Source organism: Neopelma chrysocephalum, unplaced genomic scaffold (assembly GCF_003984885.1).
Source record: "Neopelma chrysocephalum unplaced genomic scaffold, ASM398488v2 Primary Assembly neopelma1_42b, whole genome shotgun sequence".
Lineage (NCBI taxonomy): Eukaryota > Metazoa > Chordata > Aves > Passeriformes > Pipridae > Neopelma > Neopelma chrysocephalum.
In genome coordinates, this window is record NW_020897701.1 from 6,784,761 (window position 1) to 6,927,948 (window position 143,188).

The 143,188-nt window shown below is 40.5% G+C and overlaps 5 protein-coding genes and 1 long non-coding RNA gene across 17 annotated transcripts in view; 3 read left to right on the forward strand and 3 right to left on the reverse strand.

Moving 5' to 3' along the window:
• The window catches only part of GSTCD (glutathione S-transferase C-terminal domain containing), a 60,783-nt gene extending 59,260 nt beyond the window's left edge, over positions 1 to 1,523 (reverse strand). The window contains exon 1 of the mRNA XM_027677096.1: positions 1,483 to 1,523. The gene's annotated coding sequence lies outside the window, so the exon portion shown is untranslated. The remainder of the gene's footprint in view (positions 1 to 1,482) is intronic.
• A 29-nt stretch (positions 1,524 to 1,552) lies between these two features.
• On the forward strand, positions 1,553 to 18,827 carry INTS12 (integrator complex subunit 12). Of its 6 annotated transcripts, XM_027677100.1 has the most exons (8): positions 2,510 to 2,662; positions 5,851 to 5,979; positions 7,540 to 7,703; positions 9,626 to 9,772; positions 10,322 to 10,509; positions 13,891 to 14,050; positions 15,377 to 15,529; positions 17,870 to 18,827. In XM_027677100.1, exons 3-8 carry the CDS (start codon positions 7,548 to 7,550, stop codon positions 18,449 to 18,451), a joined length of 1,386 nt encoding a protein of 461 aa, XP_027532901.1. In that variant the 5' UTR covers positions 2,510 to 2,662; positions 5,851 to 5,979; positions 7,540 to 7,547; the 3' UTR covers positions 18,452 to 18,827. The 6 variants fall into 6 exon arrangements, with proteins under 6 accessions (XP_027532900.1, XP_027532903.1, XP_027532904.1 ...); XM_027677099.1 differs by lacking the exons at positions 2,510 to 2,662; positions 5,851 to 5,979 and adding an exon at positions 1,553 to 1,633; XM_027677102.1 differs by lacking the exons at positions 2,510 to 2,662; positions 5,851 to 5,979 and adding an exon at positions 2,217 to 2,240.
• A 6,981-nt stretch (positions 18,828 to 25,808) lies between these two features.
• On the reverse strand, positions 25,809 to 62,536 carry ARHGEF38 (Rho guanine nucleotide exchange factor 38). Its single transcript, XM_027677172.1, has 14 exons — positions 62,350 to 62,536; positions 52,215 to 52,390; positions 49,575 to 49,698; positions 45,110 to 45,257; positions 42,174 to 42,191; positions 38,031 to 38,230; positions 37,402 to 37,535; positions 35,653 to 35,757; positions 34,357 to 34,479; positions 31,700 to 32,020; positions 29,535 to 29,675; positions 28,159 to 28,357; positions 27,718 to 27,977; positions 25,809 to 27,010 (listed from the first exon to the last, which is right to left on the reverse strand). Exons 1-14 carry the CDS (start codon positions 62,534 to 62,536, stop codon positions 26,825 to 26,827), a joined length of 2,322 nt encoding a protein of 773 aa, XP_027532973.1. The 3' UTR covers positions 25,809 to 26,824.
• Positions 62,537 to 72,670: 10,134 nt separating this feature from the next.
• PPA2 (pyrophosphatase (inorganic) 2) lies at positions 72,671 to 108,243 on the forward strand. Of its 4 annotated transcripts, XM_027677112.1 has the most exons (12): positions 72,671 to 72,827; positions 74,579 to 74,643; positions 76,285 to 76,329; positions 84,804 to 84,857; positions 87,299 to 87,418; positions 89,149 to 89,235; positions 90,543 to 90,669; positions 98,230 to 98,357; positions 100,098 to 100,183; positions 102,381 to 102,450; positions 106,984 to 107,023; positions 108,061 to 108,243. In XM_027677112.1, the coding sequence occupies exons 1-12, from the start codon at positions 72,698 to 72,700 to the stop codon at positions 108,087 to 108,089; spliced, it is 981 nt and encodes a 326-aa protein (XP_027532913.1). In that variant the 5' UTR covers positions 72,671 to 72,697; the 3' UTR covers positions 108,090 to 108,243. The 4 variants fall into 4 exon arrangements, with proteins under 4 accessions (XP_027532913.1, XP_027532912.1, XP_027532910.1 ...); XM_027677111.1 differs by lacking the exon at positions 84,804 to 84,857 and having other exon boundaries at positions 72,714 to 72,827; XM_027677109.1 differs by lacking the exon at positions 76,285 to 76,329 and having other exon boundaries at positions 72,714 to 72,827.
• A 4,491-nt stretch (positions 108,244 to 112,734) lies between these two features.
• On the forward strand, positions 112,735 to 116,226 carry LOC113964622. The gene is made up of 3 exons (XR_003533237.1): positions 112,735 to 112,859; positions 113,635 to 113,751; positions 115,363 to 116,226. It is a non-coding gene; the product is annotated as an uncharacterized LOC113964622 (long non-coding RNA).
• A 23,427-nt stretch (positions 116,227 to 139,653) lies between these two features.
• TET2 (tet methylcytosine dioxygenase 2) overlaps positions 139,654 to 143,188 on the reverse strand; it is a 71,592-nt gene continuing 68,057 nt past the window's right edge. For 3 of the 4 annotated variants that reach the window (XM_027677106.1, XM_027677105.1, XM_027677104.1), the window contains one exon: positions 139,654 to 143,188. This exon is cut by the window's right edge. In XM_027677106.1, coding sequence (XP_027532907.1) covers positions 142,981 to 143,188 — 208 coding nt within the window. In that variant the 3' untranslated portion in view covers positions 139,654 to 142,980. The other variant, XM_027677108.1, reaches the window with a different exon arrangement.

A 143,188-nucleotide genomic window follows, 5' to 3' on the forward strand; every position in this document is an offset into this window, starting at 1 on the left:
ACCATTCTCACTCTCAGGTATACAACTATCAAAAATCATGAAAACCATATAAACCAATACTAGGATCTTGCTGAAGCAGGATAAGCAGATGTAGTCCAGAACCACCCACTCCATTCTCTTTACAGGGTCAGAAAATGGGAATATGAATGCAGGCCACTTCATTTAGTCCACAGTATTGTAACTTCGAGTTACCTCTCTCAATCCTTTTTAGGTAAGGCTCTGGATTTTGTACTGAAGAAAAGGTACATTCAGCAAAGGTCTGTTCTTCCAAATGCCTTGAAGGGAGAACCTCTGGGAGAGGTACTAGACAGCCTGAGGGTGGTTACTAATGTCCTCAAAACTCAGACTAACTTTTGTAAATATACACAGTCATTTACCACTATTCAGCTCCAACATGAGCTGAGTATGACATGACAGAGAGATTGAATTATTTTTCTGAACCTAAATGAACTTCTACAAAGACAAAAAGAACACAGAAACAGTGATATTTATGATCTACTTACTCAATAAAGTACTCATAAAAATTTTAGAAATGGATTTAATTCAAGGTGAAGGGAGAGAAGAAGGGTTAAGCTAAGATCACTGTTTCAGTTAATTAAACTCTTCTCACACAGGAAGAGTAAGGGAAAATCCAAAGATTGGTATTATGGTCAATATTATCAGAATTTCCTTTTTAAGGAATCACATAAACAATGACAGTATCAATACAGCAACAATTAATTATTAAATTTAGTAATTCTGAACCAAATAAAAACAAACTGTAAATTGCTAAGTTCTAAAAAAAAGTGCAAGCAACTAGTATCTTACACTTAACAGTGGAAAAGATTCCAGAGGAGGTGACAACTCCAGCTCTAATCACAAAAATACAAATGTCTCATTTCTCTGGTTTTCAGGGAGAATTAAGAACATGGCACATTTCACAATATTGGGCTTAAATGTGAGAATAGGTACTTACATACACAAACAATTTCCAGACCTGGACAAATTAATCTCTCATCATTTATATGACAGCAATTCATTTTGGTTTGGTACAGGCAATCAGATCTCTCTCAGCTAAAGGTCCTGATCCTACAAGTTCTTATGGTACCAGACCTGAAGGCGTCTTTGCAGTATATTGTTCCGCTATTTTAAAATAGTCCTAAATTCTTCTCATACACTATACTACTAGATTTTTTTCTTCCTAAAGCCCCAAAGAACAGGAAATATCAACTACCGGGATGTTTAAAGTTACATACTTTTCAGACCAGGAGAACAAACTTGAAAAGGTAAGGAGAGCAAGCATTGGAAAACCCCACTCTGCTTTTTGCATTGAGCTTTTCAACATCAACAGAGCTAATACTTTAATTAATACTTTAATTTCCACAAGAACTTTAAAAAGTAATTTTAACAAAATGGGCTTCTGTCATGACCTCCTTACATATTTCATTAGAATAGCAAAGCATTCAGTCTGTATTTATTTGTATTGCTGGTTATTTTCCTTACCCGGCCCTGCTGCCTCCGCCTCGGCTCCGCCCCTTCCTGCCCTGGCCCCGCGCACCGCCCGGAACTGCCGCCCGCCGGCCTCGGGGCGCGGGGGGACCGGCGTGGCGGCGGACCCGCCTGTGCGCCTCCGTCCTCCTCCTCCTCGCCTCCGGTGAGACCCCAGCGGGCGGCTCTGCGGGGAGCGGGAAGAGGGGGTCTGGGAGAAGAAAGAGGGGAAGAGGGGGTTTGGGAGGAGGAAAGAGTGGCTTGGGAGAAAGAAAGAGGGGTTTGGGAGGAGGGAGGAGGCCGGGTTTGGGGAGGAGGAAGAGGGAGGAGAAAGAAGGGGTTTGGGGGGCGGAAGAAGGTGTTTGGGAGGAGGAAAAGGTTTGGGAGGGGAAGAAGGGGTTTGGGAGGAGAAGAAGGGTTTTGGAAGGAGGAAGAGGGGTTTGGGAGGAGGAAGAAAGGGCTTGGGAGGAGGGAGGAAGAAGGGTTTGGGAAGGAGGAAAACGGTGGAGAAGGTGTTTGGGAAGAGGAAGGGGGGGTTTGGGAGGAGGAAGGAGGAAGAGGCGTTTTGGATGGAGGAAGAAGGGAGGTTGGAATGGGGGAAGAGAGGGGTTTGGGAGGAGGAAGAGGGGGCTGGGAGGAGCGGGGAAGAGGGGGTTTGGGGGGAAGGAGGAGGAAAGAGGGGGTTTGGGGGGAGGGAGGAAGAAAGAAGGGTTTGGGGAGGAGGAAGAGTGGAGCCCACACCACATTTGGCGGCTCTTACCCTCGGACCCGGGGTGAGCTCTGGGTCTCCTGTGGGGCTGGGAGGGGCGGCCGCCGCGCTGTCCCGGTGAGTTCCAGGACGGTCCCTCCCGGGCACAGGGCACCCCCGGAGCCGCTGCCCTGAGCAACTTGGTGGAGGGCGGTAGCGGGAGCAGGAGGGTGGGTGGCTTTTTATTATCTTAAACATTTTAAAGTGTTGCTTTCAGGGGAGAGGCCTTTTGGGCATTCCTAAAGGGAAATCTCAGGGAGAGATTTGCAGCAAGTAGGTTGCAGAGGGTCATGTTGTGGCTTTGGTGTAACTATTTCAGAAATTCCGTTTTAACTAAGGTTTGATTTTGTCACCAAGAAGTTTCCAGGAGGATGATACCGAGGAATTTGTGAACTTGATAAGTTTGAGTATACACTGGATTAAGGAAAGGTGAAAACAGTAGTGGAGGTAAACTCAATTTGCCAGTGACTTAAACCAATGAGCAGTGGCACATGTTGAAACACCATCTTCAGGTCCATCTTCACAGAGCTGCTTTTTGTCATCTTTTAAAGGCCATGAGATTGGTGAGATCCCAAAGACTGGAGAAAGGCAAATTTTATGCTCATCTTCAAAAAGGGCAAGACAACTACAGGCCTTGCTGCTTCCATCTGGAAAAAATCATGGAGGAGGCCATTTGTAGGCATAAGAGGAGCAGGTGGAGACTAGGGATTGCCATCTCGAGATCTACCAAGGATAAGTCATGCCTGTCTACCTGGCTTGTCCCCTGTGGCAAAATAGCTAGATCTGAAGGTGAAGGAAGTGTTGGATGCCATCTACCAGGGGCTTAAGGGGACCTAATGGAAGCCTTTATAAACCTAAGGAGATTTTTGAAAAGATCGAGCCAGTCTTTGTAGTCAGATGCTTTGAGAGGGAATGAAAGACAGCACAAGTTAGAACTTCCAATTCCAAGCAAGGAAATGGGGTAATGAGGCATTGGGACAGGTTGCCCATAAAGTGTTTCACATTCCTATATTTGGAAGTTTTCAGGATCCAACTGGAAAAGTTCTGGGCAAATTGGTCTGAATTCAGTGTTGACTTTACTCTGAACAGGAGATTGCGCAGGGCGACCATGTGACATCCCTTCCACACTAAATGATTCTGTGATTCTTAAATAATTCACTATTTCTGAGGAGAAAACAGCAAATAGTGTAATCTTAGATATTTTGGATAAATGGATTACAGTAATATTGATTGAAATATTAATTTTAAAGTACATTATAAAATATGGTGTAGAATAGAATGTAGAATTAAGGATACCAGTACTAGTAACTACATAGCAGGAAATTTTACTCTAGTCTTAGAAAATTCTTTGCAGAAGATAACAGATAAATGAGAACTGATTAATACAGTTTTCCAGACTACTGAAGTGTGTGAGTTTTGAAATGTCCCTTGTGGAAGGTAACTGAGAAATTATGCTGTCATGAATCAAGTCCTGATTAAGATACAAAAGCAAAAACTGAAAACAGAAGTTTGTTTTTTCCTGCTTTTAAGATTTTCCTTGATCTACTTTCTTAAGATTTACATTACATCTGGAAGTGATCTGGAAAAGGTATTATTGGTAAATAAGCAAAGTCTGCCACTGTCACTGATTAGTCAGGAAGAGAGTAAGTTCTGAGGAACAGAAGAATCTATAGGGGAGGGAGAAAGTGAATTGATATTATCATGATAAATTAATTATTGATAAACACAGTGCAGTGAGTGTGTTGGCAGGAATTATGTGCTGTTGTTTCATGTGACTGGGTTTTAAGTTTACTGCTACATATGTTGAAGGTAGCTGAAAAGGATATGTGAGTGAAAGTCCTTTTAATCATCAGCGTCAGTGAAAAATAAAAATATTTCTGAGTTTATAAAAGAATGGGTTTGATAATAGCATTGCAATATAAATTGAAGGTGTGTGCTTTCTTGGAAAAATATCTTCAGCAGTACACCTGTCGCAGAAAATAATAGAAACAGGAGTTCAGAAACAGATGGATAAAAATACGACCATATCTGAAAATGTAATGGAAGTAGATCCCTTTAAATGCAAGTTATAATGAATAAGATAATAGATGTGTAGGCATGCAACTTAGTAGATAGCAAATAAATAAAAAAAAGAGGGCTCTTTTTTTCTTCAGATCCTAGAAATCTAATAAGTCTATTAAATTGGAGGACCGTGTATTCTGTATAGTGCTCCATTAAACTTGTATGTATTTGGCAGAAGAACAAAGTATGCTCAAGAAATGAGAGAATCCAAAAATTCTTGGATGTTTTAAAAATAACAACCTACTAATTAGCATTATTTTTCCCCACAGGGATTTAAACCACTTCGAGTAGTACACATTGGGAGGCTATTCCATGATTGTTCATTGTAGGTTTTTTAATATTATTTCCGCTACTTCAGGGAGTTTTGTTGCCTTATATTTGGTCTTGTGTATCCATCATCAAACAGTTCTTATATAATAGTAAAGAAGTACCAAACAGAGACCTAAGTCGAGAAAGGTGCTTTTAGGGCTAGGCTGATGGCTGAATGCTGAGTTGCAAGAAAGGTGCACTTGCTTTGAGCAAAACCAGTTCTGCTCTGGGGTTTTTTTTAGCACAGTCATCTGATTTCACAGCTGAGTTATCAAACTGCTAAGGAAAACACAGTGTCATACTTTTTTTTTCTAAACAGCATTTGAATTATTTCCTGTACAAAGATTCTTCTTCAAGAACAAAGTCAAGGTCTGTCTTGCAGAACAGCCTATGGCATCATTGTTAGAACACTCTGCTGTCCTTATCTCAAGGCTATCGCATTGCTGTATGGTGCTTCCACTGCCAGAGGAGCAGTTTATGAATGAAAACATGAATGAATGTAATTGGATCTTAGGTTTATAAGTGTCAAACCAGTGTTTTATACTTAAAAACTGTTTGATCTGTAAACATCTGGAAAGGGCTACTACCAGAAGCAATAATTTGCCTTTTGGACCAGGTCAGTTACTGTTGTTAGCCTATTCGGCAGTTGTGTTGTTATGGTCCAGTAAGGAGAGCATAATTATCAATTTACTTTTTTCAGGTGATGCTGTTTTTAAGACAGCTATTGATGTGTTCATCTTCCCATTGAATAGACTTCCTCTAAATCACAAATAGATTTTTTTTAATTTGAAAATACATGCCTAAGCTGAGCATACTTGAACTGTTTAATAAGCCCAGTTCCTTCCCTTCTCTTGAGAAATTTCTTGTGATATTAGTTGTAAGTGAAGTAGCCTATGACATTATAATTTACTCTGGAGAATAAAGAAAGAATTGCTGCAATTTCATAGCAAATAAAAGAATAAATACAGAGAACCCTTTTGAAATTTGGGGTTTAACAGTTCCTTTCAATATATGTCTTCAAAAAGCTAGAGCTAGAAAGAAATCTTCAGCTAGATGAAAGTTGAATTAGTGTGTTTACACTTGTTCTCTAAATATTACAGGCATCCTGAATTGGCTGCTAATGACTGTTTGGCTACCTGCTCTTCCTGTAGACAAGTGTGTATTCCTAGTAGAAGCCTCAGAGAAGAACTGAAAGTATTGTTTTTTAGCAGGGAATTATACAAAATTTTTGAAATTAGTGGTTTGATTCTACTTTCATTCAACAGAGGGTTTAGCAGAATCCTGGTTTGAGAGTATGTGGTACTGACTCTTGTAAAAGACATATTCACAGAACAAAGAAATGAAGGAGATAACCTACCCACAGATCTTGAGAGCAGCCTGAGCAGGTATTAGAGGTAGATGCATTAAAAAAAGGGTATCTGCTTTCCATGCACTGTGAATTCACTTTTTGTAATCATCAGAGAGAGACTGAATTGTCTGGATGGGGCTTGCACTGCAGTCTCTGCTTGATCAGTGAAAAAGCAGAGTAACTGGTGTGTAGTATTACCAGCAGAAGTTCTGTGGCCACCAGAAAATGATTTGTCAAGTAGCAAAGATTAAGGAAGAGAGAAGAGGCTCTTGAAGAGGATTCTTAACTCTCTGCTGGGTCCATTGATAAAATCCCTATGAAGTCTACTGAATGTTGAACTCCTTGATGATCTCAGTCAAGTGATTCTCTGGTGTCTCGTGAAAGCTCAGCATGAGATAAAGGTTCCTAGGGACTTCTAGGCAAGAGTTAAGGGAGCAGGCTGCCACTGCTGGTGTTTTGGCCAGAGAGGTAAAAGTTTGCTGCCATGAATATCAAAAGGAATTAATCAGACAAAACCTTGGAAGCTCCAGCTGAAAAAGCTGTCCAGTGCTTTTGAGCAGAACTGATGAAAGGCTTTTCAAGAACATCCTCTAAATTATTGTGTAAAAAAACCAAAAACCAAAACCAAACAAAACCATAAAGCATCCTGATGTGTTCCCATCACTTCCCATGTTATTTCTTTAATTATTAATTGTCAATTACTGCTTAAGTTAGATCTTTTTAAGTACAATTTCCAATGTAAATGCAATTCCTTAGAGATTTTGTTAAAGAAATGAATAGAGAAGGTTCCAGAGTGCCAGAATGTATTGCTCTGAAGCAAACATAATTTTTTTTAATTAGTTCTAACCTTTTTCTCACTTCGTTCCATTTACATTGTCACTGTGGCATATTGAAGCTGTGGATAGTCATTACTTGACATTAAAACTCAGACGGTCACATGGGGGCGTGGTTAAGTCACAGTCTAAGTTATAAATTTTCTCACTGTTCCAGCTAAATTTAAAAATGGATAGTGTGTTTTTTCAGGTATTTTATTTGTATAAAATAATACACTAGCTGTTTGTATCTCTTATATTGTATGCTACAATGAGCTGGGTTTTTGTCAGAAGTTTCAGAAGTTAATTTTTCTGCAAGTAAGACTTTTTAGTTACTCTTAAATGAGCCATGAGTTAGAAATAACTGTATGTGCAAATAATATTGAGGAGAAGGGTAGTAATTGCTTTTCTTGAAGTTAACACTTATTTTTCCATACTTTTCAATATTCTTTATGTATGAAATATCAAGAATATGAAATATTTGTTTCATTTACCTGAGTGTGATGAGTTTAGTTTCTGAATATCAGATATGCCAAAGAATTAATTTGACATAATTTCACATGTAAAGTCAAATTAAAGTTTTGCAACTCTGGAATTCACAATCAGTCAACTTCTAGTGATAATTAATTCACATATCATCCTTCCTGTGATTTAATGTCATTCCATTTTGCAAAAAAAATAGATCTTCTATTAGCCACATGCTGTTTGAGTTATGCTCTAAGTGAATAAAGTTGTCATTGATTTTCTTTGTTTGTTTGTTTTTTGTTTTTTTTTCCTTTAAACTCCCTCTGAAGACACCACTATGGCTGCTACAGTGAACTTGGAGCTTGATCCCATTTTTCTGAAAGCCCTGGGCTTCTTGCATTCAAAGAGTAAGGACTCTGCAGAAAAGCTGAAAGCGCTTCTTGATGAGTCTTTGGCCAGAGGAACTGAGTCAAGCTATCGTCCATCTCAGAAGGTATTGGTGTTAGAGAGCATGGGTCATTTTTGTATGCCTTTACAGAGCTCCTTCTATTCCTAGTTCCTCTTTTATAGCTGGAAAATTAAAAGAGAATCAGAAGTTGAGGAAAAAGAAAAAGTAATTATGGAATGTTCATATTCATCATTTCCCTTTTATGCAACATAATCTATTCAATTAACAGAAGTTAATGGGGAAAAAAATCTCTACTTTGTTGATATACCAAGACCTTTAAAAGAGATATTCAACATTATATCAGACATGCTATGTAAGGTGAACCCAAACTTACATATTTCTGCAGTTACATTTCAGAGCTAAAAGGTCTTTAAAATGCCGATTACTTTTGCCACAGATAAATATGAAACAGAACAAGCTATTTACTGATAAAGCTGGGTCTCTTTCCCTGAAATTCTGTTGATGAAGTCATATGAGAACGAAAAACACGAAATGGTTCAAAGCAGAAATGATTTACAGTTTGGAACCATTGCCGTCCAATGGACAAACATTATTTTTCATCTACCGAAAATCACTGAACACCTGCTAGAGGGACTGTTTGAATCCAAATTAGTGAATGGAAATAACCAAGCGGGGACATCCTTGTACTGCTACATATTGCCATATGGATAATGAGGTAGTGTTCTCCCCTAGGATGCCTGGAAGTCAGCCTGGTATGTTATAATGATGGTGTGTATGCTGATATATCAGTAATATTTCATTTCTACATCTACGTGGTTCCAAATAACTAAAAGGCACTATTACTGCTCAGCGTATATCATGCTTGTACTGTGTGGTCTAACTCCTCTCTGTTCAGCTCCCTGAAACCTAAACTGCAGTTCCCCCTAACACAGGTCTCAAAACTCTCGGGTGCCCTCAGAGCTCAAAGAAGTGATTTGTGGTTTAAAGAGGAAGCAGATAAATCAATAATAGCGCAAAGAGGCTTGGGAAGCCAATTCTAATAACAGCTTGGCTGGCAGTCACCTGCCCTCAGGTGCAACTGAAGTTCAGACCAGAGGAAGAAATCTTTTATTCTCTTCTTTTTAGTATGTCTCCAGTATCAGCTAGATTGCAAAGCTCAGAAATGAAAAAAAATGTAGCGGTTCCTTTCCGTGCATTCTTATTAGGCTGCAGGATTAATTTATGGTTGACCATGAAATCCAAGAACAGAGTAGGGAGCACAGAGTTACCACAGTCAGGCAGATGAGGAAATCTGTTTCTGACCCTGGATGCAACAGGAAGTCAACAAACTTCGGAGGGCTGAAGCTCAGGGCTTAGGACCTGTCCCAGTACAGAGCAGGGAATTACTGCCTTCTTACCAGCTGAGAGGGGGTACCTTGCTCCTGTGCATTAGTCTGATTAATCACTCATTTACAAACTCTCTTGGTTATTGTCCATTGCCGACCCTAAGGTGTCATTAATGAGAGCTGTTGATTTCTGTTGAGATCTAAATTTATTCATCTGGTAGATGAATATGGACTGAGATTCAGCAGAGGTCAGTATTTTTCTCCGTGAAGGAATGAAGTATTGATGTCTGGTTAGATCAGATGTCAGGTTTTGTTTTCAGCTTATATTGAATTTTGTCCTCAGAATTATCTGAAAATTTGTGTTCATTATCTCTTTGAATTTTAAAAGCAGAAATGTCTTCCTTTTTAATTAATGTTCCAAAGAGGATCTGTCTTTGGAAAAGGAGCACCTTTCCCTCTGGAAGGTGAGTGGTAAGGGGAGGTTTTACTAATTGTCTGCAACTTATGCACACTAATTTATTGATGTGATATGAAGATATTTAAGAAATGTTTTTTTTTAAGAAGTGTGTGTGTAGATGATTGGTGTTGTATATTGTTTGCCTATCCTGGTATCTAACTAATGGCAAACCAGGAAGTATCTCAAGTGTAGGATTTGCCTTCAATTTTTGTTTCTGTTTTTAGGAAGCAGAGCAACCAAAAGTATCTGTTACCAAACCTATTAAGCAAGAGCCTAAAGCTTCTTCTAGTTTGCCCTCCGGCAACAACAATGGCAAGCCCACTGCATCAGAAAAGGTGAAAAAAGAAACAGAAAAGAGATCTACTGATAAGGTGATTTTTGTTTCCTAATGAGATAACTTGGTATATAACCTCGAAGGTGTTTTAGACAGAAGGTTCCCTTTTCAATCTCTGTAGCTCAACTCGTCTAGTGGTGCGTAACCTGTGATCTGCATTAGCCAATCATGTCTTTAGGCACTCCAACAAAAGTCTTATTATAATTATTCTGTGATTGTTTTCCCTTCTCAGTGCAGGGGGAGTTGGATTTCATGACCTTTAAAGGTCTCTTCCAAGCCAAACCATTCTGTGATTCTCTGTTTTAAATCATCCTGATAATAACAAGGTACTAAAATGTAGCAAATTGAAATGTGGGTTTCCCAAAGCTTTTTCGAGGATTTTGAGGTGAAGTACAAAAAGTGGGCTTGAGTTTCTAGTTCGCAAATATTTTGAAGAAAATATGTAATTAAAGAAAATACATTGTGTGTGTCCTCTGTAAAGCATACCTTCTTATACTTCTAATCTAATTGTGCCAATTATTTTCTCATTTTAATAATATCTACTAGCATCTTGAGTTTTCACATTCTGTATGTGTGTGTTTAATAGACAAAAGGGGATACTGCTGAAGGACCTGATGCACCAAAGAAGCCCAAAGTAGAGAAGCAAGAGGCTCGTTCCTCTCCTATTACAGTTCAGACGAGCAAGGATTTATCCATGCCTGATTTATCTAGCTTTGAGGAAACCAGTGCTGATGACTTTGCTATGGAAATGGGATTGGCCTGTGTTGTTTGCAGGTAAGTCAACATTGCTTCATTGCTAGGTAGTTACCTTTTCTTTTAATGTGTACCATTGAGTTAATGCTTCTTTTAGTTTTTATTCTGGAAATCACTTAAGCACATATCCAAAATTGATAATAGATTTAGTGTTAACAGAAGTATAAAATTCACTTTTGAATATCTACCCTAGGATCAAATCACTCAAACCAGGATTTGGTTTCACAGATGATTTATGTCCTTGTTAAGCCCCCACTGCTGCCAAAAGGAGCAGTTTGGCTCTCCCAATTGTACCTCCTTCCCTGTACTGTTTAGGGGATGTATTGCACACAGAGTTTTGTGATGAGCTGAATCAGCTTCTGGATCAGCTTTCCACTTGGGTTTTTCTGTAGGTTTAAGTTTCAGTCAGCTTAGTGAGAGTAAATGCTTGTGTTGGCACATGTGTGGATACAAGAATGTAGAGCCAGGACAGAGAAGGGGTTGGAACTGGCCTTTCGGTAGCAAGTATGTATTTCAGCTCAGCTTAAGTCATTTGTGAAACTGGGCATTATAACTTTGTTGTTCCATCATTTTCATAGTCATTCCCGTTGTGTAGGTAAGGAGACAACTGCAGTCCAGGGGTGATAAATTTTTGTTGTTGCAGCTAATTATACTGGTAACCAATTGTGGACTGATGAGATTTCATGTCACGTTATTTCCATATGTTAGCTCAAATGTTTAGTTTCTTAATAGAGACACTGAAAAAGGAAGAAGTATGAAATAAATATCTCAATTTTAACTTTTTTCCTTCAAATTCCACTTTTTCTGTCCCCTAAAAGGGGCAAATCCCCATTTGGTGGTATGTTAAAATGCTACTAAGAATAGTATGGTATTAAGTTATTTGGCAGGAATGGATAACAAAAAAGTTTTTTTAGACAGTCTTGAACTGTTGTGGATTATTAATTCTCTGTCTTCCCTGGCAAAGAAAAACACAGGCATAATGAGAAATGCCTGCAAAGTAAAGAAACTAAAGAAAATGCAACTCCTGTGCCCAGCATGGCCAAGACTTTGCTTTGAAAAGCACAGGCTGGGTTTGTGGTTCCTTTAGCTGTTTCAACGTTTAACCTGGCTGCTGAAGGTGTTGCTTCTACATGCTCGTGGTCACCAACTCAATTGTTCTTGCAAAAGACTTTTCTGCCCTGGCTAACTAAAACAGCCAGAGGGAGAGAGAAGTACTGCAGGGAAAGAAACAACCTATTAGAGAGGGGGTGGCAACAGTCACCCTGACACTCAGGATCACTTTCATTTTACACAGAACTTGCTGAGACTGATGTCACATGGTTCTTCACCTGCAGCGAGTGCTGAACTGGATGTTTTTCAGAGGATTTGTGCTTCGGAGTTCTGACTCCAACACATTGGTCAAACAGTATTCCTCTATTTACTGCTCCCTTTCAATATGTGCACTGTTTTTGGGGTGGCCATCTTGGGCCAAAGTGATAATATTCCCATACATATGAAGAATAAAAGCACTGGATACTCTGTAAAATAACTCAAGAATGAATAGTATTTTTAAAATGGCATCTTCTAATAACTCAATTATTCAACCAGTTGTGAATGAAAACATCATGTCCAATTGCAGAGTAGGTGGAGTTCATAGCAAAAGAGTTTATATTTACATTGCTTAAGAAGACAAGTTGACAAGAACCCAGCTGTGGGTTCACAAATGCAAAAAGTGCATTCGAATATTAACTATTCCTTTTTATAGATGTAAAAAGTAAAGCAGAGACATGAAATGTTTCTTCAAGGTTTGCCAAGTGTCAAATGTATTTTAATAGTGATTACGAGTATTGCACGTTGATGCCTATTGTGTTTTCCTTCTTGTTCTGTTATGCCAACTTAGGCATAAGGAGGGAGAGAATATTAAAATAACTTCAACTTCTCCAGTACCTGTAGGTCTTGCAAAAACAGGACCCACCAGTTACCTGGCTCCTCAGTTATATGAAGAGGAAATACTGTATGCAGTTTGTAGATGATTGTGAAGTTTTCATCCCAAAAAAATCTTTAAAAAACACTGGGTTTGAAATAACAAAATTTCAAATTTTTTGTTAATACCTTTTTGTTTGTTTTTTGATGATAAAAAATTGTTAGGCTTGTTTCTTAGTTATCTTATAATTTAAAAGTAAGTGGTTTAACTTGTTTCTGATCATGAAGAGTTCCTGACTTTTTAATCAGTCTGGGATTGTTCTTTGTAATTTTAAAATAGGATGAGTCTCCCACCTTGAGACATGAGGTTGAAAAATCACTGCTTTGTTCTGATCCAGTTTACTTAGGAATGAGAAACAAACAAAATGTCTTTCAAATATCCTGCATGTAGAATAATGGACCCTGGAATTTCAGAAAGGTTTCTCCCTCTGTTTTTAAATTGCCTGTGTAAAAGAGAAATATTTCTTAGAAAATGTTGTAGTATCAGACTTCATTTTTCTGTTATATAAAGAAATAAGGGATTACCTTTCCCCACCCATCTACAAATAGAGTTTCCATGGTTACCTGGGTACCTGCTCCTCAGGGATATGAGCAAAAGCAGCTTAGCAATTAAATAGCTTGATTTGTCCTCTGAAAGAAGAAATCGTTAAGAAAATGGTATTTGGCTAATTCACAGGCAGACTCCCAGTCATGTATATATCACTAATTTGTCATTTGTACAGCATGATTACTTTCAACAGAGGCCCATGCAAAATGAAGTCCTCATCACCAGCTTGCATGTTTGCTTCAAGGCAGGACTGCACAATTAATCCTTTCTATTCCATCTTTCCATGATTCTGGTATTATCTCAAATTCCACGTGTCTGTTTATGTAGTAGGGACCAAAAGGATGGCTAATAAAACATCTTCAAAGTAGTGTAGAGCTTGGATGATGATGCTTTCAAATCCTGTAGCAGAAAGCACTCTTACCGGCTTGTCATTGAGAAATTATTTGTTCTTGAACTGTATTGCTCTAAAGCTTACAGCAAAATTGTACAAATGGAGACTAGGCCTTCATATACTAATATAATGAGGAAGTCATGTTTGTTATAGAGTGATGTATCCGTAAAATGCCAAGGTGAAGCAAGACAGGCAAGACTTATATTTCTAATATAAAAATCAAACAGAGAAATCAAAACTGTCATATACACGTTTAATATTGTGGAAGTTTTAGATATTCTTGAAAAAAAATACCTTTTAAAAATATCAAGTTTCTAAAATATTAGTTAGGAAGAGCTGATGCAGGAAGAAAAGGAATACATTTCATTTGCCAAAGGTAGGAAGTATATGTGAAAGCAAAAATATTTTTAGTTTTTATCTTAAGCCTTGCAAAATTTTCAACAATTGGATAATCCTCTAAGTGCTTTCTTCCATAATCTGTTCTTAACTATTTGCTCTGCAGGCAAATGACAGTTACTTTTGTGAATCAGCTAGTGGAGTGTCAGGAGTGCCATAATCTCTACCACCAGGATTGCCATAAACCTCAGGTGACAGACAAGGAAGTGAATGATCCTCGACTTGTATGGTATTGTGCCCGCTGTACCAGGCAGATGAAGAGAATGGTAGGAGTCAGTTTTTTGTCTCGTGTGAGCACTATTTGAATACAGCAGGCTATTTCTACTATGTGAGAGTATTTTATGGGTTAGAGAAATCATTGGAAGCATGTTGGAATACTGTTTTTCTCAGCAGTGCTTCCCTCGCTGCAGGTGTGTTTTTTAATGTAGCATCTCAAAGAGCATTCTGTAATGTGCTTCTTAAAAAACGTTTTTTAAAAATGAAAAGTTGAGTGAAGAAGAGTGAAATAGGATTATTTCCTACTTGGCAGGCAGCAGTTGAAACCTTTTATTTTTTTTATTTCGGGTGATAATCAGTTTTTAGCATATGTCTACCAAATAGCCCTACAGTTTTAGTTTTCTTCTCAGCTTTGGATAGTAATGGTTGCTTTCCTGTAGGACAAGACTGCAAATTTCAGTCCAGATCTCAAACATTGAGTTTTCTCAGGCTCAAAAGCTGAGGATAGCACATTCCAGTAAAAAAAAAAAATTAAAATCTTTATTTTGATTGATTTGCGTGTTAATTTCTTGACTAAACAGGATCCCACTGGAATTGCACTCATCTCATTATGAGAAACGAATATGAGAGTAAGACAGCACCTTTGGGTGCATGAAACATTAGTGACTTTAGTTCCGACGTTTTAAAATCACACCCTTTTATACAGCAGAAAGTGTGTTTTGAAACTGCTCTGTGATAACTTAGCAAGTTGTTATCTGTTGAAATGGCTCTACTAAGAAACAAGAAAAAAAGGCAATGTAAGATCCTGGCCTAGGAATTATCATCACTGACTGAAATACATGATTATTCTGATGATCATCAGGCCTTTGAACTCAGAGGAGTGTTTGCTGAAGGTCAGTTCCTGCACAGGATAGCCATTGCAGCCATTCAATAGTTGCCTTCAATATGACCTTTCCTTTTTTCTTTTTTGGCATGAATTCTGCCATTTTACCTGCCACTTCTTAGCAGGCTCTTGCAGCCCACATCCCAGTACTGCTGGATTATGTCCCTTTCTTCTGCAAGTTCACCTTCCTTTGCCTTATTCCTGTAAAGGCCCAGTGCTTTCCTGTTCTATAAGTGCAACCACTGCAACTCTTTCCACGCTGCAATAGCAAGTTCTATTCAGGATGCTTTGTGGCTGGACCCTGTCTCCAATACCATAACCAACACTGTCTCCACATCCCCTGTTACCTCATTTCCCGTGGACTATTAAACTTGAAGTTGTAAAGACTAGATTGCAATCTTAAAATGCTCATGCTTTTTGTTAACAGTCAAAACAGTCAATGTTACAGGGTCTGTAACTAATTTGGCATGTTTTTTTCCTACCACTTATACAGGCTCAGAAGACACAAAAGCCACCTCAAAAACCAGCTCCTGCAGTGGTGTCAGTTGCACCAGCTTTGAAGGATCCATTGGTCAAGAAGCCAGAAATTAAGTTAAAACCTGAGACCCCACCAGCTTTTCTAGCATTCAAGAGAACAGAAGTCAAGGTAATGTAGTTTAAATTTGCCAGAGGAAAAGTTTACGTTTTACTGCATAGATTATAATCTTTTCTCACAAGAATCATGAATGAAAACAATCTGCTATACTATGCAGACTGAGCAGCACCATAGCATTAACACTGAAAGAATGGTGAAAAAACCCTCACTTCAGCAGTAAGTCCCTAAAACATCCAACTCTTGACTGTATTTTTATGTTACAAGGGAAAGAACAGAACTGACGCTATGGATTTTTTAATGATATTTTGTACAAGTAGAAATCTTTATAAATGTGCCCTGGCAGCCTAGAAGGCCAACCATATCCTAGGCTGCATCGTAAGAAGCTGGCCCAGCAGCAGGTTGATGGCCATGATTCTGCACCTCTACTCCACTTTTGTGAGCCCCTGCCTGAACTACTGTGTCCAGCTATCTCAGCGCAGGAAAGACATGGACCTGTTAGAGCAGGTCCAGAGGAGACTGCAAAGGAGCTGGGAAGGGCTGGAGCCTGTCCTGTGAAAACAGACTGAGAGATCTGGGGTTGTTCAGCATGGAGAAGAGAAGGCTCCAGGAAGCCTTCCAGTACCTAAAAGGGACCTACAGGAAGGCTGGAGAGGGACTTTTCACGAGGATATGTAGTGATGGGACAAGGGGGAATGGTTGTAAGCTGCAAGAGGATAAATTTAGGTTATATGTTAGGAAGAAATTCTGTATTGTGAGGGTGGTGAGACACCGGAACAGGTTGCCCAGAGAACGTGTGGATGCTCCATCCCTGCATTTTTTCAAGGTCAGGTTGGATGGGGCTTTGAGCAACCTGGTCTAGTAGAAGGTGTCCCTGCCCACAGCAGGGAGGTTGGAACTAGGTGATCTTTAAAGTCCCTTCCAACCCAAACCATTCTATGATTCTATGAATCATAGAAAATATATTATTTGGTCTCTGTGGTCAAGTAACGTGTGTATTTTAACAGTTAGGCTTTTCCTCGTGATAACAGTGGACTTGAACGTGCTGGGTTTACACTTTGAGTTGATGATCTTGAAGGTCTTTTCTGGCCTAGACAGTTCTATGAGTCTATAATAGGGAAACTCTAGCTGACTCTGAGATCTAATTTAGGAGACTACTTCTTACATATAATTTGATCTAGTAGGTAGCATGGGCAGGGGTGTTGGAACTAGATGACCTTCAAGGTCCCTTCCAACCCAAACCATTCTGTGATTCTATTCCATGATTCTATGTTGTTTCTATTTCTGTTTTTCCCAAGTTAAAATATTGACACAAGTTGCTCAAAGGTGGTAAACCAGAGGCAGTATAGTAAACAACACAGTAGTCTAATAAAGCCTGACCCTTACCTAGGAAAGCACAGCTTTAACTCAAAATCAAAGCAACTAAACATAACTTAGAGTTATGTTTGCCATTGCTCTGCCTGGATGCAAACCATCATGAATAATATGATGGGTATTGCTCAAGCTCTTATACTTGTGAATACTTTTTTCACCTCAGCAGACTTATTTATTTGCCTAAATGGGTTGTAAGACCTGAGGCCTGATTGCATCCATCATCTTTACTGTTTAGAAACTGTCTGGAAATACTGTTAAAAGGATATTACTTAAATAGAGGGGTTTAGTTTTCATTTTAACTCTACCATTTGCTATAACTCTGGTTTAATAACGCAACATATCATCCCCATCTGAAACCTGAGGGTTATAGGGTTTAAGGTGTGGGAACTCGGGTAATGTGTATAGCACTTTGCAAGCAAGGGAGCCCATGTATGCAGAAGGTTTGTGTTTTGCAGTACCTGAATGGGAAGACACCTACAGGAAAAAAGTGCAGTGACTTCTTTTTTTTTTTTTTTATTCTCTCTGTGGTACAGGCTTCTAAGAACCAAGGGAGGGAAAGGAAACAGTTTAGATACTGCTACTTTGACCAAAAGGCTGTAATAAATGCAATAATAAATTGCTCAATGTCTGATTTTTATCCAAGCATCTGTCATCTTGTTAACAAGTGACACCAGGTAACAACAGTAAAAAGAAAAAAAAGGAAGGCAAGCCACCACCTTTTATATAGTTCACAAATTTGGACTTCTATTGTTCATAGAGGGATCACAATGCTGTATGGTACTGTATAGAAGGAAGGGGAAAAAAGGTATTATTTGTTCCATGTGGCTGGGAGATTAAAAGTTGGCTGCACCTGGCATCCTTTCTTGTTCGTATTAGTACTTTCAACTGCAGTAAGCAGTGATGAAATATTGTCCATTGGTTGATCCTGGGAAAAGAACTGAAACAGAGGCTCAATGTATTCCTACTGTGATGTGTTGCACAAATAGATGCTACTATAATAAGAATGCTTTTTTATTTTAGACCTCAGCAGCAGTTTCGGGGAACTCTGCCAGTACAAGTGTTTCCTCTTCAGCAACAAGTGGCCTTACAGGATGGGCTGCTTTTGCAGCCAAAACCTCCTCTGCCAATCCATCAACTGCCAAACTGGGATCAACAACACAGAGTGCCAGTGGGAAACCAGCAGCTTCTTCAAATAACCAGAAACCTGTGGGTTTGTCAGGGTTGGCAACTTCAAAAACAGGACTAGGGTCAAAAATAGCTTCTGCCAACAACAGCACAAACCCTGTTCAGCTGAAACCTCCTCCACCTCTGACACTGGGGAAAACCACCCTGAGCCGCTCAGTGAGCAGCGACAACGTCAGCAAAGTGGGTCTCCCGAGTCCCAGCAGCGCCACACCAAGCACCAGCAGCCAGGGGAGCAGCGGGAACGGCAACAGCGGGAATTCAGGGAACAGCGGGGGCAGCACGAGTAAAACCACTGCGGATACTGGTAATCAGTCAGCCTCCCTAAAGGGCCCAACTTCTCAGGAATCTCAGCTCAATGCTATGAAAAGGTTACAGATGGTCAAGAAAAAGGCTGCTCAAAAGAAACTCAAGAAGTAGTGCGTCTGCTTGCTAATTTTGTTGGTTATGTTCTATGAAACAGCAGCATTGGTGTTTTTGTTAAAGAAAATCCCCTAGTTACTGGACTGAAATGGAGGTTAAATCAGGGAAGCCCAAAACTCATGTTTTACAGGAGGTCAAACTTCAATAATTCTGATATTCCTTCTGCCTTGTAAATCTGTGAATTGAGTATGTTGGAGGAATTCATTATTATATGCTCCTGTTTCTGTAGCTCAAAGCACTGAAACTTGAAATTGTAAAAGTTGGGTATTTTTGAATATTAAAAAACCCACATTTATGGGGACACTTAATAAAATGAACTTTCTGAAACCATGATTCTTATATGTTAATAATAAAAGGATTATTAATCTGGGAAGTCATTGCCACTTTTCTTTCACCCCATATTCCAACACTTAAAATGCTTGGGGTGTTCAGAGTTCTCTATATTGTGCAGAGTTAATTATCTCAAATTATCAGGTTCATCATGGAAAAAAATGCATTTTCTTTTAAACATTTTCAAAAATTAACTGTAAAACAATGGTATATTTAAATGGCAAATTTTGGTTTGGTAGTTTGGTTAATTGGCCTATTTTGGTTTTATGCAGTGAGAAACTTCATGCAAAAAGAGCGGGAGAGAGTCAAGGCAGTGTTTTCAAGCTTTCTTAAACTGTAGAGGGCCTTAATATTGTCCTGTTTAACAGGAATGGAAAATAAGTGGAAGCTAGTGTATATTTTAATTGAACAACATTGTTGTATGATGTAAGAGAGGGGAAAAAATAGAAGAAAATGAAGAGAATTGTCTTGAGTGTTAGTAAGTTTGCTTCCTTTCTGGCACACCTGAAACACAGAAGACTTTTTGATTACTTAAGTATTCCTTGCTGCAAAGTATTGCTGTAAAATTCACGAGCCTGGCATGTGCCAAAGAAGAATTGCCTTCCAGCTGGTCTGGAAAATGAAGCCTCTGGTCTCTCCACTGTTCTGCCACAGCCTATATGATTGTTATCTACACTTACTGCTTTATCATACACAGAAGGAACAGAGGGATGAGCTTTGTCTCTCTTCATTTTGCAGTGTGAGTCCCCTCTACTTCCCTGCCCAAGCATGGTCTTGCACTTAGCCAAGCTGCTGTTATGAAGGAGATTTGAGAGCTCTTGGGAGCTCAAGTGTGGTTCTTGGGAGCTTCCTATGGAGGCATTCCTGACTTTTTCTTAACTAGACCTAGTTTTTACACCCACAAGCGTCCTTCAGTTGTTTCCACATATCCTGCCAGACTCTGTTACACTTATTCAAACCTGTCCCAGCCATGTGTGGATTAATGCTTTACCACCCAAATAAGACAGATAGTTGGGAAGTATCAGGTCTTCCAACTCTCCACTCCTACCCCTGAGCTATTCTTCACAGTTTGTGGTCCCTCTCTTTGTCCCAGCTGGTCCAGGTTGTGTTCAGCTCTCCAGAACTGGTTAGAGTTGGGCACTGGAAAATGATCTTGAGTCTTGCTCTCTGTGACCAGCATTTGGCAATTTCTCTCTATTCCTTCTGTGATGAGGGGAGCATCTCTAAATGTGAAAACATCTCTGACCGTACTGGATTTGCATGACCAGGTTTTGGTAGTGAGGGGGCTATAGAGGTTGGTTCTGTGAGAAGCTGCCAGAAGCTTTCCCTGTATCTGACAGAGCCAATGCCAGCTGGCTGCAGGATGGACCTGCCGCTGGCCAAGGCCGAGCTCATCAGCCTTGGGGGTAATATATTAAGGGGAAAAAAACTGTGCAACAGTGAGTGTAGCCAGAGAGAATAGTGAGAATATGTGAGAGCAACAACTCTACAGGCACCCAGGTCAGTGGGGAAGGAGGGGGAGGAGGTGCTCCAGGAGCTGAGGTTCCCCTGCAGTCTGTGGTGCAGACCATGGTGAAGCAGGCTGACCCCTGCATCCCATCAAGGTCCATGGGGGATAGAGATCCACCTGTAGCCCATGGAGGACCCCATGGTGGAGCAGGTGGATGCCCAGAAGAAAGCTGTGACCCCATGGTAATCCTGTGCTGGAGCAGACTCCTGGCAGGACTTGTGGCCCCATGGAGAGAGAAGCCCACACTGGAGCAGGTTTGCTGGCAAGACTGGTGACACTGTGGATATCCATGCTGGAGCAGTCTGTTCCTGAAGGACTGCACCCTGTGGAAGGGACCCATGCTGGAGCAGTTCATGAAGAACTGCAGTCTGTGAAAAGGACTTGTACTAGAGAGGTTGGTGGAGGACTATCTCTTGTGGGAGGGACCTCACAGTGGAGCCTGGGAAGAGTGTGAGGAGTCTTCCCCCTGAGGAGGAAGGGACAGCAGAAATGATGTGTGGTGAACTGACCACAACCCCCATTCCCCGCCTCCCCACACTGCTGGGAGAGGAGATGGTGAATTCATGAGTAAAGCCTGGAAATAAGGGAGGAGTGTTTTATTTTCTCCTTATCATACTCTGATGGGTAATAAGTCACATTGATCTTCCCAAAGCTGAGTCTGTTTTGCCAGTAATAGTACTTGGTGTGATCTCCCCCTGCCTTTAACTTGACCCACTAAGCTTCCATCTTATTTTCCAGCCCCCCTGCCCAGCTGTGGAGGGGAGTGGCAGAGTGGCTTTGGTGCGCACCTACCATCCATCCATGGTCAACCCACCATGCAGACTTTCATAGGCATCCATTTTTATCCATCCTGTATTTTAGCTATGTGTAAAGCTGATACATGCAGCTATTTCCCATGCCTCATTTCCCTTCTCCACAATTAAGATTTACGCTAACGTTCCTTAAACATTGAAAGGAATAGTTTCATTTCCTTGGAATTGCCTCAGCTACCTGGGAAATTTGCACATTTTTTCAACTATTTTTTCCTTTGGAGGAAAAAAAGAAAGACTTTGTAGTGCCTGTGGCTTCCAGGGCTATGTAAAAATAACAATATGAGCAGGAGGAATCCGGAACTTTTACTGCTTTTTGATCAGCCCATCCTTCTTCCTTTCCAGCAGAGGGTTTTTAATGGTAGTATACTAGGAAAAGACCCCGAAGCAGTTTCCATTAGCAAGCAGAAGGCATATTTTCTTCCTAAGTGTTAATCAGAAGACTGTTGCCTAGATCTAAGTAGTAGTGTGAAGATAGATTCTTTAAATGGCTGGAGTACTGCTATGTAAAGTGTTCATTCCAGTAGTAAAACCTGCTCCCAGAGGAATGTTCAAGGTGCTAGCTGCCTCTGTCTTGCCTCTGAACATACATGTAGCTTTGCTCATAAGAGTTCAGGAGCTTACAGCTGAACTGTGCAGATTACTTTATGTGCCACCTATGGGGTAAATACAGGCAGAACAAAATTGATCCTTGTTTTTAAGTTGTGGTAGCTAATGCCATTTAAAATACTTCTGAGACCTGATTCAAATATATCCTGATGTTTTTATGTCTATAACTCTGGCATGGATTGACTGTAGGGTATCTCCATTCAGAATAAAATAACTTAGCCTATACCTTTAGTGCATGCTGGTCTTTTCCCTCTAATAAGGCAATTCTAGCTGGACTTGTCACTAGCCCTGTATTAGCAAAATCTGCAGTACAGCTACAATTTGTATCAGCAAAAGACTTTCTTCCACTGTAACTTTCCCAGCTTCTTAAATGAAATATAAAGTCTCCTTCTGTTGGTATAAAAATGTCAGTTAGGATTGTGATTCTTTGAAGTATTATATCAGGAAGGATTTATAGCAGAGACCAGGTCTTCTAAATCAAGTGTTTAGCTTGAATATGTAAGATAGGCACTGCTGAAAAACAGAGTAGATTGAAGGGAACAGTTGCTTTCTGCTTTGATGTTATAGTTAGGATGGAATTAACAACTGTATTTTCAGGAAAGGAGTCTGTTCTACAGGATTGTTTGACTGAAGTCGTACGTCAGGTTGAGGAACGTAGTGTAGGGCAGAAAGAAGGAAGGCCTGTCTGAATTTTGAGAAGCATACCTCTTATTTAGAAAAAATAACTGGAAAATAGTCCTGTGATTTTTCTGTCCCCAATACAAATTGCCCTGTGATTTACTATAAAAACGGCTACATAACTTTCCTTAAACATTTTATAAATTTGTGGTAGTATTTTACTTCTACTTAAATATGATGTTTTTTTCATAGATGCCCAAAATTTGATACCCTCTGTAATGTGAAATGATAGGTTACTCTGGTTCCATAAATGTTCCTTCTGGCTGGACTAGGGGATGCTGGTGATATCTGGGTCTAAAAAGAAAAGTCTGACACAAAGCTCTGTAATTTACAAGCTTTTATCTACTACAACTCATGACAGACCTCTGGCTGGACACAGCAGTAAGTAATGGTCACAACCTCAGGAACAGCTAGAAAAGAACTATACTGATATTTGGAACCTTGAAGTGTATTTTTAAACTGGCTTAGTGTTTTGAGTGTTTGACAAGTTCTAATATTTTTGTCTTAGAACTTTTTATAGATAAGCTAGGACGCATAGTAGAAATGCAGCATTTTATCTGAGGCAACTCTGTTTCCTCTGCTAATTTTGCAGGCAGATGTTGGATAGCATATAAAGCATTTTGCTTCTGGAAAACATCTTGTTTAAAAAAATAAATAAGAAGAAACATCTTTACAAAAATAGAATTTTATTATTGCAATAATTTAAAGAACTTTTTCACTATTTCTGAACAAACAATATTGTAAGAGGAATTATCAGTAATAGATCTGCAGGAACAAGGATTGTAATGGCTGTGCTTCCTAATGCAGGTGTTAGGTCCACTTCACTTTTCTTCGTGTTTAAAAGCTATCTTAAAATGACAGCAAAAGTATACTTCAGTGTTTGAAGGAGGTAATTACTCAGTGAAGCTCCCAAAGATGAAAATTCAGAAGGAATAATTCTTCAATCTGTGTTTGCATTGAAAAGGTGAACCCCTACTTAAAGTTCACAAGCACCATCCAAACAAAGGGAAGATGGTAAAGCACACAGGTGCCAGAGGTCAGAGCCTAGGACTCTGCTGTTCACTGGATTGGGCATTTTCTGGGTTCCAGGTTATCAATGGCAACACTTAAAAATACTCCCTAAGTGGAGAAACCCTTCAGTTTGAGTGGACCCAGTCTTGGAAGTACTTGTACATGTTTACTGTCACAACAGTTCAAGTAAGTAAAATGCACATTTGAACAAACACAAAACCAGTCCATTAAACTGCAGCCTGTCCCTGCTTCAATCAAAATAAATTAGTTTTGTCATTAATGTAGAATACTGTACCCTTTCCTACATTTAAAAAAACAGCGGCAAAAGCATTACATATTCTTAGGAATTTCTGGAGCCCCAACATAGCTCAGTTTCTAGTATTTAAAGCACTATCTTAACAAAAATGTGACTGAACAAGTCTAATATTAAGTATTGTAAATCTCCTTAATGTCAAACAGCTTTAGATTCAAGGAGCATCTCTTAATTTTTTACAATTGTTGTTTGCATTCATCTGTTTTAAACAAAAATAAAAGTTCGCAATATATTCATAATATCAAATGATAACAGCTAAAACTTGGAATTTCTGAAATGGCATAAGCCAATCCACTTGTGTACCTAATGAATTACTTATTCTGGATCCCAAGTTGTGAGGCTAAAATAAAGTCATATTATCCCACAATATAAAAATTATTATGGGTCCTAACCAAACACTGGGGTTTCATTTGACCTGTGAGGAGTTCCCAAGTCCCCTAGAAATTCAATGAAATTTAGGTGGTCAGCTCCAGTATATTTCATCCTTCATTCCTTGTTACTTCAGGGTCAGGATACCTAGTCAGTATTTTGGAGAGCAGCATTTGAGTACGCTTTGAGACACCTTCACAGAGCCTGATTTTTCATGGGGAATGTACATTAACACTCAAAATCAGAGCTCTCCCTATGACTCAAGCTGAGTTCTCAGAGCTAAGACTTAAGAAATCTTTTTATACTGACTCTTTCCCTTAATTGATTTCACTGTCTGACATACAAAACTTCATCATTGTGCTTACATGACTGCATTAAGCCTATTAAGTACAATTGTGTAATTTCTAAAACTGTTTCAACTAGTGCAAAGTATAGATCATCTTCAAATAAAAGACTCTAAATTGTAAAACATAACTGCAAAGCTTCTTGTGTCTATCTTCCGCATAATCTCAAAATATGAAAGCCAAAGGAGTGCAAGCTTAGTAGGTGTCAGTCTTTCAGTCCAATCTTTCCAAGCTGATACTCCCTCTCCACTTTATTTACTTCATTTAACTAAAAGCAGCTACATCCATTCATAAAATGAATGAGAACCCTTTTTGCTTGCTATGGAAACAGCAAGATTACAGTGCCCAAGGCATAAGTACAATAAGGCAAAATAATGCTTTATCTATTGTTACTGCTCACTGGATAGCAGTAATTCACAGAGATTCCCATACCAGATTCTGGATGTCCATCTTGGAGAACTCTAAAAGTCTCTCTATTATATGATTTAATCCAGCACAAATTTCAGGTTCTAATCTCTGTGATCCACTGCATTCATCCTCTGAGCAAGACTGACAACTTTTTCTACCCTTTTATGAAAATAATCTGAAATTGAGGACATCAAAGAAAATGAAGGTAGGTTCATTAGCATAGCAAAAACTATTGTTTGCATCAACTGCTTTAATTTTTCTTATCCTTTCTTTGTTGACAGGTTATTTCCTATTAGATCTTGCTAAGCATTTTGAATCAGTTCATCTTAAAACCTCACATTTCAACTATAGGAAGTAGAAATTTACACAAAACTTTAGAACAGTTTCTGTGTACCCTCAACCAGCAATAATCCCACCCTCACCTTGATTTTAATAGTGTTGTCATTTTAATGGTCAGTGTAAGAAATTATGCAATACAGAAAATACCTGACGGGAGTTTACCTTTAATTACATTATTTGCTGCAGACGTAATCACTTTTTTGTTTCCTCGTTGCAATGCTTAGCACAAGAAGGTGTTCAGTTATCACTAGAGGACCTTAGCATTGCTGTAGTGAAATACATTGTGATGAGCACTTAGTTACCACTGGTAATCCCAAAGAGATATTTTTTATCACTACTCAGTCTGGTTTAAGTGCAGGACACCAGCCTGACTTAAGGATCGCTGTAGTCAGTGGACCTAAAGAAGTACTACTTGACATTCAGCTCCTTCCTTGGGATGTCTTGTTTTCTATGCTCATTGAGGATGCAATGTGGACTATATTAACTTGTAAAAATGGCCTCATCTGTTTTGAGGATAGTTTAGCAAAATATGTCTTTTGACTCTGAAATCTGCAAACAGTGAATGAGCTCATTGATACATTCTTCACTGTTCAATCTAACATCAGACCCTTGGAGAATGATTTTTTTTTTCTGGAAGAGAAATTTTGATGAATCTTAACTCCTAGCTATTCACTAGACAATATGATCCCTGTATCTGACTTAAGGAATCAGATAGGCACTAAATATTCCTTCAAAGGCATCACTTGACTCTTCTCCTTCTTCTTCTTTTTTTTTTTTAATTAATAAATTTCCTAAGACTAATAATACAGGTTTCATTTCACTACACAGATTTTGCACTAACTGCTTAGTGTGTAGATATATGTGGAATTTCAAATCTGGGGTAATTCCATATTGCTACAAACTGTTTATACCATACAAAGCAGTTGTGTAATTCTTTTGAAAATTGTAGCTTCTTTAATTCACAGTAGCTGTTTCTTGTGTCCCCTCTTTTCTCCCCTGCATTTCCATATTTAACTAAACATACCTTCCTCCCTGGGACCAGTCACTCGTACCACCATGCTTGATATATTGTAAGTTGAAATGTTTCCTAAAAAATGAAACCTCTTTTCTTTTCCCAATCCAATAATCTCCACTGAGAAAAAAGTTCATTACAAAAGTGGCTGAGGAGAAAAACAGACAGTCAAAAAGTTCAAGTTTTAAGATCCATCTATGTTCATTGAAATAGCAGTTAAGGAACAATTCAGCCTACAGTATCCCTGATGACTGAATTTGTCCTTTTTCAAGGCTAATTCTCTTCATCTTGAATATTATTTGCTAAATATTATGGAAGAAAAACATAATTTCAGCTGTGATTTGTACTTGTAGGTTGACTCTTGACATAGGATGCTTTGACAAAAGAGAAAATTATGGGGTAAGAGAAATGCAAGCTCTTCAGGATGTTAATCAGGATCAGTCTTTCTGTTAAATCTTTCTTCACTCAGATCTTGACAAGGTGATAGCTTTTGGAGGATGGAGGTTCTCAATATCATTTGTGTGCTGGATACCATGGCTTCTGTCAATCACTTGTGAGTTTGCCTTGCTTGCTGCAAAATGTAACAGATGATTATTCTGTTTGCTTCAGAGAGACTGGCTCAATGGGCCCTTCTCTTCCTAAGCGTATGTCATCTTCCCGAGATAATTAGATGGTACATATCCTTTCTGACCTTTTGCTTCGGCCAGCCACCATTCTTTATTGCCACTCAGGTCAGAAAAACGAAGTATCCTAACCTTCTGGTACTCCTGAAGACTGAGTTCTTGGTCATTTCTTGCTTGAAATGCGTAAACAGCATAGAAGGTCTGAAAAACAAAAGCCACATAAACCAAAATAGGAATTGAAAAATGTAGTTACATCTTACCCTGTCATTGTGTATTGGTATGATTTCTGTGTACAGAAAACATGTAATAACGTATACAAACCAGTGCACAACCAGTGCCTGGGATTGCTGGACAGGGCCAAAATAAAAGTAAAATTGAAGATTCTGGGGAATTCTGCATGAGGAGGAATGAACCAAACTCCAAGATCTCCTCACCTACCTACGCTGGTTTTCAGCTCACACCAAGTGGATGTGGATTGCATGAAGAATTTTCCAGCAAGGTTTTCTCAGAGAAAATCACCTTTCCCAAAGCTCTTGTATTCAAATGAGGTACATGGTCACTTCTGTGCTGTGCTGATCAGCATTGCCACAGCTTTCTTGTCAATGGTAAGCCTAAAAATGCCCCAAACTGAGCTATTTTGTAGGTTCTTGCTCCATAGAAGAACCATGAGGCATTGTACATGGGATAATGCAACAGTCTATTTTAAACTGCAATTCACAGTTTAACTGATTATCTTTTCTTCCCTCATAGCTACTTAAGAATAGAGGATAACAAATTCCCATGTCACACTGATAGATTAGTGCCAGTCTTTTAGGGTGTGAAATGAAACCATTTAAGTTATAAACAGTATAATTCTAGATTTGAAATAGGAGCAACAAGAAGACAGGCACAGTGTGTATCATACTTACATGCTGATCATCCATATCCTGAAGAGCATCAGTCCCTGTGCCATTAATTGTGGGATTTTCACAGATTTGAAGAGAAGAGCTGCTGTCACTCTTCTTGTGCCCTGGACTTCTTGTGCTGCTGTCAGTAGAGGGCCGTGAAGAGACAAAGAGGCTGATATTATCAAAATCATCATCACTAAAGCCGTTTTCTGTGACATCCTTCTGTGCTTTGGCTGGATTGTAAGGCCTCAGGAAGGAGGAATACACATACCCTTTAAGGACTAGAAACCAGAATAAAGAGACAGAAAATAAACAAACAGCAAAACACTGCTAAAATCATTTCAAAACCAGCCATTTTATGCAGCTGTCAGTATGACAGAGGCAAACAGATGGGGCCAGAATGAAAAGAAATCAATATCTCAAAGGGAAGCTGTTATTGGGATCTTTGTGCAGAGAACTTACTTCCTGTGTCAACAAGCCATCTGCTTGTACTTCCAAAGGGGTCCTTTTGCTCCACGACAGCCACCAGTTCTCCTTCATGTAAATCAATATCAAATTCCTGCGTGGCATTGCACTTGCGCTTAGCTCGGTACAGTGATTCGGGGCTGTACGTAGACAACAGCTTGAACCTGTGGCCTTCTGTTTGACGTGGGGACTCCAGCTGAAAAGCAAAAAAAAAATATTCAGACTCAATAGTGCTGAGGTAATTTCTAGAGCAACTTAGATGCAGAAAAATCTGTGTGTGCTGCCAATGGACCCCGCGTTTTTACACATGGACCAAGGAGTTACTTAGACAGCTATATGTGATCAAATGGCCTTTGTATATGCAGAAAGGACCTGTCCAACTGCTATTTTAATAGGTGAGCAGTAAAGGGCAGATTTTAAATAAATGTAGAAATTTCACTAATTAAAGACCTCTTAAGTCTGTCCTCTGCTCTCAAAGGGATTGTGTTCTGTATGTGAACTGTCTCTTGCTTAATTGTTTTACTGAAGCAATGACCTTTGTATTACTATGTAATATCACCAAAAAAAGCACAATCCAAAAATGGGCTGAGGTGTGCTAAGACCACATAACAACTTGCATGATAAGGCACTAGTCAAAAAAAAATCAGTGGCACCCAAACTGTTTGCTTTTTGGGTGAAATTACCTCCCTAAATGAGACAAGGAGCTATTAACTGCTGGAAGCATATTTGTGTCAGAGTTTGGTCAGAGGGCAGAGAGGGAGGTGCTGCACATCAATATGATCTTAACATACCACAGAAACAAGAACACATTTGCCTTACTGATGCTAAAAGGAATCCTACAGCTTCCTCAGCTTCTCCTGTAAATCTGCACTTGAGTCTTTACTTTACTGTAAACTAGACTCCTAAAAGCTCTGGAGATGTCTTATAAGATTGGGAACCAGGGGGACACAGATTGCCTGGTGGATTTTTAAAATCTTCTGCTGTCGGGGTGTGCATGTGTGCATATATGTGTAAACACCAGTACATATAACCACAGCTGAGCATGGGGGGAAAAATCATCTGAATTACAAGATTAAGATGAACTGTAAGAGTATTTAACAAAAGAAGTAACCGAAGTTATTTCTACAACCTTAGACTTAACATGTGCTTAAAGGCCTAAGGGTGATCAGAGGTAATTTCAAGTAGATTTTCAAGATAATACATGAAAAAAGCGAAAAATCTTCAGAAGTTTCTAGTCAATGAAACAGCTTCACTCCAACAACCTGATTCAGGAAGAGACCAAGCCCAAACCTTTAGGCTGCATAAAAATGGATTTGTTTCAAAAGCGATCAAAAGAGGATGCTTCATACATGATCCAGATGTATGGTACTCACGGGAGAAGGGACAGGTTTCTTTCTTTCCAAGCTCAATTTTCTCTCAATAAATGTTGCACTGCTGTTTTCTTTTACAAAATTCAGTTTGTGAACCTCCTCTATCAATTGATTCTGCACTTCACAGATGCTTGAGGAGGACAGCTGCAAACACAAATGTGGGTTAGATCTCATGTACAAAATGGTAAGGAGATTTGAGAGAGAGCATATTTGGCTTAATGGGCTGAATGCTAGGAGTTAGGAAATCTGACAAGTTATGCCAATTTTCTGCAGAGCCCATAGTGCAGTGTACTCTCTACATACAGGACGTAGAGAGAAAAAAGGGTCTTGCTTAAAGAAAGTTTCTAGTAATTGCTATTAGATTTAAAAGACATGGCCATTGAAGTTAAATCATTAAAAATATTCTGAACGGTGCTGAAAATGAACAGCCTTGTACTTATGCTACTGAGCCACCTGCTTTCAGATGCAAATGTGCATCTCAGCAGCTATCAGCGTGGCCAATGTGCTGCATGGCTTGGAGTAGCCAACCCCACAGCTGTGTGTTTGCACAACTGGGTGCCAATAGGTTAAAAATCGTTGGGTAAGCTGAGTCTCTGTCTGTGGCACTGAGTAAGTGCTTTTGGTCTATGCCTTACCCCAAAAATGTATTTGCTGATGTAAACAGAAAAGAAAGAAAAAGGATTTGATTTTGTAGCCAGACCTTCACAGAAAACAATGCTCAATACAACAGCTTTCAAAACATGAAAATGTCAAATTACAGGGATGCAATTTCTTCATGTGGGAAAAGTCTTCATTTTGCCATTAAACACATAGCTCTGTTTTGATCCTGACCTTGCTTTCTTAATTTTTTTCAGCTACCCTGACTATAATGTGCTCTGTTCAAACCTTAATGGGAAGGAATACTCTAGAACTGCCTTACTACACTGTGTTTCCTATACAGAGTCTTGCTCTGGTTCAGGTGAGTGGATTTGGATGTGTGGAAGGCACCGTTGCAGCTATGCTTCTCAGGGGGTTCAAGTCCTCCAGACAAAAGTATGACATAACTGAAACATAGTATGATTTTCACACAAGTTGAGAATAGTTTTTCAATTTCAATCTTCAGGTAATGACCATAGTGCCCAGAAAGGGTAGAGTGGGCTGGAGGAAGTAATGCCCTCCTGTGTAGTCCACACAGGCTCCTTCGGTACTTTTGGCTACATAAGTGAAATGATTTGGACTTTCTATGCCAGCATAGACAAAGCTGTTCCTTACTGCCGAGAGATGTCTGCAGGAGCTTCTGCAGCATATTTGGGTTTAAAAGCAACTTGCTTTCCATAAAAATTATTTCATCAGATCTCCTAATTTGTTTCTCTTTAGCAGTCGACTATCTGTGACTCTGCAGGTCTAGCAGTCACAGAAATGTTCATGTACTTTCTTAGAATTTCTCTTTCCTGCGTTTTCTGGGCCATTTAGGGTAGATGCTAAGAAACAAGATTAAAATGCTAGCAGCTGCCTCCTTTTTGCCTTACTGTAATGTTCTTGCCATTACTATCACTGGAACAGTTGGAACAGTTCCATTAGGATCATTCTCTATGAAAAGTCCATGTCTGAAAAATCTTAAGCTCAGAACATAAGTTTCTCAGAACTCAGGTCTGTGGGGTGACCTTATCATGGCCTTCTAGTACCTAAAGGAGGCCTAAAGGAAAGCTGGAGAGGGACTATTCATCAGGGCATGTAGTGATAGGACAAGGGGGAATGGCTTCAAACTGAGAGAAGGTAAGTTTAGATTATATATTAGGAAGAAATGCTTTACTGTCAGGGTGGTGTCAGGAGGTACTGGAACAGGTTGCCCAGAGAACTTGTGGATTCCCTATCCCTGGAAGTGTTCAAGGTCAGGTTGGATGGGGCTCTGAGCACCTTGGTCTAGTGAAAGGTGCCCCTGCCCACGGCAGCGGGGTTGGAACTAGATGAATTTTAAGGTCCCTTCCAACCCAAACAATTCTGCGATTCTATGAATTTAACCTTTGCTGAGCTTGCAAAGGAAAAAAAAAAACACCTGATTGTGCTCAGCAGAACAAACAAAATCAGTGTAGCTTGTAGATGTGTGTCCTATATAACTTTAACCAAAGCATACAGAAAGAAAAAAAGATAAATTAAGTCAGAGCTATACCTGTTTCTAATGTACTTACTGGAACAGGCACTACCACAGCAGAATTTGATTGAAGTGCTGCAGACATAATATTCCTGAGGAAGGTGATGAAGCAATGTAGGCAGTTCAACACAATCTTTTTGGCTGCTCTGTTGAATATCTGAAGTTCTTCCACTAGCTGCGCATTTAGAGCCTCATAGTCTTTCTTTGCCAGGTTCAGCTCTTCTCCGGTTGACCTCTGAAGGCAGCTGTTGTAGTCCAACAACTTGTCATAGCGTTTCTGGATGAGTTTCTGAGGGCCTGAAAACAAGGCTTGTAGTGCTGAGAGAGGAGTCAAAATAAGCTTGTCCAGTTGAGCCATCTGGAAAGGTATAAAACAGACCTACTCATTACTTTATTCATACAGTCCTTCAGACCCTGTAACAGGTTGAGCCTGATGGCAGCCTGTCAAGCAATCTTCTAATTACTCTTCACAAAGCATTGCTGTCAGTGGCAGCCTCAAGCAGGGTCCAGCATGACTTAGACTCTCCATAACACTGCAAAGGAGGGATATCAGTTTTGCAGTGTCTGGTAATGGCAGTGGTCCCTTGGAGGATGCAGCCTGTGGTACTGACCATAGGGTGTTACCACTGGGGAAAACAGCAAGGATTGGTATAGTGGTCCAATAAAACCAGGATTTCCTTAACTGAAAGGCCCATGCCAATATACAGCCTAAAGGCAATGAGGTCTTGTGAAGTGGCAGTCTTTTTTGCCTTTTTTTTTTCCTGGAAACAGTTGTAACTCAATTCCTGTTTAAGCAAACACAAACAATCACTTGATTTGATTAAATTAGGTTATGCTTGTTGGTTTTATCTCTAGTAAACAACAAAATTAGACACCTGGTAAAAAAAAGTCTCAGGCTTTTCCATTAGTCTCTAATTGTCTCAAGGGATTAATATTGCATGAAATAAAATTTATTTTTGTAAGTCACTTGTTCAGATACAGCACAGGTTCGTAGTGAGTGAAACTCATCATCATATTAAAGCTCTTGGACATTCTATGTGAATTAAGTTGTTGGGTTGAATGTGAGAACACAATCAGCTGTATCTGTACCCTCCAAAACACATCACAGTTGAGGACACATCCATTTTATCCCCAGAACTGCTCTCCCAAGGCCAAGATGACATACACTGGCTAGATAGTTCCTATTTTATTTCCATTTGAAAATTTTCCCAAAAATCTAATGAGATAGGAAGGTATTAATTATTGACAAATGCACAAAGGGGAAAAAAAAATTAACCCAAGCCCAGTACTGAGATCTCCCTTGATAAAAACGTTTCAGGAAGAACCCTATGGGTTGTTCAGTGAGAACATCTACCCATTGTGCAATGTCAAGACAAAAGTCTGTTTTTAAAAAAACCTTATACATAGGATAGAGAATCCTTGTAATCTTGTAAATCCAAGACACAGAAATAAACAGATAATTTAACATGGTTAATAACAATGTCCACAGTTAAAACAAATAAGATTAAGTTGTTTGGGGTTTTCTTAATTACATAGACCTTCAGAATAACTGGATCATGAGCTGATAGGTGTTACAATTTTTTTTCTAAAAAGAAGTATTTTGTTTCAGCTCTTGTGGAATTACCTTTACTTCTTTTTTATGTTTCTGAGTATGAAGGCAGCTTCCATAATGAACACACTCACCACTGCAATGATAGAGGGGTACTCTTTTGCACTTTATGCACTCTTTCATTGTAAAGACATTGAAAATAGCTTTCTTTGAGATATTTTTGAGATTAATTTTTGAGATAATTTTCAAACATGTGAATTTCAGAGGAAAGGATATACACCATCTTACTTCCCTGTCATTATCCTGAAGGCTGGGGTCTGCCAAAGAGCATACTTTTTCTTGCAGGCTGAGTGTTTTGGAAAGGATTGAATGGCTCTATTTTAGTCAGCACAGAGCTAGGAAAGTGTAAGAAAACCTTCACCTCTAAATTTTTCCAGTTTGAGCAGCGCTTTGAAGAAGCAGCCTGTCCCATTTTGAAGAGGTATTTTAGCTATCTTATTAGATCCAGACATTAGAGTTTATTTGAATTCTGAAAGCAGAAGACTAGTTGAAAAACTCTTACCTTTTTTTTTTTAATTGCTTTATTAATTATAATGGGGTATATTCGGATTTTTCATGGTTTCCCTGTGTGGAGCACTTGACAGTGCTGTGTTAATATCTGGACTGATCTTAGAGACCTTTCCTAACCCAAACCATTCTATGATTCTATGACTCTAAAGGTAATAACTTACTTGAAAAGTCAATAAATCTGAGATTTTCACAGATCTGCGATTCTAGAGCTAACACTACATGAGCACAATAGAGATCACAAAATTCACCCTTAAACTGCAAGTGCTGGTAATGAAAGTACAAAGGCAAGGTCTGGTGCTCTTGTCTGAAGACATACAAATTTAGCACAAAGATTTTAGTTTAAACCCAGGAATTGAGCTTGAGAAGTTTTCTTTAGTTCTAGGGAAAATGCAATGCATTTACACAGAATTTTATCTTATTTTTTACAGAAACTCAACCAAAAACCCCACTCATCTCTCCCAATGGATTCCTAAGGTGGGGGGGGTTAGTTCCCTTCTATCCTAGTCTTCCTCACATACACCTGTTTTCTCACACATGCAGAGAGCTGTGTAACACTGGATATTGCATAAACTTACAAGGTCTTCACAGAGATTTGCAGTGTTGTTCCCTTTCTTCAAAGAGTCATTGACTTTGTCACCTTTATCTTGCAAGATTTCCTGAAGCCCAACTATATTCTGGGCAGCCAGATGTATAGAATCCTAAAAGAGAAGATGGTAGGAAGATGAAACAGTATTACAACCTATTTTAATATACTGTGTTTGCTTGGACAGATACTGCAATAATACTGATGGAATTTTCCATCTCTGACACTCATGCAGCTGCTGTGCAGTTTCCAGCCATTGTGGGGTTGTTTACTGTGATAATATTTTCCTGTGGTGTGTCTATTTTCAATGTAAACTACTTAAGAATCAAGTTGTTAATGTTCATCTGAAAAAACTATGCCCTAAACTAATGAATGTCCCACTGGAAATCAGCTACTCCTCAGCAAGAAGCCAGCTCAAGACCCATGCATCCTCAAAAGCCTCTTTTAGGGGACTAAGTAAAACTAAAATGGTGTATTTCACTTACTCAGAATTTTAATCTTAATGAAGTGTGGATCTATTTGGATAAGGAACAGTCAGCACCATTCCAGGCATCAACCCATGTGGGCTGAGCTCACTGTCCTCACCCTGTTTGCTGAACCAAACAGGGTGTGTTTGTAATAAGCTCCGGCCATCTGGCTTTTGATCTTACCCACCTCTTAAACAACTTTTGAGTTTGGTTAGGGCACACTTACACTTTGGCCTCATGCCAAAGTTAGCAAGTAGTCCATGAGAGGGAGAGGTTGATAAGTCACAAGCCAACCCTCAACTTTGGAGAGGAGGGTTGAAGCAAAGACACTTACAGAACTTGAGCACTCTATACATCTAATGCTAGGCCTCAACACAACATAGCAAGAGAAAAAAGGAAGGAGTCCTCACATCCAAAATACATATTATAGGACATTTTAACTCATATGGCTGCAACTCAGTTCTTCCATTTTTAATGAGAAGCAGTTCGTGCTCGACTGCAGCAGATGGCTGCAACAGCTTCACACAGCGATTGAAAGTCCTAACTGTGCCACCAGACAGCACCTTCTTCTCTGCACTGCACCTGTGGATCTCCACAAAGCCTGCTTCTGTCAGGGCAAAAATGCAAAAGAGGTGGCTTCAAAACTTCTTTGCCATGGGCTCAGCAATGCAGCAGCACCACAGCTCATTTATTTAATACTCTGACATAGACAGGCCTGCTTATAAATAATTTGGCGTTGCCTAACCAGTGGCAGAAATCTGTGTCAAACTGGTTATGGTCAAGATTTTGTGGCCACAGATTTCAAAAAGGCTTGTACCCACCTGTAGATGTTGTGAAGAGAGCGAAATGTTCTTCACACACAATTTCACAGTCTTCTCTAAACTTCGAAACAATTTTTCTTCCTTATTAAAGGTTTGATCTTTCACCTAAAATAGACATTTCCACTGTTATTTTGGTGGCCCAAAGGAGCCTGGCTAACGAAAGAAACATCCAGAGTGCTGCTAAAAAAATCCCAAACCTTCCCTGAACTCCTCCCTTTGAAAACAGATCAACCCTTAATTCTCCCAAAACCAGTTCTAATTCAAGAGAAGTCAAAACCACAAGGCAACGTGAGAGAGAATTTAATTTTTAAATCCTCGTGGAGTTGCTTTTTTACGAGCATACCAGCGCGTGCCGACAAAGCTCTTATTGTTGCTCCGTTTGAGGAGAGGAGGGGGAAGATGGTGAGATGTTTTGGTGTCGTGGCATCCCTTGCCCGGGGGCCGGCCCGTGGGTGATGGGGCGCTTTCCCTTCGGCGGGCTGTAGATGGCGCTGTTACCCCAGAGCCGTGCCAGCCCTTCCCTGGAAACGCCGGCAGCTGGGAATGGGCTTGTGCTGCTTCTGTGCGCCAGCTGGAAACACCCTGAAAACACGTTTATTTCTGCCTACCTCTCACTTTAGAAGCTTGAGAAATCTCAGGGCTCGTCTTAGGGGTCTCGCTGTAAGGGTCACAGCGTGTTTCAACATGTGAATTGGAAACTTTCTTAGTTTAATTAAGCAGCAGAGACAGCTGAATCTTTAACAGATGTATTCTGATTCTAAAATGATTCTCAAATGTTTCGAGCTTAATGAGAAACAAAACCAAAAAACATAAACCAGAAGCTTCTAAAGGGGAAAAAAAAATCACATATCGTCTTAATCAAATTTAATTCCGTTTTTTTTCTCATTTTATAGCTTTCCTGGTGCCTGTCACATTCTGAATACAAAAATTTCCACTGTACAAATAAATGAACAGAAAAAAAATGTGGGTAGTTTGCATGAGAGAAAGGGGGAAACCACTGATAAAAAACAAAACAGGAAAAAATGGCATGTACCTCATAAAGTCACATCTAGAAAGGCAAGTGACCTGGTATGATCAGCCATCTCATGCAGTGAGGTGTACTGGATATCATTTTCAAGGTCAGTTGCAATTGATTTTCTTTGAGATTTAGATTTAAGCTTTCCTGAAAATGTTTATCCTGCTAGGTTTTGAATTACAACTTTGAAATTATGAAGGAGCATTTTATTTTTGGCTGCCTGACACCCATCAGACTCATCACAGAGTTCTTTTTCTCTGGTAGTTTTGATGGTTTCAGGCCTTTACACATGTAGAGGCAAACCCCACGGCCTTTCCTAATTAGAGGTATTGCTCATCTTTCTTGATGGGTTCCGAACCTGAATGCTACAACATGGAGCAAGACGGACTGAACATGTTCTCAGCACCAACAATAACTATTGCCAGTTTATCTGCCAAATGCTGACCTCAGGCTTAGTTTTACAAAACTACCACTCACTTCCTCTCTACTGAAGATCAGAAGTTTGAGAAACTCTTGTGTAAAAAAGGAAAAGGTGGAGAACACATTACATTATTTTCTATTTCAATCACAAAGATCTTTCCTGTCTTCTCTGAGAGTCAGAAAATTACTTTATAAATTATGCAGAAAAAAAGCGCAACACCACAAACTCCATTTCCAACACGTTTTGAAAAACATCCAGTGCAAAAGCAGAACTGAAGCTGTTGATGCAAATCTGCAGTGGGATGAGTAAGTACCTGAGGTTCTCCACCCGTCAGTATTTTCAGATGGCTGGTGACCCTCTTGGATTTCTTGCTAATGGAGTGAATATTCAGTCGGGAAAACTTTTCTTTAAGGGTTTCATCGTCATCATTCTTCCTATACTTCAGCACTGCAGACAGAGAATTTCATTACATTAATAATCTGTATTCGCAGGACTTTTCAAAGGGACAGGCACACAAATATGAAACCATTTGAAAGCAGACACTTTGATGTCACTTGCTGTAATCTTGTGTGAAAATGCTTGAGAGGATGAAAACCCTGTTATCAACACTAACCTTGGGAGGAGTGAAGTTAGGGCTTCAATGTGGCAAGTCTATAAGAAATATTACTATTACTGCATCTTAATCATTATCAGTGTTTGCAACTGCATTACAGACAATATAACATGAATTCTTTCATAGTTTTGATACTGGAGTTACCAGGCAGATAACATAGTTGGCTGAGGATAAGTGACATTAAGGCATCTGTTACCTTCTTGAAACTCGGTGTATTACACAGCATGGGTGGCACCAGCCAAAACTGTTGTAGTGAAATACCTGGAGTTGAAACCTCTCTTGTAATGGACAGCCCAAACCTACAAAGACGTGATGTGCTTTTTTCTTACCTAAATCTTTCCTCCTTTTAAGTTCATTGATGTTCACATTAATGTTTTTCATGGCAAAAAGGGCATCTTGAAGCGCCTTGTGGTCAGGGTGAGAAGCAGGAGTTGAATTCAAGAGTTCATGGAGTAACAAGGGATATTTCATCACCCGTTGCACTGGTTTAATCATCAGAGATCCCATGTCCATTAGATTTGGCTTTCCTCTATAATTTATACCAAAAAAATTGTCACAAAATGAGAAATTCCTTGAAGGCAAAACCTTGTTATTATTTCTGTCTAGTGATTGAAGCTGCTGCCTTTTATATCCTTCAGCTGAGCTTTCACCTACAGAAACTATCAAAACCAGAGCAATCCTTTGCACTGAGTAATAGTCACTTAAGTGCAATTACCATTTAAGTCAAAAAATAAGACACATCTATCAGGGAACGGAGCCTGTTGTAAATGAAACTCTCCTGTTGCCCCCTCAATGTGAAATACATGCAGAATTTTCTGTATTTTCAGCAACCTACCAGACTATTGCTTAGACATTACTTCTGAAATTGTCCCACTCAGTCTGAGGGTGCATATGGTATAACTTACACATCACAACACCCAGGAAGGGAGAAGTAGGTGGAAGAACAAATAACAGGAAGTTTGAGAAATGCATGTGAGCAGGGCTGTTACATCCTGCTCTGGCGCCTCAGGCTTAAAATTTCAACATCTACATGCTGTGAGTAACTGGGATGCCTGCTCAAAGTGCATCCCTTCTCACAACATCTCTGACTTGCCACAGTGACCTGACCCTTAAGCTCTACTCTCTTTTACTTGTGGCTTTTCTTTGCTGGCTGCCAGCTAGTTATTTCTAATGATGCCTGAGCTTCCAAAGGGTACCAGATTGGGCCCGAGGAAATGTTGAACACACAGGATATTCACCCAGGCTTGATCCAACCTGCTGGAAGACTCCTTACACAAAGGCAAAGCAGGCAGCTGGTCAGGGTGGCGGAAGGACGAGAGTAGGGGAGTCACAGCTTCCAGCACAGGCAAAAGGGGTGCTCTGTGGATCTAGGGTAAACCCCCACTGGCAGGGCAAGGGCAGCAGAGCAGTTTCCCCAGGCATCCAAGTGCCATGAAGGCCACCCAAGCTCTTGGGCCCCAAGCCAGCTGAACTCATGCTCCAGCCCTGCTCTGGACAAAAGCCTTTGCTTACACTCTCCGGGCTTGAATGGAAGAGGCTGTGCAGCGTGCAGGCTGCCACAATAGCCTGGAAGGAAACAGGGAAGGGCAAGACCGAGCCATATATGCCTTCATTACCTTCTGTGTGGCTGGTAGAAACATGGGGTGTCCCCAGAACAAGTAACACCAGGTGGTCAAGTCCTAAGACCAGGCCCAGCCACTGCTGAACCGCCAGCAGCAGGACAGACATGTCTGAGGCCTCTCCTCACTACAGTGCTCCTCAGCAAACCAGGCAAAGCTCCAACACGAGCTACCTGGGACCTCCCTCTTGAAACTGAGCATGAGCTGCTGGTAACCACGTGGAGGGCAATAAAGCAGAGCAAGTTTTCCATTTGCATGGCCAAAAGGCTGCTTTGGAGCAGAAAAAGTTGTTTGACATTAACTATGCAGGAGTTAAGGGTAGACAAAGAAGGATTTCTGCACGTGGAAAGATGAAATAACACAGCGTAGGAAAGTACAAAGAACAGGGAACAGCCACTTGGTTTTGCAGGCTGACATCTATTGTTTTGTGCAGCAGAAAGAGTAAAACAAAAAAACCCCCTTCATTCCCATTTTTATATGTGTAAAAAGTACAAGAGCCAATCCTTACTGCTGACTAATTAACTAACAATTTGAATGTCTTTGAGAAGAGACATCTGCATATTTAAACCGTCTCAGACATTATCTGTAAAAAAGTTCTGCATGAAAAAAAATTAACAGTAGATGCCTTTTATGGCTTCTTGATATCCCGAAACCTTCTCATCATTTCAATCCCCCTCATTTCCCCTATACCCTACATTAAATAGAGAGCTATTTTCCCTTCTTTCAGCTTCTGGTGGCAATAATGAAAAAAAAAATCTTAAATTGTTATTGTTTTCTCTGAAAAGCCCCATGAATGCAAATGTATAAAAGCTGCCTCATGAATGGAAAAATCTTCAAGTGTCTTCTCTTTATATAGTTGCACTTTGGACAGCTGCCTAAGTGATAAACAGTCCTCTGTTTCGTATCTGCATGACACAGTCTTGCAGTATGGTGTGAGAGATAGCAGGTTTGTTATAAGATAACGACTCCCTGGGGCACAAAATGCAAAAGTTCAACTCATCTGATTCTCCCCAGCACTATTAGCTGAGATAGCCACTCTTCCTGGACAAGTCCCATTTGCAATGCGTCCCCTCCCGCTAGGACACACCCGACCACTGGGCAGGACACGGCCTTGCCACGCAACCCAAGCAGGAGAGTAATAGGAGAGTAACAGCTTGTGACATCTATTGTGCAGAAAATTAAGTTGATAATTCATTTGTGATGCTACTTCAGCCTTCCCCCCGTGTTATTGTGAATTTAGCAAGTATTCTAGGTCATACATAGCTGTACTAATCTCATCGCAAATTATTACTGTAGCTCCGCAGTAAATGCTGCTGGTGTAACTGCAGTGAGCTTCATGACATATCCTTCCTCCTGCCTCCCAAAGTCACACATACAGAAAGATTCCCACCTACTTAAAAAACCCATGGTGGTGAGGTACACAAAGGCAGGTGATGCAGGATTTAATTTCATTTGGTCTCATTACCCAGCAGCTTGTTCCAGTGGCAAACACAACCGCCAGTGTGGTACAGCCAGGCTGAGGCTGGTGGGATATGCAGCTTGCCAGTTTTGAAATAGTGTGTAGGCATCAGGCTGCAGAGCCAACTTAAAGTCTCAGGCTTCACGGTTTGCTGTTCAGCTCCATGTTAGTACAAGGCATGTAGGAGAAATAATTTACTGTGCCGTAAGCCTCTCATGCAAACCCAGGGAATTCACTGAGGTCACACACTTGTTAAGCCAAGCAGAGTTTTTAACCTATCGAGCTGCTAGCAAAGGGCAGCACTGTCTGGTATTTATGTAATTGCTTTCTTGATCATGTTTGAATGAAAAGCAATCTGGAAGCAGCAACATCACAGACCATTTGGAGTGAGTTAGGCTGTATTTTTCAGTTCAACGTCAATTGGATTTTTGGGTGCAGTCCTCCCACAACTCTGCAACCTCTAAGCTGAGTTGCAGGTGATGGAATTTCTGAGTGCTCTGCTGGTCAGCAGGGAAGGCAAACGCCACCACACCAGGTGAGGTAGCCAAGCTCAGGGACAGGTGTATACAAGAATGTTCTTTATCAAAACAACATGCAGAAAAACTATTTCCTATCATAGAGTAAAGCTTGGAACCCCCAACTTTAGAGTTTCAACATGCAAATCCTTTGAAGTGTATTTTACGCAGATCATAATTATGACATGCGAATGACTAACAAATTCTCTGATTTTACAGGTAGGTCTGTTCCTCTCCTACCAATATAGACCACACTTGCTCCTCTCTTCTCTTAACATTTCATCTGAAGTTATAATCTTTTCCTTCTGTTCAGCCACCCCCTCCTCTGACCTCTCACTGCAGGTAACTACAGATATCGCTGCATTTCAATGATCCCAACCTGCTGGATGTCCAGAAACTGTAGCTGTGATAAATTCTCTTTTATAGCTTTTCAAAGATGTCACATTTTGCACAGAAGTCCCTTAACCACAACTCACCAGTGGCTGGAGGAGTTTTCTGGCTAAGCGTTGCAATGAGCTCGTCATTGTCACTATCAGAAGGAAAATCCTAAGGTGGGCTTCTCATATAAGGCTACTGAAGGGGTCATAAGGTTAAAAATACCTTTACCTGCGAATCTGTCTGTATTGTAGCAGGTCTACAGCAGCCTATGCAGAATGATTTCAGAATGTCTGAATTTCAAAAATTGATGCTATGTTGTTGACAAGCAGTCTTGCAGGCTTCACAGCCCTCTACAAGTGTCCTGGAAAAATCTTTGGCTTATACTGACATAAAATTTGTCAGTATTCTTAAAATTTCCACCTGTACAGTTTTAAACATACTAAAGATAAATTAAAGGTATTTTAAAGATTATTTTACATGTAAGAAAAGTAGAGTACTTACTCTTCTTCATATATCTTTCTGCAAAAGAGAAGAAAACAAAACATGTATTAGAATCCTCCTAAAAGGATTTATACAGGAGCCAGATTCTCAGATACATTTCAGTGACACAGAGTAGCTGTAACTGGCCAGTTAACTTAGGTTTATGGCTGCTATGTGTCAGCAGAGCTGTACAAAACAGTCAGAGAGTATCGGTTAATCTGGCCCTATAACTTTTTGAAAGGACAGACCCAAATGAGAAAGGATTGTCAGAAACCTGGCTTTGGCTATGAAAGCCAGCTGTTAAGAGAAGGAAGTTTGTATCACTCTGCTAGCAATTCTGAGAAATATTAAGTCGTTAATACAAAAAATAAAATTAAATATATCATTCTTATACTTTACATACATTCCTGTCTTCTCTCTTTAAAAAGAAATGTATTTCTAAATGAGAAAGAATACCTTTTAACCTTTTAGGATATAGAATCAATGAAGCTGTTAGGCTTTTTGTAGACTACACATCAAATGAAACCTCTCCAGAGTAGGATAGAGTAGATTTATATACTGAAAGCAGCAGGGACTTACAATTGTAGTTTGCAAACATGCAAGCACATGCACAGAATATTTTCCTTGTGGTATGAATTCACTCAAATGCAAGAGAACCAAATGTCCCCCCATCTCTGCATTAGGCTTTCCTGACATCACATCCTCAGCCACTTCTTTTTGACAGCCTGCACTCTCATCTCCTTGCCCACCAGTGTCTAGCCGAGCATCTGGAAGCTGGTGCTTTCATAGCTTCTGCACTGTCAGCATTTTGTGTGCTTAGGACGTCCCTCTGTCCCTGTAATATGTGACCGAGCTACTTCAGGCTGAAAGCTGAGCAGGTAGTTGCCAGCATCCTTTCATTTCTACCAGCTGCATTTCTTTGGCTAAACTAGCAAACAATATCCCCAGTTTGTATAATCACAGCTGAAACATGAGACTCTACGGAATTTGGATTTGCACGTCTCCAATGCAGACACCTACATTTTGGAATGAATTTTTTTCCTCTTCAGTCAACAGGAATAGGAATCTCAGAATAGCTAATTAAATCTGATTTGTCTGTACAGATGTGCAGACTGCCACTCTCAAATTGCTCCTGATATAGAACTTGTTTTTTACATGTCAGATATTACTCAGCTGAGGAACAGAAGTCCCTAGTAATGTCAGCTAATTTAAGATTTTTTAAAATGGAATAGTATTCTTTCCAAGGGAAAAAAAATATTTAACAAGTAAACATTTTTCAAGAGTAGTCGTCACCAGACCACACCCACACACCCCGACCCCACCCTCCACCTCCACCCCCACCCCCCATTGCCTGCATTTGTTATGTCTCACAATGGAAAACAGCCTATAACTTATTTGGTAACAATCCTACATAATTTTCTTCCTAGGGCAAATATTTTCCAATGGGTAGTAACAGGTTTAAATGACCACAGTTCTGCATTTGAGCATTTGAGCGTGCACTTTTAGGTCTTAATTGACTGCAATCTTTAGGCACTGGGAAAAAGCACAACATAGTATGCACACACCAGTGCTTTTATCGTTGGTTCCTGTTTAAAGGCTAATCAGGAAAGAACAAGACAAAACAAGGCTTCATTGTAAGGAAGTCTTTGTCACTTCCTGCTAGCAGAGATACAGTAGCTCAGCACAAAATATCCTTTCTCTTCAGAAAGCTCAGCTGAGATGTTGGAACAGGAGCACCTCTTGCTGGCTCTGGAATTCAAGTGACAGCCTCCACCCTAGCATGTACGTGGATGCTATTTTTTATCTTTATTTTCTTCCATGCCCCCTTGCTTCAGCAGCAGGGATGAATGACAGTAGCAGCTTCTCTTGATTAGCCAGGAAAGAATATTGCAAGCATCGGCAACTAAAACATTCCCTTAGGGGAGATACCTGGTCATCCATTAGCCTGAAAGTCTGAGTTTATATGAAAATCTATTTCTTTCAACTTCCAGAGTAGCTAAAACCTGAGCACCCTGCACATATACTTTGTTATGTATTTAATAACCAGATATATTGCACAAAATAAGCGTCACTTTCAACATAACCTGTTTTCAAAGTAAACATTTCTCTTTCAGTGTTGTTGATATTTTCCTGCACCACTCTTTCCAGATTTCACTTGGACATACTTCCCATCTCCTAAGTCTTAACACATCTCTGCTCTGAAATTGTGGCGTGTTCCCTCATGACACCTCTGTGTGATGCTTTTGGGAAAGTAAGGGGGCAAGAGAATTTATGGGTGGAAAGAGAAGCACTCTCCATGGAGAGGATGAACAGGTTCCAGTGACTGCCTGCAGGAGGAGGCTGTGGTGAAGGAAAGATGAGTCCTTTATTCTGAGGCATCCTCAGTTCTTGACACATTTCCCCGAGGGGCTGGCGCTGAAGCCGACAGCATAAAGCATCTCCTACTGGTGGGACCTGGCAGTTTGCTCCATCACTGTTCGCTCTCAAATACCCCCATCATGAGGGGTTCAGCACCATATAGCAGCTCCAGACCCCCCTGGGGCCTTGCAACAGGGGCCCAGAAACACCAGTGCATTTGAGTAGCTCCATTACAGGCTATTTAAATTCAAGCAATAGAATTGCTGAAAACAGGGGGACAGCCAGTTTCCTGGGAGCTGGGCAAGGTGTTTCCAATAGCCCAGGATATGATGCAGCATTTTTTTTATTTGCCACTATGGGGCACTGAAACTAAGGGAAGAGCAACCTTTCTTGTGCTATTTTTGGCCATCTTAGAGAGAAAGAAATCTAATCATGGCCCCTGGCTTGTCATCTTTTCATGAAAGCAGCATAAGCTAGAGCTCCCAGCAAGCCTTATAGAACTCCAGATTTACAGGGGACCTTTCATCTACATCCATTTAAAATGTTCCCTGCCAGGCAAACTGACTATGGATGGAAATCATCATTTGAAAAGATCTTACTTTAAGGACTGTACACAGTCTCTTAAATGCTGCTTCAGTTCTTCATCCTTTTCATAGGATTCCAGCATGGTGTGTGCATCATCATGGTGATAGCAATAGATTTTATATGTGTCTTCTAGTGGGCCTTTAATCTGCAAGAACACTTCCCCTGTTAAGGAGAAAAACAAAGCATGTCAAGTCAGACAACAGCATCTCAGAAGGAGTTTTATTATTCCACCACATTAGCCGTGAGCTAAAAAGGCTGGCTTGCACTTTACTTCCCTTAGAAACGATCTTGCGTGTTTATGTGCATTATTTATTACATGTATTTCTCAGCTGCTCATCTTTGTCATAGCCAGGCATCATTATATCAGTGTTAATGCAAAAAATTCCCTCAGGAAAAAGCGTGAAATCTCTATACCTTGCACCCCTTCAAACACAATCTCCTAATTCACTGCCCCAGCTTAATGCCCCTGCATTGGAAAACACACATGAGACTTAACTGATAAAGGGAGACCATTTTTGTGTCATGGGCTGGCAGGAGGGATGAATGTAAGCCTGTTAGTTTTCCTTTTGACTTTTTTTACAACTAAATATGAACTTAATTCGGTTATAACAGGAATAATGACTCTATCTTACACTAGCCATTTCAATTTTATCTGTTTTGCAAAATCCTGAAATGGCAATTGTTATAGCCTAGAATAGAGAATTTTCTTCTCATGACAGAGGGACAATCTCTACCTCTCCCCTCATTAAGTAAACCCACAATGGATTACAGCCATTTTTATATAGTATCTAGGCTTATGTATAACTGAAGAGGGAAACCACTTCCATTTCAAGTCCTCCACACCACCATGTTCCCCCAAAGAACAGGTGGGAATTTTAGAGGCACTAAAGTAGTCTTACACTCATTTTCAATTTAATTCTGGAGCCTAATTCTCTCAGCTTAAAACTCCTTTGTCGGTTTCTATGTATGTAAGAAATACTATCCAGGCGGAGAAGGCACACTTCATCTCTTCTGACGAGATATTATTTTGGTTCTTACATCCTCATGTAGCAGTGCCCTGATCAGAGTCCTTGGAAATGCATATAGTAAAAAAGAGCAATGCTAAAAACTCCTGTCTTGGGCATTTACTGAAAATTACATCTGTGTGGCAACAAGTCCAACATTTTATAAACATTCCTTTTGAGTTATAGCAATGATTATTAAAGTTAAAAGCTGAACACCACATTAATTGGGAGCTCTCTATTCATCCACAGAGCAAGCGCTGAGCTGTCATGCATCCTGCATGTTCCATCCTGACCGGAGTGCGCTGTTTCATAATACATTGCATTGAACTGCTCCGTCTTAAAGTGAAAAATGATTCAGTTACCACAGTAACACAGCTCTGGGTTTTTCCCCCTGGCAGCGAAGGTTAACTGGGCTGTCTAATGCATGTTGGTTTCAAGGTGTGAATAAGGGAAAAACAATGAAGAGCTAAGACCACCAGAGTTCATTTCAGTTACTGTAAGGGCATAGTTAGGAAAGCACCAGCATCCTATAGTTAATGCTCTTTAGCTGTCTTCTCTGTCTTGTGCTTACTGCTAATGTTGAATGCTACCAATGCACATTGCATCCTGACTTTCCCATGAACTCTCTATGCAGGTCTTTATTAGCTAACAATTTAACAGGAAACCTTAACAAGCTTTCTCTTGATCCTGAGCACTTGGTGCTTGATTCTCAGAGATGATGAGCTCTCACAGTGCTTAGCACGGCCTGAACTATGCTAAGCACTCAAGAGAGGTTCCGTTTTCAGTGGAAAAAATGCAAGCTGTAGACTTACAGCTCCTTTCAGTATATACTAGAGGCTGGAAATTATCTTCCCCAAGATGAATGAGATGAGCAAGTTCTGTTCACTGAAGTATTGTGCCACAATGACAGATACTTTCATTGATGCTCAGTGATGAGAAAAATTATGTGCTGATTTCATGGATAGGGCCTTTTAAAAGCAGATGGATTTCTTAAACCTAAAGCCCTTCTTGGTTCTGAGCCATATTGACTGAATCAGATGAGTTTTGGGCATATCACTGTGGGAGCTTGCTTTATGGACCAAAACCACACTGTATTTCGGCACAAAATTAAAAATACTCTGACAGATGCAAATCTGCCTGATGCCTCTTCTGGAGTATGGTGGTCATCATGTGAAAGATAAAATCCTAGGAGGAAGGCTTGAGTAACAGAAACAGTTTCTCCCCGTGGCTTTCAGTGGCACTTCCTGTGCGGACAGCAGCAGGAGAGGGAAGAAGAGGAGGTTTAATAGCTACAGCTGAGTTAAGGTTACTAAGTCTTCATATTCCTCTATATACAGCATCCAAAACAGGGAGGAGAAAAAATTCGAGGGAGAACTGTAAAGGGTAATTAACCTCAGAGGCATTTAGCATCAGAAGACCAAGCACCACCAAAGGTCTGTCTACATTAGCACTTTAGCTCAGATTAGGAGAGGGCTTTTGAAGCCAATCACTCATTAGTCCTCATCTCCCATGCCTTGTATGTGTGGTGGAGCAGTCATAGAGACACAAACTGGATCTCTTTGGGGGTGGTAATTACCAGAAGACACACTCCAAGGGCACATCTTATGCAGTCCAACCACAAAGGGCATCTCTCAATCCACAGGAACAGGCTACAGCCAGTCTGAAGTAAGGCCTCTTGAAATGTTAGTATGGATACCAGCTCCTTAGTAGAAACTCTTTAAATCTGCAAGTCTGCTCCTATTGGACATTAATACTTGTCAGTGTGGGCATAGCCTAAGTGTGGAGAACATAGACTAAAATAAGACATGAATATGAGCAACCACATTGTTTTGGTTTCAAAGCAATGAATTAGCAGTTCTCCTCAATCTCACTGTGATTGGGTTGCCTTCTAAAGTATGATACTTCAATGTAAGATATTTAAAAACATTAAACATGAGGGAATATGATGGATGTGTTAAACATTCTCGGCCTGGTTTTTCTATAGGCTGGCTTCAACAACTTTTACACTGATTATGAAGATCCCCCCAAAAAGTTACCTTGATGTAGTTTTACAGGACAATAAACCTACTAACTTACTGCTTATAGTGATGCAGTTATTCTCTCTGCTTTTATCTCAGCCTTTGAAAGAATGTCTCACACCTTACTTGACAGCTTTTTCCCTGCCATAGGTTAGCCAACTCTGTGATCCACAAAACCATACATTTTCATGGTTCTTTGTCTGATTCTGGAGAAATACACCTAATAGATGGATGAAATTGTTTGTCTTTACTTCTGGATGTGACAGGGAACTAATAGGATGATTCTCTTGGCTGTGAGAAAGGCACTTCCTGTTAGAATAGAACATTGCTTATTAAGAGTATGACTCATCATGATGCACTTTCACTGAAATACCGCCAAACAACAGACGTGTCAAACTACGTTAAGCTGTTGCCTTGGCAAACCTGATTGAGACGTGCTAGGATTAATGCTTTTCCCAAGCCTCATACACTTTAATATCATGTTTCTTAGTCAAGTGGCAACCAATATTTTTTACCCCCTTATTCGTGAGAAGAGGGGTACTTTCTATAATGTGTTAACTGTGATATGTGGTCAGTTTAGGGGAGAAAGAACCTCTCTGACCTCTGAATCACAGCTGGAAGTTTTTTAAACTAAACTGTCTAACTTTGCACTAAAGTAAATTAAATATTCTTCCCTGATCCCTTAAGGTGGCTCACTTAGGGCCTCTGCACTGAAGAAGCAGTTACAGGAGACCTGATGAGTGGTAACTTCTTAAATCTCTCCAGCTGTACTAGAATGTCAAGTGAATCATAGCCTTAACATTCATGGCCTGACCTGCAGAACTTGTGACTGCTGTGACATATCCAGGGCCAACCTGTTTGCTGAAAATACCCATAATCCCTACAGACATTCCTACACAGAATCCCACAAACTTCAGATTCATTACAGCCTAGTTTACTGTCCAAGTCCCTGCTAAGCACACTTAACCACCTCTTACATGAACTGTGTCTCCAGCGGATACATGTTTACAGTGTTGGGGGGAGGTAGTGACATATGACGTGCTTTTTGTTCCAATAATTTTTAATGCTTTTCCTCAATGGCATAAGTATGAGTATGCGTTATAAGAGTTGGTATAAGCATGAGTGGATTTAGGAAGGCAATATCAAACTCGATGAAAAGGATCTTATCAGTAAGTTGTATAACTCAGTGCTGCAGGTTTTACTCATTCTAAACTCATTTTCTCTTTCCTTCCTCCCCTTCAACATCCAGATGGATGGAAAAAAGAGCAAGTACAGTAGAACAACTGGACAGGTTTCACATGTCATTTTTCCTGCGTCATTATGGACAGCCTCTAGTATGCCAGCTTCTGGGAGGGATACTGGGGAGGAAGTCAAGTCTGATGAGAGTGGAGGACAGGAGAGAGTTATGTTTATTCTTTCACGTAGCTTTGTAGAACTCAAGAGGACGGTAAACATACCGATTATTTGCATGGGTGGTTCCACATCTGTCGTGGCTTCTTCCAACAATGACAGCAGTTTGGCTGATACTTGATGGACCAATTCAATGTTGCTAAACAAGCCATCCACGTCAAAGCGAGCAATCTAATGGAATACAAATATTAAGCAGCTACTGACAAAGGATAAAGAAGGACATTGTGTATTACAGACCTTCTCTTGCTATGCCCTGACTGTTCAACACTCCAGGAAGCACCACTTCTGCAAAACCTCATATAAACATCCTCCTTGTGATTTCAAGGACACATATACAGTTTTCAGATTAGTATAATACGGTTGACGCAGTTAACAAAGGGTATGTTATCAAGTGCTTTTAACCTTTATTTTGAACTATCCCTAATCTGAAAGTGTTTACCTAGGAAGGAAATAAATATTATCATGTGAATAAAGAAAAGATCCTTAGCTGGCTTTGAAATGTTTGTTTACTTTCCCACTGAGGAAAACAATAGTTGACAGTGGGTTTTATTCCCTGATTACCACTCACTAACAGAGGCCGTTACATAAACTCAGACCTTGGCACTTTGGTGCCAGCTAACAGGTACAGCTTCTAGAAAGCTGGTGTCATTTTAAGTTAGTTGTCCTATAAATCCAAAAATACAATCAAGATCATATAATTTCCACTAAAACAAACACATTTACCATTTTGCATATTACTATAACCTAACGAGCTTCCTACAGAGCCTAGGCACACAACATGGACTTCAATGAACTGTATGAATTTATGCCAACACAGAATTTGGTACTGCATCCCTACTCATTTTAGAGAAAGTAAAAAATTTCCAGGACACATATTTTTCATTGCACAGCAGGGCAATAGTTACTATTTGGGGACAACTGGAGGTAGCCAGCGGTAATTTGCTAATCTTGAGAACAAAGACAAGACCAATTTCATCATCCATATTAATACCCTCAAAACCTACCTCTCCATTTGGAACAGAATTGCTGATTTACATAGCAGCTAACCAGATGCCAGGAGGATCAAATTGCATGCTATTGTAACAGAATCAGAAAAATACTTCCAGTACTAATGCAATTAATTTCTTTAGAAATATTATAGGGGCTAAAACATGTTTTATCCATTTGGAAATATGAAACAAATTGTTAGGCCAATTTTCTAAAAGCTATCCTTCTCTAAACACATTACAAACTTTCAATATGGTAGTTTATCTGAGAACTAGCCTTAAAACCATATAACATTCTTAAAAACCTTTCAAAAATGCAGACGTTATTACATTAAGACAGTTATAATCTCTACATTACTTTTCCTGTATACATCTAGCACAGGACTTCTGACCTACTCCCCAGAACAATGTCTACATATATCCAAACTATGCTGTGCATGGACACTTACACAGGTTAACACAAAATGAACGGTTTCAGTTGACTGAAAATGAGCAAAAGAATACAGCACACTTGTCAAAAATCTCAAGTTCAGCCAGGCAATATTCTTGCTCAGTGCTGGCCAGGCTGGGGAGGGAGTCAAGTGGAGATTACTAAGTGGATGAACAAGTGAGGAGGAAGAAGTCAAGAACTCCTTAAAGTTATGTCATCAGAGGCCAGCTCTTCTGAAAATGGGTTATTCTTCCAAAAATGGGTTGGAACAAATTCTGACAGAGTTTTAGGAATGAAAAAAGGTCCTGCAGGAGTTTAAACAGCACAGAGTTCAGCTGACCACAGCGTTTCCTGAAGAGGCATTGTCAATGTCATCTAAAGACACTTAGGCCTCTGCACCTGTATTTTATCACCAGTTTCATAAGAAACCCTACATAAAGAGAATCTGGGTTAAGGTCTATTTAAAATTATTTTTATTCCATATTTGCAGCAGATATAATTAGCGTAGCCTCTCTGAATGCTATACTTCAGGCCCCAAAAATACAAGTCTTTCTCTTGACAATCTCTTCTATTCCCAGCTTTCAGCTTCACCATTTTTCTACAAATTGAAATACTGTTGAGGAAAAGGTGCTCTTTGAAGTCTCAGCTGAAAAAGAAAATGGCTATCATTGGCCTAATGAGATCTTTTGCCTGAAAGATAGTTTATGAGCCTTCCTTCTTAAATATACCTTTTCTGTGTAGAGTGCAAATTTCCTAAGCGCTTGCTGGCCTGTCAAGCATGGTGTTTATGCACCACAGCTGTCTGAAAGGATGGATAAAGTTATCCTAACAACTGAATTTAAACTTGATGCAGAGGTTCATTCCATTCCAGTTTCTATTGTAGAACAAAACTTGGTTTTATTAGTTGTTACTGCTTTTCGAGGTACCAGTAAAGGTCTGCCAGGGCATGTAAGAAAAGTCATAACTACAGAGCGGTACAGAGAGCTGGAAGCTGCTGGTGCAGCCCACTGGAAGGTATATAGCATCCAAGCTGGCCTCTGAGCAAGTACCTCAATGCAGGCTTTATGCAAGGGCAGCACAAATGTCAGGAACATATCTGACCTTCCTCTCTCCTCACCAGAGCCCTGATATATCACTTTCTGGAGCACCAGCTCCAGCACCACGTCACTCTCATGCTGGCATTTGTGCTTGCATTAAGATTGTCCAAAAGCAGAACGTGGGTGAATTGAAACCTTGACATCACTGCCTTATCCTCCACCCCCAGCACTCACCTGCTTGTTTCTCAGGGGCTGGATCACTTCCTTGATGCAAAGGTCCAAGTTGCTGATATAGTCTTTCTCTGTCTGCATGAGTTCTGCTATGATTTTCACCCTCTTGGCCATCATGCGTCTACTGACTTGTTCTTCATCCTCCTGTGGCGAGGTGGCCACCTGTGGGGCCATTTTTTCTGTTTAAAAGAGAGATAGAGATTTGTAAGAAGTGCACAAAGCTTGCCCTGCATACCCATGGGTGGGGAAACGTATCTGGTGCCTGCTGGAAATTCCCAAATCACCATGGAGAGCAGGAAAAGAAGCATAAGAAGTGGCAAACCCAAATCAGACTGAGTGTCATTCCATCTCCTTCCTCTAAAAGTGGACATGGATTTGGGGAAGGAAACTGTCCCTTTGGCATTAAGAGGATAACCCATCACCAGCTCCCCCAGCTTAGATGTTATGTATTGGGCAGAAATTTTCTGTGGAGCCCAGGAAAGTCTGATCTTTGTTACACTGAAATTCAAGGATAGCTGATGCCCTTCTACTCCTTTGAAAACGCAGTCTTGGTCTGACATCTATTATGATTTGGAGGACGGGAAAAATATGTTCTGTGAAAGAAAAAGGCTGTTTACCATAAAAAAGCTTCACAATAATAACCTTTGTTTTGTACAATGTAACATTGAGTCTATTCATGGGAAATTGAGGGCAGCAAGTACTGGAAGACAAACTTTCAAATGAAGGCAATGTTAGTAACAATAATGATGAATCCTCTAATTCTGTTTAAAAATAATCTTTTGAAAGAGACAAAGGAATTAAAGGACAATATGAGAAAACTTTTAATGATCAATAACAAACATTTCTTGGAACAACAGAGATCATTGGGATCAGGACATTCTTAACTGTTTTTCAATACTTAGCACCTAGAATACCTGATGCAAGCTAGTTTTCTACAGATGGGTAATTTACGTACACTACAGGACCTACACACAACCTACTTATCTGTAATGATGGTTTTCCCATTTTCTGGTTTGTAAGCCAACCTGCAGAGATCCATGTCAGCTGTAAAAAGGGCACTGAGTTTTATCTCTGCACACTGACAATCTAATCTGTATTTTTCATGAGGAAACACACATACACACACAAAACCAGAACCAAAATATTAAATAAACAAATGAAATACTTCAGAGGCTATTCTGGTGTTTTTCTGCTAGCCACAAGATGGTGCAGAGTACCAACAAAGATGCACATATCATTAGGTGCTCAAGTCTGCATTACCCAGGTCGAGCTTTGACAACATGGACTTTTATTGCTCAGCTGCAAAGGATGGGAATCTCCGCTGAGGATCAGACTGCTACAACTGCTACACCTTCGTGTCAACTTCTTGTAGGGAGTGGAACAAATAATGAGGCAATAGCAAGTATCAGGTGTTTTGCTCACTGACAGCCAATATTGCAGTTGTTTGAACTGATGGTCAAGAGTGAGGTTATGAGCACTCAAGTGAGCATTGAACAGCATGAGCTCACCAGTACAACATCGGCCAAGGCTGCAGATGATAACCTGGAGCTGGACTTGTGGGAAAGTTAATCAGCTTTCAGGACAGAGAGCCTTAAGCATCTTCCGACAAGAGGTGTAAAATATAATAAATCCAATGTATCATCTTCCCCAACCCTTTCTACAATTATGCTGACCACTGATATTCAGAAAAGAGGTTTGTTATTAATGCTTCTCCCACTAGGTTTTGTAGTAAGACTGATGTGACCACAGTTCTTTTCAAATAGCTGCTCTGGGACTGCACCTCTGTCTCTATACCACTAGTTTTAAACAGTGAGGACAAAGAACCCAAAGAAACTGGGGCAGGGGCAGGCTGATTTTTTAAAACTTTTTTGTATTTAGATGTACTTTCCAGCTCTGAGTTTTTAGCCTTGAAGTCTGTATATAACAGGCATGAACAGTTTGTCCTCAGACAATAAAATAGAAACATGAAGAGGATGTCTCCCCTCCACAAGGTCTTGGCTATCAAAAGAATTTTAAGCTGAATTTTGCCCCGGTGAGTCTGTGCTGGTGTGAGTGCATGAATGGCACAGGAGCTTGTGCTACTGCAGAGCTCATACACCAAAGGTGCTGTGTGCTGAATAAAACAAACTCTGCCCTTACGTTAGTGAGGAGAGCAAAACTGGTACCAGTATCACTTCACAGGTCCCTCTGAGAAAGTTTCTGCTAGGGTTGCAGAAATGAGACAACCTTGCCTGCTGCTGATGTGCTAAACCAGCAGATACTTTTTCCTCCAAAAACTCATAGTATGTAACCACACTTATAAATTCACAAGGAACCATGTGAACAATACATTTCTATTCCAGTTCTGCACCAAAATCAGGACTTTTCTTGAGATTGGCTGTGAAAAGGTTAGCATGCATGCAGCTGTATGTGAGAGTTTGGGGCAGCTCCTGAGAAAGCGCAGAGAGAACCAGACATCCTGGAAGATCTCAGAAGTGTTGTTTTCTCTGTGATACAGAACTGTTATGGTATCAGATGGAATTTTAAGGTAAGCACGAGATGCTGTACGAAAGAACTTTCTAATCTCTTATTCTGGTGGCAGGGGAGGGCATGATATGAGCAAAATAAAGCCACTGTATCCCACTTCAGGCTGGAAGTCACAATCCCTTGAGAGGCTGTTCTTTCAGTTTATGCCATTAGATCACCCTGATCAAATTTGATTCTTGAATTATGTCAGGGCTCATCTATTATCTTTATTGCATGATAGATAATAATGCGAGGAAAGAAAAGCTATCCTCAACAGGAAGAAATAATCATGAGAAATATGTTAGATGTTGTTTCCTTATAGAAAACATGTTTTTTAATAAATGTTTCCTTTTGTTAAATGTAATATAATTTTCCATTTTCACTCAATATGTTCAGTTTTTCATTTCAGGCATATCTGTCTCTATAGAATGCAACAGCAAGATCCTGAAGTGATGATTACAGCCCAAACGTATGATTTCATGTTCAGCTGATTGCTTTTGACCAGTTTGAGAACATTAGTATCTTGCTGAAATCCTTGTGGAGTAAGTGAAAGTTTAATGAATGCACAAACAGGAAGTGCATATCTGGAATATAAGCACATTCATTTCTACCTGGTAATGTGTACCAGCCCTGGAACAGTTGAAGAGAGAGGATTAGCAGGAAGAGATATCGCTGAGGATTAACTATTACATTAAGAATTTTACTCATTCGTCCTTAGAGATGCCAGGTTGAGAAAAATGAAAAAATAGTCCATTGAATGGTATATTAAACAGTCGCACCTTAAGCCCAGTTTACAAAAAACTAAGTGGTACTTTTAGTAGGCATAAAAATAAAAAGTAGAATGCAATGTTTGAATTGTTGCTTTGTGACGTCAGCTATCTGCAGGAGTCACCTTTCTGGAGGACTTTGCTTTGGAGAGGAAGGTGATGACTTTGGTTTTCCAGCTATGTATTGAAGTACATGGCTTTAGTTGCACTCAAGAGGTTCACTATGTGATGACATGGACAAAGCAGCCACATGTCTTACAAAAGCAGTTTCTTGCAAGTGTGAAGTCTAAAGATATCCCCCAGATGGAGACATGCCACAATGCAGCGAGAGCACGAAGGAACAGAGCTTGCAATGTGCAAACACAGCAGCCCTTCTCTAGGCTCAGGGGAGGTATTGGGAGATCCACAGCAAGTGACTGGAGGAACAGCCATAGCAGGTTTGCAAGACCTATGCATGCAAATTTCCCTGGTTTCCACACCTAGAGAGTGAGAAGCTTCGAGAGGTCTCCTCTACCCATCCTTCCAGGTAAGATGGTCTGATTGGGTATTACATCCACCCTTGGGGAGGGAACCCAGGTTTCTCCCCATCGAATGCTTCCCACGTGGAACTGACGGTACTGGCACAAAATACAAGAACGAGTACGGTGATGTCAGTGCATGGAGCGACTAACAGGCCTTTCCATTGCTTAGGCAGCATTCGGAGGACACCACACTTGCACTGCACAGATATGGAGATTTTACCTGGCACAAGGGAGAGGTGAAGGCATAAGTTATCAAGATATAACAAACAAATTATAGCATTATTGTGTTTTCACGTGTAAAACAGGGGGCTCATATCACCCTGGATAAAGTTATTCCTCTGTGAAAGCAAGTCCTCAGATAGCCTGTACCCTCAGATAACCTAACTATTACACACAGGAATGTACACCTGCTTTTATCAGCTGGATTTGGGAATGAAATGCAGGCAGCCAAGTTTAGAGACTGCTGCTGTGGCAGCTTTCCTCTCCCTCCTCACACCGTCTCTCCGGCTCTGCCCTCTAGACCCCTGCTTCTGCTGTAGGTGCTGGGAAGGCTGCACGCCACCGGGATACTGGGATCCTTGGAAGCGAGGGAGCCTGAAATAGGACAAGCAGCAGGGAAGGATGAAGTGTCCCACTGTGTGCAAAAGAAGTGCATCACATGAGCCAACACACAAGGAGTTTTACTTCAGATGCCCCTCCCCTTGTGAGGGATCACTACATAAGGGATGCCCTTACAGTTTTGCACTGGAGTTGTTACAGTGCAAACATGGTGTGAATTGGACTGCTGAACTCTAAGTTGGGCGTTGAAATAGGAAAGGATTGGGAGAGGTTTGTGGAAAACCTCTTTTTTTTTTTTTCTGACTCGGAGAGGTATATAACAGCAGCATTGTTCAGAAACAGGTTTGTTGTTCAGAAACAGGCTGTGAGCTACACATGCAAAAAGCCCCTTTCCTGAACCCAGCAGGAAAGCACTGCAGGACCAGAATGACCTTGCACCTGTATTCCTGGGCAACAGGTTTGCTTATAAAATCTGCATCAGAGACTTCCTTGCAATTAGGTCATTTGATCTTTGATCATTTTTCTGTTCCATAAAGTACAGAAAATATTTACATTCAGTGCACAGGTTCTTTCTTCAATTCCTTGACAGCAGACTGCTTTAATTATGTGTGTGCTGACAGGACTACAGAGAGCTCCCATGTGACCACTGTGGAAGGAAAGAAAGCTTATCATCAGGTGACAGAAGAATGCCCTCATTGTTAGTGCCAATACTTACAAATAAACCTTCCAGTGTGTCATATACCAGCATAAATATACCACTCCTGTGGCACTGAGCTAGTATGTTAATAAAGTAAGAACTGAGGAAGGGTTATATCTGAACCTCTTCCCCTGGGACACACATACCTCAAGATTTGGGGTGGATTAGCTGTACAAACTGTGAGCTGTGTGGCCCACAATGCAAAGTATCCCAATTAATAAAATGTTTGCTAATATGCTCAGAGGAGGACCTGTAAACCTCCTTGGGTCCTAGTCTTCACTCCTTTACCCTGGCTGCTGTTACTAGTTATGCTGTGGTAGCTCCTAAGAGTCCTGAGCCACATGGTACAGCTTGGTTGTGCTAAGTGCAGTGCAAACACAGTGGCACAAAATGGATTCTGCTCTGAAAAGATGAGCTCATTTCCCAGCCTGACTGCCACTGCAATAAGTTCAGGGAATAACTCCAGCTTTATTGCAGAGCAAGTTAGCAAAATAAGATTCTCCAAGCTCAAATTTGCATGGGAAAAAATAAAAGTATTTGTTAGATCGTGACTGCTCATCACAGGGCACAAGGGGGTATTTTCATTGAACCATCTCCTGGGCTTCAGGAAATAATCCGGACTTTTACTCCTTGCTGTACTTTAGTAAACCAGCTGCTCCAAAGATCATTGGATGCATACATTTTGCAGTGAAATAGGATATTTCATTATCTACATTGTAGTCCATAGAAAATTAATCAGTAAGTACAGCACAAAGCAAATAAGGAACTGAAAAGAGGCGCAGAGGATCTTTACTCCTAGTGGGAGGTACCAGAAGCTGAGTGCATGAGCAGCCCATGCAGGAAGGAGTGGTGAGCTCTGCAAGCAGGGAGGAGGATGGGATGGAGAAAGTTGCCCTGCTTGAGAAGGAGCAAAGGGGGATGAGTTGCCTCTGACTGGGCTTTTGTATACCAAGGCATAGCATCTTTTCAGGAATTTGTATAATTTCACAGGTTTCTGCATAATTTCTGCTGTTGGTTATTTCTCATAACTACATTAGACACAGAAAACACGTGGCACTCTGGATTCAGATACAAGCTCTGAGGCAGTATACTATGATAGCTGTGTGATTTGAATCACTGTCTATTACAGGTATGTCACTGATGCATTTTAAATTGAAATGTGTGTAAATCATTTACCAGGGCAGTTGACCCATTCACAGCTAAAGTTATAAAGGAGTTAATATGTAATAATTTGTAAGACAAGGAGTATTATCAAGGCATGCATTGTCTTGCTGAACACTGCAAATGTGATCTTTGATTCCTTCAGGAAACCCACCATTTTCTACCGTTCATTTTTCACAGCAAGCACAAGCTTGGCATATGGTTATTAGCAAAAACTAGCAATCTGTCCAAAACCTAACAGACAGTGAACTATGCTTTAAATTCCTTTTTGTGGTCTGCCCTTTTTGTTTATTAGTATCTATCCCCATGACACACTGTATGTTAATCTGCCCTGATCTTGCAAACATTTATGTGCCAGTAACTACATCAAGCAAACCCCTTTTACCAAAATACATAGGTACTCACAGACTGGAAGCTTTAGATTAATTCAAAGACTGATCCAACATTAATATAATACATAAATATTAATATAGCTACTTTTAAAGCTGCTGCCGATGGATTTTCTCTGCAGAAAAGAGAACAACTCTTACCAACTAAACAGCTATAGATAATACATTTGAATATAGAGGTGCTAAATACCACTTTGTGCCACTGCTTATGGAGACCAGTTAGTTCTTCATTCCTCTGGAAAATAGAAATGTGCAGAATTTTCTAGTGAATGCAGAGCAGAGCAATGCATAGAAATGTCACAGGAGCTCTGTCTTAGCTCTTATAATATTATTTCTGCATCCACCACAAATGCTAGTAAATATATCTTCCTTAACCCCATTCTTTCCTCTTCAGAAAACTGATGCTTCTGTCCAGCTAATGGAAGAAAAAAAATGTACATGGCTCGATCAAGGTATTCCTGGACTTACCTAAGAATGCAACTACAACCTGGGTTCTAAATGCCTGCATGGTTGTATCATGAACCTGACATTTGATAGCAATCACCTTATTTTCCTCTATCTAAAATGGGGCTGCAGGCATTTGGTCATCTCGCAGGATGAGCTGAAGTAGAGGCACTAATGCTTGCCAAGCTCCTTGAGAATATAATAGTTACTTTGCATCTTATTTCCTTTTTAAAAAAGAGAAAAGTCGGGAGGTGTTGCATGGCCATTCACACCAGATAAGGTATTGAATAGGTGTATCCAGTATAGTAATTAACCATGAAAATGCTTTCTTGTATTCTAATGATTCCTTAATTTTAAAGTGAAAAACATTTGCAGAAGTTTTCACCTCTGACAATGCCTTTGTGCTTATGTTTGTGGACTGACAGAGCAAACCACCTGGATTACCCTGGAGATCTGGGTAGTAGGCTCTCTTTCTCACTCTTTATAGAAAACATTTTCGATTCTGTACAAAATAGCAGAACTTCAGTAAAATCCAAGGGCAGAAACTGAATTCTCAGGAGTTTTTATGCTTGTCTTCTTGTTCTCTTGTTTTTGTTTGGGTTTGGTTAGGTTTAAAGGCTTCTATTTCGGGACCTATGTTTCCAACACACTAAGCAGTACTTTGAACATATACTTCAGAGCTGCTAGAAATGGCTGTAGGGGGCAACAGCCTAGTTCTTACTCAGGGAACCGTTTAAATCATACAAAGGGCTGGAAGGGCCCTTGAGAGATGTCTCGCCCATGCTTCACCTTGCACAAATTTACTGCAACGCTGAAGTAGGCACTTGGATGTGTAAGGACACCTTGGTTCTTCTGCTCTACCAAGGTTGCCTGCCACTAGCAGAGGTGGGGGTCCTGAGGCCCCTGACTTTTAGCTGTGGAAACCTGCCCCGTTCAGAAAAGATTCCCTTCTGCAGAGTTTGCTGCTGTTGCATCTCTTTCTCTTACACCTCCTTATCTGTGCTAATACCAACCCCAGCTCTGCAGACTATGTGTTAGAGAACATATTAACAGGAGACTATAGGAGGGAGGGGCAACTAAACACTGAGTTTTTCCCACAATTTGTATGGGAAGCAAGTGCAAATTACCATTTGGTTTTTTTTTTACAAAGCATTTACCATTCATGGGTGATCAGAAAGTCCCGACCTGGTGATACACAACAGATTACCTGTCACCAATAGAGCCTGGGTTTTCTTAACAAGAATGGAAAACTCAAAAGCTTTGTGCCAACAAAACCACTTCCGTCACCCTGAAGTGAGTTACTTTGCATTCAAGTGCTACTGAGAAAAATGAAGAAAATAAAGGTGTAGGATCATAGCACGTTTTCAGCATTGGCAGGCAGCACGTTAGGTCCGGGATCCGTGATCGTTATCAGATGCAGGCACATCTAGCTCAGGAAAATTTGATCCAGGTCAGGCCTTGGCACACAGCTGCATTTCTTTCTATGGCAACTGTAAATATACTTCATGGGAATTTCTAATGCCTTTGTATTTTCACTCTGAGGACAGGCAACCTCTAATCCAATATAAAGCCTGCAGGTACCTTGTTAACCCATCATCGTTTTTCTTGAACAAAAGGAAGCAAGCGGAGTGAGCCGATACCGGACCAGTGCTTTGCAATATGTGGCCGCGGCAGTCTCAGCTGGTGGCAGGAGCTGTAAAGCTGGATTTACCATCTCCTTGGAATGCTGCCATAAACATAACCTCACATTCTGCCATGACTTCCTAGGCTTCCCCACCTCCTTTGCTTCAGATTTTAAACAGGAGACATTCATGGCATGAATACAGCCATCATGAGACAGAAAGATCTCACACTTTTTGCTGGATACTGCTCTGATAACCTTGACCTCACCTGGACAACCCCATTCACGAGTTACAAACTGTTTTGGTAGGACGTTTGCCAGGAGCTTGCCTGCTCAACCACAGCAATCCACGCTTGTGCCCTGAAACACCCCCGCCAGATCCCTGAAGCACAGGCCTGACTTAACTGAATATTTTTCATCTCCTCATTGATTAGCTATCACGAGGAGGGAACAGCATAACTGATGAACCACTCTGTTGTTCTCAGCATATGCAGCCCCCATAGAAAACCTATTATTTTCAGGCTTATTACTTTATTTTCTGCTTTTGTTGTCTCTCTGAAGCAATGCTACTTCCTAATTAAGTGCATCAAAACCACAATACAAGTATTTTTCTATTTTATTTCCCCATAAAGGATTATGGTTGCATGAGTAACTGTCACTAGGTAGTTATATGACTATTAGTAATACATACAGTATAATATTACTCAAACCCTGCATTTGTGATGGGACCCTGTTGTTAAAAGACCCTGGAAATCCACAGGAATTCATCAGTTCGTGTTCCAGAGCACTCTCAGAAATAGCCATTCGCATTCTTCATGCTTTTCCTCAATTTGTGGCATCACATTTAATTTTTGATTGACAAGCTCAATACTGGCATACTTTACTACAGTTTGTAGTCCAGATGCAATCTGGTTATTTGAAAAGAAACCCTCTCCGTAATAGTATAATTTGAATCAGTATATCCATCCAAACGTATTTGGACATACTTAGTTCAGGTTTGTAAAAACTATGCAACAGATAAACACATTATAAATCTAATATTTTTAACTGAGAAAAAAAAAATGCCCTTGATGCTTCTAATGACTTGGCATAAAATTCACTTGATACAACAGCCAACGACAGATAGGACAGAGGCATCCTATTTTCACATAACAGTTTGTGCTGCAAATGCATTCTGGTGATGAACAAGAAAGATCTTGGTTGCATACGCATTTTGCAGAACTCAGCAAAACCTTAGATTATATTTTGTGTCCTGTCTACACAACACTATTTAGAAAAATTAGGAGAAACATTTCACACCCTCGAGGTGAGGGGCAAAGGTGAGAGGGGCCATTGCTCAGTCCGACTGTGAGTGCATGGGGGCAGAGATGACCATTCCCTTCTTTATCTCAAGACTGCAGCCTAGAGGGCACTGAGATACCACCCCAGCTCAGAGCATCCCTAGCAGCAGAGCACCAAACAGGCTTCCCCAGTACCTTGTAATTTCTGGCTGTACTCTGTCCTGTCGGACTGACTCCTCCTCAAGGTGCCATGGTCCCCGGCGGTGGTGGTGCTCTCCACCACGGGCTCTGTCCTCCTCCTCTCCCCCATGTACAGCTTGTTCCTCAGCAGGGCCAAATTCCTCTTCCTTCCCCCCACGCCTTCCTTCCCCGGACAGTCCATGCTCGCCACGGACAGCCTTGCTTGGTGGTGGTGTCAGGGTGGGCAATAGCTTGATTTTCAGGGAGGTGAACTCACCGCCCAGGTGAAGGCTGGTTGCTTTAGGCTTGGTTTTGGAGCAGGGCTCCCCAGGCTCCGCAGGGCCCCGGGCTCAGCCCTGCCACCTGTGCCGGAGCAGCTCCACCCCCGGGAAGGTGACGCCCCAGGCAGCGTTTGCATTCACCTGCCTTGTGTTCAAGCACGCCTGGCGGGGCCGCTTTCAGGGCCAGCCCCAAACCGCAGGTATTCACGGACCCTTTCCTGCTTCAGGGCACCCTCCGCGCCCCGCCGCACGGCCGTGGGTGCCGGCATCCCGAAGCGGGAATTGCATCCTCCTGGCTTTCTAGCAGAGAGATGCCCGAGTGCGACAGGGCACTGTCATGTTTTTACTGGACCCCTTCCCTCTGTGCACTGCAGGGGCAGTGGGAAGCAGAGGCAAGGGAAATGGGAAGGGGAGGCCAGCCACCGCCTTCACCCTCACTCCTCCTTCCCCTGGGCTAATGCCCAACCAGCAGCCTGGTCAGGACCCCAAATCAAGTTGCATCTGCCAGTCCCTCGATCCCACTGAGAAGTGTAGCTTTTGGGCTGGAAACTCCGGATCTACAGGTTTGAAAGGAGACCAATCCCTCAGGCCAATGAAGAGAAGGGCTAAGGGAGACAAAAGCCCCTCTGGAAGGTGGCAAGCAGTGTGGAGCTGACACTTTTCTCAAACCAGGCTCTGTCCTGCTTTACACTACACACAGAGAGGCCAGAGCCAAGGCAAAGCCTGCCAAGAACCTGTGAAGGTTGCTGTAAAAAACCAGCGTGCTCTGATGGCTGAGGAACTGGACACCAAAACACCTGCTTGTCATACCTCTGGATCAGCCCCTGGAAGAGATCTTATTATCCTGTCTGTTAGCAACGGCCTCTGGCACACATGTACTGTCTAGTGATCCTCTGTAGCGCCAGTCTAATCAAGCTCATGTCAAAACAGCAGGAGTTGCTGGCATCTAAGCTTGGACCGGACTTATCCTGGGAAGAGCCCCAACAGCCATCAGGAGCAATCACTGCTGCTGCTGTGATACCCAACCCTGTGGCCCTCGCTGCCACAGGAAATGCCTGGTGGGAGCCCCGTGGTGCAACCTAATCGGTGTCAGTCTCACACACAGTCATTGCCACAGCATCTGCCAGGGGACAAACTAATGTCCCTCTGACAGATGCTGGCAGAGCTTATGGGTCTAGTAGTGCCACACTGTGTCCCTGAAGGACTGTCTAGTAAAAAACAAGTGGCAATGAAACGTAGTAGTGTAATCTTGTTTCCAACTTTTATTTTTCTTTACAAAGCTGGCCCTGTGATGCAACCTCCTCATCAAAGACCTTCATTTCTACCCAGCAGTGAAAGGAAAAGGTTATGAAACTGTTAAGCAATTTACTACGTCAAATTGCAGCACCATGCCAGTGCTGCACAGAGTGTCCAGCCCAAACACAGTCTGGCAGAGGAATAAAATGTGAGAGAAATACTTGGAAGACTTTGTGCTCACACAAAGCAGTCACATATTACATAGGCAATTCATGTGTTACGTCTTGCCTCCTCTTTGATATTTCCTAAGAAACTCTTTATTCTGCAAGTCAGACCACAAAAGTTCCTTGAAAGGCAGAGCAGTCGTGACAGCAGGGAGAGGCGTAGGCAGGGACAGACTTGTGACACACTTCTGACAAGCATCAAAGCCCCAGCAACGAGTAGTACACAGATTAAGATGTGAGTTGAGGAAAATCAACCACCCCATTTCCTTACACCGGGACTTAGGGAGGAGCTTTTTTTGAAGCAATCGCTTGGCATTCATTGAGGGTGGTAAAACTGGTTTAAACAGTCACCACCTTGATTGCCCCTCTTTCCCAAATGATTTTGTTTCCATTCTTGCTGCAGGGTGTAAACACATGAATTTGAGATGAGATGGAGGAACTGATCTGGCAGAAAACTCCCTCCCTCCCCCTTTTCCTGGGGCTATTTTCCATCTGGATCTGTGCTCCTGATTAGTTCATCACCCAGCTAAGAAAGAAGTTGTGGCAGCTTGAGGCAGGGGATGACGCAGGGATGGAGCAGCTGCGGGTAGCACTAATGGTTGCTTAAACCAGAGTCACCCAAAGAAGGTATCTTCCCCCACCAGGATTTTACAGTGTCATGCATTTCGGAAGACACAGGTCCCATCACTTACATGAGATTTAAATTAAATTTATTTAAATTAAGATGGTTTGGGGGAGAACTGAGGAATGTATTTTGGCTGAGTGGAGGTGGAAGAACAAACTTTATTAAATTCTTGGCTTTGTAGGCTCTGCCACAAATGCAGTGCTACAGCCAAGATAGGATATAGTAAAGTTTGCTCAGGTGTTTATTACGACAGCAACCTACCCACATGCAAAAGTGGTCTTCCTCTTCCTCCTCAATTCAGTCACAGGGTGTGAAAAGGTGTGTGTTCATTCAGCAAGGTAATTGTTATGGGGAAAGCCAGCTGTAGTTTGCTGCTGCTGTTGTACTTGCAATGGTTTACCTGGTTTCAGAGAGCAGCATTATTTCGGAGGTAGCCAGGAGCCCAGAGCAGGCTTACAAAACAGTTTAGAAATGTACATAAGTACTTTCTGCAAAATTCAAAATACCTCCTCTGTGCCACACAGCATGGAAAAGGCTGAAAATAGCATGTCTTCTGTAATATTCCAAATGAAGGGGACACATTCAGGACCAGTGGCTTCCCTATCCCCTCTGGACAGAGGGAGGTTTGAGACATGACTTATCCATTGTCACATTAAATCCCATCATTGTTTTACACTAGTGGATTGTGCCTGTGCAGTCAGCAGGAGAAGTATGTAAAAACAATCAGATGTGCATTTGAGTGAGATACCCCTATAAACTCTTATTAGTGTTTACTGAACTTTATTTGGGCTATAACAAAATGCCACAGAAAGCACAGTAAGAACTGCATGTGAAGTACTTGACTTCAGCTGCCATAGCTGCCATGCACAATAGTATGAACAACCCTCTCTCAATTTCAAATTATTCCCGCTTTCTTCTGGCTCCAGTGACAACTGATGGGCAAGCGGTATCAAAGTCAGTAATCCATAAGACAAGAAGGAATATTTGATATCTATGTGGACAAAATGCTCATTTTACAATTAATGTGAAAATCTCTTTAACTACTCCATGTTGTGCTCATTTAATTCTACAAAGCAAACTGGAATCCAGTTGATGCGAGCACTCACGTAGGAGTTATTTGCATGGAAACCACCCTGCTTAGGAGACAGAACAGGTGCTGGTGTCAACACAGAAAATATTGGCATTGTGTTCCCAAGCAACTGTATTAGGCACATATAAGAGCTTATTGTTGCACGGTCAGTGCTAACCTTTATCTCAGTCCTGAGCTATAAATGAACCAGGAGCACCATCAAGACTGATGGCCATTAAGTAAGCAAACAGTTATTTGTTTTCTTGTAATGCCTCACAGCTGTTACAAAAGATTTCTTTATAACTTAGTATCCCCGAGGATACATGAAAAATGCTGGTGTGGGTTGACTACTGTGCCTGTTTCCTTAGAGGGGAGGCACAGACCACTGCTGGAGTCCTGCAGCAATAGGACAGGACTGGCATTTTCAAGTTTGTTCACTGCAATGACCAGCACAGCCACCAAGCGAAAAGACAGTCTCAATCTGCAGCTGCAGGGTGACTTCACCAGCCAATACCAGTATTGCTCAGGTAAAGAGATAACATTTAACAGGCAGTGGAGAAGCAGAAAGGTACCATGGTACTGTTGCAGAAATCTGTCCTACCCTCCTCACAGGTAGAGCTCGACAGCAAAGAACGCAGATGTCTCTACAGCTGCCTGCCTCCATACAGAGAAGCCAAAGTGCCTATAAAAGCAAGCCTGTATCTCTTGTCACTCTGCACGAGTCATAGCAAAGATGTCTTCTGAGGGACAAAACGTTGAGACTTTGATAAGAACAATCATGTGTAAGGCCCACCGAGGACTTTGAGCACTGGAAAGTTGCTGGTACGTACGCCCTACCTGTTTGCAACCATACTGGCAAGATAAGAGAGTGACAGGTGGGGATAAAAGCAATAAAAAGAGAAGGCTTAAGGACAGGTAAAACTGAAGTCTACACACTGATTTTTCACAATGAATGAATCAAAATTACTTTGAAATATACATAGAAAAAAACCACTTCAAACACCTTTCAATAGTACAAAAAGAGAAAAAAGCCTGTCTTGTAGGTGAAAAGTTATTTAGTGTGGCAGTCTCACCTTCACTCTTACTGTTGATCTTGCCAGACTGGTGATTCCTGTAGAGAAACAGGTCTTTAGAAGTAAGTGCACAGTGATAATTTCTTTTAGCCCCATCTACAGTATTTCTTGTCTAAATATTTGTAGGAAAAATTCATAAGGTACATGCCTGCTGGGGCTCAGGCTAGGCTGCTGATATTTCTAAGAAGGGATAGCTCAACCTTTCAAGCTATGCAATCCATCTTCTCCAACTGCTGTGATGCTTTTTTACTCCAAACAAAGCCTCTGCTTCAGTTTACACATACAAAAGGCTGACACGTTTTCTGCCTATAGAGGGGGACCCGTCTCTCAAATCAAAACACCTGCCAGAGAGGAGAATGGATGCTGAGAGAAGGGTCGGCAGGGCTTGCATTGTCCTTGCAATGCCTGTGGATCTGTCACTATCCAGCTGGGCTTTGTGTAGGTCTGTGAAACAGTCTCAGAGCTGGGCCAGCTCCCAAAGGCGGACATCTAAGGGCAGTGCTGCTTTGAAAGGGCTAGGAGGTGAGAAGGAGAAGGAACTTGCTAGGAAACTGAGCAGCCCTTTGATTTCTTCAGAGTTACAGCTGCGTAGATATTTTCTAAGGAAAATAAACTGACTCTGTTGATCAAGTAGATGGCACTGTGATATCAAAGCTAATAAGGAAAGACAAGCAAGCGAGCGAGGCACAGGTAAAAGAGCAGGAAGATGAATCTTTATTATTGTTATGTTTCAATGTAAAATAGGGGGGCGTAGAAATTACCAAAGGTGAAATATTTTCTCTAGGAATCTTTGAGAACCTTATGTCTGGCAATTCACAAATCAAGATGGGAATGGAGCCAAAAAACTATTACGAACAACAGGCAAGATTTTCCTTTTAGGTTCCTATTTTGAATGATTATAGATTTGCAGCTTCACAATAAAACTTCATATTTCCAGACAGTATTTTTATATCATGAACTGGAGCCTTTTTTTCCCTCTCTTTATTTGTGTTTGTGCACATATGTGAAAGAATCGATGAAAGAATGAACAGGAAAAGATACTATTTTGTGATTTCTGTTTTGTGATGGGGAGGCTGCCTTGGATATCGAAGATAAGAGTCTTAGAAAAAAAATTAAGTTTTAGTTCGTACTCACAAACAAGTTTTGATGAGAGTTAGGGTAGGCTGAAAATCCTTGGTTCACAGAGCTTAAAATGAACTTAACACAGATGTCTAAGAGGAAAAAAATTGCCATAGCCTACAAAACGTGACTCAAGCATGGTGTCTTGGCCTCATGATAGCCAAATCACTTTCTAGGCAGAGGTCCAGAGAAGCTATGTCTGGCAAGTGAATCCTAACATACATTACAGGGAGCCTAAACAAAAAGCATGGTTAAGAAATAAACAAACATCTCAGATAAACAATTTATTCAGAAAAAACCCAGGATGTAAACTTGACATCTTCCTACACATGGTAATGTAAATCCAAATTTTGCATAAATACAGAGGACCAGACTTTTTAAAGCAATTGGGTTGCTGAAGTGAATTCACCCCTACAAAAAAAAAGGGTTCACAGTCTGACCTAGAGTACTTAGTTTCTTTGGGATAGGAGCCTGTGTTTCTATTCACATTGAGAGGGAAAGTAACGTAACTTGACAAACCTAATTCTAGTTACTGAAATAGAAGATTATTCCTCTTAGCAAGATGATGCAGTATTTTGTTGCCATCAGGCATTCATCCGTGAGCAAAATGCAAATACGTGTGTGAGTAGGCTGCGCGTAGACATCCTCTCTAGATGTCCTCTCCCAGATCCAGCTGTGCCAGTGAAAGAGGTTACCGACTCCCACAACTCCTCCTCCTCCTCTTGCTGCAGACTGTCAGTGCACAGATCTGCAGGAGGAGTTGTTCATGCTCCTTAACTTGCTTTGGCTGTAAAGCAGCCTGACTAACTTAGCCCGACTTCTCTAAGATGCCTCAGCTGGCCTTGCTTGTCTTGGTCTGATCTAGGGAGCACTGGTACGAGCTGATCCATCGGCACCTTGGTGAGATGGTGATGGCTGAACAAGGAAACACTGGCAAGCAAGTGCAAGCAGCGACCTGTTCCACTGAGGCGGCTGGACAGGGAGGATGGCTATCCTCCTGCTGGCCTCTTGCACACACATAGCAGCAAAACAGAAGGCTGGCAGGAATTGATTCCTTCAGATTAATGGTCTTATAAGCCACAGAGATAGAAGTTCTATTACAGCAAAATTTAACGATAATGATGTGATCACCAGTCAAGAGTGAATGCACTGAAATAGCGCATAGTGGTACTAATGAAATTCTTCAAAGCCTTATTAGCTGAAAAGATGAATATTATTTTCATTCAGGAGGATGGGTGTCTTTAAATTATAATATAATGTTTTCTGTATTTAATTTGTACAGCATTTTCACGGGCAAAACCCTTAATTTTAAAATATATAGGTATGTATATAAAAATTTATCTAAAATAAATGTAAATGTACACTGCAGAGTACAAACTTTTAAAGAAAGGATGTCCTTCAGGCTTAGATGATTATATTGTTGCTGAGTTTTTGCTATACTCCAGTGGCATTTTGCTGGAATGAGATTCACCCCTGTGCAGAGGGCAAGCATAAAACCTAAGTACCATGTAAGTCCTACTTAAGTCTTAAGGATCTTGTTCTAATTCCATTGAAATAAATAGCAATATTTTTATTGTTTTTCAGTGGGAGCTGTTTCAAGGTCAACAAATGGGATCAGTCCTATAAATGCCTATTGCTGGCCCAATTGGAATCATACTACAAGGATCTGGATGTAAAATGCTTAGGAATGAATGTGAAAAAATCCCTTGTAGTAAAAGACTTGGTAATTTTGGACAATTTGCTTAAGGTAAATACTGGAACAAAAACATTAATCTGTTTCAAAGATTCAAGGATGTTAGGTAGATTTATTCTAATCAGGAAGCTGTCTTACCCAAATATGACTCGAGGAGTTGTGTGCATATTTCTGACATATTCTATGTAATATAATGCACAATACTGAAAAATACAGTAAAACCTATTTAAAGTATCATTATTTCTTCAGTAGTAGGGCAATTTTGGATACCTCAGAGTCCTAAAATGTCATGTTCTCTGCTCTGGCAGCATTAACAGGGTTTCTATGTGGTTTTCTGCTGTATCATCTACCCTTGCTAGGTAACATGATGGCATCAATCCATGCATCTAAACAGTGCCTGCACAGAAACTTGTTTATATTTTATAAATTAAAAATGAAGTGCTTCACAGCCCATTTCCCACTACAGATGAGAGAGCTTTAGGTAAGACCATGTTCACAACACAAGGCAATGGAGAACCCTGTGCTCAGACTTTGTGCATCTTACAGGGACTCCTGGCCACTGCAATGTATTTAATTTTCAAGCTTGTATAGGGAAATAAATATGTATTGGACTCCTACTACAATGACCTTGCACCCAACTGCTAGCTTTGCAAGTGTAAAAGTACTGTGTGCGTGCTCAGTAAGTGATTTTCAAAGGTTCTGATGTTCCATAAATGAAATCCAGATTCCTCAGAACTAAGCAGAGGCGGAAGGCTAGGCCTGTGGCATGTTTCCTTTTAACCTTGCCCATTTCAGCAGCAGGCCAACTCAAAGAAAGCACGCAATAATAGATTTTATTATAATAGAAAAAAATCTAGGTTTTCCCTTTTTTAACTATTCCATATGAAAAGCAGATTATTTGCCCTCTTGATAAACTTAAAATATCAGTAACTTCAGAGACCTTCTATTACCTGAAGGGAGCCTACAAGAAAAATGGAAAGGGACTTTTCATAAGCCCATGTAGTCACAGGACAAGGGGGAAGGGGGAATGGCTTTAAACTGAAAGAGAGTAGGTTTAGATTAGGAAGATATTAGGAAGAAATTCTTTACTGTGGTGGTGGTGAGGCACTGAAATTGAGAAGTTGCGGATGCTCCATCCCTGGAATTGTTCAAGGCCAGATTGGATGGAGCTCTAAGCAATGTGGTCTGGTGAAAGATGTCCCTGTCCATGATGGGGGGGGTGGAACTTGATGGTCTTTAAGGTCCCTTTCACTCAGGCCATTCTATGATTCTATGAAAAATTTCATCCCTACATGTCAAATGGAGGGGATTAGCCTGATAACCTTGCATTTGATGAACTCAGTGAAGAAAGATGCCAACTCCTCTAGTGGAACACGAACTACTATTTTGCAGCTTCTGCAGAAGTGGGCAATGGGCCTGCAAAATAGCGTGGAGATAAGTGTGTTGTTACAAATACAGCAAGCAGTGGCACAAATCAGAGGAGACCACAGCTTTTTTTTTCCCCAGAGCCTTCTTGTAATGGAAAATCTACATACTAGAATACAGATTCCTTAAAGATCCAGAGCAGTAACTAACATATTTCAATGTAGTACATGGGGGAACAGTGACTGAGGCCATCATGAAAATCTCCTGCTCCAGTGTAAAATAATTCTTTGTCCTTTCTGCACATGCTGAATATACAATCCCGACTCTTTCCTGATCTACCAAAGTAGTAGAGGGAAGAAATAACGGGAAGAAGTAGTTATATGCTGTTTAAATCTGATTGAAGAGACTAAGCCTTTCTGCTGCAAATCAATAATTCCCAGTAAAATTTAAAATACTGTATAAAATAATGAAGGTAACATGGAGTTACCCTGCAGAAATCTCTCACGATAATTCAAATCACAGTTAAAATTCAAAGCTAATATTGACCACCTTTAACAGTGAATACACAAGATAATTGGCTTCAGATTTAAGTGATGATACAACAAAAGTTGTTGTCTCATTTTCTCCATCGATGAAATGCAAATAGTGGTATCTGCCCCTTTTTAGGAATTTTTGAAAGATCCACAAATAAGGAGCACTACTCCAAGAACTATCACCCTTATCGACAGAGGAAATTAATTTGAAATTGCCCTCAAGGATCAATGAAAAGGGAATTCAAAGGAATCAGATCATATGTAGAGGTATTAAGCTTTAAAACCAGCACAACATGAATACAGATGAGAATCTAATTTAAGTATCAGCAGCGTTCAATTTAAAAATTCACCTGCCATTGGCAACCCATGCAAATAGCCTGGCCATAAGCAGTGCAGATACAGACTGGCTTGGGTGACAAAAAACCATGTGCCAAGAAGAAACAAACAAACTAGGGAGCAGCATGGTAGAGTCCTCACACTGCCGTAGGCCTCAGGTAGGGATAGCAACCCTACTACCATCACCCCTAATTTTGCATCCACACTTTTCAAAGAATCACAGAATCAGTCAGTTTGGAAGTGGGTCATCTGCTCCAACCTCCCTGCACATTGTGCAGAATTACATCCAGATAGTTCTTGAATATCTTCAGTGAGAAAGACTCCACAACCTCTCTGGGCAGCCTGTTCCAGTGCTCGGTCACCCACACAGTAAAGAGGTTCTTCCTCATATTCAGGTAGAACTTCCTGCGCAACTGTTTCTGCCCGTCGCCTCATGTCCCATTGCTTGGCACCACGGAGAAGAGCCTGGCTCCATCTTCTTGGCAACCCCTCCCTCTCAGGCTGGTGGCCTGAGAACACTTCAGCCTGGGCACAGCTGGGGTACGACCCTGCCCAGGCTTTCCTGGCTCCCGCTGGGGGTCACCTGCGACCTCAAGTAGGGTGTTTTGTTTTTTTTTTTTTATTATTATTATTATTTTCAACTCGATGGAGCTCTCCCTTGAGGCCGGGCACCCCACAGCCTCCCTCTCTGCCTGAGGTGCTCCCCCTGTCCCCGGCGGCCCCGCGGCCTCCTTGCCGGCGGGGGCAGGCGGGGCAGGGGCCGGCGCAGCGGCAGCGGCCGCAGGAAGGGGAGGGCGGCCGCCGCCATCATGCGGGCGCCGGGGGGGCTGTCGCGGCTGCTGCTGGCGGCGCGGGGGTGGGGGCGCCTGGGCGCCATGGCCCGCTACGGCACGGAGCAGCGGGGCCGGCCTAACTCGCCCGATTACCGCCTCTACTTTAGTAAGTAGCAGCCCCCGGGCTCCGTAAACCCCTTCCTTCCCCGTCCCGCGGGGCGCACGGAGGGGGAGAGACGGCGGCGGGTCCCCGCTCCCGCGGAGGCTCATCGGGCTCGGTGAAGTGTCGCCCCTGAGCCTCCCCCCTTGCTGCAGGGAGGGAGCAGTGTTTTCTAGAGTGTAGGGGCGGATCCTGTGGAGATCCCGGCTTTTGGAGGGGATGCTGGGCCTGCTCAGCCCTGGCTCTGCCGTGCCCTTCCGCAGCCCCGGAGGACGAAGGGCGCCGGGGGTGAAGCGCCGCCGTGTTGTGGGAGCCTGCGCGCGGGGGTCTGTGGTACCCCGGGGACAGCCGTGGGAGTCTCTGCGGTGTGACAGCGCAGCCTGTCCCTTGTGACCAGGGCACCCCCCCTCCCTCCATACACGTCACCGAGACGGGAGGCTGGCATCCTAAACGTGGTGCTCCGGCCCCGAAGAGCGGCCAGCCAGTGGCACGGCGAAGACACGGGCAGTGCTCCAGGAGGCTTCTCAAGGCCCACTGAGAGCTGAGGGTGTGCCGTGTTCAGTATTACCCTTTTTCGTAACAATGTTGTCTGCTTGTGTGCCAGTTCTCTGGCAGTGGTTTTTGAAACAGTGTTGTCTATCTGGGTGCCAAATCTCTAGCAGTGGTTTTGTACGTTTTTGGTCCATTGACCTGTAAGCAGTCAATTCTGACGTCCGCTGGTGTGGGAGAAGCGGGGGCATCGCGTACCCGGTTGGCAGCGTCCTGCCAGAGCTCCCTTGTGCTCAGTCCCTGGGGCTTCCAGCGCACAAGCTCATCTAGGAAAGTCACTTTCTTTAGTGGGAATAAACAGCCTAGCACTAAACTTTGTTTTGTTTGGGGGAAGCATCTGGGAGGCTTCCAGGAGTTGCAAATCAACTCCATTCACTCCTCTTTGCTGAGGTGGTCAAAGTAAAGTCCAAAGCTAAGTGACGTTCCTTGTCTGCTTTTTCCTTTACTGTGAATAGAGGTGCTAGCAGAGGAGAAATTCCTTGAGGTTTGAGTTAGTGTTTTCACTGTTTTGACGTGGTGCTTGGGCTTTTAGTATGTTGAAAAAGTTCAGTGGAGTAGTTTGAAAAACTTAAGCATCCTCTCCAATGAATTTAGTTTCTTTCTCGAGTTGGGAGCAAGGCTGAAGTGCAGATTGGGCCCCCTTTAAGTTAATGTCAGTTTCTGTGGTATTTCATATCTAGGGCCTGAGCAATTGTCCTATCCCTCATTCTTTTGATCAAACTTTGGCCTGCTATGTTGGAGGATTTTCTCTTTGTGGTCCTGAAACTCAGTCTATTAGAAATACAGTGGAATCACACTGTTCTAGAGACATTGCTAGAAACCCAGATTAATTCATTTATTGCTGATGGACATGAGGTTCCCTTGGTTTTTTTTTTCTCTGTTAATGATTGTGTATGGCCAGTGAGAAGAAAAGAGAATGAAAGGATCTTCTCACCTTTACATAGCTTGTATTGCCAGGTAGTCAGAAGAGGAGCATAGTGTTGAATACTAAAGCAATAAAATTGATTCTAATGAATCCCTATCAAAACAATCAAATTCCTTGTCCTACATGTAGGTTAATTTTTAGTACTTGAAATTAAACTTCGGAAAAAGTTTAACTGGTGCATAATCGTAGCATATATACATTTCTATATTGCATGATATTTAGCAACACCAACGTCATATGGCACATCTTTAGGTTTGTGATGCTGCTTTGTTCTCTCTTTCAGAGAATGCAGATGGTAAATATATTTCCCCATTTCATGACATTCCACTGTTTGCTGCATCTAAAGAGGTATGTATTTATGCCTTGAAACACAATTAATTTCAAGATTTTTGGATAATCAATGGAGAGATGTATTGTGCCAGAAAGGACCAGTGTAACCCAGGCTGATTCCTTATGTAATAAAGGCACAATAACTCCACCAAATTTTCTCTGCTGAGTTCAGTAACTTACAATGAAACATAATGATTGCTGTGTAGGCAAGCCTGGGTGTCTCTCTAAGTCCTCAAGTGATTGAGGGCAGGAGGAACCCTCACTGTACCTTGTGATTATTCTCTGTGTTTAGGTTTGTGTTTATGTGTGCTTGAATTAATTTTCTGTTGTTACTCTTTTTAAATTGGCGGTTTCCTATGTCTACAATTAAAAGTGTACATTTCTTTGTAGTATACGTACAGCACGTGCTTGCGCAACTTACAGCGTATGTCTTTAATTCCCAGAAGGAGCATTATAATTGTAAGGCAACACTAATGCCCAAGAGAGAAGTGGTAATCACACCTTTGGAGAATGGCAGTGCGTGAGGTGCAGCTGAGCACTTTCACATCTTGTTAGCCACCCTCCCTGGGGCTTCGTTATAGCAATAATGAAACGCCTGTTTTGTCTGTCACTGGTGGGAGAACTGCCAGTCTCCAGTTTAGGTTTAGGTTTGCTTATCATGATGTGCTTGTTACACAAACAGGTTGGGAGGGTTTTAGCTGTTTTCTTGATCTGTTACCGAGTCTCTATGGATGATATGAATGGTGTGAAAGGTCAGTAGTTTTAACGTGTTCAGATGGAGACTTCTGAACTGATGAGCCAATCTTGTGAATTATTAAAACCGAGAGATTTAAAATATGAATGAAACCTTTTTTGATCAGGAGACCCGAGTGCTAGTCAATGGAAGAGGTAAGTCATTCAGAGTGTCATTATAAGATGCCCTGTTCAGTGGGTGCTAGTGCTGGAAAATCAATGGGCATTTTCATCACACGTTCTCTGTTGGCCTTGCTGTCCATGTATGTAGAGTTTAGAGTTTGTAGGAGTGGGCTATAGTCTGTAATTTTTCAGTAGATTAAATTAGAGTATCGCAGTGTCTGATCAATGTGGAGAGACTTTTGGATGTGAGCAGGAAAATAGCATTCCACCTGACAGAGAGCCTGGGCGGGGCAGGGTGGGAGGTGGCAAGAAGTGGAGTCATTGTGAAGGTCTCCCTTAATTTTGCCTTCTTTGTCAGAGAAGAACTTAAAAGAGTTGTATGTTACAGGCTTTCCACCCTGTGGTCTAAGCTTTGAGGACTTTATGATGGATAACTCCAGCCTTATTTTCCATATTCGTTTTGTTTATTTGGGATTTTTTTCTTCTTCAACTGTACAGAAGGATGACTGTGTTTTTAATCAGTTGAGGACAGGCCTAAATTGCTGCTTAAATTTCTTAGTAGTTGGGAGACGGTGGATGTATCCATGTACATTTTTTTATCTTCTTCTGTTAACATCTTGAAGGTTAAAGTGTCACAATGAAACAGAACTGAGTACTTACTTTTAAAAGTTATAGTTTAGGCCTTCATGCTCAAAAAGGGGTGTTTCAATTGCATTGCAAACTACTGTTGTCTATAGTTATGTGAATACGGTATTCCTCTCTGATGTTCTTGATACACTTTTTTACTTCGCTCTTTCCCTATAGGATAAAGAAATTCCTGCAAAGAGGGCAAAGACTACTGGATCTGAGGTACTGCTAAGTTTTGGGTTGGGTTTTTTTGTAACTATGTCGTCTATTTCCATTCCAACATCAGTTCACTATTCTGCAAAGTGAACTTGCTCTCAGTGAATAAAGTTGACATGTCTTCAAGTGCAAGTCTTTTAGGAGGAAAAGGCTTAAAGGGATTTAATATTCTCCTCTTTGAATGGACTGGAAACATCAGAATTCTTTTATTCATCAAGATGTTCTCAAAGGCAAACACTTATACCCCTCTTTCAAAGGTTTGTTGTGACTAGTGCAGTGTAGACGTGTAGATCTTTTTTTACTATTGCATTCAGAAACATTTGCAGTAAAACCTCCATTAATGAAATATTCATTATGCTCTGTGGATAATCTTTGTTATATATACAGAACTTCAAAAGGCCTAAGTATGTTAGGGCAGAAATTGTACTAAGCATCTGCCTCTCAAAACTGAGGATATGTTGTTTTCTATACTCATCTGGGAAGCCAAAAGGGAGAAAAATCAAATCTGCTAATAGTTCAGCATTATCCAGCACTGAATTTAAGCCTAACAGAAGCCCAAAAAACATGGAAGATCTGCTCAAGCTTTTTCTGTGAAACAAGATCTGTTTATGCAAGTGTCTTTTCCAAAATGTAACACTTTTTGCTCTGCTTTGGCTGGCATAGGCTCATCTAAAAGTTAGTAGAAGGATGTGAAAGAAAAAAAAAATGAACCAAACTATGTTTTAAGGCCATGATGTATGTATGTGTGTGGGTAGGTGTGTGTCCCAAGCTTTATCTCCTCATATCTGTTCAGCCAGTCATATTGCAAAACTGTAACTACCCATCCGATGTGAAAGAACTGCTCTAACTGTCTGAGTTCTCATAGTTTTGCAACTAGTGTGTGGTACACTGGTTCTTCTGCTGTGCAACAGTCCCCACACAATCCTGCCTTGTGTATTTCCTCTGCCTTTGCTCTGTGATTCATTCAAGCTACAATACCGAAGTAATGCCTTTTAGATTTCCTGTAGCTTGATGCCCATTTAAATACAGTCTAGTAGGTGTAGAATCATGTCTGAAAAAGGAATTATTCAGGACAAAGAGTGTGTGCCAGTTGACTTTTCTGAAAAATCATTGTCTTGCAACATCAGTTCTTATTTACCGCTCTTGCTGGAAGTCAAGTATTCTGTTTCTTACCTGCTTATAAATACTGTGGTAATACCTGCCAGGTGCAAATATGTTTTATGCAGCATCTAAAAATGTTAAAAAATGTATTTGTTTGTGCAGTGAGAAGCATGTTAACTTGTTGAAAACCATGTTTCTCGTAGTCTGGGGAGAGGCGGCTGGAAAATGCCAGTGAGGCTGAGCAGCTCTTGCTTTCTGGGACAGTGTAGCATCCAGAGCTGCTTCACATAATTCTTCCTGCTAGAGAGCTCTGGACTGTGATTTGATAGAGCTACAGAAAATGAGCAAAGGCAAATGTACATTTCAATCTTAGTGGGTTTCTGATGCAAGTAAGCAAGTGGACAGACTACAGGCTTCCCAAACGTGCTTGATCTTTACTTAGATGGTGAGATGCAAGAACACAAATCGTTTAGAAAACCCTTTTTCACCATGATCTTTGGGAGTTGGGGAGGAGAGAGAAAACAGAGGAATCTTTGTGTTCAGGAAAGCAGTTTCCTCTACACTGGGCTCTTCAGCAGCTCTCCTTGCCTTGGCCTGGTGAGAAATGCATCCTTGTATGCGCGTATGCAGGGAAAGCATAGCTTAATCAGGGTATAACAGGAAAATGAGGAACTGATTGTCATGTACTGATTTCAGAAGACCTTTGAAGCACTATACTCCTTCCTCTTGTCTAGGGATGCAAAGGTTGCTATTGATACCTGGTGTTCACTTGATCCTTGCACTGAATTTGACCAGAATTCAAAGGTGATACTTGTTCTTAACCTGGAAACACATTGACATCTTTAAAACTTGTGCTTTTAGGGTGACAGTTATTTGTTACTCTGGACAAGGGCAAACCCTCTTAGGAGTGTGTGTTGAATTGTGCTGAGCTGCTGTTCGTCAGATGGCAGTATAGCTGTGGAAACTGAAGATAATTCTGCAAGAGTCTCTTCAATCTGTCTAATCTACTTTAAATTGACCTAGGTGTTCCTGATGCCAGAAAAGAAAGTCTCAAAATAGAGGAGTTTCAGCTTTCAGCACTCATGGGGTAGGGGAATGCACATCCTACAACTTGCTGTTTTGCAATCTGTTTGTAGTTCTTAGGGAAACATGGTATTTCTGTATGAACTGTTTTCAATAATGCGACCATTTCACATAACATTTTAGATCTTCCCAAATCTCAGTTAAATTTAGCTTTGCAGACACTGCTGACAACTAACTTTTTGTTTTCACAGATGATTTTTGACCATTTGAAGACTAGAGAGAAGTTACTTTGAGGGAGAAACTATACTGAAAGAAATCATATTCAGCTCCAGTCTCAAAATTATTAGCAGTTTGCAGTCTGAACTCCTGCATTGCCTTAACCATTGCAAGCACTTGGAATCCATTCCTACCCAAGTAAATCTCTGTGAAAGGTTTCAAAAGTTTCACATCTCTGTCTGGAAGAGCGGATGTTTCCACTGTGGTTACAGTCAAAACTGTCAGAGCCTGATTGTTGAATATGGTCTTCCATGTCTGGCAGGAAGAAGGTTTGAAGAGGTCATCGTTTTCTTTTCAAGACTAATGTGACATGTTGCTTTCCTGCTGTAGTGAAAGCATTTCTAATCTGCTTGTCATTGTATATCTTTGGTAAAGTATTCACATGTCACATCATTCAGAGGACCCAGGTGTTCTTGAATACAAAGTTTTATTTCAGATGTAAGTCCTGGTAAGGAATCTGTTCAAGCATGTAGAGATTATAGTTCTCTAACTTGCAGACACTCACAAGAGCATCTGAAAAAAAGTAGAAAGAAAGAAACAAGACAGCTTTTGTTTTGTTGCATCCTATGGGTTGCACAGTGCTGGAATGCCCTTGTGAACTTCAGCTGAGTTGCTTCTGTGAGGCAGAAATTTCGGATAAATTAACTAGTCAGGTGAGATATAAAGGGTTATCAGAGTGGTCATGCTGTCTGAATAGGTGATCTCATAGAGGACTTTATGCTTCAAACAGTGTTCAAAACTGGTGTCAGAGTTGTCTTATGATAAAGTCAGTATGTTTCTTAAGAAAGGAAAAGCTGTCATCATTTTCTGTGCAGAACAGGTGCATACTTTGTACTGACTTTGTATTCTGCCTTAACTACAGCCTCTGTTACAGTTCTTGCTGATGTTAGACCTCTTCTTAATATATGTAACTTGGGCTATAATGCATCCATTATGTGGTCAGAGATTTGTATTCCGAATTTTAGATTATCAGTGAGTCTTTCACCCTGATGCTTGAACTTGCCCACCCCTTTTCTAAGGATGTGTCCATTAGCTGCAGCCTTGCTTTGTGTTCTTGTAGAGGGACAAATACTGAGAGTAGAAGTAGTCTTCACTCATCAGTCCAGCTGAAATCTACCCAGATTAGAGTTGGTTTACTGAGGAAGTTACATCAGTGATTTGATCAAACTTAACTTCAAATAAATGGTTCCTTAAACTTGAGAAAGCCAGTGTTTCATTTTTATTCATGTCATGGTTGTACACTGTAGTTTTGCAGATGAATGTGTCCCATAACTGGGTGATCAGAGAATATGCCTGACACCAGTGAGATACCTGTGTGTAAAAACCTAAATGTAGTGTTTGTGATTCCCTTTTCAGTATAACATGAGAAGTACACTATGAAGAGACTGCAGGCACTTTGCATTTATGCTGGGCACTGCATTCCTTTTTTTGCTATGTGGCATGTTAATTTATGTTGGAAAAGTTCCACTGACTTCTCATTTAGATACAGTCTATTTGGTGTCCAGATGTTGCTGGCATCTGGTTTGTTGTTTTCATTGGCAAATACCTTACAGGAAGTGTTACACTGGGAATGCTTATAACATGGGTACTCATTTTATAAAGAAACCCCACTCCATTTATTTCTGGGTATATTTAATGACAGTCCATATTTTCCTTCTTGTTTTCCTTTTTTTTTTCTTTCTTTCAAACATCATCCTTTGTTCACACTGCTGCTGGACTGCAGCTCATCACTTTCATTCTCGTTAGTCCTCAGGTGGATGCTGCCATGTTCAGTTGATGGTTGATGAGAATCCCTGCAAGATTGCAAATTAGCAGACAGAAAATAAAAGGAAATGATAGCTGCTTTTTCTTCTCTCTTTCCTCTGAGCTCAGAACTTCACTGTGACGAAGAGTGACCAGCTGCCTCTAGTGCTTTTGGATTTTTTTTAAGTATTCTTCTATAAAAACTACTAAAATAATTGTCAGCTTTAGCATATCTTTTCTCTTTGTCATGCAAGGTGATGGTGAATCACAATCAGGCCTTAAAAAGTGGTGATGTTTGTCATTTTATGAAATTGTACTGAGTTTCTGTTCATCTCTTTACCTATTCACTTTCTTCACTCTACAGAGGTTGCTCCACTTCTACTTCAAATTAGCTGAACCTTCAAAGTTAAGCATTAAGGGTTGCAACCCTCGAGCAAAACCATGCTTATTCAAAACCCTTTCCTCAAGTGCACGAGCTAAGGAACTTGGAATGACTGGGAAAGGAAATAGTTGAACAACAAAGGGAAAGTTAGGTGAGGAAGAATTGTTTTTGAGATGGGTATAGGGCATTCCAGAAAGGCAGATTGTAAAAATAATGTCAGAAATGTCTTTTTTTTTTCTCTCTTCTGATATTCAGATTTCTAATGACAAAGTCTGATCAAAATGAGCTATCTTCTGTAAGAATCTGTACAACCAGGACTAGCAGTTATTTTTGGCCATCAGTCTTGGAGTAGAGAATGATGGCTAACAGTTACCTGGGTACAGCACTCTGTGTTTTGCTTGTTTTTCTTGATACTTGCTGTACAAATGTGCTGAAGTAGTTTTGTGTATCTTTTTTATCTTTCTCTGGTTTTCTTATTTCAAAAAATAAAAACAATTTCTGTTGTCTGTGTGAGAGAGAGACATTTTTGCTTGTCTCAGCAAAAACTATATCATGATACATTAAAAATGATGTTCAGCTGAAATGGAATGCAGTAAGTTGCCAAGCAGTGTTAAAGACAACACCCTGATAAAGCGAACAGTTACAACCTATGTAAGTTCCCATGTAATGTACTCAGTGTGTAGCTCTTAGGAAATAAAGGGTATCATTTAGACATACTGGTTGTTCCTACTGTTGTCATTTTCTGCTGATTTGCTTATTCAGTTTTAGGAATTAAGAAATGCACTTTTGACTTCTCTGTGTTGAGCAAATAGATTCCACACCCCCCTGGCCCCCATCACCTCTTCAAGGTATAATAGACCATAAGTACAGATGTCTGTCTCGTGTTCATATTGACCCAAAGTCAAACAAGCTACGTAATAACCTGGGTTGAAAGTCCCTCTGGGCTCCGTCAGTGCTCTTTCCCTATCAGATGAGTTCTGTCCCTTTCTCTGAATCTAGGAAACTGTTTCCTTCTTTTTTCTTGCACGCTCCAGGAATACTGTCCTGAGGAGACTCAGCCAACAGAGTTGGCATGAGGCTGCTCCGTCTGACCTGTTGTACAGTTGGCTCTCCTGAAGTGGAGTCCCTTCTACATCAGGCGCTTGCAGAGTGGGATTAAATCTGGACTGCAGCTAGCAATGATCTCAGGCAGGCCATGTGACTGCTATTGTACTAAGGCAGTTAAATGGTAAACTTTGCAAGCAATAGTTTTTGTTTGATGAGAGATCTTTTTTCGGTCATTTGAAGGTGTGTCAAATGGGCTATTGAAGCAGTCTCACCATTGCTTGAGGGGGTAGAAGTGCTTACTTGGGGGTTTTGTGGGGTGGAATTTTTTGTTTTACTGATTTAAAATAAAGATAAAAATATCAGTTACCAGATGCATTCCCCAGCCAAAACTAACCACTGAATGACATATGCAGATGGTAATCTGTGAAGACAAGTGGTGTCTGACACTTGCATTTCTGTTTTCAGTTGAGGCGGGAACAGTTTTCGGCAAGGGATGGGAGACAACATTCAAGTGGTTAGAAGGAATAGGTGCTTGGTCTGGGAAAATAAGAGTGATGGAAATATTCCTGGGTAATACTTAGGCAAGGAGGGAAACAAGATAGGAAGAGGAGGAAAAAAAACCCTAAAAAACCAGAGGAATCTACTTCTGTCTGTCAAAATATGTGCTCTTCTTTCCACACCAGTGGATCTAGTCTCACCACTGTGAAAATTTGATTGCCCTATAAATAAAACTTTTTATTTTTAAATGTAAACACTGTATGAAGTCATTAATCTCTTGTAAATGCTTGTGGCAGCTTAGAATTAGAGAGAGTATTTCAGAGATTTTTTTTGCATACAAATTAATCTGTCAGGCTGTCACATATAAGACTCTTGACAACTCGCATTTGACTGATATCACAAATTATGAGGGCCTGGTCTTTGAACTGAGTTAAATCCAAGTGGTTTTTTTTGTTGTTTGTGAGAGCAACATTGTGTTCATTTCAGTCCAGTTGTTGTCCAGCCCTGAGGGTTGATTTGGTGAAGACCTGGACTAACTGTTGACTAATTAAAGCTCAAAACCAAGTTTAGAGTGTGCTGAAGCCATTGTATTTGACATGGTCAGGAAAGTGTATAGAAGCATCTAAACAAGAAAAATACAGGATTGTGGTATACTCCTGTATAATTCCAGGAGTAGTTTGTAAGTTTTCTACCTGTAGCTACCAGTCAGAACAGTTCTTCTACCTGCTTGGCAGTTCCGTAAGAGTTTCTTGTCAGCACTGGCTTTCATGCTGAGCATTTCTGTTTGCCACGTGTTTCCCAGATGGATGTGCAGACATTATTGGGCACTCTCCCAACCCTTCTCTTACCTGCTGGTGCATGTGTGTTGCTTTGTTCTGTCTCCTTCCTCAGTGTTGACATTTTTGAGCCCTTGTTCTGATTACTTTTGTTTCAACTATTCTTATATACATAAGGTGTACTTTATGTAACTGAAACTTATCTGAAGTTGTTTTTTTTTAAATCTTTTTTTATTTGGTCATGACCTCGTTGGGAAAAGTGATTCCATCTGATGTGCCACGGATTGCAGTACGGGCACAGTACTTATGGATGGCATATATAATTTAAATTTGTTGGGAATCTACTGTTAGGATTGTGCATAGCTTGTGATCTCATGATAGAAATGCTGAGTGACAGTTGAGATTTTCCTTTGCTTTCTTGCTTTCCACATTCCAGATTTGTTTGGGAGGAGGTGATCATAGAACCATTGGAATTACTTTAATCAGACTGTGACATTGACCCTGGTAATGGTATTTGTTTGTTGCAGCGCAAGATGCAAGTAGCAAAAATACAAATATTTAAGGGTCCACTGGAGCCTTAATTGCAATGTTGTTAAAGAGTCAGTGCAAGTCTTCAGTTGGTGTAACTTTATATTTTTTTCCTACAAATTTCTGCAAAAACATACTTTGCCTTTCCTGAACTGTTGCAATTGTTAATACCAATGTAAGTTTTCTTTGGCTATGAAGAGATGTCCCAGGCAATGTGATATTTTTGGGGTTATTTTAGTAATCTAAAATAGGTTGTAGACATTGCTTGATGGTTTGGTCTAGTTACCCAATTCAATTAATACTCCACTCCTTGGTAGTGCTTACCTCTGACAGCTTCAGAAGAAGAAATCTTATGGCAGTTATACAGAGTTTATCTCTTTGGAAAATACTGCATTAACTTCCTCAGTAAGAAAGGTGTAGACTACTTATTTTTCTTCTAAAAACATGCAAGTTTACATGTTTTGGGTTTATTCCTCCCACACCCCCTTCTCAAAACAGCTTTCACTTAGGAAGAAGGCTAACACAAATGTGAGGTATCTGTGTCCATGTCCTTCCTCAGTCATTGCTTTTGGATTAGTATCACCTCACTTCAACTAGATTTGACTGAGAATCAGAAATGTCAGTGGTTGTTGCATTTGCATGGGTTTTTAAAAAAAATTAATGAGTCAAAAGAGGAGGGCCTTGAAGAAATAAATCCTTGGGGGGAAAAAACCAGAAGTGTCGTCCTTTCCACTGCTTAAGGGAAGCTAACTGTTCTGTAGAAACATCCAATCCTCTTTGACTAGTAGGCTGAACCACTGCCATGTGGCAAACCATTCCATGGAAATTCTGAACATTTTGTGAAGAGTAATATCTATATGGGCATAAAAAACATCATGTGTATTTCCATTACTTTTTGTTGTTTGTATTCTCAAAGGAGTGGGGTGGGGAAAGGATGAACCAAGGAGGTTGTGTGGAACTAAATGAATTGTACAAGTAAAAGCAGCTGGAACAGAGAAATATGATGTGTGTTGCTGCTGAATGCAGAGGAGAGAATTTGTGTTACTGTAAAATACTAATTGCCAAGAGGAATTTATTTTCAGTTCTGACATTGTTTTTTGTTTTAGGTCCTATATAATATGATTGTAGAAGTGCCTCGTTGGACTAATGCAAAAATGGAGGTAATTAAGAAAAATACCTTGATTATATAGGTATTTATGGAAGTTATGACAGTGAAGTGGCTTTCAATAGTCTGAGTTTAATCACAATGTGGATTACTCTTTATACATAAAATCTCTGTTAAAAAATTGATTTGAAGTGGTACATACAGACACTTTCCTTGCAATTATAAAAAGTGCTTTTTTTTCAACCATTTGACCGGAGGATGCAGCATACCTGCAGCAGAGTCCGGAAGTACTGATTTTCAGGATGTTGTCCAGCATTTTAGTCTTACTTTTTCTTGCTTATGGAGCATTCCACTCAGAGGATTTAATTAATCATTTCCACTCTATAGGGTGCTAGGCCAAATCCTGACAAATGGAGTTGCAAATAAAAAAGCGTTTCCTTGTAACAAAAAAAAAAATTACTGGGGGACCTCACTGATTGAAAGTATCTCCTGCAGGGAGATATTTTACAAATAGCACTTCATCTGTAGTGTTTGTGAAACAACACATCTCACCAGGATATGTCCTATCTTTCTGAACACTTGTATTAATCTTAGGGATGTTTCCCAACTGCTTTAAAGGAAGCTTGTGGTTGAGCTGTTAACTATTTTAATTATTGAAAATAATACCAAAGAACCTCCCCAGCCTGTTATTTCAGAATTTTGTTTTCTCCTTTCCCTGATTATAGAAAATTATTTGAACTGTGTTTACCATCACAGTTGTTTTTCTGCAACCAGGGTTACCTTATATATTTACCTTGTGTTTTAAACTGATGATTTGTTGTGGAAGCTGAGTTTTCTTTCATAGAGTTTTCCTTTGACAATTCTACTTGAAGTCTTTGCCTAAAGCTCAGGTTACTCTCCCTCCTCTTCTCTTGGCACATTATGTCAGGGGTAGAAAAGTTTACTGTCCTGGTAGGTTCAGAAATCTGTGGTGTGTAGACTCTTCTGGCTTGATAGAGGGGACTAGATGTAGTTCTTTAACATTTAACTTCTAATATACCTGAAATTTCCTGCATCAGTCGTTAAGGCAGTTGTCTCGCCATGCCATTGTGTCCTGGCACTCCTTCAGTCCAGACTGTGGTAAGCTGCTAATACCTGCTAATACCTTGTCTGCATCTCTGTGCTAAGATTCCCTCTCGTGGAATGGAAATTGTAGGAAATTAGACCTTGCCTTAGAGTGAATGTTACCCGCTGTTACATCCCCCGTGACAGATCTTCTGCTCATCACCTTGTTGTGTTTCTGTTGTTCTTCCCTTGATTTTACTGAAGGGGCTTTTCATGAAACTTTTGTCTGCTGCCGGTAGTCACTCTTCTTTGTCCCGGTTTCCATTGCTGAGCTCCACTTCTGTCAGTGTCCCAGGTGGCACGTTTAAGGTCTTCACTGTTAAGTTGTGACCAGAAGCAATTAGAATCCAGTGTGAAACCAGAAATGTGTGAACCATCATCTCAACTGTTGAGGAGGGTTTACTTGCAGAATAAGTATGTGCTGTTTATTGACAGGTTGCTGTGGTTCAGAATGGAGGAATTCCTTGGGGATGGATTTGTAACCAAAGTGAGAGAGGTGATTTAGGTAAATGACAGGGATGTAAAATGAATATGGACTAGGGGCTGTGTGCTTATGCATGGAAGCTGTGCACCACTTGAGCCAGTATAACCACTTCAGCTGGTAACCAATGTTTTGCCATTCAGATGAGTGTTCATAAGCAAGAGCCAAGCTAACATGGATTGGATTGTGGTATGTAGTGTCAAAAGGATGGTTACAGTGAATTAGCTGTGGTAGGTAATTCATATGGCAGTGGGTTTGTAGTTGAGGTTTTGGAGAGGATGATACTGTTCAGCTTCTGTCCTTCTGAGAGTGCTTCTTTGGGATTAAGAATGCCCTCTTCTAATGCCAGCTTAACTTGTTCCAAATCTGCATTAAGTTGGCATTTGGTGACTACAGAGAATTTGTGCTTGCTAAAAAGCATTTGTATGCTGAAAGGTGTTGGAAATAAGGGGTGTGTGCAATAGGAGAGCAAGGAACAGAGGGCAAGAAGAACGTGAAACATTTCCTCTGTGAGTGTCAAAGTCCCTGTTGTCAGAACTTGTGCCACTATTTGCATGTCTGTTGAACTTGTACTATGAAGTGCAAGAGCTTCTGACTTAAGTTCTTTTCAGTATTTATGTTTGACCATGACAGTCTCCTTATAAATTTATTACTTTCTCTTCTAGATTTCATTTTTTTTCTTGCACACTTTACAACATTATTTAAAACCTTAATAAGCTGCTTTTTGAATATGACCCTTGAGATTCAGAGTGAGGCTATTGTACTTTTAATAATTCTCAAACCACAAGCATGTGCCTGCCAGATGAATTTTTCTAACTGGTTGGATATGGAATGAATTGCTTTCCATTTTATCATTCTCCTTCTCTCTCTCTCCTCCTTTCCACCCCCACCCTTTTTCACGATCTGCTTAGATTGCCACTGAGGAGCCGTTGAATCCCATTAAACAAGATATAAAGAAAGGGAAGCTTCGATATGTGGCAAATATCTTTCCTCACAAGGGTTATATATGGAATTATGGTGCCCTCCCACAGGTAACATTTTTGTTATAATGGTGAAAGTTTTCTGTCTTCTGTGTAAATTGCCTTGTAAATCTTGGATACTGCCTGAATGCAAATCAGCTGCAAGAGGGATGCTTCTCTTGGATACATTTGTAAATTAGGATTTTTTTTATGTTGAACTTTATTGTGTCCATAAATTTTGATCAGAATTTAGGTGTGAAAGTAAATCTGAGCTATGTTTTAGGAAGGAGTTAAATGGTCAAGAAATCTCAAATCTTTAGTCTGTCTCTGTGCTGTAGTGACATGGTCTGCCATTCAAGAATACTTTGTCAAGTAGCTCTTTCCTGCTTAAACAAGGCATTTTTTAAAAAACTCATTTAGGATTTTCATGTGCTGCAGCATAAATTTTAATTGGGATTTCTTAATATCTTTAACTAAGAAGAACACAAGGGCTGTTCTTTTTTAGATTAAACCTCAACTGCCTTACTTAACTTTTCTGTGAACTGTGAGACTTTACTGATCAGGAGGCATTCAAAACTTCAAGCCTTGAAAAGCCCAACTAATGCATGAAATTTTAAGCATAATGAAAAGTTTTAAACTTTTTTCATTTCTATGAATAACCCATTGGACTTAAATTAGTACTGAAGAACATGATGGAGCTTGAAAAGAGTAGTTTATTTTCTTTACACTTAACTGTATAAGCACTGAACGTTGAGCCCTGAAAATGGAGAGGGCTGGAAATAATTGTAATTTTTATTTTTTAATATATTAGAATATTTGCTATCATAGCAGAAGCTGCTCTACTGTCCAGAGAACAGCTAGTGAGCTTTCCTTTTAACCTAGATGTGAAGAGATGAAATTGGGCAGAAAAGTAATACTGATATAATGTAGTCTTAAATAAAAAGCCCTTTGGAAGAGTTTTGGAAAAATAAACAATTTTGAGGTGGAGTTATGATCATGGACAGCAGGAGCTAACAGCACAGCTCCTTCAAAAAAAAAAAGGTTTCTAAAATCTTTTCAATGAAACTTCATTGGACTTAAAATTGTTAACAGCAAAACTTCTCAACTGTAGAATGAGTTACTCATTACTTGCAGGAAGAGTAAGAACAAGTACTGGTCTAGTAATTAAATTAGTATAACTTGGCTAGGATTCCTTGCTTGTACAGTGCTCAGAGCAGGGGTTTAAACTTGCCCTTGGAGAAGCTTCTTTGGTCTTAAGCGGTTTGCTGTTCTTGGGAAGGTACACATCTCAAAATATTAAGAAATACTTCATACCCAAATCTGAAAACTTTAAAAAGCTTATTGGGTTCTGACAAATCCAAGGGTAGTTAGCTCAAAGCCTCCATATTTTTGAAAGCAATAAGTGTTAGTGTCATGGTATTTGAAGAGTATAATGAAAACGTAATTGTAAGATGTCCTAGCTTGATCCCATAACCACTAATAACTACAAAAATCTGTATTCAGCATCCTCTGATGCCTTAATCACTGCAATTGGGTAAAGTGTATCTGTTGAGTCATGGATGCAGTTAATATTTTTGTTTCTGCGTCCTCAGTAATCCTCATGTTACTTGTCCTGAGTGTAAGTTACTCAAGGTCAGTCCATTGGCTGTTTGTTTGTTTGTTTTTTCTTCTCCCATTGAGCAAGCCTGTTCTCAGAAAGCTGATGTTTTTATTGGTGTTTTTATTAATCTTAGTAACTTAGTGGTAAGACAAGTTATGATTGCAGTTTAGTTGATAACTGATAGTTCTCTTTCCTTTGGCAGACTTGGGAAGATCCAAACCATAGGGATACCATTACAGGATGTTGTGGAGATAACGATCCTATTGACGTTTGTGAAATAGGTTCAAAGGTTTGTCTTTATTGAGATTAATTTAATTTATCAAGGTTAACTTAATAATTTGGTAACAACTTCTGGAAGAGATGGTCAGATGGAAAACAAAAAAAAAGGTAATAGTATTGGGGTTGATGAAAGTATAAACAGAGGATCTAAGGAGGGAATAGGTAAGGAAATTGTGGATTTTTAAAAAGGAGGAAAAAAAGAAGGATTTGGTAAAGTCTTTGTAGTTGATAAAAGGGAAAATAAGAAAACACCGTCCTGAAGTTCTGTGGCTGGACATTGAGTTTTGTGTGAGGTAGGAGGGAGTTAAGATTTTTGGGGAAGGAAAAGATTTATTTCTTTTCCCCCTATTAGCAGTATTGTAGCTGTGAACAGGTTGTTGAAAGATGAGGAAGTATGACAGCCTTAGCACATTAAAATTACAAGGTCAGACCCACAAAAGAGGTAAGTTTGAGTTTACTCGTGGGTGCAAACAGAAGTAGATCCTCTTCTAGAGAAGACAGGAACCTGTTGCCGTGTTGCAGATTTGTGAGTCACAAAGTGGATGGATGAAAAAGAGGTGCAGAAAACACCATTAGTAGGTATAAAGAAAAGGTTTAGCTCACTGAAAGAAAAATGTACATATCTAGAGGCAGTGAAGAATGGAGCAATGTTCTGTGGTATCAAAAATGAGGTTATGAAATGAATGAGTTTGGAAGAGAGATTTCTTGGGATATTTTAGGTAAGGGGAAATTTAATTGGTGACCTCAGTGAAGGTGGTAACTGACTATTTGAGGTGAGAGCCTAAAGATGAATTTCAAGGGATCCAGAAAGAGTTACAAAGGGAGTATCATCTGGTAGGGAGAAGGTTCCTAAGATAATGGAAAAATAGTTGTGCTGTTATTTCTGGGGAAGGGCTGTGTGTTTATGTGTGTATATTGGAGTCTAGAGGAAGGAATAACAAGAGATAAATTATGACCATGAGTTGAGAAAAGCAGAGCGTCAAGAGACAGGAATAAGTTAAAAAATGAGTATGAGCTACTTTTGACTTGCAGTTTGGAGTGACAATCAAGAAAGTGGAGGGGAACTAGGTAAAAAGGAAGGAAATATTTTCTAGCTTCTTGTGTACTTAAATGCTGACTAGAGGATTGAGGGTTGACAAATAGTAATAGTAGGAGAAAGGCTAGAAATGTTAAATACATGTGTGCTAGGTTTGCAGATCTATCTTGCAACAGTGCTATAGCTGCTAGTAAAAAATGTAGTAAAACTATTTTTTTTGCAAGGTAAAGGAGAAATTCTTTGTAGTATTTTCCAAATCTTTGTGATGTGTTCTGTTTCAGGTTCGTTCTTCTGGTGAGATTGTTCAGGTGAAGGTTTTGGGTGTTTTAGCTCTTGTTGATGAAGGAGAGACAGATTGGAAGATAATTGCTATCAGTGTGGATGACCCAGAAGCTCATAAAATCCATGGCAAGTATTTTTGTCTTTCTTAATGCCAGTTAGGTCCGCAACTTGCACAGTAGAATGATACCTGAGTTTAGACCACCCAGGACAAGAAGAGGCACACAGTGGAAAGGCAAGACTTTTCTTTTATTGTTCTGTTTAAGTCAGATGCTTCCTTCAAGGAGGGTATATGTGCTTTCACAGTAAACTTTTTTGAAATGGTTCACTTGGATTTTCAAGAGGACCTGTCATACAGAAAGTCTTTTGACTTCTGAAACACAACTGCCTTAGAAAGTGACCTCCTAAAATTATAGGCTTATCTCCTGTCTAATAGTGAATTTTTACCCACTTGCATTATGTAGCACACTGTTATTTTCCTTGTTGAAAGTGTTTGTTTCTTTTATATTTGCAGACATTGTGTTGCATTCTGAAAAGGCTGTGTATTTCCAGTACTTTGTCACTTGTGTGTTACTTCCAGGGTTTGTGGCTTAGTGTGTTTCCCCTTTTAGCTTGAAAATTTGCAAAGTAAACTGCTAGTGCAGCTCACACTAATATCACCCTAATATCCCCCTAGCTGTGCAGGGAGAAATATCCTGTTCAGACTTATCTTCCTGTTACCATTCTTCTGGTATCCAAATGAAATTCAAATACTGAAATGTGCCTATGTGAATAGCAGGTGAGATCTAATTTTGCTTGAAGATGTGTTAAAGCTGCAGGGAAGTAGGTTTTTACAGCACAGGTAAAGTACTGCGTTTCTCTGGATAAATGGAGGTTCTCTTCCTCAAATGCAGTGTTTGGGAATCATAAGAATTAAGTGAGAAGGTTTGTCTAAAAGTGATTGTTATGTGACCAAACCCCGTGTGTGTGTGTATATCACACAATCAATACCCATCAGGTATGTACAATCAGAGCCTGCTCTTTGTTGGTTGGGAGCACCAAGGCACAGAGGGGCCTTTCTGTAGGAGAAGGGCTATCCAGTAGTTTTTTAAACAATTAAGTTTCTCAGCCATTGAAGCTTTTTCCTGGTTTCTGAATGTAAAGTAAGTATGTCACTGGACTGGCCCTTCATTCTCAGTTTTCTTGCAAGTTGCTTTCACGTGGAGAATACTTGACTTGTGGGGAAAGAAGGGGAGAAGAGGAGATGAGGAAAAGGAAACTCTTGGGTTGATGCTGATTTAAATCATTGGGCAGATGAATTACTGCGTAGTGTTTATGACTCTTTAACTACTTTGATAGTTAGAGATTAAGAAGTTCAGCTTAAGGAAATAGTAAGTAATAGTTTGCTGTTAATGTTAGTATCAATTTAAACCACTCTGTAATGTGCAGCAAAATGCATAAGTGTCAGTAGTTAAAATGCAAGTAATTAGCCCTTCATTTCTAGACACTGTTCTGTTTAAAGTCTTACATTTTTTGCTTAACAATTTCTGAGAGAATATAGTCAGAAAAGTGGATGAAAGAATTTAAAAGGAGTCTACTAAGTTGGGGCAAAACTGTGGCAGTTTATTCCAGTATTATTTATTATTTTGGATTAACTATCTCTATTTGAAAGTCCTCTGTTGTTTTTTTGGTTGGTTGGTTGGTTTTTGTTTGGTACCACCCCCCAGGTAATGATTTACTTCAGTTCTGTTACAGCTTTAGTTTATTTGGGAGTGGGAGAGTAGGAGCTTTAGTCTTATTTAAAAGAAAAAAAAGGGGGTAGTATGGGCAAACCATTGCCTGTAGTTGGTTCCTGAGTGTCTACTTTCTTATCAGACAACATGTGCAAAACTTCGAGAACTGTCCTGAGATACAGAGAAGTGCAGAAATATTTATCCAATTTAATATGATTTCCCTTTGGGATTGGAGTTGTAGCCTAGGATTTACAAAAGAAAGAAAAGGGGGGAAAAAGCCCCCATCTGCTTTCACAAAACACGACTGGCTTGCAGTGTTTAGCAGCAATCATTCTTCTGTCTGAAAACAAACAAATCTGTTGGAGCCAGCAGTACAATATGTCCTTTTATACTTGTTTTTCCCCCTTTCCAAAGTTGTTAATTATTTCAGCGTAAAGGGATGGGAGCTACAGATATAACTGGTCTCTCCTCGGTAACTGACATGCTGCTGTGTTACGGAGGTTGCCTCCTGGGGAAGATGAGGCTAAGTGTTGCCTTCTAGTCCTGTCCGGTCACTTTTGTATAATTTGTTAAACGTTTCCAATTGGACTGAGAATCATCACATTTGCTTTCAGCTCAGTATGTGCACAGCCCCCAGTGAACATTTGGAAAAGATAATTCCGAGACACCAGAGTGGTGATTACTCACAAGCCCCATCCTGAGCCCGCTCAGTGTGTTACCTCCTCCTGCCGCTTTAAGCACACCCCAGGTACTCTGTATATTCTCCTTCCGGGATCGTGAACGTTCTCATAAGTGCCATGGATTTTTCTGAGACTTCTCAGAAGTTGGGACTGCTCAGTTCTAAGTTCTGTGTGGTTCTCACTGTTCATTCATAGCACTCCGCTGTACTGTCCTGCAGGCATTTATTGATAAATACTGGTTTAAATTGAAAACCCTGCCTAGAACTCTCTCACACAGAGCAACGAGAAACTCTAATTTACAGTGACAATACCCAGGAATGGTTATCAATGCTTAGCACCTATTCAAGTGGGAACTGCGTCATCAGCGGGAATAGCAGGGGCTTAGTGTCGTTTTGGACTGACTTTGGAAGGCAATCTCTTTGAAATAATAGCGCTTAATTCTGGTGGACGTGGGGACAATCTCACACCAAATATAAGCTGTATGTCAGATGCAGGTAATTGTGTGTGAAAGTTTCTTTTAGACTAAAACTAGACATCTTAAGATTTATTTACTGGCTATTGTCTTTCTGCTCAGGCAGTTGCTAGGCAGATGGCCATTAGTGAACCAGCAAAGTAACTTTAGACCAAGCAACTCTGAGAAAGGACCTAAAGCTCCTTGCAGACTGAAACACTAAATCTTGGTGATGTAATAGGCCTGGTTGATTTTTTTTTAATTATTATTATTATTTTTGTTGTTGTTGCATTTTGGTTGGTTTGTTTGGTTTTTTTTCAGTGAAATAGTAGCCAGGAGTAGAAAAGCTGCTTGTCTGCTTACCTCGTATTTTGGATTGAACTTAATATATTGGAGTTTATATGCATATCTGATGTGCTTTACTAGGTTGAGGCCGTAAAGGAGGAGTGATATTTTTGTGCTGTGATTTGGTCTAAATGTATGTGCTTCTTCATGTTGGCCAAGAGGTTTTAAAAGTCACTGGCAGCTGAAGCAGGAATTGTGTTTGAAGCAGCTTGTGAAGAGTCTGACTCTCAAAAGGTCAGCTCTCCTTCCTTCAGCAAATTGGACTAGTCATGTATGCTGGGTGGCATTTGGGAGGTGTTTTACTGGCCTGGAATCTTAGCAGCCATTTTTTGCTATTGCTCACTGGAAAGGTGCCTGGATGTGTTCAGCAGCAGTTGCTGATGTTTGCTGACTTTGTTGCTCTGCCTTTTGCTGGCACTGGTATAGTTAACTGTGCTGTGTTGCCATGCTGCTTTTATAAAGTGCATCTCAAGATAGGGTTAAGTGATCAAACCCTAAATGGCAAAACCAAAGTATATTGTATATATTGTTACAGACCCTTCCTTGCATATGAGTGTATTTATATGCAGAGAAGCAGCAGAGGCCCATAAAACCTTTGTTGTGGATTTGTATAAGCACTCAGTATAAAGAAATTAATTATATGTACCAAGGCTCCCCTCCTACCCCCTGCTCAAAATACACCAAATGCCTTTATATGGAATGTAGCTGCTACTTCCTGTAAATGTTTATAAGATGTTATTAAAAACATATGTTCTCTCTTCCCACAGACCTTGTTTAGAAAGCTTGCTGCAAGCATGTTGTTTTAGCTTTGCTTGCAAGAAGCAGCATCTGTTGTACTAAAAATGGTAGTTTTGTACAAATGCTTTTGTTGCTCTCTTTTGTAAAGCCAGATAGAAGTGGGATCTGTGTTCACATTGGCTCACTCCCTTGACAGAGAGCTAGCAGCAGTTCTTTGTGCCAGCCTCTAGAGATTTTCCTTATTGAGACTAAACTGCAACCCTTAATGTGATTAGCCATCTCTTTTTAACCCTTGATGCTTAACTTTGGTGCCCAGAAAAATGAGACCTGTGGTTTTATGGAGGCAGTATAAAGAAATAACCACCTGGAGCCCAGTGGGTACCTGCTGGCTGGTACCTGCGGCAGCCTGGCCTTTCTACTCTGTCATTTTGAGCAGGGCTTGCTTGCAGAGATGAACTGCCATAGTTTCATGGGCCATGTACATGCTTGCTACTCCCAAACCTGCCTAGCCTGTTTTGACATCAGTGTAAGTATATAGCTCTGAGGGAAGGTAAGCAGTCAGGGTCAGCAAAAAGTGTCTTAACAGTTTGCTGTAGAAACGACATCTAAGTTGTTTTTGGGGTTTTTTTGGTTTTTTTTTGGTTTTTTTTGTTTTTTTTTTAATTAAAATAATTTGCAGATATCTTCTATAGATATTAGTGTGGGTACTGCTTATTGTGATATTTTCTTTCACCTTTCTTTGCTCGCTCTTCTGTTTTCTGAGTATGTTTTTCTCCTTTTCCCCCTGATGTCCCAGAGAGGCTGTTTGGATTTCAGAGTGGAAGATGAGCTGTCTTTAAAGTTTTTCTGTGGTGACTTTTAATGAACTGATCAGGTGGCTGTTGAGTGATGTGAGAACTGCTATTTTCCTTATATTTTGTACTATGTGCTGACTCCACAGCAACAGGATCAATTTTTTTGTTTGTTTGTTTTATTGCATTGTTGCACTTTATTCTGTTTCTTGCCACCAACTCCCACTATAATACAGATGTTTTCAGTCTTTTTTTTTTCTTCAAGCATTTAAGCTTCATTTGATGCTCAGTAGCTGTTCTTTATAGTATAGAGTAGTGAAGTGAAGCACAGGGATGAAGGAGAATAACTTGCCAGGAACCAAGGAAATAAAAGCAGCCAGTGCCTGTCTTCTTAAGTCCTCAGAGTATTCAGCAGCCATATAATGCTGTAGCCTGATTCTGTTTAGTCATTTTACCTAGGCAAGGTATTTTCTGGTAAGAGAGAGCATGAAATTCAGGGAGATAATTCTATTCATGAAGATGGTCATCCCTATCATAAGGAAGTAAAGTCTGTCCCAAAGCCTATCCTAATCTTTGAGTCCTTTAAAGATATTTAAATAAAACTTATAAATAAGGGACAACAGTTGAGAAGGACCAAGTGTCAGTTAGTAGACAGTAAAGCATTTTTGATGAACAGTTTTTATGGGAATAGGAAGCAAATAACCAAGTAGGGGGAATGGAGAAGCAGAGTTAGGAGAGATATTTGCTGGAACAGGAACCAGAAAAAAGGAGCAGCAGTGTGAGAAAGCATGCTCGAATTTAAGTAGTGTCTGGGGATGGAGATCTGGAGTTTGTCCACTACTAGGAGCCAAGGACATTGCTGCAGCAGCCTGGTTTGCTTTACAGACTTGAGGAGATACTGTCTCTTCAACAAATGCTATAAATTGTGAATTCAGACCTCAAAAGAGAAGGACATGACAAGGGTTCAAGTTGGAGGATGGATATTCTTTTGCTTGGAGAGAACAGGAAGATACACTGGAGCCCTGAAACTGATTTGGAGCTGCAGTTTTTTTAGTGCCCAAATTAAGCATTCTGGCTCCAACTAAGATCCCACCCTTTTCTAAATCATTCCTTCTGGTTGGTCTTGCCCACCCATCCTAGTGAAATGTCTCTTGTGCTCTTAAACACGTATTCCAGCTAGAAGACCTGCCTCTAGCACAGCCTTATGTGCCCTTGCTTTTTTCTGGGATTCTGCCAATGCAACTCCCTAATCTCCTATAGACAGATGGCCAGCAGCCAAGTTCAAAATGTGTTTTACTCTAAGTCCATAAACACGTAGCCCTATTAAGTATGTGAAAAGCAAAAATTGACATGGGGTTCTTCAAGGTTTTATGCTTTATTCTCTGGGTAGTGTGTAATGCAGTGGAATTTGGGAGTGGTATCTATCAGATGCTTATGAGTACTCAGCGTATCTTCTCACAGAGGTTTGGCCTGGCAGTTCAGTCCACATGTCATCTCTTATGGTGGTCTACTGAGAACTGAATGGTCTGTAGCACAAGACCTTTCCTCTTCTCTTACTACTCTCTTTAGAAATACTTTAATGTCTTTGTTCAGGTTCACTGTGAAATTTTGAAAAGACATTTAGGCACTTCAAGATGGAAAGCACATGAATAGGTGTCAATTCCATGGACTAAACAACTCTGAAAATCTGTTTTTTAGGACTGGGTAGACAAAAAAGTATCTTATCAGGAATCACTGCTAATCAGCAGATGTCATTAAATGAGGCATATCTATGGGAGAAGAGAATGAAGTAGCCAAGCAGTATTGAGAGAGAGCAAGAGGGAATAAGGAAGGGAAGACATGAGTGAGTGACCTGCAAAACGGTAGAGGAGAGTAATACTATGGAAGGTGGCCTGAGCAGAGTGAAGTTATGAAATAACTGGAAGACTACAGCAATAAAAAGTCAGCTCCCATTTCCCTCAGAAGTGATTGTAAAAGGGAAATAGAAAGATTACACCAGATACAAAGTACTTGGTTTCTGGAAAGGACAAAATCCTTTATTGTATAAAAATCAATTAGAAAACTATTGAAGGCTTTCCCATGTAAACATATTGGCAGAGAATTAATTTGCCCATGGGTTGATAGGACCACCCCATTGCAAGTAAGCATTTAAGATCATGAACTGCATCTTTGATACAGCAGTGTAGTCTTCAAGCAGAATTACTATGTGAGTGTTTAATCTCTGTGTACACACTGTGGCAGTGTTCGTCTCTGCCTCATAAGGGTGTCCCCCAAATGGCATACATTCCCCTTTGTGTCCTCTTTGCACATTGGGATTATAGAGGTAGAGGTAGACTTGCTTATCATTGTGATGTGCTTATCATATGCAGATACCAAGGCGTTATCAGTAAAGTTAGTGTTTAGTGCTCCTGGCACATATCTATCTTTTATTGAAGGGGCTGAATTTGGAAGTCATAAATTCAGAAGAGCAAAGGGATGCCTTTAATACAACTTTGAGAAGTCATGCCTGTATTTTGTTTTGAGGTGCTAGTTTAAAAATCCATGTGTTGAAATTGTTTTTACTAGCTATTCTTTCATTACCAAAAAATGCTTGTAGGCCCTGCAGTTGCTGGGGAAAAAAATTACCTCAGTGAATAATCTAAGTATTGCAAGAGATACCTACTAAGATGAAAGTCCATAAATATGGAATTTTCTTCTTCTGTCACAAATATGGTCCTTTTATTCATTGTCCCTTTGGGTCTTAATTAACAAATGTCAAGAGGCAACTGGTTTACCTGCTTAGTGTGGTTGTGAAATCGTAAGATATTCAACTCTGGGCAGCAAATGTAATAAAGTGAAGTTCCCCAATGACTTTGAAAGTGCTCAGTGCAATCAAATTGCTTGCAGATCCTCTAGGAAATTTTTAAAAATGACTATTACAAAACTTGTGATTAAAAATGATCATCTTTTTTTTTTTTCTTTTTAACCTACAGATATTGATGATGTCAAGAAGCACAAACCGGGTTACCTTGAGGCTACAGTTGACTGGTTCCGATTATATAAAGTCCCTGATGATAAACCAGAAAATCATTTTGCTTTTAATGGAGAATTTAAAGACAAGGTAAAGATAATGCAAAATCAAAGATGCATCATTCTGTCATGTGGCCTCTATAATACCTTTAGAATTTTTGGAATTGTGAAAGAGGAGGTTTCATGAAAAGAATTTTGATATGAGGGACTTCTGAATACAGTTTATTAGGCTGTGATTAAATAATATTTGCTGCTGTCCATTTTATTCAGCGAAAATGCATAGGTCATTAAAGGAAGTCTGCAAAAAATATTCAGTCCTAATGCTGATGAGACTTACACACACATCTATGTGTTTGTAGGCGTTTTTCAAGGCATTTTTCATTCTCCCTGTCAGAGTAATGAACAGATTGTCTTTTCAGGTGTTCTTTCAATCCTGTTTGATAATACTTTATTAAGGCTATGCAGACAATGGGTTGCAGATTTTTTCATATTAGGTATTTTCTCAAGATATACTTTTCCCTGGTAATTCTGTGTAAAAACATTTGAACTGTTTGGCTTGAAGGCTGAAAAAATATTTCCCCTTTTCTTTTTTTTAATAAAAATGAATGGCTTTTTAAACTACCTACAGTTAAAATGGCCGGTGTTTGAAAGGGGAATGGACCCAGGAGTAGACCTTGTTGAAGAAAATACCTGGATTTTTCCAGAGGAAATTGGATGTGATTTCAGTAAAATTGCTTTGCAACTTGTATAATCTACACTCTGTAGATTATTCTTGGCAAAGAATCACAGGTTTCTAATGAATGATGTCCATGTGTCAGCTAGTTCACCTTGCAGGGTGCTAAGTTATGTAATGTCTTCTAACCAGCACAGGCAACTTTACATGTTGTGGCTGGTTAAAGAGATGCCCTGACTCCCTTCTGCACTAAAACTGTCTTTAAAATCAAGTGTGGAATTGTAAGGTTTGATAACCTGACCGCTCCTCTGTTCTCCCAGGAACAGCTCTTAGAGATTTTCCTGCGCTGTAAAGCAGAGTGTGGCTATGTAGCCACAGTTGAATGGCATATCCCCTGTCAGGCCATTGGAGTTCAGCCTGGAGGCACTAAATGCCCTGAGATAGCTGGTTTGGAGCACTTGAATAATTCTCAAGCATTTCTAGAGACCCAGGATGTGGCCAGGCGGCTGTGGCTGTGCTCCAGCAGCTCTGGTGAAGTTCACAATGTTCCAGTGGCACTTTTCCAAGTCACTCCTTGTTAGGAAATATGCAAGCCAGTCTAGCTATCATCATCTGGATACTTAGGGCTTATTTTACTTTATTTTTTTTTTAAGCTTAGTTTTGTTTCAAACAAACAGAAACTGTTAGGCAGCTGATGTGTTACGTTCTTGCAAATGCTTAAGTATACGATTGGGCAATTAATGAAGTAAATGCAAATTTTGCCACTGGAGGGGAAACCCTAATTCTGACCCTGATGCTCACATGTAACAGCAGAGTCATAGCTCACACACTTTGTCCCATTTAGGACCTGGTACAGCTTTCTGCAGCAGTAGGGGTTTGCTTAGCATCTAGTGCTGATTTCATTTCTTTCATGCAGCATTCATATTTTCTGGCTGAGGACTGAGGGAACTTCTGAATGTGTAGCCAGTATATTTGAAAGATAGTGAAGTTTGTTTCTTTTCATAAAAAGGGTGTTATATTCTCCAGAAATTTAATGAGGCTTCAAAGGAGGCCCCTTAAAATACCACATGAAATAGTATGTTTCAATAAACTAGTTCTGTGCCTTTTTTTCTGTTAACTAACAGTTTAATTCATAAAACTTTCCTTCATGTAAACTAGGATTTTGCTGTTGAAATTATTAAATCCACCCATGAACACTGGAAAGCTTTGCTTCATAAAAAAGCTGATGGAGGTACTATTAATTGGTAAGTATCCAGTCGTGTCTCTTGCTCTTTGTGTTGTGCTGGTACTGGTGCTATTCAACATATTGCAGCTGTCCATGAACTGCTTAATTTTTTTTTGTTTGAGATAACTGGAATACTCATGGGTTTGATTGATAATTAATTGATAATAAAGCATGATTGATTAATTGCACCTTGTATGATGATGATTTACTGGTAAGTGGCATTACATAGAAGTGGCATAGATTACTTTGGCTTTTGAGGAATGGCCCCAGAGTGTTTGTTCGGGATCATTTTGGGAGAATCTTGGTATCTTGTACCAGTCCTCTTGTCACTGTTTATTCTATCCTTCACTGCTGCACTGCTGTACTGGTTTAAAAGTTAACCAGCAAGGGAAAATGAACTCAATTCAAAAGAGAGATTTATAAGTCAGAATAACAATTTATTAAAATAATGCAATAAGTACAATTATACAGACAGACAATTGGTTTTAACCCACAAAACCCAAATGTATACCCAGCACCCTGGGGTATGAACAAAAGTGGTGTACCTTGGCCCACCCCCGAGTCCAAAGCAAAGGGAGAGGGAATAAACCTGCTGGTGGGAGAGCTGCTGCAGTCTGGTCAGAAGTGGTGATTGCAGTCCAGTTGAAGGCAGTGGTCTGCAGTCTAGTTGAAGGCAGTGGTCTGCAATCTTCCTCTGGATCCCACGAGAGGTCGCAAGGCTCTGAAACTCCCAGTTATATACTCTCCAGTTCAGGCGGGAGTGCTCAGTCCCTCCCTCAGAGTAGGGAATTCCATAAAAGGGCATGCGGATGCTCAGTCCCTCTTCCATATAAGGGTATCAGAGCGGGGAATTCCATATAAGGATATCAGAGCAGGGAATTCCATAAAAGGGTACAGGAACATCTTCCCACCTTGCAGGCCTCTACTGACAGCAGTTTTTGGGAAATGGCATGGAGGCTATAGAATACACAGTTTTGGGTTACACCCATCCAGGGATGAATTGGTCCCAGCCGTTCTAACCAGGACAACTGCTATGTTGCAAAATTCTTTGGCAGCTTAGCATTCCATATTTTTGAGTTGCTCTCTGGAGTGAGAGAACCAAACTATTGTTCTTTACTAGTCTTTGGCCTGGTCTGAATTAAAATGGACTTTATTAAGCTTTCTGGACTGGTTTGCATTGGCAGTCCTGGCACTAGAGGCCCTGAATAGTAGGGCTGGTGCTTTCCAAGGACTGTAGATTGTCATTGGCTAAACCAGAGGGCAAAGGCTGTGGGAAGAGCTGTTCTCTGGTAGTTATTGTTGTCTTCTGCTTTGGGGAAATGTGACTTTCTCTCTCTTTCTTGGAGCTGATTGTCCAGCAATTGCCCAACACCTTAGCAGTTGGACAGGTTGGTAATTTTACTTTTGGATGGCAAGAATACTGTAGGATAATATTCAAATTTTGGTCTTTATCATTTAAGAGGCACTTTGAACTTCACGTTGATAAAATGAAAAAAAAATTTAAAATTGCAGTCTTACTTTGAGTAATTGAAGTTCTTGCAGTTTACTCTGTAGGACGTTAAAAACTCATGACCAAACTCACTTTCTGTGTGAAAGGATACAGATTCATAGGGAAACATTTCTTCAAGGGATTTGGCCCCAGCGTTTGTCTGCTGTCTGGAAGTACTACAGGTATCTCCTGCTTTATGTAGGAGTAGAATTTTGGCCTGCTTTTCCTTCCCGTTAGATACTGCAGATAGGTTACTGAAGGAACCTCCTGTTACTTCTGTGACCTGCCACAGAATCTGTCCATCCTTCAAGGCATAAGAGATGGGGGATATTCACATCATCTGTGCTGGCCATCTAGGTGTTCTTCAACTGCCTCAGGAAGTGCCAGCTTATCTCTGCTGACTCTTTTGGGGGATTTGGTTTCTTCACTGTGGTCCTCTGAACTGTACCCAAGTTAGCAGCCAGAAGCACTGAGTGTGAGCACTGCTTGCACTAATGTAGAACATAGAGCCTAAAACCCCCCTCAAACCCAAAGGAACAATGAACCCTTCCACATGCCTGTTCCTTTGAGCATTACTGGTTACTTTGTGTTTTTGACTTCCTCGTTTCTTGCAGATACACTGGTCTGAGCTCTCTATGTGAAGGTGGTTTTTTTTTCCATAGGTACTTAATTATGTGTGGCTTTTTTCCACTGATTGATAAAGCATGTTTTTAATTTAATTTTTCAGCACAAATGTTCTGCTGAGTGGCAGCCCATTTTGTTGCAGTGAGGAGGATGCCCGGTCAATTGTTCAGTCGGTAAGGGTATTTACTCCCCCCCACCCTCCCCTTTTTTTTTTTTAATGATTAATAGGAAAAGAAGATTCAGAGCTCCAAAACTGAAATAAAGTAGCTAAACTGAAATGGTCCTTACGCAAAAATTTAAGGCATAAAGTAAAAGCAGGAGCACAAAGGCTGTGGGGGAAGAGTAAGCTTTGCGATATAAAACTTTCATTGCAGTGATCCAATTGTGCTTTCTGGCAGGTTCATTACTGTTCTGGTGGGGTTTTTTTGGTTTTGTTTTTTTTATTTTTTTTTCCTCCATCTGCAGTTCTGTTTCTTCTAATCCTGAATAGCAAGATGGACTGCTATTTGTATCTAGTCTGCTGTCTTCTCTGTCTCCCTGTTGCCATGAGTTACAACTCAGTGTTAGAACTCATTGACTAGCTGACTGTAGTCCCTAATCTCTAAACAGACCCTTTGTTTGTCTACTGGTATAATTAAATGCAATGCTGTAAGAGAGTGGGATGCTTTTTTGAATTTTTCTTAAAGATTGCCTGTCATATTCTCAAAATTAACATAAAATTAAAACATGCAGGTTTCCTGTTCAGGCAAGAAAAATGTCCTGCAGGTCTGATGCTTTCATGTGCAAATGTTAGTGGAGGAGAATTTTTTCCATTTCAAAATATGCTAGTTTGGATGGCAGAAATTAAGCAAAGTTACCAGAAATTACATGGAGAAAAGTGCCCCCAAGTATTACTTTTTCTTTTTTAACATGTGCTGTGACTGAGCCTGTGCTCATGACCACATGAGTGCAGCAGATATTTTGCATGTGCATGGCTGCCAGGGCAGCCAGTGTTTTGCCTCAATAGTCACAGTAATTATGCAAGTTCAGGTGTCAAAGGACACGCCATCCACTGTCTGTGCAGTTAACATTCCAACAGCATTTCTAGGAAAAATGTGTTGTCCTGGGTGCTGTTTTGTCACCAGCAAATAAGACTGTCAGTTGTAAAGAAAAGTTGGTTTAAGTCATAAAGAAGTATCAAACCAAACTTTTTCTTATTGAGGTCTCTTGCTTTCAGCATTTCCTTAAAAGTACCTTTATTGTTGCATTTGTGAATGCTGATTAATGGGACTGTAAGTTTTAAATGAAAGAAAAACTCATTTTGGAATTCAGGTATGTTTTTAGACATGTCAGTCACAGCTATAAGCAAATATTTACCTCCTCTGTACTTTCAAATTTGCAATAACTTTTAGTGAGTCTTCAAATGCAACTGAATCTTCAAGTTCCGATATATTCGAATGGTGACACACCTGCAAAGGAATATTTCCTTTTGCGTTCTGTGCTCTTTGTATTTTGAAGCATGTAGGGTAAATAATTATTAAATCATCAGTATGCTTTATTTGGTCTCTTGATAACAAATCAAATTTTTTCTTGTTTTGAGGGGAGGGGAGTACGTTAATAAAACCAGTTCATAAAACAGGTACCTTGTATCAAACTTTAATGCCTTTTTTATTATGAAAGCTTGCCTTCTTATCAAATAGTATCATTTCCTGGCTTTTTTGTGCCTCACATTTTTTTCTTTGAGTGATAATGTTTTTGTGAAGTTGTCTCCACATACTCCATTGCATGATTCTGTTTCAGTTCAGTCTAAGTCTTTAATTATGTCTTTGATGGGTGCTGGCTCTTGGTACTTTCCAGACTGGGAAAATATGCAATACTCTATTAAATACTGTTCATGCTGCATGCAATTGCCAATCTACGATAACTAAAAATAATGATAACTAAAAAAATTTAAATGACCTTGAAATAGGAATAGTGAACAGTTGAACTCTAAATATAAGCAGGGAGGTTGACTTGCACATTTTAAGCAGGTATCTTTTTGTCTAGTACACTACACTGCATGCTTTGGTTGTCAGACATTCATCTCTTTCACACTGAAGTGAAAGTACGTGAGTGTTGGCTGCAGAATTTTAATGGCTGTGTCTGTCTGCAGGGGCGTTTGTGTTTTTTGTTGAGTTTTTATATAAACTAAAAGCAGATACATTTCCTTCTAATTTATATCCGTCTATTAACTCCTGGATAAAAACAAAATATGAAAGCTGAGGAAGAGATTTTGTATGCAAGTACAGTGAGAAACATATTTCAGCTACTGCAAAACTTCTGAGCTATTTGTTCAGTGAGAGCTGGTTCCCTACAGTTCTGTTTCCAGGGTCAGACTCCAATTGTGGCATTTTGAGTGGGTGATAATTGCCTTAAATCAGATATATGTTCTCAAAAAAAACCCAAAACAAAACCCGAAAGAAGACACCAAAACCCAAAAGGCAACACTCAGTATTGTTATGGAACTGTTTTCATGGCAAGCAGGAGAGCTCTAACTAAAAACCAAATGGAAAACATTCAGATCCTTATCAAACGTTTACCAAATTGTGCACTAATCAGAATTTCATATAGATTTTGACTGGGTAATTCCCAAGTTAATAAAGTTGATTTCAGAATTGTTTGACCTTTCAGTATTTTACTGATGGGGGTTAAAATGACTTGTCTGCATTGGAGAATTTCCACTCCATTGAGTTAGTTTCCGTCATGTGTACTGTCATCTGTATTGGTGGCCAACTAGGAATGATTCCACAGCAGGTGAAGTTGCCATGTTCAGTCAATTCCAAAGAGATGGAAGATAATCTGTGTGTATAAGCACATGTACTGTTCACTTGAACGAGCCAAAAATGCACCAGACCTCTGTAACAACAAACCTAGTTGAATTTTAACACTACGTGGTGAAAATTTCTAGTGTTCTCTAGCCTCTGAAAGTTGTTTCATCTCCTTCTCAGCTTCACTGTCAGTATATGTTGAAAACTAAACTCAGGGGGAATAGAGCTTTGTAGATGAACCTGTTAGTGCTAAGATATACTGTTTATTTGAGGCTTTTAAGTGTTGCCATCTGTAAAACTGACCAGGACTGCCAAACCTTTGTTTAACATTAATCCTAAGAACTGCTTGCTTTCTGAAGAAGCTGCTGAGGACTTTGCAAGTTGGAAAATCTCCAAGACAATCTATATATAGTTAGAAGAGCAGTGTTTCTCAGACATATCACATAATTCTTCCCTTATAATATTGGAAAGTGAACTAGGAAAGCTTTGCTAGATGATGTCTCCTTTGATAAAATGCAGAACAATGTTTTACAGGGGAAAATATTTGACTTTTCCTGATAATTTAAAAAAACTCCAAACAAATTTCAATCTGTATGTTTACTAATGTGTTTTGAATAATGCAGATCTAAGCAGGAAAGTCTTTTAATTGCCTTTCTCCCTACATGCTTTCTGTGAGGACATTCCATTTGAGACTTACTAGAGGCAGAATTTTCTGTACATTTTTCAGTTGTGAAACAAAAGATTGGTGGGTTTTTTACTCTGGGGTTTGTTTTTTATTCATTTATTTGGTTTTTAAATGGTGTTCCAATTGAAAGTGTTGTATAGTGAAGAGACTCCTGGTTCAGTGGGATGAGGTTTTGATCTGATCCTGGGGGAAAGGTGCCGAGTCCTTATCTCAAACCTTTTGAGCAATTAGAGCAATTGAGCACTTCTGAGGAGTGGCAGGCATCTGATTATACATGGTGACCACTGGTTCTCCCTGCCTTATGAGGTAAAGCTTGGGTTTTACTGGAAAGAGAGGCGATAGTCTGGTGGTATGACCTGGAAGGACCTGGGTTACGTTTGTCTTACTGGTACATCCTTTCAGACCAGTCACATAATCCCGCCGTGCAAGTGAAATGACTTCCTTCCTGAAGTGGGAAGAAGAATCCTTCTTCTCCCTTCCCTCCTCATAGGCTTCAATCCGCTCCTCAGTGTGTAGAGCCTTGTGCCTGCTCAGGGAATGTTACATCAGTGCAGCTCAGTCCAAGTGCTGCGCTGTGCTAAGGAAGGGCAGTGGAGGATGGTTGCATCCTCATCACGAGGCAGGTTGCTTCCAGACAGTGTTAAAACTGGCTTTAATTTTGTCCTTTACGTTACAGGACAAGACATGCTGTGTAATAACTGCGATTGAATAATGGCATATCCAGCTTTGAAATGTCAGACCTAAATTTTAAAAGAAATTGTCACTTTTCCGCAGAACTGAATCCTGCTCTGTCAAAGTGTGATTGTAAAAGAGTATCATCACATATTTATTTTAAATTGTTTTCATATATGTAATGTAAATTGTGTGTGTATTCACATGCATATCTTATAGTGGAACATAATAAATGGAAAGGCATTTTTACCCTTTCGTATGTAAAAAACAAATCCTATTATCCTCAAAGATGATAGAGTAGGAAAATCCCCTTTACATTAGGTAAGGCATTAATCTATCACTAATTACTCGTGTGCTTGTTTTGTCATTTATGAGCAACAAAGAAATTTGTAGAGTGGGGGTGAGAAGTCTCTAAGGTGGAATATTGTCCTGTGGGAGCAAGAGAAAGTTCTGTTTTTGTTAATACCTCTTGCCTTGAGGAGTAAAATAACTTGGAGTGTGGGTGCTACCTGTGAAACCTTAACTAAATACTGATACCTTGGTTTGGTTTGTTTTATTTTTAGGCACCAGTGCATGTGAATGGAGATTCTATTTCCCCAGAAGGTACCTTTTTTCCCAGATGCCATACTATTTCTCTAACTGCTTGCTTTAAAAATTGACATAACTGTTTTGTTGAAAAAAGGTGGTTTTGTGTATGTGAAAATGATAATAGTTATATCCTATCATATCATATTGCCTGTCCCCTGTTAAATAGAACATAACAGAAATTCATGGATGGTTTGCGGGAGATTCCTTTTGAGTGAAAGTGTAGTCCACATAAAAAGATGAGAAGACAAAATTTTACTGTTATTGATTATGCAAGGCAAATGCATGACATTTATCCTTTTTAAAGCAGAGGAGATAGGTTCCTTTGCCTTAGTTTGTGTCATACCTCACAGTAGCTAACTAATCAAATGAACAGCTCCTTTTCCCAAAATTGACATAACCATACCTACTTTTCAAGTGTAAGTTCTAAAGACAAAACTTTATCTTTTCACTGTTATGACTATTTTTCTTGTTAACAGAACATGTGTTTTTCTTTAGGAAATAAGAATACATCCTACATTTTCATTTTTAACTACTTAAAAAAAATTTTTCTACTGGCAGGAACTATAGAGAAGACATACATTCTTTTTGAGATGGAGGGAATTATGAAAACACTAACTCAAACTTAGTCATGAGCTGAGTTCCAGATTGTGTGCAAAGTAACATCTGTGTAGTCCATGTCATGGGAAAACAAGTTGCATTCCATTTGCTTTTATATGGCGTGCCAATAAATAGCATTTATTTACCAAAGTATTACATCTCAGACCTCTGACAGACAACTGAACATAATCTGCTTGGTCTTTGATGTTTTCCAGAGATGGTCACAACAATGTTGTAACTTGTTGCAGGATTGTTTCAGCCAAACTAATTGTTAGAGTGAACAGATATTATTTTGGGGCCCTGCTTTGCAAAGGCTGGGGATAGAGCTTACCCAGAGGGATTGTTATGGGAGGGGAGGCAGCTGAAAGCAGAGAATTTTGCTTTTTCACGTGTCCGGCTGGTTATATAGCACTCTTGTCACTCTTGATGTACTTTTTTTTTTGTTGTTGTTTTAGTTGATTTCTGGTACTTTTGTCCCAAATGATCATCAAAGTCTTCTGGAGGTGCATCATCAAATCTTAAAGTCGTCCCTTTTTTTGAAGATGGGCAAGAGCGCTAATTGTTGGATTCCTGTTGAAACAACTTTTCAACTTGTGTAAACCTTCTCTCTTGTAAATAAACACTGCCATTATAATAAATGTTTCCTTTCCATGTCTATCTTTGTGTAGGGTGGAACAGAGGGAAGAGGAGGGCTTGCTTGTTTGTTTATTTCTGCATCTCAGAACTCCAGAATTGCTTGTATCCACTCATGAAGTGTGGTATTGAATGAGATGGGAGATAAGTTGTCTTCAACCTTGTTCTCCAGATTTTGGAATAATCCAGCCATCGGGTGCATAGAAGACTGTTAATTTATATCTTAGGGCTTTTCTGGCCACCCTGACTGTAATCCATTTCAAGTAGACAGTAATCTTTATGTAATAGGCTTAGGAGTTTACCATGTTCTTTGATAGGTGACTATTTCCCGAGTTGTATTTACTTTTGTGCCCAGTTGTCTCTGCATGCTTCGGAGAGTTATACGCAGAGCATACTTGCTTTAAAAAAAAAAACACAACTTCATTCCAAAGATTAATTCAACTAGGAAGGGCTAACACCATAACAATTGAAGTAAGGATGCACATGTGCTCTCTGTTCTGCATCCTGTTTTGATAACTTGTGTGTTTCATCATACAGGAAGGATTTTCCTTGTGGAAAGCTTCCATTTTTAGAATTGTGTATGCTTTTGACAGTTAGTTATTCATTCAATGGGACAAGATTAATAAAATGTACAGAACTAAGTTTTGTACTTTCATGGTAAAAATATCTGCCATTTTTTCCTACTGCAGGATTATATCTGGCCTGTCTGTACGACAGTGTTCATTAAAGACAAAAAAGCCAGCTGTTAAGTAGAAAGAGAGGAAATGATAATATAGACAGACAACTTCATCCAGCTTGTTACTGAGACCAAAGGTGAGCATTGTCTGCTTTGTACAGTGTCGGAAACAAAAGGTTAATACTGTTGACATAGGAGGGAAGTGGAAGATAAAGAACTGAAAAAGTTATGCTGTGGCTTGCCACGGAGGACTAACTTTTCCTATACATAGAATAAGTTTTTAGTAAGAAAGCTTTCACCTTTGGAAATGTTTCTTTGATTTTAGGATTCGCTATCCCTGGTTTAGAGTCTCCTCTAGTATACTGTTTAGTGTATAAGCACCAGTCACTTCAGAGTTCTCAGTTTGGGCCGCAGCACTTAGGAGCAGATGAAGTTCTCCCATCTGCATAGAACTCTGCATTGTTTTATACACAAGAGTTCAGGTGTGGTATGAAAAATGCAGCATAAACCTCAGATATTGAGGACTACTTTCGTTTTTTGTAGTCAAGGGATATGTTGCATCCAACATACCTTTACAGTATTGATTTTCTGTATTTATTTTATAGTTTAGAATTCTATGTGCATGCAGTATTATACCTACAGTCTTTCTTAAATAGAGTAAATGTTTCTCGAGTACCTTTTGTTCACATTTAGCCTCTCAGGATGAGTTTCCTCTTGTTAGAGGCAAGCTCTTGTAGCTTGCACAACAGCCGCTGCATTTGCCTGTATGGCACTACACCTTCGAGGCATACTGTTTTGTAAAGTACTTAAGGACAGCTGGACAATAAAGGGCACTGTGTAAAATCAAATTATCTTCCCTATACAGTGGTCACTGCTGTCCTTTTTTCTTTTTTTTTTTTTTGAAGTTACTTCGTTTTTACTTCAAATAATTTTAGTAGTGGTTTTAAATTCTAAGTGTATTGCTGGAATGTGGTTATGAATTCAGAAGAAAAAATAGATTTCTAAATCAGATTCGGTTTTGTGCAAGAAAATGACAAAGAGTATTTGGGAAAGCTGAAAATTGAAGTGATTGGAAATGCCTAATACTACCATAAATTTGAAAATGTTAAAATATTTCTTACATGTAGAGTATGTAAACAGATGACTGACATGCTGAAAGTAGTCTGAAGACAAGTGTTTATGTACATTTTCTGAAGATTTTTCCCAAGTGGGATATAAAGATGTGCTGTTACACGTAGCCTTGCTGCTAGGATGTACTGCATGCTACTAATGTGGATCTCAGAAATTCAGCCTAATTAAATAGCTGTGGAGAGAATGTCTGCTTATAAGAGGATTAGAGGAATGGGACAGAGAAATTAGAATATTATTTTTCAGATCTCAGGAAAAAGAAAAGTCTGTGCAATAAACACATTATTTTATTTTGGCTCTTTTGTATATGTATGTTTGTATTTATGTGCCTATATTGTTATATTTAAAATTGGTTTCACTGTAGCAGGAAGCTAAGTGTAGCAATAGTTTTATGAAAAGAACTTTTTCATATCTGATACTAATATCTTCTGTAAATAAGAACATGGAGAGAAACATTTTTTTCCTCCAGGAAGTAAATCCATCTTAACTGTATTTTTTTCTGTGTTGAACATATAATACACATATGTACTTATTTGTTTCAAGGATAATTTTTCATCTTGCTTTTCTCTTTTTGTGTGTTTTGGAGAGAAAGGAGAGGTTACCTTTTTTCCTCCTCACTATTGTGACAGTGAAGGTTCTTTTTACTTATGTAATTAGCTGCTGCTCAAAGGATTACCTTTTACTGGCATGGAGTCCACACATCAATCCCCCCAGTGGAAAGTGGGGTTTGAGTTTTACTTATGTGGAAATAATGTTCATTATTCTTTGTAAAGTGTGAAAATAAAAGGACCGTGAAAATAGTGTGATATTGTCCCTGTTAGGATGTTATTTTCATGCTGTTAGTAACAATGGACATCCTCTGAAAACCCCCAAAAGAATAGAAAGTAATTCTGAAATATGTTTGGGAGAACTGTTCATAGATGTTATGCAAGGAGATGTTATGCCTTACCATAACTTGTGTGTGGTTACCATTTGTATTAATGCTTGAGAACCATGGCAGAAAGCAGTCTTAAACTGACTGAAGTATTATTTCATGCTTCTCTTTGCTTTTACTGGGATTGAATCTTTTTAATGGCTTGTAGTTCAATTTTAGTCCAGTGGGAATTCAAACCCAATATTAAGTCAGTAGGGTGCAAAGGTTGTTTTTTTGCCCTTGCTATGAAGTGTAAGATGATTTCCTGCCAGGTTTGACAACCTGGGTTCCGCTCTCTGCGGACAGGAGTTCTGGGACTTAGACAACGAATAGAAAAAAAGTTGGCTTGAAGAGGACAGAAAGAATGTAAGGCAGATCTAGGAGGGTCAGGTGAATAAAAGTAATGAATAGAAAACTAAAGAGGAGTGACTGAAATGCTTTAAAACAGTTATGCCTAAATGTTAGAGCAATATGTAATAATGCTGATTATATGTGACTGGAGAGGTCAATAGGATGCATTTACCAAGGAAGAAGAACACTTACCTACCATACAAAAGTTGAAATTGCATCCCATAACTGCTCAGAAATAGTACTTTAATCTGTGGTCTCCTGAGTGGGGGAAAATAATGGAAAGTAGCAATTGCATTTATTGTTAAGTTGACTTTCTGAGAGTGTCTTGGGTTATGCAGAGATGACGTTCATGCTCAGCAGTGCTGACTGACTGATCCACACACAGTTGATGATTTCTCCCAGCTTACTGTTACTGTTCTGTGCAGCAAGTGCTCTCTTCCTGAAACTACAGATGGGGGCTAGTTGGTAGACAGAAAAAAGCCCAGCTCACTGCAGTAGATTGTCACTTTGTGATTATTTGTCACCTTTGGCTAATTAACTCTTTGCTAATTCTTGTGGCAGAAGTTTTTAAGTGTTCTGCTGCTATAGGCAGAATTCAGGTAGTGCTGCATGGTTTTTTTTTCATTTTCATTCTTGATCTGCTAAGTTAAAAATGATTCAGTCTTGTCAGTGATTCAGTATGCTGAGTCAAAAGAAAGATTTTTGTTGATGATTTGGTCTACTTGCAAGGGTCAAAAAAGGGTTTCGTTTTGTAAGAGAAAATTGCAGAATCCAAAAATAATTTCATGAAGAATATGTCTTATGTGCCAGAACACTGCTGCCCATCAGCTTTTTCCCATAAAGTTTGTAGATTCTTCACAGATGTCACCAAATTTAATTCCAACTTTTTTGTTCATTATCTTTGGAAGAATAATAACTTGCATTACCCAGGTGTTACTGCACATATGCAAATTTACGTGTTCAGTTGCACACCTTGTGGTTTGCTTCTGTGTATGTATTAATACTTGCCTGGAAATTAGGGGTTTTTTTCAGACCTGAAGATCTGGCTTTGTGTGCAGTGTTCAGTTCTAATAGATCAGTGGATGGTCCTATAAGCTTCTCCTTTGGGATGAAGAGAGTAAGTGTAGTTACTGAAATGGTTGCATTTCGTAGCTGTTATTGGCTTTATGCTCATTTATTGATGTGTATATCAGGATAGGGATTTGTCTATGTATCTGCCTGCTGCCTGCTGCTATTATACCAACTACAGGTTTGGGGATTTTCTTAAGCATTTTGTATTTCACATTTTAAGTATGCTAAGGAGTAAACATCCATCTAGTGTCAAAAGCCTTGGGTTGGAATACAAAGAATTAACTTTAAATTCTGCTTCTCCATAGGGTATCTTGTGGCCTTGGGCAGGCCACGTTATCTTTATTCTACGTGTAAAATGAGTAGAAAAGTTTTTTTTTATCAGTGGTGTGATTTCTAACAAAGACTTGTCCCAACACTAAAGAGGGGATCTCCTTCCAGCCTGAAGAAAAACATAGGATACATCCAGCTTTGTTTACAATGAGGTTAGCTATACTAACAGGCTTTCTGAAGGATTTGACTGAAGACTCAGGCTTTGCTAGTCAGACTGATCTGCCAAGGGTTGTTTGATGAGGTAATTATCTTAGGAGTGAAAAGAGCATCAGTGGTGGTAAAAGTTCAAGGTGTAAATTGGCATCTTTGTCCTTGTGAGTTCTTTGGGAGGCTAGACTCAATTCTTAAGCAGGCCTTAAAGTCCCCTAATGGACCTATTCATGGTGTTTTTGGAGTGCAGAAAAGCCAGTTTCAAAGTGTAACTCCTGACCACCTGGGAGTTCTGAACATTTTAACTGTAAATCATAGGAGGCCTGGGAACAAAGCTGGTTTAAGAGTCAAAGTGAAAATATCCTGCTATTCAGAAACCTACTATGTAGTAAAAAAATCACGTCTAGCTGAGTGGCATTTGGCAGCCTGCTCTCCATGGAGAGCTGAGATGAGAGGGAAGGCACAGTCAGGTGAGGATGAAATTCCCCTGACAGAACTGTTCACTGAAATTTACTTCTTGTCTCATTATTGCTTAGATTTAACTAGATTATTTATTCCTTGCCTGTGACAATTTGGGAACAGAGAGTTTAGGAATTCCTAGCTCTTTACTTGGGCAGTTTTCTGACTGACAAACCACACTAACCTCTCTCTGGTTTTGTGTCTATAAGTAGGGATAGTATCTGTTTATGTTACCGTAATGTTGTAGGCATTAGTGGCTTAAAAACTTTAAAGATCAAGGAAGTCTTATTACTGACAGATGTCTCTCTGACCCTGTAGGTTGGCAGCACAAAGCTTCTAAGTGTTCAGACAAGAGAAATTTTGGAATCCTGTCAAAAAAAGTTTCTATAGCTCTATCTATGTGGAAGGGAAATCCTGGAAGAGAAAGGAGTCAGGGTAAGAGCTATTGTGAAGTGCATATGAAAAGAAAGTTGTAGCTAGTCATGCAACTGGGAGAGCAAGAAGAGAGAACAAGGAGAAACAAATGTGGGAAAGAAAAGGGCATCTCCTGTCCTAATACAAAAAGAAATTTGAGATTTGTGTTTCTGTGGACCTAAGTGTCATTGGAACATCTTTGTCTGTTATCTATAAAGCCTGTAAAGGTGTTCTTCCCCGATTTTGATAATCTGCTTTGTAAATGTAGCTCTCAGATTCACTTAGCACTCTATCTTGAGCTGGAATGGTTGGAGAGACCTCCAACTGAAATGCAAATTAGCCTTAGATGTCTCTCTTCAATTCATACTTCTTGGAAGAAGTGACACAATTCTTGAAAATATCATAATGATGTTTCTGTGACGTACAAGCTCTTTGTTATATAAATAGTATAGCTACTCTGAATCATACCAATATGCTTATGGTCTGCCTGAAGGTATAATGTATGCAAGTTGCACAGCATGTGATATTTTTCACTGAACATGTGATCTAGTGATCTCATGTTAAAGAAATTTTTTCAGAGAAGGGAGAGAAATAGATATGGGGAGATATGCCTTTTACCAAGAAGGGACCAAGCAAACTGTAGCAGTTAGTGAACATATGCACACCAGCTCCTAAAAACTTCAGGATTTTTTTCATTTTAACTTAAAAGCCTAATCCCTTTCTAAATATAAGCTTATTAAAATAAGTAGCAAAAATGGTTTCTTTATGATGATTAGTTGTATAGTGAATAAATGTAGCTGACTCATTCCCAGTTCTCTTCTGTAATAATTGGGGTTTGCTTTCTGAATTTTTAAATTATAAATTTTCCTATTTAAAAATTTCTATTTTTAAATTATTCATTTCCAAACCATGTTGCACTGAAGTCTTCTGACCCATCAGATGACACAGAATATACATAAAAATGAAATGCTCATTCTATGTAACAACTAGGAAGCTATTTTTTCTGATTTTAAAGATGCTATTTTCTAGAATATGAATAATGAAAAAAACTAATTTTGCAGCCATAACCATTTTCTGCATCTATGAGAACTTGTAATCACGATCAGAGGGCATTGTAGTAGGTACATCAAAATATATATAGCACCTCAAAGAGCTAACATTTTAAGTATTAAAAAAAGATCAGATATGGGAGAAAAATTAAATGCTATTCCTGTTCTGCCATTGAGAGAACTTGAGGAGCAGTGAACATTAGTGGGTTACTGAGGGGCAGTGGCTGGTATGTGAAGGAGGTGAACTCCAGACTTACCTTACCCATCAACTTCTGTGCTACTGTGTCATGGTGCTATTGTTTGACAGTTATGTGTTATGTGGAGGAGAGTGGCTGCTTGTAACACAGTCATGTAAGAAGGACTCAAATTTAAATGTTAAATTAGCATGCCCTAAATAGAAAAAATGTAGGATATTGGGACCTTAAATCCATGCTGTTGTATCTTCAAGTCTTGCTGATCTACATACCACATGTTGCTGAGGTGCAGAAAAGGAAGCCATGTGTTTCCAAAGGACATAAAAGTGTGACTCACCTTGAGGAGGTACTTTTCCCTGGAACTAAACCCTATTGTGTCCTTTTGTCAGCTGAATCCTAGAGCATTCATGAACGACATCAACCAACATGTAGTTCTCTGACACGGAACCAAACTGTGAAGAGCTACTGCCTTCCAGGAGTTAAGTAGCACCACTGGAATTGTTTCTGCAAACCCTTTGAGCTGGCATTTGGAGATTGCTGACCTACCCTGTGTTACTGTAAAACACTCCTACATCACTGACACAGAACTCTCACCTCACACCTGCTGGCAGGGGGAGGAGGTTAAAATCTTTTATTACATGAAGAAACTTCTGCAAATAACACAGACCTACTGTGGTCCTGTCTTTCTTCTTACTTTCAATCTTGCATGTTGATGAAAGTATAAACCAGAGGCAATTCCTTTGGCAAGGTGACTGAAAATAATTTGGATGATGGGACTGTAGCCATCTAAGTTGAACTATTCATACAGTCCAAATAATTAACTATATTTTTTAGCAGTTTTCCATTAATAAGAAATTCTGTTGTAGGAATCTGTGTATTTAGGTTTTTATTCAAGCTGATGATGTTTGCTTCAGTAAAAGTGTGGTGTTTGGACCATATGCTCAAATGTTAACATGTTTAATGCCAGCTGCAGAATATTTACATTAAAGGACATGGAGCCAAGTTAAACTCAATTGCAACTTTATTCACTGGATTACAGTGTTACCAGCAAAAAATAGCTGTGATATCTTGCTTTTTTTCCTCTTTCATTTTTCAAACAGGCTGAGGCAGATCTGCCCTTTTTGGAAGTTGTGCTCTAATTACTATTTTAAGCCCTAGTGCATCAGGGTAGAGGGGGAATGCCAAGAGGTATTCTACTTGAACCTGAAGCTCTTAAGAAGGAGGGATAGGAAGGTAAGTATATGCAGAATTTTACTCCATCCTTCCTCTTGTCAGGGGATTACAAAATGTTACATGTCTTTCTTTTGACCATGCACAATTTAGCTATGTTAAATTAAGCAGTAGTTCTGGAAGAGAGATTTTGTGGGTAAGATTGAGGCAGTTGAGTAGACTGTCCCCAAAAGGCTGTGGATGCACAATATCTAACTGTAGCAAATGTCTCATGAGCTTTCCACCTCTCAGATCAGGCTTTCAGAGATTTACAGTTTTTTGATTGTATAACTGAAGCAAGGGCATTTGGATAGAAACGGCTAACAGAGGGATAACTAGACTAAACAAGTCAGCAGATTTGAGGAAGTGGTAACTCTGAGCAAGGCATGGCATGAACAGTTAATGATGGACATCTCTTCTGCTCTGTTGCAGCAGGGGGAAATGGTCTGTTCATAGATCCTGTCGGAACTGGGACTGCAATGCAGGAGTAAAAGCTCTGTACTTTGTTTTAAACATTAAGGAACAGGTTGTTACCTAGTGGAGTCACTGCTAGTGGTAGGATGATGTGACCATGAAGTGCAGAATTTGAATAAGTACTCAGCCTTCAAAAAAACACCAAAACCAACCCACTCAACAACCTCAAACCCTGGATGACCAAAATGCCAGTTTGGAAAGAGGATCAGAAAAGTCTTTCTTTTTACAGTTCCCCTTTCCATCTGAAAAAGAGAACTATCTGAGAAGCACAGAAAGGAGAAGTTCAACGGAACTTTTATGGTTGGTTTATTGGCAAACACTTGGTCATTTTTTTTCCTTCTTCCCCCCCCTCCACCCCCTTTTGAAGTTGTTAATTCTAGTTAGGCCCATTTCAGATGTTCTGGGAGAGGGCTGACAGGAACTTAGCATCATAGTATGATTAAGCCACAAGTGATTCCAGCAGAAGATGGACCTTTGGCATCCCATGTGTATCTTGTGTGAAATATGTCTGCCTTTAGAGGCATTTTGACTTTTTTTGTTGACACAAGAAGGCAGCAGAAGGGATACACAGTGGAGAATGAAAAGCTGAGGAACCTGCACAAAGGAAAATTTGATCTGCCATGTGGACTAGACAGCAGTAGACCTCTAGACTGTTTTCTCCTTGCTGAGCTTATGTTTCTGGGGCCGGGGACAGTGAGTGTTCAGGCAGGGTGAGGGCTTGTGCACTCATTTTTGTAGAGCACAGATTTGTAGGAAGAGTGTTGGAACTGGAGTTGTCTGGGTGTTCCAGGTGAGAGGAGTTGATATGCACTATGGAGGTGATACCGATGAAAACGTGAGAGATCAGGGTTCTAAGACAACTGCGGAGTTCAAGGAAACAAGTAGATTGTGAGGGATATTTTTTCCCACCTCCTTGTGTGTTACTGCTCTGATTTTATATTTGTGAGCATGAATGAATGAAAGAGGTCTCTCTTTCCCTGGTTTGTTTCTCAGAGCCTATCAGTTTTTCTGTATCATTTGCGAAATCCCGTGACACACACTGACCACAGCAGCTTGTTTCTCATTCTGAGAACATGAGCAGACTGTGGTGAGGGGTTAGGGAGGTGGTATCCTCAACCTCCCCAGTTACTTTAGGTCCCAACCACTTCTGAAAGGAGGATGTTCTTAGGGGGAACAGTTGATTAGTTCACTGCTTAAAGCCATCCAGCTCTCAAGCAATCTTGTGTTACTTTCCTAGTTATGGTGTCTTCTCAAGAAAAGATCCTGTATGATGCAAGCACTGAGCCAAGAAGAAAAACAGCAGTTGGAAATGTTGGGAGAAACAGAAGAAGTACTTCCATGTTTGCAGAAACTTTTGGTCATGCATTTACCATGGTTTTCCAATTTTTTTAAATGTTTATTTCCCCCTTATTCAGTGAGTTCGCCCAATTCCTTGTATCAAGACAATGCTTTATTTCCTTAGTCACATGTGAAAATTGGTTGAAGAGCACAGTTCAGTGGTGCAGGCAAATGAAGCTCAGGCTTTAAGGAAATATGTTGGGGGGGAGGGAGCTGCAGAAAGATTAAGTTAAAATGAAAACATTATCCAAAACAAACTGAGCTTCAGCCTGAGTTAATTTTCCCTCTTGAAGTAGGTGGGAAATTGTCTCTTGCATTCCAGATCCCAAATTTAAAGTGTGGTCATGCTTTGTGAAACTGAAGACACATTACAGATGTTGATTTCTATACGTGATTTAGCGGTTACAGCAAGTGGCAGCATCAGGACTTTCAAGTGTTATTGCAGACTGAATCATTTAGTGACCTTTGGGTGACTCTTGTTAAACACCTACAAGCTTGGTCTTGAGCAGTGAGGAATGGCAGCCACTTCCCTGGGCTCGCCCTGAGCTTGGCCAAGACCCGGGCAGAGGGCAGAGCTGGCGCCCCGCACTTCTGCCTGCCATCAGCAGGGGTAGCTAAGCCGCTGCTGCCCGGGCACTCCTCTTCCCTACTTTCCTCGCTCTTGCTTGTCTGGCAGAGGGGCCAAGGCAGTAACCACAGAGGTTCTCCCCCTCGCTGCCTACACGGGGATCAGGACAGGAAAGGGGAAGTGGTGCAGTGTGTCAACTCAGAGGACTGCTTTCCTGGAAGCATGCTGCTTCCTATGGAAGTGTGCATGGAGATGGGAGTTACTATCGTTGCTTTTTCTTTCCCCCATCCCCCCTGCAAAACTTGGTTGAATGTCCTGAAGTATGCTTTCTTAATTTTGGAATGAGATTGTGGCAAGTGCTGCAATACCCTGAATGGAAAAATGCCATTTGAATCTCTATGAGACTTCCATGAGGAATGGAAAGAAGGAAGGTGAGGGAAATGACAGCTTCATCCAGATTAGCTTCCAAGTTAGTGCCACATGGCAGTCAGATGACTCTGCACAGCTGCATGGCTGCGCAGTCACATTATCCACATCCTCACTAAATAGTTGTTGGTTACTTCAGGACAAGTCAGGGAAAGGGAAGGCAGAGAGACTGCTGGAACCCACTGTCATGTGGCACAGGAGAGTCTCTGGTGCTGTACTTCATGGTGGGAAGTGAAATTAGTGAATGGTGAAACAGATACCTTTGTGCACAGAGCCTGCTTCTGTGAAAACCCAGGCTTAGAGGGCAAAGCAGCAAAAGAATTCTTGTGCAGATGAGTAAATGCTCGAAGATTGCTAATTTCCACCTTCTGCATTCACTTTTATCACACAAAGAGATGTAGAGGCAGGCCTGGGGCTGCTGGCAGGCACAGGAGGAAGCATTCAACTGCATGGGCAGTGTTTACCGTCCCCATTTCCTCCAGAGAAACAACTGTAGGCGGGTCTGGTTTTAGGACATATCTCATCAAACTGGCTTTGCACATCATGCATGGTGTGGAAACCACAGCTTGGGAAGTCCTGACCTAGATGAAGGAAAGCCAGCGAAATTACTGCTCTTAGCCTGTTTGAAACTACAGTGCCACAAGTGCTGCACTCTAAAAGGAGTTGTTGTGAGTAAGGTGCAGCAAGTCTATAGTGGTATTCCTCGTCTGATTAATTGAGAACTGCTGAATCAGACATGCTGTTTGCATTCTCTAAACTCAGTCCAACACTAAATGTAGAATGCAGGTAGAGGAGGGAAAAGCAGACGTTGCTGTAATCCTTTTTTTTGCCTCATGGGATGCATCAGAAAAGGATGGGAGAGGCATGTATGGCTGGATGTCGTGATGGAGCAACTCCTGGAGAAAGTGTGTGAATCTGAAAGTCACGGAATAGTTGAGACATCACTTCCTGTAATTACAAGGAGAGAGGAAACTGGAACAAGGGGTCAGACCCTGGCTAAAGGCAAGTCCTGTGAGGCAAAGGATATCCTCAAGGGATGCTGCCCTACCGGCGGCCATGGCTGCTTCTATGGAAGGGTGGGAGTGAGAGGCTGCATAATATTTCTCTGCCATTCTGGAAATGCTCCAAGACATCATGACCTTATGTTGAATGTATTTAAAACAGCGCTGGTTCTTTCCTGAGGCGGTTATGGTATGCCTACCCTGCTAGTTTGCATGAAAGGCTTCTTTGGTAAAAGAGGAGGGGGATTCTATGAAATTGAAAGATCTCAAACAAGTTAGTTGTGAGCTCTGCAGTTTTTTTTCTTCTTTCTTGAAAGAACCACACCAAACAAACCTCCCCAAAACACAAGAAAACCCCCTAAAAACAAAAACCCTGAAAACATTGGAGAGTTTTGAAATGTTCAAACCAAGCAGCTGTTTTTTCAGCTGTTGCAGGTATTAAACAACAGCAAGAAAATCCTCTGCTATGACCTGTCATTGGAAATAATCCTTTCTTGATCATGCTGAACAGCTGGGTTCATTGCTTCTCCTGCAACTGTAATCCTCAACTTCTGGACTTGTTATCTGCACAATGATTTGTCAAAATGTTAAGCTAATGGTATGAAATGCAAAATAATGAAATTGCAGATGTTTAAGTGCATCCTTGGGATTCATAAATTATGGGAGCTACAGTGAATTGTTGTTAGGAGTGAATTAGGTGTTTGGAAGTGAACTACTTTGAAGATACTTTTCCTTTTTTCAAAATGCTAAATGCTTTTGACCTTTCTCCCTGTTGCAATGCAAGTGACCACCTAATAACACCACTTCAACATTGTTGCTTTTTTGTGATAATAAATAACATTTACTTTCAACTGTGATACTTTAATTATGCAAATCAAATTCTCACTAATGGCTTTTTTCAGACCCCATAAATCTGCAGTGTAATTTTTTCCTTAGTAAATAGGTCAGGGGAAATGCAGCACTGACAAAAGTGTGGGCAGATGCATTTTGGATTTGGTTTAACTACATCTATGCTGTGTAATCACTTAAAAAAAAAAAAGCCAAAAAGCAAAAAAACCTGGTAGCCTGTATAAATGTTAAGAAATGGAAATCAAGATTGGAATTACTGTGCTTTCTGTTGTTATTGTCAATAAAAGGACTGTTTAATTCACTTAACAAATATCAGTGGAACCAATCCTGAAAAATCTTACTCTGAGAACATTATGTAGGCTTCCTTTACTTGGACACCAACATGTTTATTTCTGGCTTGAATCTGCTTATTGTTTAGATTAAAATCTGCTTTGCATGGTCAACATAGTTAAAAGCAAGCAGATTGCCTTATGACTCCTACAATATCAACATAAGAATAATTGCAATCACAAATAAAAGGGCAGGAAATAACATGCATTACTTGAAAAAGAACACATAGCCTTCATGTTCACAGATTTTTAAGGTTAACAGTTACTTTCCCTTCTTTTCTCCTGTTTTCAAATCAAAACAGAATCCTATCCCTGAAAAGCACCAAAACATCAGGAACAAGCAAACCACCCCAGAAACTGAGAAGCAGGCAGCTGTGATTTGTTATTGCTGGGACAAATAAAAATGGACTTTTGTTGTGTCAGATTTCTAGAATCATATTTGAGAATTGTACAGTGATTGAATTGTTGCTGTGTTGCAGAAATAAAAGCACAGGGACATACTGAGGTAGAGTTGCCAGAGCCAGACAGACCAGAAACCCAGTGCACTGCAGGTAGGTTTAAATTCAGTATGTAGCAATACAAAGCAATTTCTGGATGATGTCTATACGTGTACATCAGCCAAGGCCACTTCAGCTGGGTGGGAGTCTAGAAGATAATATGAGAAGTGCAGGGTCATGTAATGGGGACTTGGAAGGAGCATAGTGCTTAGCACAATCCTGTATGTTGAGGGTTGTGTGATAGCCATAGCCAAAGAAGGTGCGTTTGAACAGAGAAGATTAGATATTCTCCATAGTATGCTTATACTTTACCATCTTTCTGGCATTCTAAGTTTTTATAGAGAAAATTGGAGTGTAAGAGCATGAGACCACCTTAAAGAATCAGTAGGTGAATACCAGTTCTTTGAAGATAAGCACAATCTGTCTCAGAGAACTTGTTGATTATCCAACAGCAACTTGATCTCGTGGTCTGTTGGTTCAGTGATTTGACATACTGTGTTGGCATTGTTATTTAGGGTGTTTTATGTAAACCAGTATGAGCTGGTTTATCCTGTTTAGAGTGTAAGCTAGTTCTCCCATTCCTGCAACTGAACCTAACAATTCCGTTACAGTGAATGCTTTCCTTATTTGTCTCTGAACTCTTAACTGTGATCACAAACAAAACAGCTATGACCTCTGTCTTTGACATGAGGTTGTCAGACTTTTCTTAATACAAGACAGGGAATACTGCCTTGCCTGGCTTTGGATAGCTGTTCCCCATTACCTTCAGAAATGAAATCATCTTTTTAGAAAAGTATGGTAGTATCTGAAGAACCATCTCATTGTACCAGTGTTTCTCAGGCTGCAATCTTGGATTGCTGGTCAGCCATAAAACATAGGGCATTATCCCAGGAAGGATGGAAAGTAAAACACTAAAATTGTACCATGTGTGTGCTCTCACATGTTTCAGCAAGTCAACAAAGTGGGAGAAAATGGGCAAATTAAAATAGCAGATGTACAGAGTTTTAGCTTCATGTTTTGTTGGGAGATTTTAGTAAGTAACAGGGAAACAAGCATGGCCTTGGATATTGTTTGTTTAATTTTCTGATGGGGCAGATAATCCTAGGATTTATTTATTTCACAGTTGTTGGGAAGCACTCCGCTTGGACTCTTCTGGTGGGTCTGATTATCGTAGACAAGAGATGCCGTCTCTCCTGCCTCTGATCTGGAGCACGAGTGTTGCAGGCACTGGTCTGAAAGAGGATCTAGTATAGCTCCTGTTGCAGCCAGCTGTGATCATCTAAACTTGGAAACGATACGATCCTAAGTTTTTGTACATAAATCCTTGGACTTGGACAATCCTGCTATTGCCATTCTCAGAAACACCTTTGTTTTCTTCAGGGCTAAGTGGCGTGGCACGTGTATCTCACCTGAGCCATAGAAAGGCTGCTCTCCCTGCAGTGCTTGATCCAAGCAGCTTCCCGAGTGGTCTTTTTACACAATAGCTCATGGTGTTCAGTTCCCCAATTTCTGAGGAAATTCAGCCCTTGCGAAACTGAACAGATGGATCTGAGTTCCAGCAAGTAGACGCGGAACTGTGTTTTATTCCCACATCCTGAGCGAGTGCTCTAACCGCTAAGGAAGGGCAAGGAAACTGCTGCTTCCTCTGGTCACGCCGTGTTTTAAGGATGTTGCCCTTCCTCATGAGAGCAAAGAGGTAGGCAGGGCAGAGCAAAATGTGCTGAACTGCAGATGAAAAGAAGGGCCTCCTGTTGCCCTGCACGAAGAGCCTGAGCCCCCTGAAGAGGTGAGTTTAAGGAGCTCCTTCCTCCCCGGTGCTCCCTGATGCTGGTTGAACCAGCTTATGGTGCAGTGAGCAGTTTGCATGGATCGCGCTCTGGAGCATAAAGCCCTTTCCTGCACATTGCATGGGGAACCTATTTGCTGAAATCACAACTGTTGCTTTTGCTGCAAAATCTAGAGACTACAGTAGTTCATGTCCTTTTGTGTAGCCCTGCTGTGCCAAAAACCTAGGTCCACAAATAGATTAATAGCTTGTTCCTTAGGGGACATTAACACCACAATACCGTGGACGTATGTGCTTGTACAGAGGAAAAGTAGCATTTGGCACTGCTTTCTTCCCAAACCCTCCTCCCAGCAGGCTCTATATTAAATATACATTAACCCCCCCAATAACTACACAATTATGACAGTTGAAACAGAATTAGAGGAGCTAACATAAAGCCAGACTCTGTGTCCCACCTGCACTGCAGGCTGCTGGCAGAGCACCTGTCAGTCGTGATTTGCATCTGTGCGATGGTTTCTTTCCTGGAAGAAAAAACCAAAAAGCAGGCTTACTTCCAGCCTGCGACCCTGAAAAGCTTATCAGTCACAGCGACAGCAGAGGCATAGTGAGGAGCGCTTCTAACGTGTGCATTGCTTTGCTCTCAGAAGCATCAACGACAGTGCTGACAGTCAGCTCCTTGCATCTTGTTGCACTTCTGCTGCTGGTGGGATGTCTACCAGCTGTTACTAAAAAAATCCAGCTGTAGCATAAGCAAAGCGTGCACTGGTATTTGTGTGGATCTAACAATCAATTTCTTAGTCTTCCATTTGTATATAAAGTACATAATAAAATAGTTGTACAAGAAAAAAAAAACGGTCCAGTTTCTCTAGAAAGCTCGAAGCTCTCTGGGATGGTCTAACACCCTGAGTCCTGGTGATCTATGCATTAACATCATTCAGGAATGGATGGCATCTTTCTCTTGAATAAGCAGTATGCATAGCAGTAGAAATAAGAAAAAAGTACCTTTCCAAATGCCTTGTATAATGCACTGGCATTTTCAAAGGTGGATTTGAACTTTCAGCATTTACTCTGGTAGCCTTAACTCTGAAATTTCAGTGTGTTGCATTCCTTGCTTTGGATGGATGTCTTCTTTCTTTCTAAGCTAAGGCCAAGCACTGAGGCAGTTATAGTTTAAAGATAATAATGTCTTTAGTTAAATAAACCTAAGACTGCCATTGTTTTTAAATGTAGCTCTAACCCATTTGTTGCAAATTATGACTTTCTCTGTTTGCACTGCTGTGACTATGCCGGTTCCTGATGTGGACTCATTAATAGATTATTTCCTTGTTAGCTGTAGGTAAAGCTTTGACCTAGAGCTGATTAGGAAAAAGAACTTCTGTATCTATTATCTTTTCTCTTTCATAATTATTATAATTATGCTTCTGTGCCCCAGACAGCAGTCTCAGACAGACTGCTGTGGAGCCACAGAAACCGTCTGGACTCCCTGAATGGGAGTTTGCTGTTAAGCAAGAGATGGCTGGGTTCTGTAGTGTCAGGGAAAAGCTGAATTACAGCATTACACAGAAAGTAACCAAACCAGTGGAGAGAGATTTTCCTTCCTCCCCACCCAGTTAAATTCAATTAACTGGTAGGAATGCAAAAAACAGGTTCTGTCATTTCCACTTTTTTAAAGATAAATTGGCACACCTATGAGACGGAATCAGTCAAGGGCACAGTTTATAGGCATTTCACTTTATAGGTGAAAATGACAGGCAGTGTTGCAGAGGAAAGCATCCAGCTGAAACTGCTCTGGTTTCGACACAATACTACAGCTATTTAGTAATGTGTTCACCTACTCTCTGCTGGCTTGGGCTGGTTGAGAGTATTTGCAGCTGGGCAGAGTGGGTGTGACTGGGGCTAGTCCAGCACTGGGGTGGGGGCTGCTTTCCAGCAGTGAGGAGGTGGTTTTACCTTCCCAGGGTTCACTGGCTGTCTCTGAAGTGAGGTTACAAAACAAAAGCAAAGGAAGAGAGGACTCTTTTCAAGTTAGATCATAGCAGCCTTTAGGGGAAAACAAGGTAAGGAGGTGAGTTTGGTTTAGTACCTACTACTAGAAAGTCTGGAAAGCACTGAGCAGTGTAACTGGCAAGAAATTCTGAAGCTTAAACTTTGAAGGAGTTCAAGTGTGTGTTGGAGACCACTAAGAACTGTCCTTTTTATTGCCTCTCAGCCCTCCCAACATGTTTTCACCTTAGAGTACAAGTTATTTTTCCTTGTAGTGCAACTGGACCAACAAGATTTAGCAGAACTGTTGTTCTTTACAGTCATCTTGGGTATCATTGCTCTGGTACAGTGGAAGAATAATTCCCTTCATGAAAGGGCAGCTGTGGCTGAAATGCAAAGCTTTACAGAAGGAGAAAGCAGATTGTGATAATGTGAGGCAGCAAGTGCAACTCCTTCCATGGGCTCAGGGCTTGGAGTCCCCACCTAGTGCATCACAGTGGAGTTCTCCAGTGAGGTGCAAATGGGTGGTTGTTCAGTGGGAGCAGCCTTCATACAACATTTTGAATTAATCTTGCAACCTCAGAGACTTACAGTCTGAGTGCCTGTATCTCCAGTGGAGAGGGAGGCTCTAGTGTTTCATGCTCTTCTCTATATAATGATAAATGCATGAGCAGCTGCTGGAAGACAGAAGAAAGCTCAGGTTCTGGGATACTGTTAGCTTAAGTGTTAAGATGCTTTCTTGGGAACTAAGAATTATAAATTTGAATCCCTTCCAGAACAGAGGGGGTTTAAGACATAATCTACTACATCTCAGCTAAATGCCAAGGTAATTGTGGTCTAAAGGCAATGACTCCTGCTCTTAAAGTAGGACTAGAGGTGTTTTCTTTTAAGCAGAGGATGTGCATTGTGGACCAATGATGCTGCTTCTTAGTAAATGCCTGAAGGTCCCAGGGAGGCTGTAGAAGCTTCTGCCAGGGATCCTGGGCTGTCCCACTTGTCTGCCCCTGCATCTCCTTCTGAGGAATGTGATTGTCCTTGGACTTTGCGTAAGCTCAGTGGTTCTGTTAACACAGTCCCAAGCTCCACTCAAGGAGTGCTACCTGTGGAGCTGCTTGAGTCCCTCTGTGGGCTGAATTCCTTGCTGTTAGCCCTCAGCACTGTCAGGAAAGAAAACACTGAAACATATGAAAGTACTTTGACATAAAGTACCTGGCAACTGATGGTGTGTTTGATTCCCCCCCCCCCCTTGTTTTTACTGTATAACTTCTAAAAAAGTAAATTAAAAAAAATTATTAAGTAAAAACATAACCCAGTTGGGAAATGATAAAACCACTCTGGGTTATGCTGCTGTGTTGTGCTGTGGTGTAACTGTCCACATTCTTTCTGTCCACATTCTTTCTGTGTTCCACATGTGATAAAATGACCTGGGGCAGGACAGGGTGTCTGTAATACCATCCTGGCCTCCTTGCCTGGAGGTGTTCCATAAGCAAACCCAGAGATGAGCCGTGATGTGAGGTTTGTCATCTGTTACGTTGGTGCAGCAAGGGAGGGTGTGTGAGGCTCTGATTAAAGTTATTGTGAAGCACTGTGAGACAGTAAAAGGTGTGTGAACCTTGTTGGGTTTTCGGTGGAAAAAGAAAAGTTTTGTGACGTTTGGACGAGTCTGCTCCTTCATTGAACCATTTTCAGGCTGTGGTTAAATGCTCTTACAGCTAATGATTGTCTGATTTTTTTTAATAAAGCATTGGTAAGACTTTTGTTAGTGTAATAAGTAACACATTTTGGAAGTAAATATGTGATTGAGCACAAGAGCCTGTATGTCCAAGTTAAGTCAGTGTCTTGGGGCCCAAGAAAACAGGTAAAACCACCTGTCAAGAGGAATGATACCGTTTAATCCTGGGCTAGCAAACAGAAATTTGAGATAGTAAGCAAACAGCATTGCCTGCATTTGTAAAAGTTTCAGGCTTCAGCTAGATTTTTACTGACTTTAAGAGACCACGTTCCCGCTAAGAAGCAGGAAGTGGCTTATTAATTGGCTGTTACTGACCTTTCTCTCTGTTTACTTATGTTGCTAATGCTTTCTGTGCATTACAGAAGAAATCACAGCTTACACTCTCTTCCTGTGGAGCTGGCAAGCATTTACTTAGCAGCGTGAAACCCCTCCCTCCAGCTGATAAGGAGCAAATTGTGTTAGGAGTGCAACTATTCAAACTGAGACACAGCTCCCAGTTGTGCAGGGTGGAGGCTTCAGAGTGCTCATTAGCAATGGTATGTCCCCAATGGGGACAAGCCCAGCAGGAGTAAGGCTGGCACAGAGCAGGTGAAGGAACAAGATGATCTTAACCTGTTTACACAACTTACTGACAGTTTACCAACCAAATAAATAAGCTTGTATGCTGCCTGTATCCAGAATGAGTCAGGCCATTTTACAAGATGTCTGTTTTGGCTACAGAAATGCGGGTGTTTTCTTCTTGTGAAAGACTTCAAAAAAGAGTGAGACTGACTTGCTTCTAACGTGTGTGGAAGTTCTTGCATTCACTCCTGGGGTTTGCTTGTTACCTTACAGTGTATTACTTTTCCCCCCAGATTTTCTGCATAAAATTTATTTTTATTAGCTATGCTGTTATCATGCCATCTTCCAGCCTAAGGGAATTAGTCATCCCCAGCTCCATTTTTCCTTTCTTATTTTCAAGGTGCCTTAAAATCAAAAATGACCTCCTGGTTTGGGTGTGGCTCCCATGTGAGAGTACTTGAAGAGATTGTTGTTCACTGACTTCCCTTTCAAAGTATCCAAAGTGAGGGGCTTTATTTCATATATTTTGCTTCTCTTAAAATGAAAGATGTGAAAGGGTCACAATGCATATCAGTGAATTTTGAGTCTTATATAGCATCTTGATTTAGATCCTGTTCCTTGCCGCTTTGTGAGAAAAGCTTTTCTATTAATATTCTTACAGGTTACAACTAGTTTTTTATAATACTGATTTCTGTAGGCATGGTAAACAGGTTGAGTTGCTATGAACGGAGGTAGAGAGGATTAAAAAAAAAAAAGAGGAGGGGAATAAAGAACGCCTGTAGGTATAATTTCTGATCTTTTGGAAACACTTTGAGCTACAAGCACCAAGAGATGGGCATTTCAGTGGCTGCAGAACGTGGTATGATGTTCCCTTCCAGAGTCCTGTGTGAGCTCCTGTTGAAGTTTTTTGTTAATTTTTTGGAATTAGTATGGATGGTCATAGTAATAAACAGGAAAGCATCATGAAGGCATAAGCAGGTGTTTTTTGTTTTTGTTTGGGTTTTGACTGATGGAAGGCAGTGCACAAGCATACAGTTTATTAAAATAACCCTCTATGAACAGAAATTACATAATGCCAAGTAGAAATCACCTAATAATTCTCAGAATGGCTTTTTGTTTTTCCTCTTAAAGTTTCTTTGCCAGCTGATGTGTTGAGTCTGGGTGGTGAACCTGACAGAAGAGGGGAGAGCTCTGAAAGGGTGCTATGGCTCCTGTAAAGTTCCAGTCAGCATACACTGAGGTTTGAAGGTCTGAGACTATTGAGGGATGAGGAAAGCATGATTTCTTAGTAGATGGAAGAGGTCTTCTAATTGATGCATAAAAGTCTGAGTAATGATGCTGACTAAAGACCCTGGTTATCTTCTCTATTAGAAGAAATCTGTTTCTAACATGTTGGGCAGATAGATCTCTTCAGCACCTGAAGATGGATGCAGAGAAGCAAATCTTCAAATCCCTAGGGGAAGTTGGAAGCTGCAGAAACTCACGGGACCCTGAAGAAAACTGAGACTTTTTGCAGTCATCGTTGATGTCTTGGTACTCCCATGCTGCACGTGGTACCAGCTCTGAAAACTGTGTTCTGGTTGCCTGCACCATTCTCGTGGATTCACTTTCCACCCGACCTCCTCCTGCTCGGTTCCCAAGGGCATGCTCTGGAGGTAGCACTGTCTGGTCACAGCTTGTGTTCAGGTCCCTGCTCATGGAGGCCCATGGTGTGAAGGAGAAACCAACACTCAGTAGATTACCTTTGCAGCGTAAGTGATCCTTTTTGTCTTGGCCTGACTCGTGCATTGCAACAGGCAACTGTAAAATGGCATCCACAGCAAAAAACAGTTACAATTTCTCTGCCTGTCCTTCCTTTTCTGTATTATGGCAAGATTATGCTGATTTTCACTTTTTCTCTTGTGTTTTTTTTCTTTTTCTATAAGGGGAAAGTTGAATGAGATGGAACATTTTCCTTTTTTTTTCCCTCTCAAGCCAATCTTTCCTCTGTCACATATGATCCATTCAGAAATCCCCAGTCCATATCTTGCTTTTATTGGTAGCAGTTACCAGATGGTGCTTGTAGTTCAGTACAGCTTGTGTGCATTTTGGAGTAAAAACTGTGGTGAACCTGGCTGGAGTTCTGCAAAGTTTGCCTGGTGGTTGTACTGCTGACAAATAGGCAAGGGTGAGTGTGGTTCACTCGCTTTTGTGCCAGTTCTCCTACCTTCATGGGTACTCTGTAGCACTCTGCAGAATGGCTGCATTGTCTTGCCTTGAACTTTCCCACAAGTCCTATATCCACTGTGATCTTAGTGCTTTAAAAGGTTATTAATTGCCTTTTGGGAAGAACCTTTGGAGAACTAAGCTGTTGTGAGAGTTTCTTGGAGTCTTGAAAGGGCGAGAGGGTCAGGGCAGCACCATCCTAAATAGCTCTCACAGGCTGAGCTCAGCCTTGTAAGCAGTGCCCTGAGAAAATTGTTCATTTCATAAACCATTTCCCAGAATCTGTACTACTTAAATCCCAGGTTTTGCAGTGTACCTAGACTATTTTGTGAGCAATCAAAAATTGTATAAACAAGGTCTATCATTGTAAATCTGTAATTGGGGAAATTAAAAAAAAAATTTTAATAAGTATGGAAATAGATGTTACTGTAGTCTGATACACAGTTAGTCTGCACTCAAATACTTTTCAAAGTGGCCAGCTGAGCGTTGGATAGTTAATGTGAGATGTTAAAAAGAAGCTGAAGTACCTGCTTATATTCCAAGAATCAGGTGGCTTTAAAAGGTTTCAAGCTGTGCACGCTGAAAACCTGGGAAGGCTCCACGAGTTCGTAGCATTTCTGGCCATGTACTTTCTATAGACTTAAAGATTTGCTTCATTCTTTCACAGAAAAATCACAGAATATTCTGAGTTGGAAGGGACCCACAAGGATCATCGAGTCCAACTCTTAAGTGAATGGCCCTTCAACAATCGTGACAAAGGGGGAAGTGAAAGTGTTTGCCTTCTGCATATATGGACTTACACTAAAGGAAGAGAATTTCAGTATCTTCACCTCCAATTATTTAACCCCCAGTGGACAAGAGAATGCATTTGAGTAGAAAATACCCTTTGCCCCAGGGTCATTTGCAATCCCCATCAGCTCATTAAAGGTCATGGATGATTAGTTTGGGATAGGGTCCTTCTGTAAATCAACAGCAAGATGAACTTGTTGGCTTTACATTTGGGACAGTTCACTGAAAGTTGGTAGAGTTTGCTTGCAGGCTGTTTAGTTTAGTGTTTTGTGCCTTTGTTTCTGAACAGGACAATACAGCATGTCTGTAATGCTGAGAGCTAATCCTTTTGCATTGCTCCTGCTGTCCCAGACAATTAGAAGCATGGTTGTTGAATTGGGTGTCACTTCTCCACCTGAAAGTTGATTCTGGCTGGTGGGTTTTGGTTTTTTCCCCTTGCAGCTAGCTGTTACTTGATGTGATTAGAATCGAAAAGGAAACCATTTTGTATGGGCTTTTACTGGGAAAAAGCAATAAGCAGTTCTGCATCTCTGTTTTTGCCTTTTTTTTAGTGTTTTGGGCTTTTTTTTTTTTTTTTTTTACTCCAGACCTTACAGAACCTTTCCCATCTTTTGATGCTGCACATAGGATTTTATGAGTCATAACGAAATATTTTATTGATCATATTATGAAAAATCAATTAAAAAGTTGCCCTGGCTGTCAATTTTGTGCTGCCTACTCTGTGTGCACTGGCAGGTTTGACTGCTCACCATTGTGAATGAGAAGAGAATACCTTGGGGTGCCCAATTATAGCAGCAGTGAGAGGAAATTTAGAAGAGTAATTTTGGCTTCCTTCATTGCCTTTATGTTGGCCTCTGAACGAGTGGCCGTTCTCCTCCTTTCAGATTTCACAGCAGTGAGAGCACTAATGGCAACTCTGTGCAATTTGGACTTCTCATGTCCGTGAGATTGAATCAATGCTTCTCCTTCCACATTTAGTAAAACAATTTTACACACGTGCTGAGCAGCTATTCTTGTCTATACCTGCTTTGAGATGGGCTAGATGAACTGGAAGATTTTATAGAAAGCCATCTCTTTCATTCCTTCTCCCTCACCCCCCTTTTTTCTTTTTCTTCTCTTTTTTTTTTTTTTTTTAGTAAACTTCAGATTGACAATGGAACAATTCTGTAAAGGGAGGTATTTTTAAAGCAAAGATGAGGAAAAGCCAAGTGTTTTAATAGGGCTTATCTCATAGGGGTGGAAGTTTAAAGCAGGAAAGAAGAAAGTTAACATAAACAGAAAAAAAGAAAAGCAGCTGAGCTCTCCCTGTTCAAGCATATGAAATTCGTGTGCTGTTACCACAGTATCTGAACACTTAAATTGTTAATGTATTTATTGCTGTAACATTCCTGTGTGGTTTGGAGGAGACCCTTTTGGAAGGGAACTGTGACCCAGAAACTGAGTTTAGGGGCTTGGATACCTAAAGTAGGTTCTAAGCAGAGTTTAGATGCTGAAATCTGTGACTGCAGTTCGTATGTTCCCTGCTCAGTCACTACTTACCCCTGGAGGTGATGAATCTCCCTGACATCTATGAACAGATGGATTCTGCTTTTGTACCTGCCCAGGGCTGCTCAGAATGGGAGTCCCACAGCACAGCTGTGGACAATGTGGACAGTAGGGACGTGTGACCTGACCCCAAAGCAAAGAGTTCCTCTGCCTGAGTTCTGATCAAAGCACACTCATTTCTTGGGGAAACCGAGCTCCTGACAAGCATCACACCTCTGTTTGGGCCACTTTTAAATTGTAGCTGGGGAAGGAGAGAGCCTACTGGGGAAGGTGCTTGCCTGTGAAGGGGAAGGCAGGGGTCAAGTGCTATCTCTCAGCACTGTCTTTTAATGTGCTGTTTAATATTAACATCACATCCATAAGCAGAAATAAGAACAGGCAGCAGAGCTCTTCTCTACTACCAAGTCATGCTTCTCCTTAGGCATAGTTGTCTCCCTCTGGCCCAGCACATGCATTATTATAATTTGGATTGAGTGGCAGGAGGAATCCCCTTCCTCGAGGACGGGCATGTCTTGAACTAACCCTTCCATGCTCTCCCCTGCACTGAAGGCTTGACTCTCTTGTGGCAGTCGTTTAAAAATGGTAACCACGCTTCCTAACAAGAACCCAGATGTGTTTTGGAAGATGTTTGTGTGTGTGGTAGGGGAGAGATCTCTTTCCAGCCTCTGTGGCAAGAAGTTGTGTAATGTATAATCTCTCTTCTTATCCGTAATTGATCAGTGTTAACTGAACAAGCAAGAACTTTGTTTGCTCTTCTCCAGGAGTTTGGGAATACTTGCTAGCAGCAGGGCACTCCATGGATCAAAGGAGTGTCTGCTCATTGCTTAGTCTGTGCTCTAGAGCCAAGCAGGCAGGCATCACATATGCAGCAGATCTTTGGTTAGTGTTTTATCAGCACAAGTATAACACATAATCCTTCTGGAAGAGGGCACTGGCTTTTCTAGGGTGACAGTCCATGGCTTTCTCTTTTGGTAGATCTCCACAATGTCATTTGACAGCCCTGTGTAACTTGTGACTATCAACTGGCAGCAAACTACTTTCTTAGGAAGAGGAATAAAATGGCTGCTGATGTTTCCAGGTGGTCAAATGTCAGCTGTACCTGACTATATGCAGGGGGAGGAGTAGCCCCCTGCACCAGCACAGGCTGGGGGCCGACCTGCTGGAAAGCAGCTCTGCGGAGAAGGACCTGGTGGTCCTGGTGGACAATAAGCTGTCCATGAGCCAGCACTGTGACCCTGTGGCCAAGAAGACCAATGGTATCCTGGAGTGGATTAGGAAGAGCATTGCCAGTAGGTCGAGGGAGGTGATCCTGCCCCTCTACTCAGCCCCAGTGAGGCCGCATCTGGAATGCTGTGTTCAGTTCTGTGCTCCTCTGTACAAGGGGGACATGGAGCTCCTGGAGCAGGTCCAGGGGAGGACAACAAGGATGATGAGGGGAGTAGAGCATCTCTTACAAGGGAAGGCTGAGGGAGCTGGGTCTGTTCAGCCTCGAGAAGAGATGACTGAGAGGGGACCTCATCAATGCCTACAAGTGTCTGAAGGGAGAGTGTCAAGAGGATGGAGCCAGACTCTTCTTGGTGATGCCAAGCAATAGGACGTGAGAAACTGATGTACAGGAAATTCTACCTGAATGTGAAGAACTTCTTTACTGTGCAGGTGACCAAGCCCTGGGGCAGGCTGCCCAGAGAGGTTGTGGATTCTCCCTCACTGGATATATTCAAGAAGAGTCTGGATGCAATTGTGTGTCATGTGCTCTAAGACCCTGCTTGGGCAGGGAGGTCGGACCGGGTGACCCACTGTGATCCCTTCCAAACTGACCCACTCTGTGATTCTGTGATACCTATACTTAGCTGTGTATTTGGGTAGTTCTATAGCACCTAACTGCAAATGCATGAAGAGAGGTCATTGGAATACTTGTTGGATTCATGGAAACTTGTCCTCTTCAGACTTTTTGAAGTTTTCTTTTTTCCCTCGCATTTAAAATGTGGTTTTTTGGGAGGAGTCTAAGAATGTGTAACTAAGCTGCTTGCCTGCCTTTCCCAAGGAAGCAGCTGCTGCTGTACAGCAATAGAGAATGTGGTGGAGGAGGAGGCAGCACTGTTTTCTTCATGTAACTGGCACAGCTGCAGGAGATCTGAAACCTCGTGGCTACACTTGACCTGGTTTCCTTGTCAGAAGCACATCTGGTTTTCAATTTGATTTAACCTGGAAGCTGTGCTCTGCCTGCACTGGGGCCAGGAGCCCTGAGACACAAATCCTTCTGTAAAATGCCAGTGTGTTGCTGCTGGGAAAATTATCAAGAGAGCAGATCTAAAACATTTCCTATGTTTTCTTGGTAGTCCTATGAGAGAGGCTTACCTTTGTCTTGTCACCTTACATGGCTGGGATTTGTGCCTGGCAATTTGAGTGGTCCAGGAACTGTCAGACTCCCTTCTCCTCCTTTTAGTGCTTTGGTTTGGCTGGTATTCCCTGGCATCTCCTCACAGTGTCATTGGCCTGGTACAGATGAGTTTCCTCTGTGCTAGTATTTATTGCCTGGCATTTTAGACAAGGCGAGCCCAGAATGTCCTGTGCGAGGCACGTGCGCTGTGCCATGGACTTAGTCCCTGTCTTCACTGGAGCAGCTCAGCTGAGGAGTTTCTGCAGCTTGCCTAAGGGTGCTACAGGAGCTGGGTCAAGGTGGAAACAGGCTGCTCTTGGTTGCATCTTGCGCCAGAGATGTTGGAATGCTGTGGTGCAAATGAGCAATCATTTTCATCTTCAGAGCTGGGAGAATAAATGCCTGCAAACTGCAGCCCTCTGACAAAACGCCTGTTTGTTTCTGGTATGGAGAGTGTTAACAGCAGAGAGACAGAAGGGGAGATTTGCCAGGGTTACCTATTATAAGAGTGTATAATTCCTTGAAGAGCAGGCAAGCCCGAGGTTTTAAAATTCTGCCTTATATGGTCCCTTCCAGTATCCTGTCCTGCCTTAGGAAGGCTGCGTGGATGCTGCAAAGGTTCAAATACAGATCCAATATGTGGAGTCTGGATATTTTAAACCAGAGCCTGAACTGAAGGACTGTCATGCAAAGCAAATGTACCCCGGGGGGTGGTGGAGGAGGGAACAGCTAATAGATGTTTTCCCCTTGCTTGACATCTGTCACCTCCCCCCATGCCAACCCTTCCTCTGTTTATAGCAAACCATTTGCTCCCATTAATTAGAACTGGATTCCTGCCATCTGACCAGCTTTATGCCTGTACAAATATCAACAGAGCCAGGACTACACAGGTGGGGAGAAGGGCTAGTCAGAGGAGATCTGTTGCATCTGTTTGGGGAGGGATAGATGGAGGGAAATGCCACTCCTCCCTCACCCCCACCTCCCCCCGCTTTCCAAATCAGGCACATTAGCCTAGACAGCCTACAACAATAATTGAAATGCAGACTGGGAGCCCCAGGATGCCTCTTTCCCCATTCCTTTTCAGAGCAAACTGCACTTTAAGCCATCCCCTCCAGTTAAATGTCTTTACCAAAGTGGTCTGTATGAAGGCTTACATACAAGACGATAATGGTGCTGTCATTTTTACAAATAATCACAACAGGAGCAGAAAAATAAGAGGAAGATGATTATGCCTGAAAATCCAAATGAAGTTCCAGTAGCTAATGCAGTGGAAACTAAAAGGAAGCTGAACAATCCCAAGCTGTTCTTGCCAGTCACTGGGCTGGTTTTTCTGCCATGATTTAGGAGTGTACAGCTGTGTTGCCATGACATTTTAAGGAAGTGTACTTACCCCGGGATGGTTTTCCTTGTGTAAAATACTATGAAGACAAAGTACTTGATGTGTTAGTTGAAGCAAACCTTGAGTAGAAGAAACAGGTTAACCTAGATTAGCTTGGCTGGGTTGTAAAAGAAAAAAAACCTGAAAACCCTCCCATGGCCACCTTCAGCAGTAAGAGCTCTGGTTCTGCTGGGGTTATGACTCAAGAGGATGGCACTGGTCTTAACACTGAGAAATAAACCCCATCTTAAAAGGAAGTGGAGTAGCAGGCTCTTCCTTCCCCCACTCCTTCATATAATGATGGGAAGTTCTTCTTTATGTGGCATGAAAAGGATTGGGTGATGTGATGTGCCTGTGTGTACCCCAGAGTACTTTAAGCCTTTTACATCCTGGAAGATGATGCTCTGAATCTGTTCAGGCATGGAGGACCTGAATGCCAAGGGTTTGAGTACTCCAAACATCGGAACTAATGGCAAAATGGTGTGGGGGAGAAAGAATGGTGCCTTGCTCCTGCATCTGAAAGAAACAGGTGCAGGCTCCAAGCTTGGAAGGAAGGAGGAGATTTCTCAACAGAAACACTTCAGGGATGTTTTTACACCATGCTGTAGGAAGTATGTAATTCCCTTCCCCATGGCCTGGTATCTGGGGCTCCCTCCTTTGTGTTCCCCTGTGTGGATGGGGCCACCAGCCCCTGCTCTGCTGCAGGGGGGCTGCAGTGAGCGTGGTGTTCACCTGGGGCTCAAGTGCCTCATGTTGCAACGTGCAAGTCAAGTGTGTAACTTCAGCCTTTAGTGTTCTCTGTTGATCAGAAAGAGCGGAAAGGACAGCAGTAGATCTTTAACAGACCTTTCCCTTCTTTCTCACATTCGTACCCCAGTGCAAGGTTTTCCTTCCCCCTAAAAACAAGCTTTTTTTAAATCAACGACACTTTCTGTGTTCACTTCATGCGTGTCAGATATTCCCTTCGCTGGTTAGAGGTGGGGCAAATAAAACATAGAGCTGACTGACTTACCTCTTAAGGTCTGCAAGAATCTCTCCTAGCACAACATTTGCACTAATTAAACTAACTTAGGGAATCATTTACAGGTCAAACTAAAGGGACCCACTTAATGCATAAACATAGCAGAATGTCTCAGAGAGTGATGAAGGGAGAGGGGAGAGCTGTTAATTGTAGCTCATGGGGTGGTGGGGGTGAAACTGCCAGTCCTCTGAGACAAATTGGGCGTTTCCTGAGTGCCTCAAAATTAGCAATTGTGTCTGCATGAGGTAAACACACTTGAGTGTAACAGAAACTTGACAGATGCATGTTTTTCAGGAAAAAAAAGAAGTTACTGTGTCAGTTACATAGCAGAGTATTAATTTACTGCTGAGATGCTGATACGTGCCAGTTCTAGTATCTGTGCTACTGGACTATCATCAGCTTTTACAAGTTTGGTGTGACACTTGTCATGCAAGTGTAGGTGTCAGGAGAGCTCTGGCTGGAGGGCCGTGCTCTTGAGAACAGCCTCCGGGCAAGAGTGTGTGTTCCTAGAATCTGTTTTGCAGCAAGGTGTAAACCACAGGGTTCATGTTTAAATCCAAGGTTTTGTTCCTCTGCTCTGAGTTTTACTTGAATGAAAAGATTTGGTTTTTAAATATTTCCAACTTGAAAGTGTATTGAAAGTGTACATATGAAGAAACCACCGTTACCCACTAGTCAATCTCCACCTTCTTCTGTAAGGTGCTTTGCTGCTTCAAGAGAAATCTGTTTGTTTTTCCTTTGCTCCCTCTTCCGTGTTGGATGCTTTACTGTATCTCTGAGTATCATCACCTGTTGTTCTTGGGGTTTGTTCACCCTGGTTTGGCTTGTCACCACAGGCTTGTCAGTTATTCCCATAAAAAAAACCTGCATTGTCCTTTGTGAGATGACAAAAGGCAGAAAATGACAGAACAGACTGGGAAGTGAGGAGCGAAGGTGAGGCAGAAGCTGCCTGAAGGCTCGGCCGGGCATTCCCAGCTGTTACTGACGTGCGGTGGTTCGGGTAGTGACTGTAGGCGGTGCCTTGGTCACGGCCACCGGCGGCACACGAGCGAACTGCCCCTGTCTCGGGAGAGCCCCTGCTCGTGGGAGGAGCACAGTGGGCACGTTTGACTCCTCAGTGGTCTTGGCCGTGAGCGTGTGGTGCCTGTGTCAGCAGCACCTCTGAAATGAGATCTGTCGAAGTGCACTGCGGAAATTATGTTGAAAGGCAGCCGATTGGAATGTTCATTAATGGCAGGATTCTTTTCCAGGGAAGGCTAAAGGGGTGTGAGACCTCTGTTAAAGCTTGTGCATCTGTCGGTTCCAGCTGTCTAATGCATGAAAGTGCACCTGTGCTCAGAAAAAAGCAACACTTGGCTGCTGCAGTGTGCTCGCCTGCCTCAAGACATTTCCATCTGGGAATATGCTGAGAGCCAGGGGTGAACATTACAGATCGCTGAGTTTTAAATCCCCGTGTCCCCAAGACACTTAGCACATGAATGTGCATAGCAGGGGGGCTTTTCCCAAGGTGCGTGGCATTGATGGATGGGGTAACAGGGGCTGACAACAAACTCGGGCTCTTAAAAAAGAAAGCTTTAGAAGCTTTTAAGTACCAATTGTCGCAGAAACATTTTGCTACATTTCTCTCTATTCCCACAGAATAGGATATTTCAGTATTCAGTCCTGATATTCCTTGGAGCTAAACAATGGGACCATGAAAACAAGCTTTTGTCTGATGCCTGCAAGAATGTATGTCCTGGTATTAATTCAGACACACTTTCTTATTGCTTCTGCTTTCCTTTAGCTTATGTGTGATTTAAATTATACCTGAGGTTTTAGGCTTTTATAATTTTGTGTTTTTTCTTAATAACAGAATAACTCAGGTTGGAAAAGACTCTTAAGGTCAATAAGTCCAACTGTAAACCTGCACTGCCAAGTCCACCACTAAACAATGTCCCCAAGTGCCACATCTACATGTCTTTTGAATACCTCCATGGATGGTGACTCAAACACTTCCCTGGGCAGCCTCTTCCAACGCTTAACAACTCTTCTGGTGAAGAAATTTTTCCTAATATCCAATCTAACCCTTCCCTAGTTCTATTTGTTGGAGCATCCCGCCATTTGGGAGTAGTTTGAAATCAAGCAGAAAAATGCATAACCGGGTAGAGATAAATACCCCAAACCAACCAGTGAATCCCTAGAGTCTCCCCTTTGTCCTGGCTCTGCCAAGTGTGTATTTGTGGCTGTTACTTGAGCAGCGGGGCAATTCAACAGCAAATATGCCATATTCATTTGTGTACGCAAACACCAATAGAAAACCAGTAGTGACACTCTACTCCCTCTTCCTACTCACAAAAATACCTCCCTCCTTCACTGTAAACACAGATTTTAAGGAGCAGTAGCCTGGGCTAGGTAGCCTGCATCCCAACCTGTTAGAGTCAAAGCAGAACCAGGAATAAATGTGATGCCTAGACTGCCTGTTTTGGAGTCCTGAGTGATGCATTTTGTTTGACTGTGATGATTGAGATGAGGGAGATGGAGGTGGGAGGAACTGATGGGGGGGTGGGCCTGCTTTCTTGTTAGCTGATAAAAATGACAAGGAAAGACAAGTTTCTGCAAGACAGACTTAGAGTGCATTAAATAAATATAAATTTTATTAAAAACACCCACATCTCAGCGTTATCAGGAATGATATAATAATAAACAGCTTTCAAATAACCTGCATTACATTACAATACTTACAGTATTTATAACCATCCTCAGATTCTTTTTATAGACATACCAAACATCTCATGAAAATGAATGAAACTAAAGTAAAAATAAAAAAAGTAGAACATAAGCATAGAAAATGCACACAGAAGTTCATTACCTTAGTGTCAAACTGCTAAAGTTTCCTACCCAAGTTAACCACTAGCTTTAGAAGTGAACTTTATACCGCTGTGCGTCAATCAAGATGAAAAATTCATTCAAGTAAAGTTGACACCACTCAGAAGCATCTTCAAGTATGGCTATAGTCAACCTGATAATCCTATACAAGCAACTCTGTCTGCTTTGTCATTCGTTCCAACTGAGGCAGGGTTCTGTACACCACAAATTACAGCTCACCTATGTACAATACAAAACCGATTCACCAATCAAGCTTCCTGCTCCTGCTGCCAGCAGTTTGGCAAATGACGGTGCACGGCATATTAACCAAACATCTACTATGGATTACGTGAAGTATATAGGACTTTAAAAAAATCACCAAAAAATGACGATATATAATGATTTAATTAATCTGACATATAATCATTGTTATTTTTTTTAAAAAAAGGCGAAACTTTTGTTTCAATGCAGTGGGTAGAGTCACAGAGTGAGAATTAAAAACCAAAATTGCCATAATAAATATTTGACCATTAAACCCAAAGGCCTCCTTTGATTTACTTGAGTTAGGTTGTGATTCTTTTAGTTAGAATTTCTTTCGACCAAACTTTATCTTACAGTATATTGCACAAGATATATCTGGGACATGGAGGTTTGCATGTTTAGGGAAGCCCTTGTACAGACTGTACCTTTTTATATTTTATTTTATTTATTACAGTATCTAAGAAGCCTTGTTTAGAGAGTGACTTGAACAACTCTAGCAAACAGTCACTTGCCAAACCCCTGCCTTACATTTTTCCCTTTAATCAGCTCAGTGCATTCTACTTTCTTTTTGTTTATTCATTTGAAACAGTCAAAACATTCTAAATCTCTTAAACACTTCCATTACAAAAAAAAGAGCTAACGAATTTACAAAATTAGTTTTAGTTACACAATACATGTACAAGAAAAATAAGAGAAGGGATTCAAAAGAAAAACATTAAATCCCTGAAAAAAAGAACAAAACAAAACAAAAAACCCAAGAATAATATATTTAACCTACAACAGCTTTACATACACACAGGTGACACGTTGGCATAGGAGAACATGAGCTGAAATATCCCTGAATTTTTAGAACCAAAAAAAAAGTAAAAAAAAAAAGTTGAAATTCAAGTTATACTTGCTAAAATGTCAAGTATTGAGAGTTTTTTTGTTTAGTTTTTTGTTTGTTTGTTTTTTCAAAGGCTATTGGGGGAAAAAGATGGTATACAATATATAAACTTTCACACTCAGTTCAATATCCTATTGCCAAACTAGTGTTGAGGTATATGACAAGTAGGAACATCACTCAAACCTTTTAATGTATTTTTAGCTCACATTATGATATATTTGTAGCAGGCTGAGTAGCACCATGATGTGAATTCAGCTCAAAACCCAAATATATATAGATTTAATATTTTTACAGTACTAAAATACTAAAGCATTGCGTTAAAAAAAGTTTTGTTTACAATTTAATTTACTATACAACTCTCCTGCTTTTTTTTTTAATAGAAATTAATGATTTAAAACCACCACAGCAAGCCAGCTGCCTATTTTTTTTCTATTTAATCAACGGAATCACGCAGAACTAACCCTGTTTCATTCATCTTGTGTAGGCATCGGTCTGCTCAATCTTCCTGGAAAAGAGGACACTTGCACCGAGAAATGACTTGCACCACAATGTACATAATTATCAACACAAAAGCAATCTGCCATTCGGTATTTGGGGAGCGTACAGATCTCTAAAAACAGCAGAAGCCCAAGCTAACTAGTTGTAGTTTGTTGCATGCTGCTAATTATTACCTGTGGTTAATATAAAATTCTTTCCCTAAAACTGTACATATTTGAGCAATGAACTTGTCATAATAATTGTAGAAAACAGTTTACAGTATAGCTGTGTGAGATGAGCACCAGAAAAAGATGTGTTTTGTGTACTAAAGTATTCCCTTATATCCAGTAAGCCCCATTTTTATCATAACTGACTGTATTAAAAATGGATATGTAGCCCACTAGCAGATGCATGGCTAAACCAAAAGTATTTAAAAGCTTTTTTTTTAAAAAAATTATCTTTGCATTTTAAAATCAAAGTAAACTCTTTTTTTTTTTAATGTCTTAGTACCTTAGCATTGTTCAAGTTGCCAAGCTTAGGTAGACAAAGTGCTTTTGAAACACTATTTAAAAAAAAATATCTCTCTCTATATTTTAATGTCCTTTTCTAGGACTTGACTGGATGAGCAAAATCCAGAGGTCTTTGTAATTCCCATATGTTAAAAAGTAAGCTTATTTTAACACCAGGTAAATTCAATACATACATGAATGAAAAAGGTCCTCCCTGTTGCTGAAGAACATTTGACTACATCATTGACATTTTGTTAAAAGGCATTAACTGTTCGACTGATAAAATAAAGACACCATTCTCTTAGATAGCACCATGGTTTTAGAATATTCGAACAAATTCAGTGTTTTGCTGTCTATTAGTTATGTTTTATACTTATCTACTTTGTTAAATAAAATCAAAAGACTAATAAGATTACAGTAAAAACTGCATGTTAAAAAGCCATAATTCCAGTATTTCAGTACATCATAGATTCAGCACCAGATGTTATTTTAAGATTCCTGCAGTTGTAATACTACAGTATTTTTTTTAGGGTTTTTTTTTTTGCTCCTGTTTCACGACTATGCAAACTTGATGACATTAAAAGTGGCCACAGATGTGCAAAACTGTAAGAAAAAAAAAATCCATTTGCAGATTTTCCTTTCAGTAATGGAGCCAGTGTTTTCAAATGTAAATTGTGAATCACTTTTTTGTCATTTGTTTTTTTTTTTTTGTTTGTTTTTTTGCATAGGATGCTTTGGTCTTGTTTCCTACATGCCATCTGTGACCACTTAAAAATCAGTGGAAAATAAGTGCGCTAGTGAGATTACCTCTTTTTGCTGGTGTGGTGAGGCTTTTTCCACCGATGAGTTCCATAAAAACACTGTTTTCTTCTCCACCCTTGCCTTCCCCAAAACCTAAAGAACTACTACCCTACTGACAAGGTGTTTTTTTGAATGAGGTAACCAGCAAAGGTGTGAAGTCAGATATATCGGTTGTAAGGCCCTGTAACCCGTGTAAAGGCATATGGAGATGTAGTTACTGTGGAGTCTGTGGTGACCGACAGTGTCCTTTGTGCAAGAGACTTGATGAAGCGCATGTACGTTGGCTCAGAGGGTTCGTGTGGCTCCGCAGGCTCCCGCTTCGCTTTTTTGCCATAAGATTTCTGAGGCACATAGTCTGGACCGTAC

What these genes read in the sequence shown, in the direction of transcription:
- INTS12 (XM_027677099.1), top strand. Translation starts at nt 7,548, where the DNA reads ATGGCTGCTACAGTGAACTTGGAGCTTGATCCCATTTTTCTGAAAGCC. An exon ending in GCTATCGTCCATCTCAGAAG is followed by an intron (nt 7,704 to 9,625) that starts GTATTGGTGTTA and finishes TTCTGTTTTTAG; the next exon opens with GAAGCAGAGCAACCAAAAGT. An exon ending in CCAGGCAGATGAAGAGAATG is followed by an intron (nt 14,051 to 15,376) that starts GTAGGAGTCAGT and finishes CCACTTATACAG; the next exon opens with GCTCAGAAGACACAAAAGCC.
- ARHGEF38 (XM_027677172.1), bottom strand. Translation starts at nt 62,536, where the DNA reads ATGGACTGTCCGGGGAAGGAAGGCGTGGGGGGAAGGAAGAGGAATTTG. An exon ending in TAAAAGGAGGAAAGATTTAG is followed by an intron (nt 37,536 to 38,030) that starts GTAAGAAAAAAG and finishes CTCTGTCTGCAG; the next exon opens with TGCTGAAGTATAGGAAGAAT. An exon ending in ATGGCTTGTTGACACAGGAA is followed by an intron (nt 27,978 to 28,158) that starts GTAAGTTCTCTG and finishes TCTGGTTTCTAG; the next exon opens with TCCTTAAAGGGTATGTGTAT.
- PPA2 (XM_027677112.1), top strand. Translation starts at nt 72,698, where the DNA reads ATGCGGGCGCCGGGGGGGCTGTCGCGGCTGCTGCTGGCGGCGCGGGGG. An exon ending in TGTTTGCTGCATCTAAAGAG is followed by an intron (nt 74,644 to 76,284) that starts GTATGTATTTAT and finishes CTTTCCCTATAG; the next exon opens with GATAAAGAAATTCCTGCAAA. An exon ending in GATGGAGGTACTATTAATTG is followed by an intron (nt 100,184 to 102,380) that starts GTAAGTATCCAG and finishes TTAATTTTTCAG; the next exon opens with CACAAATGTTCTGCTGAGTG.